Here is a 144179-nt window from a genome sequence, read left to right on the forward strand (position 1 = left end):
ATTGAGATTTTTGCATAAAAAAGGAAAACAAAACAGAAAAAAAGTTTAATGGCGAGCGCTGCATTTCTCGTTTCCAAGGGCTTCAGACACACACTGAGCCCACAGGCTGAAGAGTGATGACCTCCTCCACAATGTTGCCAGGGATAAAGCTTTGAAGAGAATCGCTGAAACACTCAAACAAACAGTATATTTGTCGCAGTTCAAGCAGCTAGAAAAGACAGCGTCATAACAACTTTAGCTACACATCTGGTCTCAGATGTTTGATATATTCGGTCGTACCACAAAATAATATAACCGACACTGCTTAAAAAAACGATGAGCCGTTTTAGCACACAACATACAGAAAAACACAACCAGCGATTAAGGAGTGCAAGGTTTTTCAAACAAAACAAAGTCACGAGAACTAACGCACAGTGGCGTAACAAAACTTAAGGGGGCCCCCCTGCAAAGCACATGGAGAGGGCCCCCCTCCCCCGACGACGCAGCCCTCCATCTACCACTTTGCCCTACCACCCAGAAATCTAGCATATTTTGATTTGAAACCTCCAACATTTAAATGAAATGCCTCTATATTGTCTTTCTCTAAGTTCTAATGAGAAAGTGGGAAACACTCTTAACATACAAGCTATGCCATTTGTAACAATACTGTCAAAAGCAGATTATTTAACTGAGGCAGCAATTAGAACAATGCCAAGGTGCGGTCCTATTGTCTCAGGAACTGCCTATGGCTGAAGAAAAAAGAACAACTATGAAGGGTCTGAAATAGAATTGCCAATACCTTGAAACTTTGAAAGACCAACCCAGTTCATATGCTTTTATTCGGTATGTAAAAAATACAACCATATAAGCAAACAATTATGACAACATAAAACATACAAAAAATAAAAATAAGATCCAAGTGTAGAATGTAGAATACATGAATCCTTAACGACGTCGGTAGTTACCATCGTAAACATTGCAATAATGGACCGTTTATAAGTGGATTTACAGTACAATGTCTCTAAATTCCATCAATCCTAGGGTGCAAGTTACGCAGAATATACAGTACCAAGATATTTAGTGCATAAACATTTAAAGTGCATGTACCCGCTTAAAGTGTCATGTGCAACGTAAGCCTAAAATATATAAAAAGCCTAACAAATCTATATAGTACAGCTTACTTATAAATAACATAAGGCATAGCCAACTTTAGATTCCAGCAACTATTTAGTGCAAACTTCGCGGTATGTATGGTACCAAGATATACTAGTGCATGGGCTGCTGCCCTCTACAAAGTGTCATGTGCAAAAAGCTTTCCAAAGTGCAAAAAGCATGTAAAAATACCCTGAATATAATCAGAGAACTATCGATTTCCTGATACTAATACATTTTAAAATGTAAGATGCTGTAAAAAAGACAAATATCAGGACTGTTTAAAGATAAAATTAGTTTCATAGCGGTTCTAGTAGTGCGCACTTGATATTTTAAAAAGACAGGTTTTAAATAAAATTTCCTAAAATACATATAAAATTTGCAAAACATTAAGAAATGACAACAACTCTGTGCGGACACCCCATCACAAGGGCACGCAGATTTGGAAAGACCAACCCAAACCTGCAATTCCATAAAAACTCGACTGACAATATACATGAGAAGTACACAAGCTATAACTCAGTATCCTGCGAAAGTCAAGAGAAATAGACTGGTGAATTATCTGCATGCCACACACTAGCGACTGTCAAGGGTTGTGCATGATAATAACGTGAACTTAGGAAGCAATTTCAATCATAATGTCTTTATTAGTAAGCACTGCCAAACAGGCAGGCAAACAAGGCTGAGGAAGAAAACTGTTTGGATGCTTCAGTACATTGATGCAGATGTTTGTCTGTTTTAATTTATCATTTCTGTAGTGTAAACAATGCTAAATACAAGATTTAAGGTACACGTATTACAGACAAGTGCATGCAATACACCATAAATAACACTGCAAGAATAAAAACAAACCATATCAGCAAGTACCTAATGACAATCTATACAAACTGTAGTTAGTAAAGCAAAAGAAAAAGTGCAAATACTTTCAAAGTGCAAAATAAAGCAATCACCAGTCCAGCAATATACAAAATTGCTCATCACCTCATCACCTCCTCAAGGCATGGGCCAAGACAAGTAGGGGAACTGCTTTTGTAGTTAAATGCCACCACTAATTGAGTGTCGTCGGCATATGTAATTATATGCACCCCAAAGGGCAGAACAATATCTGTGAGAGAAGCCATGTAAACCATAAAGAGAGTGAGACTCAGGGACGACCCCTGAGGCACTCCACAATAAAGGGGCCTAGAGCTTGAAATGGCCTCGCCCTCGAAGACCTGGAAGGATCTACCCTCGAGGAAAGAGCACAGCCAATTCAGGGCTGTTCCTGTCACACCCAGATCTTTGAGTCAATGCATTAGGATACAGTGATTAACCATATCAAATGCCGCGCTGAGATCTAACAATATCACGGCTAGAGAACCACCTGCATCAAGAATCCTTCTAGAGTCTTCCGCGGCTGCCAGTAAGGCTGTTTCAGTCCCTTGAGAGGGGCGAAACCCAGTTTGGGATGGATGCAGGAGTTTTCCAGCTTCAAGATGCCTAGAGAGAGAGTTCAAACATGATTGGCAAAATATCCTAGTTTGCAAATGTTTTCCACATAACTATGGCTTTGCCATATTTGCCACATAATACATCATCTGCTGCATAATATGACGATTTTAACTGATAAATTGTTTATAGCTCAAACACATCAAAAGTTACTAAAAAATGTGACTTGTGCTGCTGTGAAGTGGAAGGCCCTTTGCAAAAGTTGACTGGTCACCTTTCTCATTGCTGCAGTTGTATGTTCCACTAGTACTAATAAGGAAACATCTTTGCAGAGACTGTTAGCATGTGTAAAACTTTCAAAATAATAAAGTATCAGAAAATTTACAGCACCACTAATATCAGTGTAGGTTATCAGAGCACTTTACATCACACATATTACACAGAGACAATCATTCATATGTGTGTAAATCAACTGTGTAGGAAATGTTACATAAGACAAAGGATTACAAGATGTAGGAGTCACATGACAACCATACTAGTAGGCAGCATAGTTTAATAGTGATTGGTCTGCAGAAACACAAACTCAGAATTAAAAACATAATACCATGGTTAGGGGTTCTCTTTAATAATCAGAATTGATTTCTACCCAAATGAACCCTTTTTTTGCAATATTAGGATAATCGAAGACTGGGGAAAAAAACATAACGCTCTAACTTATACCTTGGAGTTTGCATGCAGCTCTTACATGACAGTTAATAGCTCACTGTTCTATGTTAGGATTTTAACGTATTAACTGCAAGTAACAATAGGGTCTCTCTGACAAAAGCAGTAACCCACTGACCTATTCATATTATGTGCACTTTGTGATATGCATGGCACATGTTCTTAGCAGCATGCACATTACACCTCTGCCATTCCTTTTCATGAGTCAAACCTTCCACTAGACAAAACACCATCTCTCTCTACTAAGAACATTAATCACTGGAGTTATCAAGACATTTATATTGCTGCCCAAAAATGTTGGAGGCCAGGAAGGAGGCAGCAAGTGCTTTTAAAACCATAATATACTTACAAACACGACGCCCCCACCTGAAGTTAGCGCCCGGTGCGGTCGTACTTCCCTAGAGCCACCCTGCTCAAGGGTCCTGTGACCTCAGTGACAGAGTCACTGCCACTCTATGGTGTGCTGCTTCATAGGTCTGTCCCCAAGACTGGAGTTGAACTTCATGGATAGTGGTGGACAGGCCTTCAAGGTTAATCCACACTTGCCACCGCTAGGGTCCACCTGCTGTTGCTAAGACACCAGGGCTTTTAAGATCTTGCGGTGCCTTCTAAGGTGTAGCACAGGAATGTGCTCCCTCAGGAGAGTGGTCTGGGAGCCTGGTCATTAAGGAGGAACCTGGTTCACCAGTTCCACTTCAGCAGCTCTGACCATAGCGCCACATCCTCTCCCCCACTGAACACTATACTGCCCCACTTAGAGAAACTTGCACTGCACTGACCCGCTATAAATACCTGGATGTGACTCAATTCTAATTACACACTAGATAAGAGCAATATGCTGCCTAAAAAAAATTAACAACATCCTAGAAAAAGCAAACACTCATAGGGAATGCAAGATTAAGTAAAGCATGTGAAATGTAAGCAGGAACAACATGGTTACCTTTTTCCTTTTACACTCATTATTCTGAAATAGTGAGTGCTTTTGCGTGAAAAGGTAAGGCCATGACTACAGGGCCCGGAAGTGACCCGTTTCGGTGCCCATTGCTTATATCCTTACACAACGTAAGCAGTATGGTTTAAAAAGACCACGTTCGTAAACACACAGTCGCTGTACACATTTTCCAATTCACCCATCAAGCAGGTATTTCAGTACCTCCAGGCAAGGTGCACTTTCCCACACAGAGAAAACAATGTTGTTCAAAGAGAGAGGAGTAAACAAAAGTATCACTTCACTGGCAAACACTGTAAAGTGGCGCTAATTTGTTTAGGTGTAAATAAATCAATCTGGACACCTTGCAACCACTGTCTTGCTTTAATTAGTTATTTATTTTTCACATTTGGAATGTTTTATTTCTCTCCACCCCGAGGCTGCACTTGTGTCAGAAAAAGACAACGTTTCCAGCAAAAATCTTATTATTTTTTGGATGCATTTCACAGGAGAGTAAATAAACGAAAGGAAAAGGTGGAAAGAGAGGGTAATACCCGTTTCTTGAAGTCTCGGTTTTCACTAACTGAGGAGCGAGACAGAAAGAGAGGGAAGACTCGGAGGCTTAGATGCCGTCACCGTGGCGTGTGCGCACAGTTTAATTTATGGGGATATGGGGTGGCTGAAGAGGCTTGCCTGCAGGCGCAGCTGTCTGCCTCCGCTGAGAGTGAGGGGGCCCCTGGAGCGTGGGGGCCCCCCCGCACGGCGGGGGCTGCGGGGGCCTGTGTTACGCCCCTGCTAACGCATTAGGCAGATATATAAAAAACACAATGAAAAAAATGAACCTATTTGCTCTCCAAAGAAAACGCAGCTGGATTACACGTAGTCAAATGCTCTGTACAAATGCATTCATTTTTTGCACTTAATGTCGTCAAGAGGGGACAGATAAAATCATCCAGCTTGTGTTTTATATAACAGATCAGATGAAACTTCATCTGACAGCCACCCTAAAGTACACCCCATGCTAATAAAAGTAACCATTGCGACTTTATGGTTAAACATTTCTTTTTTTTTGTGATGGCCAGCCTGACATGCGCACTGTATACCCAGCAATCCAAAAGCTGTGAAACAGCCTGGGGATTGTTGGCACAGGCCCCAGCCTCAAAATTAGCACTGGGTGAGCCTGCTGCCACCAATCCTGGAGCTTCTTTCACAGTATGAGTGCAGCTCCAGGACTGGTTCCACAAGCAGGAAAGAAGTCCTTCCTTTTCCTGCATGTGGAAAGCTAAGAAAAGTGCTGCAGCCGTCACGCTCCTGAATTTATGGTGAGTCATGGGCCTTAGCACCTCATCATTTTTAGGTCTCGCTGAGCATGCGCTGGCTCAGAGAGACATTTTGTATGTGAGTTTTCAAAGTGCTGCTGGCTGGCCTAGCGCTTACGTTCACGCGACCGTGCACGCGCGAACCGCTAGCCTTCAGCAGCACTTTGAAAACTCATGCGTCATCCTGATCGCGATCACTTTCACTTTCAGAGCGATCGCGATGACGAACGCTGTCAATGCTTGTTATAAACGTCTCTAAAACCACTGGTATGATCTGATGTACAAAAACGAAATGTTTTTTTTTAACGAAACTATATAGGAAACAATTCAACAAAGGTAATGCACAAACAATCAAACACTTCAGTTTCGATTCCCTATTGGTTGAATATGACAACTAATACACATATTTTTTCCATTAACTCATTTTATTTCTTACTTTCTTATTCTCATTTTTATATATATGTGTATAGCTCTTCTTTATACATATTCTGTATCAAAATCATTATGTCATATCGTATTCGTGTAGACATTTGTGATTCTACTATACAATAAAATACCAACAGGAGACACAAAAACAATGTAAAACAAAAAACAACACAGGAAATAATCATTGGTTATGGCTAATGCTTGATTCTACGCGCGTTTCGGCGATCAGCCTTCTTCAGGTGGCCATAATTCTGATACCTCCTACAATAAGAGAAACAAACTATAATTGTCTGTACATACCATAACAAACTAAAGTGCATATTAGTAATTCTAAAAAACCTATTTTCATTTACAACTATTTACAAACATATATCGATTTTTATCTTTATACAAATTCCTATACATATTATCTACAACAGATCGAACAAAGTCGATCTCATTCATTTCCAATTCACCTTAGCGGTCTGCAGTATTCCAAATACAACCATTACAGTTCCTGAGTTGAAAAAGTTCAAAGCATCCAGATATATGTAGTGGTTAATATGCCTCTTCAATCTCTATGAGATGGTAAAGTCAATTCATCTATTATTTATATTATTTATAAGGTTACTTAGGTACTATTTTTTTAATAATTATAAATGTTTATAATTTTCTCGTAACCTGGTTTGGAATCTATATAAGACAAATATTATAGCGAAAATGTAAATGAAGTTCATTGGGTTTCTATTTACTCGCTGTACACACAGTCGTGTCTGCATGTTTTATTTCATTACCTTATTACTTTGTATACATGCCGCCGACTGATTTTCACTAACTGGGGCGTTTTGGCAGGTCTGTCCACTTAGTGCCGGGATGCTTTATCACTGTTAATGAGTTATGGGACGTATTAGTACCAAAAGCTCTGCAACAGAATAAAATAATAATAGGGATGGTATAGATATATTTTGTTTGCAATTTGTTTTTATTCTTTTATCTTTTTGATCCAGATCTACCTGCTTTGTGTATATAGCCTTAGCTAACTTACTTTTAAATCTCCGTGTATTTCCAATTGACTACAGGTAGAAATTCCCGCCAACCTAAAGTGCATCAAACGGGTCGGTACTTTTCAGATTGGGTTCTTGTGCTGAATAGAAAAGAGCGCCATATCTATGTTTTAACATTTTTTTTTTTTTTTTTTTTGTTTTTAGTTCATTTATAGGTATAACTAGATCTTACTAGTAACTTGTGAGTTCTGTATGTTACTTACTTAAAGTCTAATAACGTTTCGCCAACCCGTGATGATCGAATTTCTACCGTTAGATTTTACATGTGCGGGTGAGCCACTGGTATTTAACAGATGTAGCAACGCGTGTTGAAAGAAGCTCACTGAAGAGCTAATATTGCCCTTCAATCTGAAAGAAAACACAACATCAAAGTCCCTTAAAGTTAATGTCTTATAGTGGGGATATCCGTAACTGTTTCTTCTAACTTACGATTGTTCTATAATACTTACTCGACAAAGTGTAAACATTCAGCGTTAGGACTGTCCCATCCGAACCGCGACGTGTGCGTAAGTCGTTCGTTTGTTTTTGGGGAAAGACGTGCAGTAACGTCATCTAAAAAAAGAGATGTGTATATCTAGGTAAATACTTTTAGATGCCCCACGTTTAAATGAACAGAGGGCGAGACCCCTTCCATATTTACTCTAGACCGAAAGGCCGATTTACACTCACCAAATCAGCGTTGGGGCTGTCCCTTCCGAACTGCGGCGTGTGCGTATGTCGTTCGTTTTTTTGGAGAGGACGTGCAATAACGTCATCTATAAAAGAGTGTATACATCTAGGTAACTACCTTCAAAATACCCCACGTTCAAAGAAACAGAAGGAGAAACCCCTTCTATATTCACTAGTTACCGCAAAGCTGATTAGCACTCACCAAGTGATCTTCATTCTCTGTTCGTCCAATTTCAGGGAGTCGTATTGGTGTACAAACGCCGCCGATGATTGGGAACTCTGCTATATTCCGTAAGCTCTCCTACCATTGGTCAATTTTAATCCGAATTGACCTATCGTGCACTTCATAGCAAGAGTATCTATTTGCATATTAAAGGCGTATGTACATACCGTTGGATGAGGACAAACATTGATATCTGTGGTAGAAAACCACTTAAGGTCTAACTAGGAAGGAAAACCAATCCCGCCTTTAGTCAATTATAGTCTGACTTGAAGGTCACTCGCCTACTTTTCAATGGTGATGTTCGCGAATAGGCTTAAAGGGGCAGGTACTTATTCCCACATTCTCTTCCTAATTAAAACAAACTAAGGCATCTACATTGGATGGAAACAAGATAAAACAATCGTGTCCACAAATAACGAGGTTTTATAAACCCATGTACACTGATATCTGTGATAGAAGACCACTTACAGTCTAACCAGGAAGGAACACCAATCCCGCTATTGGTCAATTGTAGTCTGACCTGAAAGTCACTCACCTATTTTTTAATGGTGATGCTCAGGGATAGGCTTGAAGGGGCAAGTACTTATTTCTATGTTCTCTTCCTAATTAAAACAAACAAAGGCATCTATATTGGATGGAAACAGGATAAAACAACCGTGTCAACAAATAACGAGGTTTGCTGAGCCCATGTATTTTATTTGTACTGTGATATTACAGATTGCATAGATATCTAACGAGCAATATCTGCATTTTAGAACATTTCTCCACTCGTTGGACCATGACTTAAAGCTCTAAACATAGGGATACTGTATATTGGTGTTGATATCATACCAAATCCATACGTTTATTATTGGTCATATTAATTGTTATTTCAGTAATGTAGATGGTATCAGGCTAGTTATTGTAACGGATAGCTTGGCTCCATGGGATCTCGTTATTTAAACCTCTTTTGTATGTGTCTAGTGAGAATATCCAAAAGACCTCTCTTCTTTTGCGTATCTCCATGCCTTGTATTCCACTAGTATTGATTTTCTCTAGAATCAACCATTTTATGTTCTCTGTGGTATGATTAAAATCAATAAAGTGTTGTACTAGTGGTGCCTGTAGTTTTTTCGTTCTAATGGCTGACCTGTGCTCCGTTAAGCGTGTCGCCATTGATCTTGATGTTTCCCCTACATAGGTTTTGTTACAAGGGCATTGAATTGCATATATTATATTGGTGGTTTTGCAATTCGTTAAGCTCTGCAGTTCTATTTCAACTCCATTGATGGAGTATTGCTTAACCTCTAGGGCAGACTTGCAGACTGTCCCCAAGACTGGAGTTGAACTTCATGGATAGTGGTGGACAGGCCTTCAAGGTTAATCCACACTTGCCACCGCTAGGGTCCACCTGCTGTTGCTAAGACACCAGGGCTTTTAAGATCTTGCGGTGCCTTCTAAGGTGTAGCACAGGAATGTGCTCCCTCAGGAGAGTGGTCTGGGAGCCTGGTCATTAAGGAGGAACCTGGTTCACCAGTACCACTTCAGCAGCTCTGACCATAGCGCCACATCCTCTCCCCCACTGAACACTATACTGCCCCACTTAGAGAAACTTGCACTGCACTGACCCGCTATAAATACCTGGATGTGACTCAATTCTAATTACACACTAGATAAGAGCAATATGCAGCCTAAAAAAAATTAACAACATCCTAGAAAAAGCAAACACTCATAGGGAATGGAAGATTAAGTAAAGCATGTGAAATGTAAGCAGGAACAACATGGTTACCTTTTTCCTTTTACACTCATTATTCTGAAATAGTGAGTGCTTTTGCGTGAAAAGGTAAGGCCATGACTACAGGGCCCGGAAGTGACCCGTTTCGGTGCCCATTGCTTATATCCTTACACAACGTAAGCAGTATGGTTTAAAAAGACCACGTTCGTAAACACACAGTCGCTGTACACATTTTCCAATTCACCCATCAAGCAGGTATTTCAGTACCTCCAGGCAAGGTGCACTTTCCCACACAGAGAAAACAATGTTGTTCAAAGAGAGAGGAGTAAACAAAAGTATCACTTCACTGGCAAACACTGTAAAGTGGCGCTAATTTGTTTAGGTGTAAATAAATCAATCTGGACACCTTGCAACCACTGTCTTGCTTTAATTAGTTATTTATTTTTCACATTTGGAATGTTTTATTTCTCTCCACCCCGAGGCTGCACTTGTGTCAGAAAAAGACAACGTTTCCAGCAAAAATCTTATTATTTTTTGGATGCATTTCACAGGAGAGTAAATAAACGGAAGGAAAAGGTGGAAAGAGAGGGTAATACCCGTTTCTTGAAGTCTCGGTTTTCACTAACTGAGGAGCGAGACAGAAAGAGAGGGAAGACTCGGAGGCTTAGATGCCGTCACCGTGGCGTGTGCGCACAGTTTAATTTATGGGGATATGGGGTGGCTGAAGAGGCTTGCCTGCAGGCGCAGCTGTCTGCCTCCGCTGAGAGTGAGGGGGCCCCTGGAGCGTGGGGGCCCCCCCGCACGGCGGGGGCTGCGGGGGCCTGTGTTACGCCCCTGCTAACGCATTAGGCAGATATATAAAAAACACAATGTAAAAAATGAACCTATTTGCTCTCCAAAGAAAACGCAGCTGGATTACACGTAGTCAAATGCTCTGTACAAATGCATTCATTTTTTGCACTTAATGTCGTCAAGAGGGGACAGATAAAATCATCCAGCTTGTGTTTTATATAACAGATCAGATGAAACTTCATCTGACAGCCACCCTAAAGTACACCCCATGCTAATAAAAGTAACCATTGCGACTTTATGGTTAAACATTTCTATTTTTTTGTGATGGCCAGCCTGACATGCGCACTGTATACCCAGCAATCCAAAAGCTGTGAAACAGCCTGGGGATTGTTGGCACAGGCGCCAGCCTCAAAATTAGCACTGGGTGAGCCTGCTGCCACCAATCCTGGAGCTTCTTTCACAGTATGAGTGCAGCTCCAGGACTGGTTCCACAAGCAGGAAAGAAGTCCTTCCTTTTCCTGCATGTGGAAAGCTAAGAGAAGTGCTGCAGCCGTCACGCTCCTGAATTTATGGTGAGTCATGGGCCTTAGCACCTCATCATTTTTAGGTCTCGCTGAGCCCAGCGCATGCGCTGGCTCGGAGAGACATTTTGTATGTGAGTTTTCAAAGTGCTGCTGGCTGGCCTAGCGCTTACGTTCACGCGACCGTGCACGCGCGAACCGCTAGCCTTCAGCAGCACTTTGAAAACTCGTGCGTCATCCTGATCGCGATCACTTTCACTTTCAGAGCGATCGCGATGACGAACGCTGTCAATGCTTGTTATAAACATCTCTAAAACCACTGGTATGATCTGATGTACAAAAACGAAATGTTTAAATGCTTCACATGTGAGAGAAATATTTTTTTTAAGTGCGAAGTGGCTTCACTATATTTTATATGATATCTGTTGCTTGTTTTGGATGCCGAATATTTTTAAGGCCAGACACGTGCACGGGCACTTTGACCCAAGTCCTGCCTGTTCATCTGTTTGCCCGCACACCTCTAATATACATCACCTCACATTTTACAATGAGCCAATTCATGGTATTTAAAGTGGCACCGAGAGTGCGTTTGGCAGTCCACTCTTTACTCACAATCTTCCTGTTTGCTCATCTCTTTTAGCCTCTATTATGTAAAGCCACTAAGCTCAACACATCCTTGTGTTTTTCCCGCCTCACCGGTTGCCTGGTTGTTTGGGTAAAGGTTTCAATGACCTGAAGCAGGATTCATTTCCAAGCCTGTGAACGTTTTCTAGGGGCACTTTGGGCGGAAGGTTTTGCAGTGCACTTTCCCTCCTCTCTGTGCCTTCTTTGCCTTCTCTTCCTTCTTTTGTTTCTCTCCTTTGAGTTCATTTCTCCTTGCCGAGCTTGTTCCGGCCTCCGCCCTACTTTCCGTCTCTTTGTGTTTGCTCAGTACCCCTTTTGTTCCTTGTCTGAGCCCTTTGTGTTCCCTCTCTCGGTCTGAGCTATCTCGCCCTCTCCTTCCTTCTGCTCTATTGTTACAGCTCTTGGCATGTCCTCAGCTCCTCTTTATTTCCTCTCTGGGCTTCTTTTGTTCTCTACATCCTAACTAATGAGCATTTTAACTAAAGCGCAATGAAAGAAAAATCCGAGCTTATAGGTTTGCCTTTATTACTTACTTTTCTCACCGTGTATATCACTACTTTAACTTGTGCATATTCTTGCTCTCCCGCATGGAACACCCCAGGGTAGTAGAGTAAGCTTCCACTGTGGTGGCCAGCAATGGGCTAAACCAAGATATGTCTGGGGAAGTCTGCAGGTGCCCTTTGGTGGCCGATCACTTCATGTAAGGTCAACAAAACATTTCCAGCCTGGGCTTTCACTCAGCAGATCACGAGTTGCATGGCACTTGCATTTATATAATGCTTCATTTCAGACCCCTCGTGAGCAGTCCAAGTGCACCTGAGGATGGGTGGTGCGCTACTCCAGGGGAATACTCGGAAGGAAGAATGTGGATCTCTGATGTTTCCTACGAATGATTTTCAAACACCTGATACCAATGATCTGAAACTTAAAAGCAAAGGACTAACTAAGATATTCAGCATACAAGGGGCAATCTGGAACACTAAACTTGTGCACTGAGAACAGTATACTTCAGGTTTCTAAGTCTTGTGAGGAATTTCACCCATGTGGTAATTTCTTAGCGGATTCCACGACTAAAGACTCATTCCCAGCCAAACCCCCTTGACCTTTGTAAATCTATTAGACTTTTAAAGTCAACTGCTTTTAAGACTTTGTAGCAAAGCTCAGCAGAAGCCATGATCTGGGGCTCAAGCACGAGTTGAGTGTGACTCACCCTATCCTGCTCATGGTCATCAACAAGCAATCTGCTTGTACTCGTAGCTCCTATCCCTGTGCAAACATAAAGAGGGTTTTCGAGCACATTCGGGAAGGTACTATGAGAAAGCTGATCATTAGTTGAGGTAGATCTGAGACTTAACCAAATAATGTCATTATTCTGTATATGATCCTGATAGGTTATTTTAATTTAAATCTCAGCTCAGTCCTTGGTAGCTGTGGCACAGAGCAGTCAGGCTTAACTCCTAGGAAACAAGGGTAAAGCATTTATCTGCACACAAAGCAGCTATGTCGATATCAGAGCACAATAAAAATTCCACTTCAATTTATAAAAGTATTATACATTTTAACAAAAAATAGACACACAAATTAGTCACCAGCAAGGCCCAGAGCAAATCCAATTGGAACTTATTCCTGTTCCTGGAGCTTAACAGCAGGCTAGCCCAGTAGCGCTTGGAGTCCACTCTTCTATTCTAGTGTTAAGTTGGAGCATGTCCAGCCCATGGGGTTTCTCTCCACAAGTAAAACAGCAGGCTCAGTCCTTCTTCTGAGTTCCAGCTCTTTAGTTCAGCGGATGCAGTCCTTCTTCTGTTTTCCACAGTCCCAGCAGTGTTCTAAGGCAGCCAGGGGAGCGACTTTAATGTTTGGCACTAGCGTGTGGGTGGGGGTCACGCCATAAACAATAAGGAAAAAGTTCCTGGGGCACCCCTACCATCATTGACATTATTTCCTGGGGGATTTCACTAAAAAATCCCACAGTGCATTTCTCTGTCCAAATCTAAGATGTCAGAACCTTTCTTCTTGTGTCAGAGCTATTGACATACCCCAGAGGTGTGTCTAGGGAAATTAGGAATTCCCCTGCAAAACAAGTTTGGGGACAGGTCCCCCCCCCCCCTCAATTCCAAGGGCTTAGTGCTCCTTTGGCTACTTAGACAATGGCAGGACCAGGCCTAGGTGTGGGTTACATCTGCCTGTGACAGGGGCTGCCCCTTTAAATCTTGTACTGTTGGTGGCCACATCCTTCCAGGCCATCCTGTCAGGAGGAGGTCACACATCTCCCAGTCAAGTCCCTTCATACCTCCTAGCAGGCTGCCAGGTGACAGTTGGGAACTATCTCAGAAAGGGCTATTAGAGGCTATCTGCAGAAACATGTCAGCTTTCTAAAAGTGCTGTTTCATAATAGCCAGTTAGACCTTTAGATTGAATTTTAAATTCCTGTTTACTGGAGTCTGAATCATGGGTCTAGCCACCCCACTCTGAAGTTATGCTATAGGGGGGATTATAATGTAACCCTGTGCTTTTCTGTGGAGAGCCAGCCTTGTCACAGCGAAAAAGAACTTTGGAAATCTTTCACTGCCAGGACATGTAAAACTTAAAAAACATTTTTTGTTTGTTATTAACAATTCATATAAGTAGGAAGATCAGTACATTGCATGCTAATATATTATGAGCAGATACATAGCTTACTACAATTCATTACAAAAACAGAAAAGGGCAAAAATAAACATAGATCAGACACAGCATAGTTCTCACAGTGCGACAACTCTTTGCAGCATACTATGACACTGCTGAAACCCGATATCCCAAGTGAAGAGCACAGCACTTAACAGTGTGGAACACCGGATTCACATCATGGCCAGTACTGAAGCAATTCATTCATTAACAGATAAGAGTGCAATGGGTCCCAAAAGTCCCTCGGCCGATCAGCCAGTGGTAGAGCTGTGGTGTAAATCCAGGACCAGTCCTTACAGAGGGACATATCCTTGAGCTAGTCCTGAAATTTCGGGGCATTCCGGGCCCCCACGTCATGACAACTCTACGTTTACCAAAAAGCAGTTTTGTGGCAGTGAATTTGCAATACCTTATCAGCACCTTCTTAATATAACCCAAGAGTATTGTATCAGGATAGAGGTGATAAGTACGGTTTGTCATGTCAATTAGTGCCTCAATAACAAAAGCCTAAAATGCACCTACGGCCGGCAGGACCATGTTAGATGGAGAAAAACTGCTCCCCAAGCACCACAACTCCCGCATCTAGTTTTACCTGCATGATAGTATTGTGTTAGGTCCCATATATTTTATTGGTTTCCCAGATAGTCACCTGCTGCAATAATGTGCTGTTTCCCCCTCTGCAAGGAGGATACGATAACTCGTTGTGGCCTTCCATTCCAACATTGAAGACAGATTTTAACAAACTAAGCAGAATTAAAGCACTATTGTTTTGAAAAAGCAGTGACACTGACTTCAGCTCGAGAACATTTTGAATTGCAGGTGGCAAGGACATCCAGTGAAATACATTCCATGTTAAACACTGCCCTCGCAATACATTTAGGCAAATTAATTAATCACATCTTTAATGCATCTAATACTGCCGGCCTTGCTCACATTTTTAAAGATCTCCATTCTGACATACTCAGTTCCTTCCCAAAAATATTTGAAGTAAAACCAGCTTTCATTTATTTCCTTTTTAGGTCTCATCTGGCGTTGCAGCGCAAAGCGCAGCTCGCTGGGCGAGAGATATTGTAAGAGAGCAGATTTCAGAGGGGGACTTGAAGCCCCGCCCCTCATTTCCAATGGCTGGTATCACTGTTTATGCTAAATGGTGGCCTGCCATTGGAAATGGGGTTATGTAGTCGCTGCCCTTTCTCCTTTTCAGAAGGCCCATCCGGACAGGGTCATCTGCTTTGCGGCTGTCGCAAAGCAATTTCTTATATTTATGGGGGCTATCTGGCAGTGAAAGTGAAAGCGCGATGCAAATATAAACAAGCGGCTGAGTGAAAACAGATGGCGAGCGCTTGTCTTCCTCCTTCAGCTTTATGGAAATGGCTGTAATTTAAAGTTGTCGCCCCCACCATCCATTCCCTCCTCTCCCAGACTGCAAACACAAACACCTGTGTGGGAAGGGGCCATCTGGGAGGAGGGGGCAGGCGGGAGGAGCTGCCTTGACTTGCCTTCCCTCTGCATCTGGGCAGGCTGAGTGTAAAAGAAAACTCCCGGGCTTTGAAGAGAAACTTCTAATGGTACGTCCGGCCTGAAGCAGAACGCATGGCAGCACGTGACGTGCCAGTCAGCGCCAAAGGATGCGATGGGGACTTAGAAATACTTCTGTGATTTGAAATCTGCCTCGCTCGTGGCCACAGAGTGCAGAGTATCCCAACTTCTTGAGGTACGGGAGACTCCTCGTGTGCACTCGTAAAGTGTTTTTTCTACATAGATTTACATAGTTCCTGAGCGCTTTAGTTCTCTAGGCGCCCGCTACACTTCTATGGTACTCATTGACAGGAGCCAAGGTGGTCTGTAGCTTTTATATCTGATTGTGTGTTGGTACAGCATAGATGTGAGTCACACTGGGGAGTGGCCGGGGAGGTTCAATCGACTGGTATATTCCTTAGCGATGGATTCGATTAATTTTACCATTCATATGAATTCCTGATATATTTTCTTAACTGATAATTTTTCAAGTTTAAGAGCCCAGCCGCTCCTTTTGAATGGTGGAAATAACACCGCCCAACATGTCTCTTATGTGAATAGAATTATCTTGTATTTCATTAATCAGAAATGTAAATACCCACGCTCAGCCTGCAATTGGGCGTTGTGTTAACTTATTGATCTGCACACGCAATATTTGCTTGAATAGATGGTATTGACCCGAGAGCCCACAAGTGACCTTTGTAGCAATTGACAACGCATATTAGTAAGTATGTAAACCAGGCGCAAGGAGACATGAGGCTGGTGTCTCAGAAATGCATGTTCACTGTTAATGGTGTCTGTGGATTCTAAGACCAAACAAAGTACCACACCTGGAGCATGTCAGTTTGGGGTGTTTGCGCATTCACAACATTCTCTTACATTCCCGAGACGTAAACCAATGTCTCCAGTCACTGCACCTGCAGATCAGATACTGTTTGGTTCTTTTGCCTTTTCAAAGGTGTACAGTTGAGTCTGGTAAAAGTAAACCTTAACTAAACCACACTCGAAAGGCTCCTTTGTAAAGCAACCACACAAGTCCTAACCACAGAGCAGAACACCCAAAGCATCCTAGACCAGGACAACTCCGAGTCCAGTCTCTGATGGAACCCCAGGACCGCGTGGACAGCATCAACGCGCAGATAGCAGACCGCGCGCTATGGACATGCCAAGAACATAGCATTACTTAAACCACTCAAAAGCCAGTGGTAGCAGTTGCTTTGTGCACACCCAGGGGTATCCTCAGCTTCCAGATGGGCGGAGAGGATATCCATGGCTGATGCAGCCTTCTCCAGGGCTCCACCGAGGAGTGCTTGGTGGTGGTGGTCTGCGGTGGGAGCGGTGCGTGTGGTGTGAGTGCAGTGTCGTGTATTACTGGCTTTAGGTGGAGAACTTCCTCAGGTTTAAAATGCTCATTTCATCAAAAGATTCACCCCTATTAGGAGTCAAATATTTTCACAATGTTAAAGTAATTGACTGTGGTTTTCAAAAGGATGTAGTTACCAAAATGCATTAAGTCGGTAATAAATAATTTCTTTTCACAGTGCTTGATAGAATCAATAGTTACCAAAATGCTGCTGTAATTGCATGGGGTATTACATTTTAAGTCGGTAATAAATTACTGCAATAGGTCTCGCATTTGTGAAACTTTCAGCTACTGGCATTGTAAATGACAAAGCTTTTATCTATGTGTTGATTTTAAAAACAGATAAATAAAAGGCATTGTCATTTACAATGCCAATAGCTTAAAATGTTGCAAATGCGAGACCTATTGCATTGCAAATGCTTGTTTAATATGGTCGTTCAGTTGTACAGAATGCTTTCTTGGTCATATATAAGGTAACAAAAATGCTTCTTACACTTCTTTATTATAACTTTTCAGCATGCTGCAGACTTCTGTACAGCACAGCTTAAAGACATAGATAAAGTCAATATCTTTGGCTAAACACTTATAAGGTCCCAAAGGCGAGACCTATTGGCTATGCCAATGCTTGTTTATTCATGCTAGCTGCCACTGCCCAGTAGGTGGAGGGGGCAGTGTCCTGGAATCTGATTATGAGCTGAACCAGAGAAATTTCACAATTCTTGAAGTCCCATAAGTTATGGATGTAGTTTGTTGGGGGTTGCAAATACAAACTTAGCGTACATGTTTTAACCCAGTTTGTTACCTGGTTGGATTCTAAAGGACTAAGTGGAGTAAAACTGCTGTAGGGCAGATTCTGCCTATATGTTTAATACAGTGAAAGGACCACAGATTTTATGGCATGACACAGAGGCTAACATTATACAAACCTCCTTTATTGCCACAGCTCAGCAGCAACAATTGAAGAATATAGAACTTAAATTAACATTCTAGCATAGTATAAATTCCCCCTACAAGCAGCCATCTTCCTTCTTTGTTGCTGCTGCTCACAAGATAAGTACTTTCCTTTTATGAGCGTAGACTCTTTTATATCACTTGTACTACTAATAACACTTGCATGCTGTTTAACCATACAGTATAAGTAGCCTTAGAAGAGCTATCTGGAGTACTCCACGCTCTCCTATTCCCCCTTTTCATATCTTTTAACCTTTTTAGGTTTTCTATCTTAACCCTGACAAACCAACTTAAATCCCCGGTTTTATTATGAATCGGAATTACTCCGAATGAACCTTCTCTGGCACTCAGATATTTAATTAGGCCTAAATAATGCATTGCTTATTTTTTAAAAGACAATCGTAATACTGGCCTTAGCGCACGCCACCACCACGATGCTCCTCATGCGCCGGCACGCTGGAGTGCAATGCCCTTACGGAGCTACACGGCCGCGAACACACTGAGCCCTACATGCTCCGAGTCCCGCTCTCCCTGCTAGGAAAGCAAGGAGACAATCTGAGCAGAAAACGGGAAATCGTGAATCAACCGGAGCTCTCGGTGTGATTACGATCGCCATAGGAAAGCCGGCTAGCTCGGACATGAACGCCCATTAGAGGAAAGACCTTCAGGAGACAGTCACACACGCTAAATACATGCATGACCACCATTTTAGCTTATTGGGATACTCTACCATTTCCCAATACACCCTCCATTTTGTCGGGTTGGGCAAGAGGAGGATGACAGTTACATCTGCAATCCTCCGACGCCAGTCAGCTGTTTACTGTCGAACGAACAACTGATTTTACTCTTCCCTCACGCTAGGTAGGAAAACAGTTTAAAACAAGCCTTTTAATTTAAAGCAAGGATATTCACCACTTTTTATTACAAAACTGGTTATTTAGCTAGCCTTTCTTAATTATAACCAGTATTTAACTAACTTTATCCCTGTCAGCAATATGTCTGCATCCTCACCAAAAATAAATATTGAGGATAAACTAGAGGAACTAGTTAATAAGGACCTAGAAAATGTTTTGGGTTCCCTTGATGATACCATAAACAAAATAATCGAATCCATCTCCAATAAAGCACGGCCATCTTCTAGTGGCCAAGAAAGGGGCAAGAAAGGCTCCAAGAAAGAGGTCTTCTGGAGGAAATCTACCTAAAGGGGCAAAGAAAAGTAAAACCTCCAACCCCTCATCATGCTCTCTAGGTGGTGACAAGATCGGTAGCTTGGGCACCACAGATGGGTAAGAGAAAGGCCCTGAGCTCCCTATAGCCATCGACAGTGATGTTAATTTCGAACCAGAAATTGAGCTTTTTTGCTCTTCTGCGTTCAACACTGATGTCGAACTAAGAGGAATGGGAAGCTCCGAGGAGGAATCTAAGGCCTCGGGATCCAAAATGGGTATTGTGGTCTACCTCTCCTTTTGGTTGAGGAAAAGAAATCCCAAAGGAGGTTCGATCCAGACTACGTTCTGAATACCCCCGACCATCCCTACCTGACAAGATGGCTATGACTCCTGATTTAGACCCTAAGGTGGTAGCCTTCATAGCCAAAAATGCAAAAGATGCTAGGAAAGGCATGCATAAGGGAGTTGAAATGGCTGAGCCAGCCTACCTTGGTGAATCCCCAATCAACCCGAAAGAACTTTGAGAATGGGTTTAAAGGGCACTATGCGTCCTAGGCAAAGCCAACACCGCGCTCTCCATGGAGAGAAGAAAAGGGGTTCTACTTAAAATCGACCCAAAGCCAATAGAGTTAGCCAATAAAGATGGAGGGCCTAATTCCCAGGGTCTACTATTCGTTGACGACTTCATTAAGGAAATGGCAAAGTACGTCGGAGTGTTTAGTTCCATTCAGAAGTCACAGAAAGAAATTAAAAAGGTGTTCCACAATGGAGTTTTTGGTAGGGCCGGGAGAATGTGAGGTTGATTCCCCGGCCGTGGATTACCTCCCTCCGGACCCTTCCTGGGCCGTGGTACAAAATTCCAACATACCTATGCTCCCCAACAACATTTCTACCCACAAAGGCAGAGGAATCGTGGAAGACCATTCAGAGGTCATCAGAGACAGTGCTCCTTTTCCACAGGTAGGAACCTCAAAAGACCTTTCAGATATCCCTCCAAGGGTGAAAGGCAGATTGCGCCAATTCTACGGAATTGGAATTTGGTAACACAAGACCCCTGGGTCCTGAATATAGTGAGGGGATACAAAATAGAGTTGCTCAATACACTTTCCCAAACAAGACGCCCACTGGAGATTTCCTGTTCACCCAAGGACAAGAAACTGGTCTCATAAGAAGTAGAGGACCTAATAACAAAAGGTGCAATAATAGAGAGCTCAGAGTTAGGTTTCTTCAGCAATATCTTCCTGGTTGAGAAGAAAAACAAAGAACAGAGACCAGTTATAAATTTAAATGATTTAAACCAATGGGTAACCTACCATCAATTCAAAATGGAAGGGATTCATCTTTTAAGGGACTTTCTAAGGAAAGGGGACTGGCTGACCAAACTAGATCTGAAAGATGCCTATCTGACAATCCCAATTTGGGGGTCACACCAGAAATTCCTTCAATTTAGGTGGGAAGGAAAACTATACCAGTTTTGCAGTCTCCCAATCGGACTATCGTCCGCCCATTGGTGAAGCACCAAGGTATTACGTCCTGTGACTACCTGGCTCAGGGAAAGGGGAATGAGATTAATAATATATCTGGACGATATACTTATATTGGCTCAATCAAAACTGACGATATCCCGTCAGACAAACCTCGCCATATGGCTCTTAGAACACCTAGGGTTTATAATAAACAAGAAAAAATCTTGTACAGTACCAAGCCAAAACACACAATTCCTGGGCTTTGTGGTAGTTACAATAAAAGCAGAACTAAAACTGCCAGGAGAAAAGGTAAGGAAGGTCCAAATTCAGGTCATTTTTCCAAGCCCACTACATTATCGAGCACTACAAAGGCTAAAAGCAAGGGCACTAAAATCAACGGAATTGTATTCCCAGATAGTATCTCTAGTCCAGGAATCAAGGAGGGAACTCCTTTGGTGGCTGAAGAATTCAGCGGCATGGAATGGGGAAGAACCAGAACTAATAATAGAATCGGATGTGAGTTTTGAATGATGGGACGCGAGATGTGGGAACTCATCAACAGGGGGTTGTTGGACAGCTCAAGAGAAGAAATTGCATATCAACTGCTTAGAATTACTAGCAGGTTCATTTGCAGTTCATTGCTTCGCCCAGAAGTCAATGAAATGCTGTTAACCCCCCCTTTGGAGATCACAAGCCTGGTTCCCAATCATCCTGGAAATAAGCATAGACTTTCCAATACTAATTTCTTCATTCAGAGAAATACTCCTAGGTCCAGAGGGAGACTTCCATCCCCTTGTAGAGTAAGGACTGCTGGTTCTGACGGCCTGGAAGATTTCAGGAGACAATGGCGAATCCCAGGGCTTTCTCCAGATGCTTTCCGACTCATATCTGAATCATGGGCAACAGGAACAAGAAAAGCATATCAACTGGCTTGGAACCAATGGGTTTGCTGGTGTTTTCAACAAAGTTATGATCAAGTTTCAACTGATTTAGTACATGTTGTGAACTATCTTTCAGAACTTTTCACATCAGGCCTAAGTTACAGAAGCGTTAATGTTTATAGATCAGCTATATCTTCAGGGCACTCTCTAGGAGACTGCATTTCTGTAGGACATAATTTACTAACTAAGAAGATAATGGGAAGTATGAGAGTACTAAACCCTCCAACCGCTAAATATACCGCATTATGGGATATTAGGAACGTGTTACGAACCCTAACCTCCTGGGGGGAGAATTCCAATCTTTCCCTGAAACGCATTTCTTATAAGCTTACTGTTTTATTATGTCTCTAGTATGTTCAGAAGAACGTCAGACGTTAAAGGTCTGGATATTTCCAGCAGGGCATTCCAACCAGAAGGAGCTTGCTTTTTCCTCAAAAAGATAACCAAAACTATGTCTTCTATAATTTACGCCTTCTGTCCTCAGAATGAAAGACTCGGTTGTTAAATGCCTGAAAGAGTATGAAAAAAGAACTGAAAGTTGGAGACAAAATGAGTCCGTTAACAATTTCCCATAGATGGCCTCAAAGGGGAGTTTCCTCACCACCGTTGGCAAGATGGGTGAAAGAATTCTTGTATGAGAGTGGTGTGGATGTCTCTTTTTTTGGAGCACACTCCCTTAGAGGCGCTTCAGCTTCCAAAGCCTTTAAACTTGGAGGGGGTCTGCAAGAACTCCTAAGGGCAGCAGACTGGTTGAATGAAACTATGTTCAAGAATTTTTATTTTAGAGCAATCTCTAATGTGATTGTTAACGTTCTTAATGCACTTTGAACTTGCATAATGTTAGCCTCTGTGTCATGCGATAAAACTTAGACTTTTCACAGCCTACTGGGCAGAAAATCTGGATTTTATTAAAGACACGGAGGCTAAGATTATCCCTCCACATGTTATTGTAACCCACCCTGAAGTTATTACAGATATTACGTGAATCTGTTTTTTCTTTCAGAATAAGAATATTGTTGTTCCCGGACCTTCCTCTGGAAAGTTGTCTTTAAATGAAGTTTAATCTCTTCTCCGTTGAATTATCTTGTTCGCAGTTATACAAAGAAGGAAGATGGCTGCTAGTAGGAGGGCTTTATACTATGTTAGAATGTTCAATGAAGTTCTATATTCTAAATTGTTGCTGCTGAGCTGTGTCAATGTCTTATTCTGAAAGAAAAAACAGATTCACGTAATATCTTTAATAACTTCAGGGTGGGTTACAATAACATGTGGACGGATAATCTTAGCCTCCGTGTCTTTAATAAAATCCAGATTTTCTGCCCAGTAGGCTGTGAAAAATTTACATTTTCCAGTAAGCACTACGGACCTACATTATGATGCCCACTCATATTATAAGGCTTACCCCAGGTCAGTACCAATCATTGCAGAGTCCCTTTTGTGACAGCCTACCTTTGTGTAGATACCAGGCTGCGCTCAACTGTAGTTTCACCGGTGCAGCCCGCACACATGTTCCAGTATAACCAGCCCAGTGCCACTTACCCTACTGCGGAGCATTGACCTTATCTTAAAAGGCAGACAATGGAGGTTTAAATGCTCAGTTCAATTTCCATGAATTTACAGGTCCAGAACTGATCTTAAGAGTGAGTCTGAGGGCCCCCTGTGTATACCTGGTGCCCACTTTGAAGTGGGAGACGCTTCTGGAGTTTCCCACTCCAGAGGTGTCTGGAATTTACTACCTCTCTGTCCTGGTTCCACTCTGTCTGGGGGCACAATAGGCTAGTGTGAATTCCTTTATGTGTGAGCTGGGCCAGTGGATTTTCAGTGCAAGTGTGTTAGGAAACAGCTTCACCCCACCATCCTACCTGCCAACACCCTGACCCTCTATTGTGATGTTGTCTGGGACGAACACACAAAGGCCAACTGCACCTTGTCATGTGACCCAGGCTAAAAATGGTTAGAACAAGAAAATACCAACTTTCTAAAAGTATCATTTTCAGAATTGTGACTTAACATCCGACTTTACTGTTAAAGAGAGTTTTACATTACAATTCCTCAGACACCAAACCAGACTTCCTTAGCTGATCCCGCTCAAAAGTTTTCACTTATTAAATGTAATAGGGTAAATCACTGTTATGCAATGGGAAAGGTAGGCCTCGCAATAGTAAAAAAAACAAAATTGCTAGTGTTTTTCACTACCAGGAAATGTAAAGCTTAAATCTACATGTCTAATATTTTAATTACAATTCACCCTGCCCTATTGGCTGTCTAGGACCTGCCTTAGGGGGGGCTTATATTTAATAAAAAGGGAGTTTAAGGCTGGGTAAGGGGGTTATTTTGCCAAGTCAAATTGGCAGTTTAAAATTGCCAACAGGCTGCAATGGCAGACCCGAAACATGTTTAAAAAGGCTACTTAGGTTGGTGGCACAATAAGTGCTGCAGGCCCACTAGTACCATTTAACTAACAGGTCCTGAGTACATGTATTACCACTTTACAAGGTACTTATAAGTAAATTAAATGTGCCAGTTGGATGTAAGCCATTTTTACCATGTTTTAAGGAGTAAGCCAATTTTACCATGTTTCAGGGAGAAAACCTAATTTTACCATGTTTTAGGGAGTAAGCACAAACACTTTAGCACTGGTTAGCAGTGTAAAGTGCACAGAGTCCTAAACCCAACAAAAGCGTATTCAGAAAAAATAGAAGGGGAGAAGGCAAAAGCATTCGGGGAAGACGACCCTAAGGCTGACTGGTCGAACAGCTACTGACTCTGGAATTTGAATGGGGTGGTGTTTGTGTCAGTCCAAGGAGCCAAAACCTCTGATCCCCCTAAGAAAGACCTACATGCTTTCATGTTTCTGGAATTAAAGGATGTTTTCCTGGCTAAGAGTGCCTTTTTCCTCCGCTCTAAAGGTGATGAGGACTGATGTATTCATGGGCCCTAAGCCACTTGGCTAGTGTCTCCCATTAGTAGGAGCACATTAGCAGACCTCCCCTCCCACCTCTTCCATTAATTTATTCACAGGCAGCACCCGAGAGTGCTAAATGTCCTTGGTGGATAATCAAAATCCTTGTACATGTTTGGATTGATTCTTCCTAGGCTGGAGTTGTATCTTGATTCACCTCTCTGCTTTGTCTATTTCCAAAGCTCATTGCAAAGTTGCAGAAATGCCTCAAATGTTCCATGGCTGCCATGTAGTCCTTTAGGCCAACTCTAGTTTGTCTTTAATCATTGTGCTTACAAACTTTCCATGTGAGATTGTTTAGCTTGAGTCTGGATGATCTCAAAACAACCAGGAAGAGGCCCATTACCTTCCTCTTCTGTCTTCCTCATCACAGTCACCCAGGAGCACTGTGTGTTCGGGGCACAGCATTCACCCATAAAAAAACGCCCCCACCCAACATGGCGGCCTGACAGGAAGTACCTGTCACCTGACCTATAAGGGTGGGGCAACCCCAGATCCCATCCTGTTTTTTTCTCTGTGTTTTTTGGGACTGCTTTAGTGCCTCCATATTTGGATTTTTGTTTTGCTTTTTTGTTTTTCTGGACAGCTGCCCCCACACTGGGCGTTTGGTGCGGCGATTTTCTGTTTTTCTTTTTAACACCTTCGCTCCCGTGCTGAACGATTGGGGGCAGCTGTGTGTTTTCATGTTTTTTCAACGCCGCCCCTATGCTGAGTGACTGGGGGAGGTGTTTTTTTTCTTCCTTGCGCTGCTCTTGCACTGTAGTGGTCATGAGCGACAGTCACTGCTTGGCATGGAGGGTAAAGATTGTGTGCCTCCACTCTCACGCCGAGCGCTGGGGGTGGGAGGAAGCGGACGTGTCGCGTCTTGTGCTGCCTGCCTTCCACACTTATCTGCCATTGCTGTAATCTCTGCTGAAACTGGCTCCCCTGCAAAGCGATTTCCCTGGGGAGGTTATGGATGCGTGCTGCCCTCTTCGGCGTGCCGCGTCACGAGGTCAGTGCCTGTTGCTTGGCAACAGTGTCTCTCCCCAGTATTTCAGGAAGTAGTTCTTCGTCCATGTCGGCAGTTGTGTTTTTATGTGCAGCCATGGAGCGTGAACGCTCTGAGAAGCGTAAGCATCATTCTTCTGGATCTGAGTCGGAGCCTGCTTCCTCCTATCAGCCTGTGGGCATGGATCTGGATGTCCTACATACCATGATCAATAAGGCGGTGAATTCTGCTTTTGTGGCAGGAGAGGGACAGGTGCCAGAGTTACTTCCCAGCCTGACCCAGACTCTGATGGTTCAGATGAGGAACAGCGGGGTCGCTTTGTTAAGGGTGCTGAGTTAAAGAAGGTGATTACTCACTTGAAGGACAATTTGGCCTTTCCAACTGTGGTTTCTCTGGATGAGGAGGAGGACTTTTTCTCTCAGTACCGCCGGAAGGAGCCAGATGCTCTTCCCATCCATAAGGCCATTCGGGGGCTTTTATCCAGGGAATGGCCTGATATCGAGAAGGATGGGTTCCCTCGGTTCCTCGCAAAGAAGTACCCTCTTTTACAATTTCCTGCCTGAGTTCCCCCCTCAGGTGAAGGTGGACTCTCTGATGGCAGGTCTGGCTTCCAGTGGTTCCATCATCTCGGAGGATGCCTTGCCTCGCGTCCCGGTTGATAAAAAGGTGGACAGTGCTACTAAGCCGCCTTACTCCCTGCCTAACTTTTCCATCAGGGCTGCTGCATACACCTTGTACCTGGTTCAGTCACTCCTGCAGGATTCTCAGGCCTTGTTGGAGGACCTTCAGCGAGGAGATGATGTCCATTTGTTTCGGTCTCTTATGGAGTTGGACGTGCGCTTCTTGTCTGACATTACCTTCGACTCTCTGTGCGCTGCAGCGGCCATATCTGGTTCCATTATTTCAGCATGGCGGCACATCTGGGTGAGGTCATAAAAGGTGGAGGCCTCCTAGGAGGCCCTCCTGTCGTCTTTGCCCTTTGATGGGGCTAAATTGTTTGCCCCTTAACTCAAGGATCTGTTGAAGAAGCTGGTGGAAGATCGTAATCTCCTGAAAACTTTGTGGCCTGCAGTGAGAGGTCGTGGTTTGGTTATCGGAATTCCCCCTCGGCTGGGAAAGGGCATTCCCAGACCTTTTGTGGGAGAGGACGTGGCCGTGGCACCCACTTCTCTGATAAATCGTGGCACCAGCTTCTCTTCTCGTCCTCTAGATCTTTGCATCCCTACGTTGACTCCTCTGGATGCTCTGGAACTACGGAGTTTGGGATAGGGGATCTAAGAACTTCTCCAGAAGGGTGCCATCATAAGAAGGCGTTGGGGGTTTCTGCCCTGTCCTGGGTCTCAAGACCATGAATACCTATGTGCCTTACCAGAAATTCAAGATGGTGTTTTTGCAGAAAGTTCTGCCCCTTATTTCTCTTGGGGCCTTTCTGACATCATTGGACCTCTTGGATCCTACTTTCTATATCCTTGTGCATCCTCTCATCCAGAGGTATTTGCGGTTCTTTGCCCTGAGGCAACATTTCCAATGTTGTGTCCTCCCCTTTGGTTTGGCCTCCGCCCCTCGGGTGTTCAAAAAGGTCCTGCTTCCCCTGGTGGGTCTGTTGCATGCACGGGGGTGCTTCTATTTCCCTACCTGGATGACTGGCTAATTTCTTCCTTGTCTTTCCTTAAGGCCCAGGAAAATGTGGCGTTGGAGTGGAATTGCCTGGAGGGTCATGGGTTCCTTGTGAATCTTAGCAAATCCCACCTCACCCGTTCTCAGGAGCTCGAATTCTTCGGCACTCTCTTCAATACACAGTTCGGGATGGTGTTTCTTCCACCTGTTCCCCAGTTTCGGCTCAGGTCTCGTCTGGAGTCCCTCCTGTCTGCCCCGTCAGCTTTCACAAGGGACTTGTTGCAGATTCAGGGGACATGGCTGCTTCCTTTTCCCTGGTTTCTTGAGCTCGCAAGCACCCCTTCCATCTGGTGTATCACCTTCTGTCTCACTGCAATCCGAGGTCCCAGGATTACAATGCCTCAGTTCCAGTGACTCCTGCCATTTCTCTCCAGCTGCACTGGTGGTTACTTCCGGACAATATGGCGAAGGGGGTGTCCTTGGATTCTCCTGTGCCCTGTTCCTTGATGGCCAATGCAAGCCCTTGGGGTTGGGAGCTACCCTCAGGACTCTTCCTTCTCAGGGTCCTTGGACTCCCACAGAGAGCTGGATGTTTTCGAATTGGAAGGAACTGGCAGCAGTGTTCCAAGCTCTTCCGAACTTTGCCCCTCATCTCAAGTGGATTCAGGCCCGTAAGGACAATCAGGTGGTGGATGCCTATTTGAATCATTTGTCTGCTTTCGGTTCTCCTGGCGGATCTGATTGGGGCTTTGGCGGAAGCCAACCTGCTGGGTCTGAGAGCGATCTATCTACCAGGTAGGGAGAATGAGTGTGGATCAGCTTCTCTATGCCTTTTTTCCCTTTCCCCTCTCAGCAGGGTGTTGGGCAAAGATCAGGAAGGAGGGGGTGGTGGTGCTGTTGGTGGTCCCATTTTGGCCTCGCCAGCTGTGGTATCCCCTCCTGCTCCATTTGGCTGTTGCTCCCCCCTTGGAGGTTCCCACTGTCCCATTCCAAGCACTGCTTTCCTCTCCTGTCTTACCAGGCGCTCAGACAGTTGGCATTAGAGTTTTGTGAAGTGAGAGGCGAAGGCTAATCACTTTAGGTTGTTCCTCGAAGGTGGCACAGCCCATTCAGAATTCTAGGAAGGTCAGTACCCAGCGTATTTATGAACCTGCCTAGACACTAAAGGTGTTCTTCGAGAGAGTTTGTCCATGACTCTTGTGAGGGGGGTTCTGTTCTTGAGTTCCTCCGGTATGGTTTCTTGATGGGGCTGTTGGTTTCCGCAGCCAGTGGTCCGCCATTAAGGCTACCAGGGGCGCCTCTCTCCTCTCTTTTGAGTCCTTGGCTTCTCGACTTCTTCACAGTTTCTTTCTTCTGCGGCCTGTCATTGCTTCTCCTGTGCCCCCAAGGGATCTTCCTCGGGTCCTTCATGCCTTGCAGCACTCCCCGTTTGAACCCCTGCCTTCTGTGTAAATGGAGTTTTTTACCCCGAAGGTATGTTTTCTGGTTGCTATCACCTCGGGGAGGCATTTGGGGGAGATTGGCACCTTGCTTTGCCATCCTCCCTTCTTGCATTTTTTTCCGCCAATAAGGTGGTCCTTTGCCATGACCCAGCCTTTCTTCCGAAAGTGTCCTCTCCTTTCCATTTGTCCCAGGATATTGTTCTTCCTGCCTTTTTTCCTAACCCCTCTACGGTGGAGGAAATCCTGCTTCATTCGCTGGATTTAACAAGGGCTCTTGTTATTTATCTTGAGTGGACCTCCTCCTTTCGCCATGTGGATTTTTTGTTTGTCACTTTTGGTGTTGTCCGGTGGGGCCATTGCCCTACGATGTCTACTCTTTCACGTTGGGTTCGGTCCGCTATCTTCATTCGGGGGGTTCTCTTCCTTCTCTCATTCAGGGGTGTTCAACCAGGGGTGTGGTTTCCTCCTGGGCTTCTTTTAAGGGTGCCTCTTTGAAGGATCTATGTGCGGCAATGACTCGGTCCTCCCTCATACCTTCATCTCTCATTACAAGCTGAGAATGGGGAGGTGTTTTCTGGGGATTTTAGATCTGCTGTCCTTTCTGCTGTTCACTGATTGTACTTGTCTGCAAATACATTTCCTTGGCACCCTTTTGGTGTTCAGTTTTCTTTTTGTTTCGTCTCGCGCTTGGGTATACGCTCCTGGGAGATTGTGACGAGGAAGACGGAGCAGGAAGTGTAGGAAGCTGGATCCGTATATACTATACCAAAGTGAGGTATAGTGTGCACAGAGTCCAGTGGAACCCCCAAGGTAGGCAAAGGTAAAGGTAGATAATACCTTACTCTCTATTTGTGGTAGTGTGGGCGAGCAGTAAGACTTTATCAGAGGGTAGTGCTAAGCTGTTGTTGTACACACTCAGGCAAGAAATGATGCCACATACTCAAAGACTGAACTCGGACCAATTTGTTTATATGAAATATTATTTTGTTATTTTATTTCTAGAACCAAGCCACGCCTGGTGCAGGTAAGTGAAATAATACTTTGCAAAATCTTATGCAGTGATTTACAGTTGAATGCAGGTTCAAATGCAGTTGGTTGAGTTACAGGTAAGTCAACAGTTCAAAATTACTTTTTAGTTACTTTACAGATTACTGTGCATGTTACCTTTTAGATTACTTTTTAAGTTACTTTTGCTAATCACTGTGATATGCCTAGATATCACACTGAGACATTTCCTAGACAAAAGGTAAGTAATTCACTTTTAGTACATTTGCAGTTTTTCAATGTTGTATGCAAACCAACTCCACACAGAATTTTTTTCAAGGAAAAGCAGTCAATGCAGTCCTATGGAAGGAAATGAAGTTAACGGTTTGCAGGTAAGTACTTATTTGTAGGAGTTGGTATTCTGGGGTTAGAATCAGGGTTCCCCCAGGGTCGAGGATACACTCTCAGAACACCCTCAGTGGCACTAGGGCGGCCGAGTGCAGAGTGCTGAGGCCCAATGTTATCCAATGGGGAATAGGGGCCTCTGGTTGGTGGCTGCTCATGAGAAGGCCACCAGGTTGTGGGAGCAAAGCTCCTGGTGTGAGGCTAAGGGCAAAGGGGGATCAGAGTTAGCACACAAAGTGCATCCGCAGCGGAGTCAGTCCTCCAAGGGGTTCTGGAGGTCGCTGGCTAAAGGACAAAGTGACTTTTGGTGCAGGATCTTTTGATACTGCAGACAGGCTGGTAGGGCTGGGGTCAGGTCGGTTCTTCTCTGCAGTCTCCTCTGCTGTGCATCTTCTTTCATCCTTCTTCTTGATAGGTTGCGGGAATCTGTCTTCTTGGTTCTGGGCTGCCCCTAAATGCTGTCTTTAGGGGATGTTTTATGGGTCTCGAGGTAAGTAGCCAATGGGCTAGTGACCTTATGGTGACTACACCCTCGGTGTGCTCACCCCATGTGGGGGAGTGGGCACAATCCCTAATCCTGTTTGGAGAGTGCCTGCCATCTGCAAGATGGCGGGAACTGAAGAGTGGGCTTCACTTTGCCTCCCCCACCTGAGGGGTGGGGTTGGCACACCTTCTGGGCTGCTCTAATTTTTCCCACCTGTCCTCCCGCTGTAAAGGAGGGGAGACAGAAAGGGGGCCTGCTCCTGACAGCAGGAGAGGCTGGGGGTCACATTACAAAGACAGCAAGGCCTTCAAAGCTTCCCTGTTCCTGACCTAGGGGAGGTGGACCACTTCCGCCCAGAAAATGATTTGCTTCTGGGCTCATGGAGCAAAGGCTCCCACCCCAGGGGTCCAGGAAGATGTCTTGTGGTGGCAGGCTGGTTGTCACGATGGCCGGGAAACTCTCTCCTCAGGATGGCGCTGATGCTCTAATGGGGTCCACCTCCCATCCGTCCCCAGTCCGGAAAACTAGTGACACACATGGACTATGGAGACAGGTGGGCGAGGGAGGGAAGGAAGGGAAGGAACAGCTGGGAGAGGGACCTGGAACGAGACAAGCACACCATAAGAGACACGATACTTGGTACCCTCCCGTCTTACTTCCCACTACTCGGTTGTCGTGCTCTCACCTGCCACCTTCCCAACCACTATAGAGGAAGGCCCCCCGGCCGGGGACGACTCGAAACCCAGTTGAACGGGAGCACTGGATAACGGTCGCGGAGCCAGGGCGGACCCTAGCGACTGGTTCCTCAGGTCTCAGTGGCGCGGTGTCTCTGGGAGCAAAGGACAGCACTTCCAAATCAGTGCTTAATGCTCCAGGGTGCGCTCACGGATCAGGGTCAGCAAAGAGAACAAAGGAAGATGCCTCCCTGAAGGCAAAGGCAATTCAGTACTCACGGTTCTGAAGAGCAGTGAACGGAGTGGGCGCTGCGACTCTGTACCCGGAACTCCGTGGGCAGAGAAGCGCACCTGTTCGCGCTGCAACTCTGAACCCGGAACTCCGTGGGCAGAGGAGCGCACCTGTTCACGCTGCGACTCTGAACCCGGAACTCCGTGGGCAGAGGAGCGCTGGAGGTTCCTTCCAAGAGTCGGGAACGTTGAGGGCGGAGGGGTCTCTGACGCCTTTCTAGAGCCGGGGGCTGCCGGCGTGGCCTTCACCGCTGGAGCGAAGGGGTTCATGGCCGGAAGGACGAGGGTTCCGCAAAGGGGGCCGAGGATGCAGGACTGGAACGAAGGGTCGGCGGAGACAGCAGAACTGGAACAAAGAGTCAGCAGAGTGTTGTACGGGACAGTCAGGAATCATCGGCACCGCTCGCTGGCCGCTGGCGGCTTTATCCGCTCTGTCGCGCACGACGCAGGTCACGTGGGGCGTGTTCCGCCGGGCGTTCTGGGAAATGTAGTTCCCGTAGAGTCCGTCTGGCGGGGTAGGCGTTTGTGGTGACGCGAACAGCGCGCTACCGGTTCTCGCCTCCTGACACTGGTGTTTACCAGTCAGGGAACCCACCAGAGGCTGGTCGTTTTTCAGGGGGCATTTCTAAGATGCCGTGTGTGTGCATTTTTCATTAAATCCCACACTGGCATCAGTGTGGGTTTAATGTGCTGAGAAGTTTGATACCAAACTTCCCAGTTTTCAGTAAAGCCATTATGGTGCTGTGGAGTTCATAATGACAAACTCCCAGCACCATATACTCTTAATGGCATTAATGCACTTACAATGTCTAAGAAGTGGTCTAGACGTACGGATACAGGGCTCATGCACCTGTACCCTCACCACTGGTATAGTGCACCCAGCTAGAGGGGTGGCTGACCTATGCCAGGGCAGTGGGTTGTGTGCCATGTCGTCTCTTCACATTGTTCTGCACCAAAATACGCACCCTGCAATGGAAGTGTGTGTGTGTAAAGGTACAGGGCCTTTAAAGGTGGTACAATAAGTGCTGCAGCCCTTAGAGGCCTTCCCTGGCCACAGTGCCCTTGGTACCCATGGTACCTTTTACAAGGGACTGACATGTGGCTAGAGAGGTGCCAATTGGGGGTACAAGGTACAGTTTTGGGAAAGAACACAGGCCCTGGGAACCTGATTGGCAGGGACCCAAAGCACATCAAGTAAAAGTGCATCAGTAGTCTGGCAAAAAGTGTGGGGGGGGGGGTTACTGCAACAGAAACCCAGCTTCCTACAGGAAGGTACTGATCGGTAACTTACTGGTAATCTTCATTACTCCGAGTCATAATCTTCCTCGTCACAGTTATGTTACATCCCGCTCGCCTGTAGGAGTTGGGGGGTGCAGAAAATAGAACCTGATCATTATGGCCGCAACTATTCTTGTGGGTATTACAGGATATGATCTGGGGTTGCCCCACCCTTATAGGTCAGGTGACAGGTACTGCCTGTCAGGCTGCCATGTTAGATGGGGAATTTTTTCTATGGGTGAATGCTGTGCCCCAAACACATAGTGCTCCTAGGTGACTGTGACGAGGAAGACTATGACTCGGAGTAAAGAAGATTACCGGTAAGTAATCGAGTCATTTGGACTCAGTATAAGAACAGGTTTTCTGATATTCTGCGATCGATACCTGGATGAAGAAATCCACCCTCGTGCTGTGGTTTGCGTGGTGTTGAATCCTGGATCTATGTTTTTTCTCGATTTTTCTGAATCCGTTTTTAAAGCGGACCTAAATCCCACACACACACTTACTCATAGGGAAAACATTTGGAATTCACAAATTTTTCCTTGAATATGTCTATCTTTCTCCCGGAAATACATGAGTTCCTAACATTTAAGCCAGGAGTAAGATGTAACTACTCACTCACAGAAAAAGATGTATGAATCATCAGGTCTGGTGTAAATCGACACAACAACTCACAGTGTCCTGAAAGGGAACCCCTGTTTTTTTAAGAAAGATCTGTTTGTAGTAAATGATGCAGCATGCCAAATGTTAAAGACGTACCCTGAGGCACGTTTTCCTTTTGCTTTCTCTTTTGTTGAACAATGCAAAATATGTCAAGGCCTATGTTACAACTAAATGTTCAGGTGTACAAAGAATATGTTAAGCTCTTCAAATCATTATAGCTCTCACCTTTCCATGTTACCTTATTCCTCCTATAGACCACTATGGGAAGTTACTTTTTCAAAAGTTTCAGAGTTCTACATTCGTTTTCCAATACCGAATTTAGTAAAGATGTGTCAGTTATGTAAAAGTGTTTTGTTTACTTGCGGTTTATTATTGCGTCCCTGTTTGTAGTAGGTCTGGGTCTTTTCTTGTTGGATATAAGCATGCACATTGACTACAATGGAGAGACGAAAATGAAAAAAAGACAACTCGTTGCACTATACCATCTTCATAAGCTTTAGTAGGTTTCTGCCTCTCAATGACAATACGCTTGCTAACACGCGTCCGGCCGCAGTGTGTCGGCTGCATCGGGGCCTGGTCAGAGCCAAGGTGCATGCGAAGGGCATTCAGATTTGGTTAGGTCACCTGAATTTTGAGTGCAGGGCTTTCAGGGCTTTGAGGACTTTTTACAGGAGGTTGGGTTTGGCATTGACAGGTACCTACCTCCCTCCCTCAGGGTGAGATTCAAGGCAGGGGGAAGGATGATTTGAGGCTATGGCGTCAGTTTTTAATGAATGCAATGGGGTCCCCGTGGCAGTAGCAGGCGAACAGATGCAGTGGTCTATTGAGATGTTGTCTGACGCTGAGGCGGTCAGGGCTTTGGCCTGTTCTGGCAGGGGCAGTGGTGTGTGGAGGAATAGCTGGAGGATTGGAAGCGGGGGGCACAGCATTGTTTTCCTTGAAGCCAGTCTGTTTGTGGGGGCGACATTTTGCGAACAAAACGTTTTTTTCCAATGTTGACCGTATGTCAGTGGTGAACATGGTAAACCACTAGTCAGTGAGAGAACCCAAGGTGTGGAGGTTGTTGAGAGTTTTTGTATTAGAATATTGGCATGTGAATGTCACTTACAGGGCGTGGTACATTCCAGGAGTACACAATGAAATCGCTGATGCTTTTTCCCACTTTAAGTGGTTGAGGTTCTGTGGGTTGGCCCCAGGGGCAGACAAGTCGAAGACTGCAATGTTGGATAACTTGTGGTCAGTAGGCGAGAGCGTATGATCCAGCTGATCCTGGGTTCGTTATCGGGTTCGACTCGTATAGAATATGGGTTGGCGTGAGATGAGTTTCTGCATTCGGGGGCAGTGCAACACAGAGGTGAGGATGGAGGTCAAGCTCGCCAGGATGATGTGGTAAACGTTATCATGTCTCTCATTAAAAAGGGCTTGTCGACTGTTACAATAGCCAGTAAGTTGGCGGGCGTAACTTTTTTTGGGAAGCTTAAGTGGGGTTACCAACCGTCAGCAGGGCAGATATAGAGCGCATCTTGGAAGGTCGGTTGAGGTAGAGAGGCACTGGGAGAGGTTGCGGCGTCCCATCACACTCCATATTTTGAAGCAAGTGGTTGCTGCTCTTCTGTGGGAATGTCTAGATGAATGGGAGACGCTCCGTTTTTCGATCATCATGGTGTGGTATTATTTTGGGGCATTCCAGATTACAGAAGTTGTGAGGTCCGTAGCGCATGTAGGGATTCGGTGGCAAGATGTCAGGTTGCATGCAGGGGCTGTTCAGGTGTGGATTCCAAAGTCCAAGATGGGTCAGTTGGGGAGAGTATGTAATTGCGAGTGTATCCAGATGTGTCAGAATGCTCAGTGCTTGGTGGGTGTCTTTGAGCAGGCAGGGTGGACGGGCCTTACAAGTGCCGCAGGTTTTGAGGAAGACGCTGAACTTGCTTGGCTATGAATCTTGGGAATTTGGGACTCATTCTTTCGGATCTGAATGATGACGGAGGCTGATGACAGGGGTTGGACAGCGGCGGAGGTTAACATATGGGGTGTTGCCGCTCAGATTATCAGCAACATCTGCATCTAGGATGGGCTTTGCAAGACCATCAATAACTTGAGTCTGTTTTCTCCTAGGTTGCCTTGCAGGACCACAGAGAGGCGATACTGAAGTTTGTATTTGTGGGCACTCTTTTGTGAAGTGACACATGCGGAGTCCAGATGAGGAGGACGCCAGCTGGGACTGCCTGATTCGGTAATCCAGTTAAGATGGTTTGGGAAAGAAGGCATGTGATGGCACCAGCTATTGCCAAAATTGAACGCATTGATAAAAGGTTCCCCTCGCCTGGAAGTATTACTGTTACATGAAGGAGAAAATAATTTTGTGAAGCTAACGGGACTGGCGCTAATAAAAGCTGTTAAGCAGGATTTGTTGGATATTAAGGCGGTTTGGACAGGCACAACGATGGTATATATTGAGTTTATGCCGAGGAGAGAATGGAGGGGGGGGGGGGGGGGCACCAAACCGGGGGCCATTGACAGGGCATGGCAAAAAGGAAATAGAGGAATTCGAAAAATTTGCCGATCCTTGATGGAAATCCGAAATGTGTTAGCGAAAATGCTATATTTGCCAGTGGGGATGAGATAGATCCTAGGTGGGGGGACAGAAAAGCTCGAGGGGTTTTTCTGGTGGCGGTTTTTCCTACAAGAGTTTAAAGATTTATTAAAGAAACAATGTTCAGGTTGAGACACTGTTGAACTTCGGGGGGAGGAATTTATGAAGGGAATGAGAGGTTATTTGGACTTTGGTATGGTTTGTGAAAGGGTTGCTTAGGGAAGGGGGGAGGAGTTTGGGGGATAGTTTATCAATGTATTCGTGAGGCCCCTGTTTATGGTTAGTAAGTATGGCTTAGTGCCAGGTCTTGGGTATTGCTAGTCCGTGCACCTGTTTCATTAAAGCTGCCATGTGCAAACGTTCATGTAGTCAGTCCTTCTTGGATATGCCATCCCGCCCGAAGGATGTTTACAGCAAGTAAACCATATGTACAACCAACACCAACTCAAAATCTCTTTGCATTTTTTTTTGCATTTTTTCTGAATGGCGTGCCCTTAGCTCACTTCTGAGTTGTGCCTGTTCCCATTTCCAGTGTATTTTTGGGTTTTTTTCGGTGGAGTGCTGGGGCTGTCTGCACCCCTACCTTTTCCGGTCTCTAAATGTACACATGCAGCCTGCAATTTATAACACCAACATTGTTTTCTCTCGTGTTGATTCAGAGAGTAAGGGGCATCTACTGTATAGGAAATTAACGTGTGAAAAATCTTGAATATTTGTCCTCGACAGCACATATCAACTGACCCTATTTAAAAGGCAGTGTATCTAGTCTGTGTTCATGTTTTTCAACTTTCTAAGTTGTCCCTATTAAAACTGCGCTGTGGCTGAGTAAATTATATGCACCCCCATCTGTATATTAATGGATGTACATGTCCTTGTTGTGTGTGCTCCAGAGGTTGACGTGTGCATATGTGTTGCCACCTTTAAGCCAGATCTATTGGCTTTGTTAACGTTTGTTTTATTTTTGTTTTCAAACCTTTTTTCTGCATAAAGCAATGCATCTAACACTGAGAATCGGGTCAACTAAATTCTTGCTGCATGCCGAATGTGCGGGACTTGTGGTAACAACCCGGAGCATCTTGAATCTTCAAAATTCAGAACCTCCCAAGCTCTGACTCAGTCTGTCGCTGGGACTGAAATCAACTTATGGAAATCGCCACCTTCACAACCAACAGCTCAACCCATCCTCCTGTCTTTAAGCAAACGACTGAAAACACCATATTTTTCCCTCCACTAATTTGCCTTTGAAGTTACCCTCACCTTCTCTGGCAGATACCTTTATGATGTTATTCTAAAGGTTCCTGTTCCTTGTAAAGATCCCTATTAGCTCATAGGTGGAGTCATAAATAAAAACATTTACTTCTGCACAGATGAAGGAAAGTTTAAAGAGTGCATTTGAGCCACAAGGCCGCCATTGTTAGCACCTGGAGACGCTTGACATAGCTGTATTTCTAAGCAAAGGCAGGAGACGTCTTCCCAGTCAGGTGAGTGTTCAGCGCTATTAGCATTTTAACCAATTTATGCAGTTACATATAAATCAGTCTTCACAATGCAGTCTGGCATCTGCAGTCCTTAAATAGTGTTCATGCTCACAATGAATCAAGCGCTTGCTATCCAGTACTGGCATGGCAAATGACGGGTATTCTTGGAAGCGTGTTTCATGCTAACTGGCATTGACCTCATACTTGGTTGCCTTCTGTCTTTCCATGCTAAATGCTAAAGAAATTCAAGTAACAAATCCTAAATTTGTATGATTCTGGCCACATCAGCAGCTTTCTCTCTTACGATGTGATAGAGCGTCACAAGATTCTGAAATTTGTAGGGGTGCATCATATTTACTGTTAGCCAGCACCCGCATATTAATCAATGTATGTTTAGAAGTGTCATAGAAATGTACTGATGTAATCGTTTAACCTAGAGGTGATTAGAATTGTAATAATGCTTTGTGAGGATTAACGTTGCAAGTTATTGCGAATGTATTCAACAAAATGAATAATCATTAGTTTCCGTACAATGCAATGTATTAGGCTAAACGTGTGCCATGTTAAAGTTACGCGTAGGTTGCTTATCCACGTACATGAAAATAGTGAACTAATGCTTCGAGTGTGTTTAATAGAGTGTTTAATGTGTAAAGGCCTGATCACATATATGCTAAAGAAATGGCCTGTTCATTCCTTATGTTAGCTAATGTTGTAGGCCGAAAATGATTCCCTTGGTAAAGGCTTTGGGTTGCAGAGAAATGTAAAATCATAAAGATGTGAAATGGTTTCTCTCATTCCCATGTTTCTGTTGCAGGTGTAAGAACATTTAGCTCGTTAGAGAGAATAGATCTTTGTTTTAGGAGTTAGGATGCTGTGAGAAGCCAACAGGGGAGTGCATTGGAATGCAAAGATAGATACATTTGCTGCGCAAGGTGCTTGGGACCCAAGGTCAAGCTAACCGTCGTTGGATGCAAGACAACTTTGTGGAAAACTACCGAGAGAAGACCTGGTCGAAGAGGTGTGCCGAAGGGCGTGTTCTATGATTTTGGGTTTGGTATTAGGGACAGTGCCCCGTGGGTTGAGCAGATGAGGTTTGGATGGGAAGCTAGAAGGAGCCTCTTAGAACGAGCTCTGACTAAGTGAAGGTACTTCTTAAAGGAGTCTTCACTTCTGACACCTTTTTCTTGATTCTCTTGCCTGGGATGGGAATGCTAAGTTGGGATGTCACCTTAGAGGTAGAGTAGGGACAGATTAATGTTTTCTTCTTTTTGACTAATGATTCCCAATTTAGATATTGGCCTTACAATCGCCTTTTTGATGATTTTGGAATCCGTAATTCTTTTCGTTCTGAGTCGGATAAGAATCTTACGTAGGCTTGCATTTGTATTAGTGCCCATTTATCTTTTACACCTTGTTTTGAGGTGTTTGTATGTTCAGTTATTTTTGGTTGTAATAAAATCCTACAAATTTTAGATTCGGAGTCAGTGGTCCTTTCCAAATGAAGTCTAATTGTGGTAGATATATTTTGATAATTGTGTTCATCACCTCCAAGCTATCTGGCAAATAAAAAGATCCTGTCGACCAGAGAGGATTCTTGGAGATAATCAGGTAGGCAAGAATCCGGCCTTATCAGATGTATACTCTATAGTATACTAATAGTGGCATTATCCAGGATGAGGAGAATAGATTCTGTCGTAAAATCCTGGGTGCACCTATTTCTTCCTCTAAATATGCCTGTCATTGTGAACTTAACCTGCCATATATTGAAGATTAAATTAAGGCTCGCCCAGCATTATTTTGGCTGAGAGTTTGGAGAAATCTCGCAGCCCAACTAACCAGAGAGATAATATCAGACTGCCTGAAATGTGATAAGGGAATGAACATACCTTGGTTGGCAGTGGTACATAAAAGTTTAACACTTATTTTCAAATCCTTTAGACCTCGGCACTACTAGCAGTAAATCCCTTCAGATGGCTCTTTATGCATCCTATAGGGATACCAGATTGGATAAAGAGCGCAAGAAAGTGTCAGTCGCTAGATATATGTGTATTGAGAACGTTTCACGTGCACCTTCTAGCTACCTATTAAACCAATTAGTAGCTGGGAAAGGGTGCTACTTTTCCCGCTGAGGACTGACACCATGAAATGTATGCTCTCTTTCCCCGCTGGGTTTACTTCTAACCTTGATCTATTGCCATGTCCATGCAATCGTCAACAGAAACAATCGATGTTGCACTTTCTATTTTTCTGCTGTTATTATTCAATACTCACTAAAAAGGTTTGTTCTTCCGTATTTTAAAGCCTCACTGGAGACTGTTTATAAGGCTGCATATGGGAAGGTCATTGCTTTAAAAGATGATGAGCTAACCTTTCGGGTTTGCTCTTTCCTGAAGGTGGCGGTACGCTATCTGGCAAATAAAAAGATCCTGGCGACCAGAGAGGATTCTTGGAGATAATCAGGTAGGCAAGAATCCGGCCTTATCAGTAGGTAGCAGAGTAGGATGGTTATTTCCGATAGTGAGGGGAGATCTAGATTAGGATAAGAGATCCTTGGGGCCCATAGAAGTCAAGTGATGGTGACTCATCGGATGGCGAGCAGCGGACGACGGCGGTTGATGGAGATTGACGGAGAGTAGCAGTGCGGCAGAAAGCAGCAGTTCGTGGAGGAGTGAGTATGAATAGGGTGAGATGTTTTTAGATTGCGGTGTTGATTTATTATGTGATGTCTTGCGGAGTTGGAGTGAATGTTGAGTGATTGTGAGATCAGGCTGTGAGCGCGCGCAGCACGGGAAAGTCTTAGGCTCGACGAGTAGCTTAAGCGATTGTGGTGTAGAAGACACCCGAGGTAGATTTTGTTGACCACCAAAAGGGGATCGTAATCGATCACCTGGACCGAGATAGGTGGAGTGAATGTGTGAGTGCGTGAGGAACCGACGCTGGTCATGGGTTGTGGTACGTGGAATTTTAGTATTTGTAACCTATCAGAGGTGATCGTCTGGCCGGACGTGGACAGACAGTTGCCAACCGAGGTCGACAACTTTGAGAGACTGTGGACGGACAGTCAGAGAAGTAACTTGTTTGGGACAAACGGTTATTTCAGCGTATGAATGGGACGAATGCAAGGGTGAGACGTGAGTTTTGAAGGAGGGGAACTGCTGCAAGCGGAGGACGGGTGACATCAGAAGGTGCCGCTCTGCGATAGGTCGGTTGGGGTGAGTCGCGCTGTTATTGGTGGGGTTTGACATCAGGAAGCAAAGGAAAACATTGTGTGCGATTGAAATTTGTTCATCATGAAGTGTTTTATAGTTTTTCGAAAATTGTGCAGAGGTGACAAACATGTGGTTACTCGTGGTGGAGAAGAGGCCCCTCCCGACGATACCCCAGCGCACTACATGGCAAGAAATGTAGGGTTGCATACTATAATTTGGCTTGAAAATTGGCATAAAATGACCCAGAATGAAGGAGAGTTAGCTTTCCCGCGATATGGCTCATTTAGATTGGAAGTGTTGTACCAGTTGAAATCTGTGATGGCGGCATTACGACCCTTGCCGAGACCAACCCAGTTTGAAGCGTTGCATGCATGGATTAGAGCAGCGCATGATAGGAAGAGAGATCGAAGTCAGGAAAGGGTGAAAAAGTCGATTAAGGCATTTCAGAATGCAAGATGGGATGCTGAAGAGAAAAGGTGGGGAGTGCAAACGATAGAAGGAGACGGGTTGTATCCCCTACTGGTAAAAACTGATGGCTCAAGGATAAAGAGAGTAGAGGACGATGATGACAGAGACACAGATGATAGCCTGCTAGAGAGGTTGTTGTCCGAGAGACCACCTCCATACAATCCCGATCCCTGCGAGGGAAAATCGGTTCAGTCAGAAGGGACCAGTGGAGTACCGACTCAGTCGGAAGTGAGAATAGAAGGGAAGATCTCGACAGGAGCTCAGAGTACCAGAAACCAGCCTGTAGCCAGCACGGAGGTTGGGAGAGGTGCGCGGTTACCGGATGCTCTAAAGGTACCGGTCACCATTGGACCCATTGTTTCTGTTTATGACCCAGATCAAGAGAAAGTTGGAAGCTCAGTGCAGTCAGCTGTAGGAACGAGGAGTGTGACTGAAGGAAATGGATCCGTGAGCGGAATGTAGCAAACTCCAAAGCCTATAGAATGGAGTACGCCATTGCCAGCTACAGCAGACTCCTCTAGGGGACAGACAGATCTGAGACTAGTGAGGCTGAGGTCTTTGGCCGAGTCAAGATCAGATTTGCGGATGTGGGCACCACCAGTGAGGAATCAGAATCAGAGTGTGAGAACAGCAGAAAGTGAACGAGGCACAATAGTGAATCGTTCAGTTCCTATGGGTCTGTCAGAAGAGAGTAGATCTCAGGAACGGGAACGTGATTATGATGAAAGGGATGGTGCAGCTTGTAGGGAAGTACTGAAGGGATCCCTGAAGGGGAGAATGTTAGATGTTGTGAGGCTAAAGGCAGAGGTAGATGAGATCATAAGTGGGAACTTGCCTCTTGAGAGAACGTGCATGTACGAACAAGATGAGTTACTCTTTGTAGCGAAGGATGTGACTCGCAAGGCACGAACTGCACATGAGAAGTTGTCAGAATTGGCCAAAAAGTATGATGTGGACTTGTCCAAAACGAAATCATTGCAAGGAAGTCACAGATTTCAGTATAGTGATCAGGAATTGGAAGAGAATCATGGGTTTGAGAACTCATATCAAGGATTTGATCATAGCAATGCGTGCATGGATCACGCTTGATAAGTGGGAAGAAAGATGGTCCAAGAATAAAAGTTCGAGGAGAAAGATAGGAGAGACGCCACCCCCAGGTGGTGGGATGACGGAGATAGGGAATTTCCCGTTACGAGAGGTACAGAATGGAGGATATGTGCATATGCCTTGGAGTAGGGGTGATTTGGCTGCATTTACAAATGATTTTTCCCGGTTGAGGGAAAAGCCCGTGGAGTGGTACAAGCAAGTTGATCGCTTTGTCAAAATCTCGAAGGTGTTGTGGGTTAATTTGAACACATTATTTGACATTGTGGTTCTGAGTGATTTGTGGTCGGCATGTAAAATTGCTGTTGAGTGGCCAACCTTAGAGCCTGATAGGGACCCGATCTCGAATGGTCCGTTGCCCATAGTAATGAAAAAGTTCGAGCAGGTGATCACATGGTTGAAGTCAAAAATTTCACCTCAGGACATTGATTGGGTGAAGATAGATCGGACAGTGCAAGAGCCAAAAGAGACGGTGCCTGAGTTTTATGAGAGACTTTTGCAGGCGTTTAAACAGTACAGTGGATTAGACGTGTTAGACACGAAGGAAATGGGACAGTTTGTTTCGAAATTTGTGTTGGGATTGAGGCCAGAAGTTAGTCTCATGATACAGCAGCATTTGATTTGTTGGCAGAATAAGCCAGTGGATGAGATTTTCCGGTATGCTAGGTACTGTAGTGATGAGATAGAATCGAAGCACAGAAGTTAAAAGACAAATTGATGCTCGTCCAGATGCAAACAGCTCAGGGACAGCCTAATGGAGGGACTCTAGGAAGAAAACAGGGAAATAATCAAGGAGGAAACCAGAATGCCCAGGGTCAAGGAAGACCAAAGTCAATTGATCCTAAGACAGGAATGGATGTGGCGACATTGAAAAAGACCACTGCGTGTCATCTTTGTCACCAGATCGGACACTGGAAACGCGAGTGTCCTTTGAACCCGTTAAATCAGATACAGCAAGAAGGAGAGGTAGTTCAGGTTCCTGTGGCGGACATGGTCCCTACAGTGACTCGACCGAAGATGGTCAAAGGGGGTCTGGTGTTCTGCAGATGCAGGTTCCTCAACCACCTAGGATACCGAATATGCAACAGGGAGTCCGAACTTACCTACAGATGCCCATGTTTGAAGGGGGTGAGGAATACAGCCCAGATCCGTTGGCACGACCGTGCTTGAGAGGGGAAAAGGAGTGCCCACTTGGAGCAGTCTTGGAAGTAGATCAGAGGGGATCATTTGTGGAAGCAGACATTGATGGTCACCCTACAACCTTTTTGGTTGACACCGGTGCTACTCGGTCTACTGTACGATCTGCAGTAGTCCCTGACCTACCCCTCTCGGGACAATCAATCCAAGTCGTTGGTGTAGCAAATAAGAAAATGACTAGCCCATTGACCGAGCCAATTCCAGTGAAGATAGGAATTTTCAGAGATCGAAACCAGATCGTGGTGTGCGACTCCAGTCCAGTTTGCTTGTTAGGTAGAGACCTGCTGTGCAAGCTGAATTGCACCATTTATTGTACCCCAAAGGGAGTAGAAGTACAGACGAGGGATGATGATGCGACCTTCAAGGTTGTGAATCAGCGTGTGTGCATAGAGATGTATCCAGCATTGACAGTGGAAGAACTCCCACTAGATCTGAGGGATTCCATGTCAATTGATGTTTGGGACCTCAGTGGATAAGAGATCGGATTGGCCAAAGGCATAGACCCAGTGAAAATCTAGGTTAAGCCAAATGTAGAGTTCCCTAGGACGCCCCAATATAATTTGTCACCTGAAACTATTGCAGGGATCAAACCTGTAATTGAGTCGATGATAAAGCAGGGAATTCTAAAGGGGATCATGGGTAGCCCATGCAATTCACCTATCATGGGATTGCAGAAACCAAGTGGGAAGTTCAGGATCGTACAAGACCTGCGAAAGATTAACAAAATAGTCGTTCCATGTTGTCCAGTGGTACCGAATCCGTCTGTGATCCTGTTTCAGATCCCATGTGAAGCTGAATGGTTCACAGTGATTGACTTGTGTCAAGCTTTCTTCTCGATTCCTCTACATGAGGAAAGCCAATTTCTTTTTGCTTTTCGGCTGGAGAATCATGTGTTAACGTGGTGTCGTATCCCACAGGGGTATACGGAGAGCCCGTCTATCTTCAATCAGATCTTGAAGAAGAATCTTGAAGGTCTTGTGTTGCCACAGAATTCTGTTCTGGTGCAATACATCAACGATCTGCTCGTTGCGTCGGAAACTGAAGACGCTTGCAGGATCGATACAATTGCCCTACTGAATTATTTGGCAGGGAATGGGCACAAGGTATCTCCGAACAAACTGCAGTACTGTTTGAGTGAAGTGCAGTATTTGGGTCACAGAATTGAGAAAGGCAAGAGAAAGGTGTCACCAGACCGTATTGAGGCTATTATGAATATGCCTGTGCCTACCACTCAGAGAGAAGTCAGAATGTTCCTGGGGATGGTTGGCTACTGTCGCCAATGGATTCCAAATTTCTCCTTCGAAGCGAAGCCTTTACAACGGCTGATGCGTAAGGATGTGAGTGATCCAGTACCATGGGACGAAGACTGTTTGAGATCATTTTTGAGGCTGAGAGAAGCCTTATGCTGTGCCCCAGCTTTGGGGATGCCTGATTACAATCAGGCATTTGCCTTATTCTGCTGTGAAAGGGAAGGTTTGACTCAGAGTCATGGAGGTGTCCGTAGACCAGTTGCCTACTTCTCAGCTACTTTAGATCCAGTAGCTTCTGTGTTGCCCGGATGTCTCAAATCCGTTGCTACAACAGGTGTCAGTATTGAAAGATGCGAGAGCATTGCAATGGATCATCCGGTTACAGTTTATGTACCACATTCTGTTGAACTGTTGATGACAAGGACTAAAACACAGCACCTCACGAACAATTGATTGACTCGCTATGAGCAAGTCATACTTGCTGCAGAGAATGTAACGTTGAAGAGGTGTTCTGTTTTAAATCCTGCCACGTTATTGCCTATTCCAAACGTAGATGATGAAGATTGTGAAGACCATGATTGTCTCGATGTGACTGAATCGTGCACCAAACCGAGACCAGACATTGTTGATGAGCCGCTCACAGATCCTGATGAAATTTTCTTTGTGGACGGTTCATGTTTAAGAGACAGTGCTGGTCGACTGAGAGCAGCATTTGCTGTATGTACCATCACAGGAGTGGTTGAAGCCGCTTGTCTAGAAGGAGTATACTCCCCACAGGTGGCTGAACTTATTGCTTTGACCCGTGCCTGTTTGGCTGCTGACCAGATTCGGGTAACGATCTACACCGATAGTCAGTATGGGTTTGGTGTCGTTCATGATTTTGGGTAGTTATGGTCACAGAGAGGGTTCATGACATCTTCTGGTTTCACCCATCAGAAATGGGGAATATGTGAGACAGTTGTTGGAAGCATTGCAATGTCCAGAGGAAATCGCAGTTGTCAAATGTTCTGCGCACAGCAAGAGGAACGATTTTGTGTCGCGGGGTAATAGCTACGCGGTTGAAGTTGCCCGTTTTTGCGCAGAATATGAATGCATATTTAATGAAGGCCATGTAGAAAAGAGCCAAGAAAGAACCTATCTCAGCATGATATTGACCGTGGCTGATACATGAGAGGAGCTAAAATGGGTGCAGGATGAAGTTACTGATCAGGAGCGAGACAGTTGGATACGAGCTGGATGTGAAAAGGGAGATGTGGATGTATGGATTTCAAATGATGGACGAGCTGTGTTGCTAGAATGTTTGTTGAACCTAATGGCACGACTGATAAATGGTGCTGTACATCTTGGTAGAGACGCGATGATGCGAGTGTTTCGACAGACCTGGTACAATCCGAAGTTTCGTGCAGTAGCTGAAGCCATGTCTCAGAGGTGTGTTACATGCCAGCAGATGAATGCAGGAAAGAGAACTGCTGTGACTTTGGGCCACATTGGGAGGTCAGGAGGGCCTTTCAATAGGATGCAGTTGGATTTCATTGAGATGCCAAAGTGCAAAGGGTTTAGGTACATCTTAGTTGTGGTATGTGTCTTTTCAAGATGGGCGGAGGCTTACCCAACACGTAGGTGTGACACACTCACTGTAGCTGAACTGTTACTGAGAGAGCTTATCATGAGGTTCGGTTTTCCGACCTCTTTGGAGTCAGACAGAGGGACACATTTCCATAGTGAGATCATGAAATTGCTTTGTGCTGCCTTAAATGTGGATCAGAGATTGCATTGCAGTTATCGTCCAGAGGCTTCTGGGATTGTGGAACAAGTAAATTGGACTTTGAAAGCACGGATGGCTAAAGTGTGTTCTTCGACATCACTGAAATGGCCTGACACACTACCCTTAGTTCTCGTGAGCCTCCGTAGTGTTCCCGATAGGAGGACTGGGTTGTCACCTCATGAAATACTCATGGGGAGAGCTATGCGAGTACCAGCAATACCTGCTACTGCTTTGATTAACATCACTGATGACTTGATTCTCGACTACTGTAAGGGCCTGGCTGACGTAGTCCGTTCTGTGTCTCAGCAGGTGCAAGCAGCAGTCGTTCCAGCCGCAAGTGACCTGTGCCACGACCTATGCCCAAGGGATTGGGTGCTTGTGCGTAAACACGTGAGGAAGAGTTGCCTGGATGCTCGTTGGCGTGGTCCGTACCAGGTAATACTGGTTACGAACACGGCAGTGAAGTGTGGGGGACTGCCGAACTGGGTGCATACCCACAGAGTTCCAGCACCCTTGGAAGATACAGCCCCTATTGTGAATGAAAATCCAGCTGAGGTGGCAGAGCCATCTGATAGGGCAAGCCAAGCTGTGAGGGTTGATGACACAGTTGGTTGTGCACTAGACCGATGTGAAAGGGGTTGTGCAAATTGAAGCCCTGAATTTGACTCAGCCAGAGAAAGTGTTGTTGTGGGTGGAGTAGAGTCAAATTCTGCTGAAGAAGGAAGTAGTGCACAGGGTACTCGAAGGGAGAGCAGAAGTGCCACTGAAGCAGAGAGAGTTTGGCCCGTGAACCAGAGATGGGTAAACTTGAGATTGGCAGCTGGAAGAGATCTTGCCCAAGTTTCTGAAACGTCTGAATCTGAGCAAAGTGACGAAGAGCAAGCTCGAGTTAATCTGAGAAGGTCCAGGAGAGCAAGAGCGCCGTGTCAAAGGTACGCCTCACCAGAGTGGATATACGCTGTGACTGATGCCAGGCATACCGAGCACAGGGAGGCTGAGATCCCTGACATTGATCAGCAATTCTCCGAACTTGAAAATAGAAGTGTTGCTGAGAGTTCCAGGATTGGAAATCGAAGGATTACTGACCCTCAATATTCCGAATCCACCACTTCTGAGTAAAGTTCGTGAGTTGATTCTGGAGACGCTGGTTTTTCCGACTTTTGCTATTGTACCACCACATCAGGAGTTGGTGATCCTTCGTCTTGAGATCTTGCAAGGAGTGTTAGAGCTGTTGGGAGCGAATATCATTCTGGATTAAAAGTAAAACCCTTTGTTGTACATAAAGGTCCAAAAGAAGAAGATAACCTAGGCCCGGGTGGAAGAAGAATAAAGTTAGGGACTTTCTGTCAGGACACTGAAAGAGGGCTAAGGAAGTCTTTTTGTGGACTGTGTAAATAAGGAACTGAAAATTGCTAGGGGACTTCCAGCTTCAAGGCGGTGTGTCAACTGGTTTGACAAGCAATACTCAGATGAGAAAAAGAGACTTTTACATTGCACTGAAAATTCTGAGACCGTTGCAAGGATGGCAGATGCTGGAAAACCCCATTGTACAGCTAAATTAGTGATAGGTACACTTTTAGGGGTAGTGATAGCTGCTATAGTTGTGATAGTGGTAGCCTCATATATCGTTTCCCATGAGCAGGAGGGGGAGGTACAGGGGACACCTACACCTACCACTTCTAGCCAGACAGAGGTTACTATAGGAGCTCGAAGACTTGAAGAGAGTCGTAGGTTTCACATAGATCTGTCTAGAAGTGACTTTAAGCTTAATGCCTATGCGAAGTTGTTGTATGAGTATGTTGACGTAATGGATGCGAAAGATTGCTATGTGTGCATGCAGCTACCTTCTTCTGTAGATGAGGGTATTAGATACCATCATCTTCCATTAACCTATGGGATTTCTTGCAGCTTATTGCTTAGCATTTTCTATGAGAGGAGACAATTTGAGTACTACTTTTCCAATTATGATGCAATACTTCCTGAAGTACCGGCGTATAAGCATTTGAATAAGTACGACTATTATAAGTCAGAAGACAGACTTCGGAAGTATTTCATACCGACTTTGAGTTTGGATACAGTTTATGCTCACCGACATAATCTAACGTGTTTATTGTCGGAAACGGAAAATACATTTATTGACCAGATAGAGGATAGATATAGAAAACTAACCCAGACACGGAATACAGGAGAGAGTCCAGTAGATTGGACTGATGAGGAGAGATTACACAGATCTAAGGGAAGTTATGGACCTATAACGCTAGACCAGACGCAATGGGGAAGTTGTGTGTGAGACGTCCACAGACTTGTTATGAAAAAGTCTCGGTAGGACAGAGTAGGTGCGACCATACCTTTACCATGGAGGACTCTGCTAAGAACTTTTTGCATGGTCCGGTGCAAGTGATTCCAACTGTGTATTTTGTGTGTGGAAGGAATGCCTATGTGAGGTTGCCTGCGAATTGGTATGATACATGTTATTTGGCTATTATTTTTCCGAAGATTTATCATACAGAAGACTTAAATCTTTTGGAGACTGGACATCATTCTAAAGTGCGGAGAGCTGCAAGTGCAGGAGCAGTGATTGGTGATATTTTTGGAGCGATGATACCAAGTTTGGGCGTGGTTTTGAATGATGTGAAAATAAGAAAGTTGGCGACTGTGGTTGATGAGTTGTCAATGAATATGGCGAGGTCTTTGTTGTTGGTAGATGGAGAGATGTTGTCGAACTATGGTTTTGCAAAATCGTCTTGCTTTAGATGTGCTATTGGCAAAAGAGGGGGGAGTCTGTAAATTGTTGAAAGTCCAAGAATGTTGCACGTATATTCCAGATAACAACAAAGATTTGGAGAAATATATTGACAACATTAGCACGATTCACCAAGAGATTGCGGATTTGACTGAGGAGGGTGTGTGGGAGAAGATTGGCAAAGGAATTGGTCATGTGGGAAGTTGGTTTGCGAGCTTGGGAAAAGGATTCCTTGGATTTGTGTTGAAGCCTCTTGTTATTGTTGTGGTTTGTGGGATCTGCTTGTGGGGTCTCATCAGAGCCTGTAAGTGGTACAGAGGAAACAGAGTTGGAAGAGCTCTTAGATCGAGTGAGAGGCGAATGGCTAGGCTGCAGTACAGTCAATACCAGAATCTTAATAGAATGGAGAGGTTCCGACAAAATAGAATGGCAAGAAGCAATGTTTAGGTCGGTTCTTTCTCCAAGGGAATGTGGTTGTGATGGTGTGATGACATTTGTCATCAAAGGGGGGAACTGATAGAGCGTCACAAGATTCAGAAATTTGTAGGGGTGCATCATATTCACTGTTAGCCAGCACCCGCATATTAATCAATGTATGTTTAGAAGTGCCATAGAAATGTACTGATGTAATCGTTTAACCTAGAGGTGATTAGAATTGTAATAATGCTTGCAGGTTATTGCGAATGTATTCAACAAAATGAATAATCATTAGTTTCCGTACAATGCAATGTATTAGGCTAAACGTGTGCCATGTTAAAGTTACGCGTAGGTTGCTTATCCACGTACATGAAAATAGTGAACTAATGCTTAGAGTGTGTTTAATAGAGTGTTTAATGTGTAAAGGCCTGATCACATATATGCTAAAGAGAAGGCCTGCTCATTCCTTATGTTAGCTAATGTTGTAGGCCGAAAATGATTCCCTTGGTAAAGGCTTTGGGTTGCAGAGAAATGTAAAATCCTAAAGATGTGAAATGGTTTCTCTCGTTCCCATGTTTCTGTTGCAGGTGCGAGGACATTTAGCTCGTTAGAGAGGATAGATCTTTGTTTTAGGAGTTAGGATGCTGTGAGAAGCCGACAGGGGAGTGCATTGGAATGCAAAGATAGATACATTTGCTGCGCGAGGTGCCTGGGACCCAAGATCAAGCTAACCATCGTTGGATGCAAGACAACTGTGTGGAAAACTACAGAGAGAAGACCTGGTCAAAGAGGTGTGCCGAAGGGTGTGTTCTATGATTTTGGGGTTTTGTATTAGGGACAGTGCCCCGTGGGTTGAGCAGATGAGGTTTGGATGGGAAGCTAGAAGGAGCATCTTAGAACGAGCTCTGACTAAGTGAAGGTACTTCTTAAAGGAGTCTTCACTTCTGACACCTTTTTCTTGATTCTCTTGCCTGGGATGGGAATGCTATGTAGGGATGTCACCTTAGAGGTAGAGTAGGGACAGATTAATGTTTTCTTCTTTTTGACTAATGATTACCAATTTAGATATTGGCCTTGCAATCGCATTTTTGATGATTTTGGAATCCGTAATTCTTTTCGTTCTGACTCGGATGAGAATCTTACGTAGGCTTGCATTTGTATTAGTGCCCATTTATCTTTTACACCTTGTTTTGAGGTGTTTGTATTTTCAGTTATTTTTGGTTGTAATAAAATCCTACAAATTTTAGATTCGAAGTCAGTGGTCCTTTCCAAATGAAGTATAATTGTGGTAGACATATTTTGATAATTGTGTTCATCCCCTCCACGCTATCTGGCAAATAAAAAGATCGTGGCAAACAGAGAGGATACTTGGAGATAATCAGGTAGGCAAGAATCCGGCCTTATCAGATGTATACTCTATAGTATACTAATAGTGGCATTATCCAGGATGAGGAGAATAGATTATGTCGTAAAATCCTGGGTGCACCTATTTCTTCCTCTAAATATGCCTGTCATTGTGAACTTAACCTGCCATATATTGAAGATTACATTAAGGCTCGCCGAGCATTATTTTGGCTGAGAGTTTGGAGAAATCCCACAGCCCAACTAACCAGAGAGATAATATCTGACTGCCTGAAATGTGATAAGGGAATGAACATACCTTGGTTGGCAGTGGTACATAAAAGTTTAACACTTATTTTCAATTCCTTTAGACCTCGGCACTACTAGCAGTAAATTCCTTCAGATGGCTCTTTATGCATCCTATAGGGATACCAGATTGGATAAAGAGCGCAAGAAAGTGTCAGTCGCTAGATATATGTGTATTGAGAACGTTTCACGTGCACCTTCTAGCTACCTATTAAACCAATAAGTAGCTGGGAAAGGGTGCTACTTTTCCGGCTGAGGACTGACACCATGAAATTTATGCTCTCTTTCCCCGCTGGGTTTACTTCTAACCTTGATCTATTGCCATGTCCATGCAATAGTCAACAGAAACAATCGATGTTGCACTTTCTATTTTTCTGCTGTTATTATTCAATACTCACTAAAAAGGTTTTTACTTCCGTATTTTAAAGCCTCACTGGAGACTGATTATAAGGCTGCATATGGGAAGGTCATTGCTTTAAAAGATGATGAGCTAACCTTTTGGGTTTGCTCTTTCCTGAAGGTGGCGGTACGTACTCGTAACTCTATGTGCCCCTGCTGAATCTTTGTTTTTTATCTTGAACTTTTAAGTTATATGTCATTTTAATGGATTTTGCACTTTCTATCCTGTGTAATATACTACTGGAGGACTCATTTTAATCTCAACAGGATTCTTTTTAATTGTTCTTTTGTTGCTGACATTTTTTTTTTTTTTTTTGTTGAATATGCTGCTGTTTGTTATGGATATGTATTTGTATCTGAATAAAGTTTATATTGATTGATTGATCTATAGTATTTTTTTTAATGATTTTTTAAGTTGCACATGTGATATCAACTTAATCCATTTCTGGAATTCTAAGTGGTTCATGTTCTCTTTCTTTCCAGTTACTGCAATCAAATTGTGCCTGCACTGATTTATATGTATTGTGTAAACCTTTCCTCTGCCATGTAACCCTACACCCTGTGACAACATGAAAAACTGTTTCTAACTGTGTAGATGACATTACACAACCAGGAGTTTCTTTACCATAACTTTTCAAAAAATCGAAATCGCAAACAGACACTCACCTCCTCTTCTTTCGGTGTCTTCTGCGTGCACATGCACAGTCTCTGCAACCTTCTCTCCCCTTCATGCTCTCTTTCTCACACAATCTTTCTACTACTCTGTCTAGAGTTCATTCACCACTTCATACACAAACTATCACTGTCAAACTTACTTTCTATCTATTTTATACAACTCGCACCCCTATCTATTCATCATACCACATATTTTCAAAACACAAATACACTACACACCACACAATTCCATCCCATGTGATTCCACAACTAACAATACCAATTCAAACCACATAATTCCACTACAAACAACATACATCCACTCCACTACAAACAAAAAACATAAGTAAAAAACAATATCATTTACAATAGCCAATAGCTCTAACTTTCACAAATGCGAGACCGATTACATTGCAAATGCTTGTTCAAGTAGGTACCTAGCGTTAGATTGATATATAAAAATGTGATCAGCAAAGTCTCGGAAGTTCTATCTTTGTAATTCTATGTTCAGTCATTGCCAAATTGCAGTACTACTGTTTTGTCTTTAGGTCGGTTAATCACCTTTGTTTCTCTCTTCTCAGAGGTATAACATCAGATTAAAACCTGCCTTTCCCTGCTGCAGTATGACCACACGCTGCAGTTTCGGGTTCCCAGAGTTATTCTATTTCCGCTAATTGTGAAAAATACATATATTGAAACACAGTAAGATAGCCGCCATGATTAGATCTTACACTGGAAGCCTGTTGTCGTGACATAAAGAAAGCGGTCCAAGGAGCGAAGCTGGCGCAGATCTCCACCGGACAAGCCCTATGTCAGGTTCTACAAGACTATAGAAACACACCCCACAGCTCCACGGGAAGATGCCCCGCTGAGTTGATATTGGGGAGGACAAGCAGGACAAGGCTACCACAGATAGAGGCCACGGCGTCACCAGAGCACAGCAGCATTGCAGCTAAAGACAAGGAAGCTAAAGAAAAGATGAAAGCATATGCAGATACAAGGTGTCATGCCACCCCGTCACACCGCAAAGAAGGTGACGCAGTGGTAGCGCATCAGCGACAGCAAAGAAAGTCCGACAGCCTGTTCTCAACGTGAAGGGGCCAATGATTACGGCTGCGTCAGAACATCACCGAATAACACAGAACAGTTCTCACTTCAAAGGACTGAAGACCGTGAATGAAGACGGCCAAGATACTTCAACAGGAGGAGATGAAGCGATGGATCACAACGGAAAGTGAACGGACAAGGGTGAAGGACCAGCAGAAGAATTACAGGAAGAGACTTGTCCAAAAAGAGCGAGCAGAAGGCCGAAAGGACTTATTGAAGAAATGAAGTGATGGGGATGGACACGTATCATTTCTTTGTTCTGATCTATCTCTTCTCCTTTCTCTACCACTTTAATTTCTCTCTCTTCTCTCATCATTTCTTTGTGACAAAGGGGGGAGATGTAGTGGCCTGGGGTGAAGGGCACTAGAACCCTGCACCGGACAACAAGGCAGGAAGGGAATTGGACACCACTTCCGGTCAGGGAGTGGACAGGGCAGTAATGAACGAGGAGAGCACGAGGACAGACATGCATGTGGCAGGGGAAGCAACAACAGCAAATAAAGAGTAACGCAACCCTTACCTGATTCCTGTGTGGTTCCTGGGGCAAGGAGAACACGACACCTGTTAGATCATCTTGTATGCTGATTATTTTGGTCTTCACTATTTGGTATGCACGAAACAATGAGCAAATTACCCGTGAGCAAGGAGTGTGTGCTAAGCCCGTATGGTTTTTCTCCATGAGGTATGCTGCCTAAGAAGCATTCCATGAACTTACAATAAATCCACGTTGATCTGCAACTCATCACGAGTGCATGTTATTTTTCGCTGACTCAGCGGAGTAAAGAAACTGTGATTATAAAATGGAGCAGGGAGGCCTCCCCTGTATATTGCACCAATGTGAAAAGGACTTCAGGGTGACTGAGGCACAAGGAGAATATGACGTATTTATTTATAATCAGACCAACCATCTCCTCTCTTAATCCATCTCCTTGCTCTCGCCGCTGGGTGGAGTTTACTTCTTCCAACCTCCAGCCACTCTACTATTGCTCCCCTGCCCTTCCCATCCATGTATGTTTTTTTAATTAATTTTTGGGGGGACCCAGCAGCTGTAATTTGCTGCCACTTTCTTAAAATGTGCTTTTGTGTGCAGTTAATTCCTTTTTTTTTTAAAATGTACAACTTGAAAATGGTCGTCCGTCATCTTGGAACTGTTTATTAAAAAAGTGAAAATGGCAGATCTGCCTTGATGCATATGTATGCATGCTTCATCAGGTATGTGTGCATGATTCCTCATGCACCAGTGGCGGCCAAGAGTGGTTGGCGGGTGGAGGCCGGAGTGGGGTGGGTGGGTAGGGTGCGGGGGGGAGTTGGAGGGGAAGCGAGCAGGGAGTTTGATAATAAAAAAGAATAAAAGACTTACCTGGTGCTTTTGGCCACCTTGCCGTTCTCTGCTTCCAGTTCCTGGTCCCAGCAGCCTCTGGGACAGCATCACAGACTCTCCATCCAATCTCCGTGCTGCTCTCAAACATGAGAGCAGCGTGGGATTGGCCTGAGCGGGCTGGACTAATACTCACTCAGGCACAGAGAGTCTATGCTGTTTATCCAACCCAGCTGGATTGTAGAAACCTAAGTGCGCATGTCAGTTTTGCCAGCCTAAGATGGCGGGCTAAACTGGCACACACACTTAAAAGTGCACCTACCACTCCTGCTACCCCCTCCCATGGCCCAACCATGCCCCTCCCTGCACACGCTGACTCGGCCAGCAGCTTAAAGATAAAAGGATAATAAAAAATCATTTTATTTTTCAGCTGCTGGCTCTGAGCCAGTGGGGCAACACTCCTCTGCCATTGTGTAGCAGCCGCCACTGTCATGTACGCTTCACAACATATACCCACTCATACATTGTAACGTGTGCATGTGCAGGAATCTTCAAGATTCCTTTTATAGGAAACCCTTTCCAAGTTTGTCAAACATGTGCCTTGACACATGAGTTCACATGCTGTTGCAAACAAGCAATGACAAAGGCAGTAGCTCTGATATGTAAAGCCCCAACCTATTGACGTTGCCAGTTCTTGTAGAAATCTGGCTACCTACATAGATCTCAGCTGCAAGTATTACTTTTTCCAACACAGAGCTTAAGCAAGCTAGATAAAGAAACAATGCACCCCCTAAACTCTATTTAATAGGTAGGGCCTTTGAGGGTCTTCGTTTATTTACATAATGTTTTGGAGGTATCCAATGTAATGGTCAGATGTTCTTTTTGTGTTTACCAAAAAATATTTTATAAATAATATGTGTTTACACACCGTTGAAAGCTTTTGTCTTGTAGAATACAGCATAAGGTAATCATAGCATAATACTTCAAAAGGATGCCTAGTATACATTTTTATGACATGAATCCAGGGAAAACGAAATATCATATAAATGAAAGCTGTTACAAAAACTAGCCTTTCAAACTATTTTTCCAAATATAAAATAAAAGTGGACCCAGTCATCAGGCAATCACCGTTGAAATATATGACACCTATTTTTATGTGATCTGTTTATAAAAATTCCGTACAAAAGTTTACACTCCCCCCTTGTACATGAAACAGTGTCTAAATAGATAAAGTAACAAACAGGCTGTCTTCCAACATGAAGCGCATTTTTAGAGGCTTTTGCTAAAGCTATAATTTACATACTGCCCCAGGAGGCCAAGTCTGCATATCTTTGACAGGCCTTTGGAAAAAGCCAGATTATTCACGCAATACAGACAAAGCAAGCTCTAAATGGCACATAAAAGGCAAAGAAATAAAGATGCATATTAAAATAACAAAATAAATCTATGGCGTAGCATTTAGTCATCAATTTTCAGTTCCTGGGCCATTATTGAGAGACAGGCCATGACTATGTCCAAGATATGGCCAGGTGTTGTTCACAGCACGTCGTCTCCTTCTAGCTGTCCTTTTGCACAGGGAACGCTCCTCGGTCTGAAATTGCTCTTCCAGCCTTTTGGTTAAATTAGATGTTGTAACGTTGGTAATGGTAGGATGGGTCGAGCCCATCATAGTGCCACTGGCGCCACTGCTCGACCTGCTCACGGGTCCTCTCTTGTTGTTCTGCAATTGAAATATAATAGAAATGAAGGGCAGACTATTCGGGTGAGTGTAGCACGAGAGACCCAACTATAATACTGTCCACTGAAGTACTTCTTTGAGCCTGTGGGACATTGGCCCTGCTCACTCAAGCTGCCCAATGCTACAGCGTGTGCCATTAGATAGCTTTGGATGAGTTATTTACATTGCATGCTTTTCACAAATTTCAGCCCCAAACGAGGAGCCCCCAAACAATTTGTGTTGTTCTTTTTCACGTCACAAGTGTAATGCAAATCACTGCCCCTGTTGTAAATGTTGCCTTATGTTTTAACAGGAATGCAGTAACAGGTTCCAATAGCAATGATCTTAAAATAGAAAATCACAAATGACTCTATATATCAAATACCAAATTGTTCTTCGTGTGTTCTTTAACACCTCTTAACGTGTTGGTTTACTCCTGCATTAATTCCCTTGGAGTTTGTTCAGTAAGACGAAAACATGCAAAATATTTGCGCCTCATATCCAATTGCACTGATTGTGCACCTGGCACGATATTTCAGACCTCACCACACCAGCTTAAAAATATTAAGTAGGGAGAGAACTTGTGGAGAATTTATTTATGCCAAGTGGTTTTATGGTTTTTATTGGTCAGGCATAAACTGGCACAGTAAGGGCCTGGTTTCCAAAATACAAACATACCTAAACCATCAATATTAAACTTAAATTGGGCTTATCAAGCAAGGGACATTCAGCTCTTTTTGTCTTTTCTTGCAGAAGCGCAAGCAAAGCAGGAGTTGTCTTTATATTCTATGCACCTGTTGTGGCAGAGGGTTGGGGGGCAGAATTGGCAAACCAAGGACATTCAACTTGACTGTCATCAAACTGTAAGTGCTGGGTACCTGCATTTTGTTATCTCATCATGCCTTCGTTCCTTCAATGGTGTGTTCTTTATTTCTTTTTACCTTATTCTGTCGTGTGCTTCCTACATGGGCATTGCCGTTTTCCCTATGTTAGCCAAACGATGCACGTTATAGGCCACTTTTGCTTTGCACACATTACCAAAGCATACGCTTGTTTTATATGCCGCATTGTATCTTCACATATAGCTAGCACACGTTTTTTGTCTTTTTCCTGGGATTTAGTCTGCAAACTGAGCTGTATGGTGGCCATCTCAATTAGTTGGGCAGGCTTTCAACCTCCAACAGCCCCACGGAGTAAGTAACCATTGCAGGGAAGGATTAAACTCTGTCTTGTTTACACCTAAGGTCTGCCCGCATTTAAACCGGGTGGGCGGACCATTATGGTGGCGGCCAGGATACTCTGTAGCCATTGTGACAGAGTATCCTTCCCTCCAACATATACATCAGCGCCTAACCCTTCCAGGCGGCTTAAATAATCTGCACTTTAATGAGTTCTTTGTCTGGTCACTGCAGTTTATGCGGCACTCTATCTTTACTGCTAGAATTCCCTTGGAAACAAGGCTAAAACAGACTCAAAGGTTTTACTACCTTGACTCACGAAAATGAAGTGTGTTGCCTGTTGAACTGTGGCTTGATTTCATGGGCAAACGTAACGTGCTACTTTTCTGAAAATTTGCTGGGGTAAAATTCATTTATTTAATTTAATGAGAGCAAACATTTCCTACTTTAAAAATGTGCCTGAACACCAAACCAGAGAAAGTTTTGCATTTTGTTATACTTCGCATTTTTTCATGGTGGTGAAAAAGTGACTGGTAGTATGCTCTTCGTAGAGATTGCCTTTGCTTTATTGTGGGCATTGCATCTCATTTCCTGCATAATGGAGATGTTTTGTGAAGTGCTCTGTTACATTTGGGCAAGGTTCGGACAGAAGGAAATATTGTAATAGAAAAAAGCTACTAGATCTATACACAGACTACTTCAGCTTAAATCAGTTCAGAAACGTATATCCAATATAAATCTGAAAAACAATAAACATTAAAAGGCACTCACTAAATGTGAGTGCCTTGTTTTTCCAGTTTTTTCTTCTCCAAGGTTATTTCCATTTCTCGCACCTTCCACCCAAATATTGTGTGCTTACCCATTTAAAGGACAAATGTTGTTTGTCATCTAATATTTAACTACTTCGATTCATATGGCAGCTAAAGATTTACTGTCTGTAAATTTTAAACTATAGAGTATGGTTTGTATCAATATATTCCCTTTCTAAAATAACCTGAAATTTGAGGCCTTTCTACACTCACTTCATGGACTCTAATTGTGCAAGCTGTGTAAGCTGCTACCAGCATCCGAACAACCACAAATATGCATTTATAGAAGAATTTTCATGCATGTTGAAACACGGTTTGAGGAGCTTAAAGCTGGTCTCAGTTTAATTGGTGTAAAAACACTGACACTTCTGCGGATAGACACTGCACTGGAATTCTTTTGGAAACTAGAAAAAGATTGCTGTTCTTAGAAAAGGAATTATGGATGATCAAGCACTAATCAATGCAAAATAGTTTTAAAATGTGTTAGAAAGAACCATAGCTGAATTCGAAACTATTACCCAACAAAAGAAACTAGACAAGATAGTCAGGGATATAAAGATTTACGAGACTGAAAACCGATCCCTACCTGTCTGAAGACTACTGTCAATAAGAAGGAAGTGCTATATTTACCAACAGAAGTCGCTATTAAGGCGTTTGGTGCCTTTATTTGACGTTCTGACACTGAGCAACAGCCAGGCATCTGGCTCTGGTTCTCTTGTAGCCACTGGCCCTTCTTTTTTAGGAAGAAGCCGACTGGGTCAAGGTCATACAGGATGAGGAGGCAACCCAGGGAACAGAGGCGGAGACAGGGGCACAGGGAAGGTTATTACCTACCAGATGCACACGGAGATGGGCAAACCCGCACACAGAGGTACAAGTGGTAGAAGATACAAATTCAATGATACACAGTCTAGACATGGCACCCATCTTTAATCTATCTAATAACATTTAAAACCCCCTGAATTGTCTGTGTGTAGCCATGGGCTTAGTTTTTTACCCACCACGAGACCTGATTTTTTGTCTCCACTGAGATAAAAATGAATTTTTTTGTGAAATTACATTGAGGAATTTTTTTTTTGATCCCTAATCCCTAAATAGAAGCAATGGACAGCAGGGCTATGCCTCCATCCAGTTTCTTTCCCATCACATGTGATCCCTACAGGGATCTTTGCTTTTGAAAAAGCACTAAGGGGCATTAAATTAACAGCGTAGGCAAATACATTACATTTCACAGGAAGAGAATCAGGCCCCACACACCATGAGATCCAACTGGGATATAATTATTAGACTTGCTGGCAAAGATGGTGGATTGTATTTCCGGACACCCAGGCGTATAGTGCAGAAGTCATTAGAGAACATGTACTATTTACAGCCTTCTGAAAAACCACAAAGATTTGATGAATCCACCAGGTAGGCCCATATTATCGGGCTGTGGTCCTATTCTGGAACCCCTTTGTCAATATGTGGATTTATTTGTGAAACCATTTGTCCCTAGGACAAGTGCTAACATTAAGGGTTGTGTGCACTTTGTACAACGCACTGAGGACTTTCCCTAAGTCAGTAGATCACAGTTGTTAGTGACTATACATATCCAATCGCTTTCCACTAACATACAACAACATGAGGCTCTACAGACCATTATTTGGCTATTGGAAACCAGGGAACACCTGGTTTTGCTCCCCTCTGCCTTCGTGGTTGAGTTGACGAAAATCTCATTGGCCCGCAAATATATTCAGTTTCAGGATGCCTTTTAATTCTAGAAAAATAGGTGCGACAATGGGTGGTGGCTTTGCTCATGCCTGGCGAATCTGTTTAAGGACAGTTATGAACAGCAACACCTGTTTACTGACACTAATCCTTTTATCGACAATATCATCATGTGATACCATACAGTGATCAAGGTTTTTATTTAGAATTTTAATGAAGGTTCACTGGATTCCTTTTTTTCACTGGATGAATTTTCAGCCTAAGGGCATCCAGTTCACTATAACCCACAACACATAGACCAACTCTTCTAGATCTCACCGTCAAAGTCGGTGACAAAAGGCTCTTTACCACTTTTTTCCATAAGCCTACTGAAAGGAATTCATTACTGTCTACTCAAGTCACCATTTTAGGAGCTTGAGAGATAATCTCCCGTTCAGGCAAGGTTTAAAGTTACATAGGAACGTTTCTATGAAAACTAATTCCTTTATTGAATCAGCTCAGTAGATTGAGAAATTGTCTGCACAAGGCTATCACATCACAGTGCTTAAACAATCTGGAAAACGGGGCTGATTCACTCACAGAGAACATATTTTGGTCCCATAACTAAGAAAAAGTACTGATCAAAGTCTGATGTTTGTTAGTACATTCATGGTGGACGATTAGACTATTGTTAAAGGGATCTCTAATTAAGTAGGAAGCCTATTTTATCACACAACTATTTTTAACACTGATTTGTTTTTGTTTTTAAATTCAACTCTTATCTGTTTTCAGCAACTTGCTGTGCAGTACCTATTCTGGCTTGTGCCCTTATTGAGACTATTGAGATGGTTGCACATATTCATGCTAGGCCTCGTCAGTGTCTTAGAGGACATAGACGTGCTAAGGGTGAGTATCCTTTGGGATCTCCTTAGTGCCTATTCGGATGACACCCAGCTGGTTGTCTCTTTTACTACAGACTCGGATTCCTTAACATCCACCCTTGGACCATGCCTGGAGTTTGTAGCCAGTTTGATGAACAAATCCTGTCTTAAGCTCAATGGAGCTAAAACAGAATTAATGATTCGGAGGAACAACAAGATCTGGGCTGGCCCATTGGTCTAAGCCATGTCTGCCCCCCAGCCCCTAAGGCTGTCATAAAACATTTGGTAAGGTTGCTCGAAGACACCCATACAATGGAAGCCACCAAAATTTCAACCAGTTGTTTTGGATTGTTGCAGATGTTACGTACGATTTTGCCCTTGCTCCCCCAGACCTCGAGGCGGGTGGTGGTTCAGGCCCTCGTTCTTTGCCGTTTAGATTATGACAATTCACTCTACCTGTGGTCTCCTAAAAGTGTCACCCAGAATCACAAGTTGTGCAAAATGTGGCTGCACGCACATTACATTCCTAGATCCTAGTCAGTCAGTCAGGAATTGAGAGATCTTCATAGGCTCCACATTGCCCCAAAAATAGAATTCAAGGAATTGTGTGTCTCCCACCGGGCGATACAGGGGCAAGGCTCATCTATCCTACGACAGTTTTTAGCCCACCATATCCCCAATAGATCACTTCAATCCTCTAACCCTCACCTGGCTACCGTCCCCACTATTAAAAGAGCTAGAAGTGGTGGGCGGTCCTTTTTTTCAATGCAGCTAAGCTTTGGTGTTCTCTTCCTCTGGCCATCCGAGTCACAGACGAGTTACGTTTTTGGAAAGCTCTTAAAACCTGGCTCTTCACATAAAATTAGTGCCTGATTACTAGTTTGGCGGCGATGGAGCGGGGATGCACGCCACGGCCCTGCTCCAACACTGCCAAACTCGACCCCCGGCTGCCTGCCAGATTAGGAGCTTTCTCCTGGTCTGGGGGCAGTCCTTTGGCGTTCCCACAGCAGAGGCTTTCAAAATGGCACCGCAATGGGAACAGCAAAGCCCGTTCCTGCAAGGCATGGACTGTAAAATCCATGCTGTGCATGAAACGGGGGGTGCATGCACACAGGGGGGCACACATTTGTCCCCGCATGTATCCCATGGGCCATGAGGCACCATTTGCCCCTGTAGGTCCCCCTTTGTTTCCTCACCACCACCCTAACAAATGTGGTCTCTCTCGTGTTTAGGGTTGCAGTGACCGAAGTGGCATTGCCAAGCATACTGCTGCCTCAAGACCACCACGCCAGCACCAGGGATCGTGGATCCCTGGCGGCTATGGTGGTTCACTCACAGTCCGACCGCCATACTCCTAATACGGCAGTCAAACCACTGGTGCAGCGGTCTCTGACTGCCACTGCACCTCCACCACAGGTTCGGTAGTCCATAATCAGGCTCTTAGGGGGTTATTAGGATGGTGAAAGGACCGCCACCGCCGGGCCGGCGATGGTGGTCCTTCCGCCATCACCAAGTGTATTACCCACCGCCCAATTAGGATGGTGGTGGGCACCGTGGCGGACGCAAAGTCCATCCGCCGCTTCACCGCCAAAGGCAATTGCACCGTTTGCCTGGCGGACAGTGCATGGCCACTAAAATGGTGGCTGTGCCTAGTAGGCACCGTCCACCAAATTAGGATGGGGTTAGAAAAAGGCCTTTCCATGGTGGCTATGCCGCCATGGCCAGGCTGCCAGGGATTGGGTTTGGGGGCCCGTTGTGGGCCCCTCTTGTTTGGAGGGGTGCTGCTGCACTGGGGGAACCCATGGTACCCCTCTGCGTGGTAGGCATTGCGTGGTGCCTACCACGCAATGCAGGGAAATCAAGTGCATGCCAATTTGGCATTGCTAACGTTGCTGCATCCAGCATCACCGTCTGCAATGTTGAGGGCCCGGGATGATCCTGCCAGTATGGTGGACACATCCTAATATGTGTGGTGGACCGCCGCACGTCTGGCTGGCGGTTCTGGCACCACAGTGATGGCGGGCAAACTGATGTCTGCCCGCCATCGTAATGAGCCCCTTAGTCTCTCAGGAATCTGCCCCGTTCTGTATGGTGCAACCTCTCCCTAACAAACACTGGGATGTCTCAGAGTCGCCATGCGCTTTACAAATCTTATAGTATAGTATTAGGTGTTTATAATTTCAACACAACAGCAATTGTTTTAACATAGACTTATGAGATCCATTATTGTTCTTTGCTAAAGGTTGCTAGCTATTCTTTTGTCCTGAGAAAGACCTGTTCTAAATTATATTGTGGGTCGAGACATCAATGATTTTTGCTTGATCACACATGAATTGCAGATAATATGTCCTTGCACTGCTAAATGAGCCATAATTGTGATCAATGTGTATATATGTTTCTGGGCAGCCATAAGTTCTTCACTGTTAATTTGCAATGCATCTTCATTTGGAGCACCCATCACCAAAGTGTTTTGTTGCTTATTAAGACTGTCTTGCCCTTACTACATGTCCTTTTCAGCATACAATATGCTCTTCGTTTATTTAATTGGAGAGTTGTTATAGCACTTAGTAAGGCTCCCTAATGTATTAGTGTGACTAAATGAATCCGAAAGAACACATTGCATATTGATACTTATGAGCACTGGCTACAAATCTTTCAGTGTCGCATCAGATTTGTCTGGTTACCAAAAACAGGAAATAATATGGGGGGGGGGGGGGTAGAGTATCCCGCCATTTAATTAGAAGCCACCATGTTTTTATAGGAGCCTTATTTCATAAAAGATTATTATTAGGTGCCAAACATGCCACTCACAGACTACTTCAGAGTGCAGCAAGTTAGAGGAAGAAAGGCTAAGCAAGGGTAGGAGAGAAAGAGTGATGGATGAGGAGGGGGCCCCGAGGTGCCTGGTATTTCACTGACATTCCTGGTGATGAAACTTTCCTGAATTAGTCGCTGTACCAGGATTGAGTTTGGAATCGTTCCAAGAATAGTCGGTGCGGTACTCTAATTCTTGCTTTAGTTTAGACTCCTGTCCGCTTGTAATCTTTAAGAAGACCGAACCTAAGAGAGGGGTTTCTGGATTTCTCCAGAATTGCTAGTGGTTCTGTTGCTCCCTCAAGAGTTGGGGTTAGCTTTTTGAAAGCTTCTGTGCCTCAAAACCTTGGGTTTTACAACCAATAACTTCACAATTTAATGAATGGGACTGCGAGTCCTTACTCACAGCTGAGTTCAGAATGGGGGCTAGATTTCAGTTGAGAATGAGTTTACTTGGAACTTTTGGACTCCTTACACTTCGTGAGCTGTAGAGAGCACCTTAAAGGCCACTCTTGGCGGAGCTGGCGCCCAGTGTGATGCTTCTATAAGAGGCAGCATGCACTCGGTTTCCCTAAGGCCTTGTGTGCATCTTGATGCCTGGATGGGACCAGCTGAAGCTCAGTGCTTCTTGGAGATGCCTGTGTGGATTCCGATAGAGTGGTCCAGACGCGATGGCATCCCGTGATGATCACTTTGTGGCATTAGCTTGGCATGAACATCACTTTGCTGATCATCTGCAGTTGGAAACACGAAATCCTGAAACTAAGTTGATTTTTTAGAGGAATTCGAGATCAGGCTCGAAAGTGACCCCTGGGTTTCTAGCTGTCCTGGGGCTGCTGCTTCCCCAGACCCTTAGAGTGGGGCCCGCTATAAACGGCCCTTTAGTCGCTGCCCCATGCCAGCGCAGACTGCTCTTCTCATTGATTTTTGACTGCCAGAGACAGGTGGAACAGCGTCCCGCCGGCTCGGCTGCACATGAACTGTCTGGCACTGGTATACACCTGAAGAGGCCTCCTGCTGGCATTACACGTTTGTCGTTTACACCCCCACCCAGGATTAAGATGCCATATTCCATTTTAGATATACCGGATGGCGCTCTAGTAGTGTACAGTCTTGTGGGTGATCACCACCTGGCTGTCTCACCTATGAGTATGTCTGTCATTGAGGTGTCTGCTCATCTGAACCACCCGAAGCCCCGCTGCCTGTCCCGAAGTAGGGTTATGTTTTTTTACTGCAGCATTTGAATTTGCTGTATATCTCCCTTCGAGGGGTGAGAAAGGTCAACCAGTACTTGGACTGACTATGCATACCAGCAGCCAGGTATTTTACCTGTAGACTCTTATTTTTATTTTGTTTGTGGTCGTGCAGTAAGCCATGGTGTGGTGATGCATTTATTCTGCGCTGGAGTAATGGTGTTTATGAAAGCGGCACTTTTTGTATGAGGCTCACTCATTGGTGGTCGGGTTCAAAGGCTTGTTTGAAGCGTTAATTAGAGAGGGCTTTCATCCATGCCCACTCACTCCTGAGCATTCATTCATCCACACCCAGTCATTCATCCAAATGTGCAGTTACATCCGTCAATATCTACCTCCCAGCTTTCATCCATCGCTCCTGAATGAGGCCACAGATCCATCCATCTGTCCATCCTCATACACAAGTATCCATTCTTCAGTGTGGGTCTGTGTGTGTGTCGCCTGAGTGTGTTATCTGCATGTGCATCCAAATAACAGTATCCCAGTGCAGGGCTCACCATTGCAACAAAAATGCATGCACTTCAAATTATGGCCATGCCCCTGGCGGTGGCAATACTTGTTTCTAGTTAGACTGAATGCCCGAGGAGCTCAGTGGATAGCTTTATCTTTTTGCAAAGGCTTCCAATAAGAGTTCAGACTCGCTCACTGAGCCCTAAGGAATGCGAGCTCACTCACCTGCTCTGTTTCAACTACATCTGTGTGCTCCTTCAAGAAATAGGGGGGTGAGGTAGCAGGCGCGGAATGGTAATTGGCTCACTCTTTTCATGTACCTGAGTATCTCGTGGAGATATAATACACAGGCATCACTTTCTCGATTTCATTTCTGATAATGTCGGAATGTTTCTTTATGCTCGGGGGCTTTCATATACTGGAGCGCAGCTGTTTCCGCTGCTGCACTTTACACAAATAAGTTACAAAATAGAAACACGAAGTAACAAGCATTTGCAATGCAATAGGTCTCACAATTGCGAGATTTTTAGCTATTTGCATTGTAAATGACAATGCCTTTATTTGTGTTTAAAAATCTATTGCATTGCAAATGCTTTTTGTTTACAAGCGCCCCATGCTGCGCTTTCAGTTAATAGAGGCCACACCTCTTTCTTTAGGCGAGCTGTATCTAAGGTCCGCGGCCACAATTAAAGAGAAAGAGAGGTATGGGGCGCTTTTACCAAAAAAAGCATTTGTATGTCAAGTGCATGGTGCGCTGAATGTTGCAGGAAAGCATCTCTTGCCTGCAGCAGTAGGAGAAACCATTAAAGAAAATAGTGCTTACAGAGTAAAAGAAGACAAACCATGTAACAACTGAAGTAAAAGGGCCAGTCCTCAGGGGAGGTCACAAATGAAGACAAGGCGGTACAGAGGAGGGACTAACAAGCCTATTAACGAATCAGAAGCCTGCATATACGAAGGACAATGACACAAGCTAATGACAAATATGGGCAGAGAGTGGGCAGGGCTTCAAGTCCATACTCCAACACAGCATGGCTTGCAGAGCGGCACAAGCGCTGCCCAGGCTTGACCTAAAAATAACACGTGGCAGAGCAGAGTAGAGCAGAAACAGGTTTCATATAGGAAGGAAGGACAACCCTGATCTTCAAGAATTTGAACAAAGAGCGAAAGATGGTTCTAGTGCTTCTCGTTAAAATGGCTGTTTACGTGGGTTGTTGTCTAGGTTCTGAAGAGTTGATGGTGGTCTTGGTGGGTAAGCAGTTAGGAACACGAGGCATTCCAAACGGTACCCCTATGACAACTCATGCGTGACTCCCATATCTGTTTCTTCATTTATTTTTGGATTTTGTTAAACAAAAGCAGAATACAACCGTATGCAAGCACACAATGACAATATCAACAAAGCATGATAGAGAAGATATGCTCCCTCCGCTGAGGGAAGGGACATAGTTACCAAAGAACGTATTGCCTTTCATCAACATGCTTTGAAGTGGCTCAGCCAGTACTTTAAACAAGCATTTGCAATGCAATAAGTCTCGCAGTTACGAGAGTTTTAGCTATTGGCATTGTAAATAACAATGCCTTTTATTTATGTTTTTAAAACAAAAATAAAAGGCATTATTATTTGCAAAGTCAATAGCTCAAATTCGCGTAAATGCGCGACCTATTACATTGCAAATGCTTGTTGAATATTTGCAGTGTAGGGCTTCGCGTGATGCTGAAGGGAATACTGCATGGCTATGTGTATTTGTGGTTCACATGCCTCCAAGTATCCGGGATATTCAGCGTTTAAATGACAATACAGAAATGCCGGTACTCACTATTAAGAGTACCTGCTTGCTCCTGAGAAGTGCTGGTACTGTCCCATTAATTGTATAGCAGCAGTGCTGAGAAATGCAGTTACTCTCTCATTAAATGTATAGCAGCAGTGCTGGAAGTGCAGGTACTCTCCCATTAAATGTATGGCAGTAGTGGTGAGAAGTGCAGGTACTCTCCCATTAATAATATAGCAGCAGTGCTGAGAAGTGCAGGTAATTTCCCTTTCAAATTAAAAAGTACAGGTCCTCAGTAACGGGCAGTACCTGCCTATGTAAGGCACTGGGGATATTGCAGTGTGGGCGCACTGCCCATGCCTCTGTATTCCTTTCTCCCAGCAGTGCGTGCATACATGGGCGCGAGGGTCTCTTTGCGCGCGTGCGCTTGCGTGGCTGTGTGCACATGCAAGCCGCGGTGTCATAAATAATAGAGGCCGAACGCTCCGTGAACAAAACTTTTAAAGTGGGAAGGATTCAGATCCCAGAAGCAGGAGCCAGCGTGGGGTCGGCGCAGGTTCACAAAGTGGGTTGGAGTAAATCCTTCCACTCTCCGCGTGCAACTGACAGATGTTTTCCATTTCTCTCCCGCATATTTTTGTTTGTCAAGCGCCTTAGAATAAATTCTCTGTTCTAGCCGTAAACAGTTGACGAGGACTTGCCATAACAAGCTCTATTTTTTGTATTTTGTGTCAAGCAGGATTGCACTGTATCCAAAGTGCACACAGGGGAGCGGGAGGGCACATTAGCATCTGCCAGAATCACACATCATGTCTGGGGCTGAGCCAGTGACACGAGCCCAGATTACCTTCAGGAAACCGCAACAGCTAATACAACTCGTCCCCTTATCACAGAGATTGCAATGTCCCAGAGTGCACAAGGGGAATATTTGAGGAGAAAAAACTCAAAGTTCATCTTTCAACAGTGAAAATAACACTTTTGAGGTATGAGGCCTTTGCAAAAGGGCATAAGCTTTTTGCCCGAAATACATTTCCTTCCTTACTATTAATATTTGTGCAACAGCTAGATCCCCAATCTAAAAAGGCCTTCCCGTTAGTGAACTACATTCAACCCCTGAAACAGGAAGTGACATCAGAAGAACACAGGAAGTCTATGCTGCAAAGCCATTACAGCAGCAAAACACGCAAAGTCAAATGATAGAGCCCCTTAATTTTCAAAAGTTGGGCTGAAACTAGGTTTGTTGTATTAATCTTCAACTTGTACCCAGACAGTTACTGCCGCACACAAGTAATGAAAAATCCCTGATTCCCATTGGAGCTTAGCCTTGTTTGAGATGGGGGTGCGGCGACAGACGGTGCTGACAGCGATGTAAACCTGAAGGTTTAAGGACATTTGGATTTAGATTTTTAATTCTCGATTACTATTTATTGTAACTACAACATCAATTTGATTGGCAGCTCACTGCAATAGAACTCTGAGTCATCATTGCTTGCATTTAATATGATATCATATTTATGCATTTCATAGCCACTTAATGCATGTGTAAAGGTAGTCGGAAACAAGCCGGGCGCAAGTGAGCTCCAGCTCGCTATGCCCTGAGACGGTCAGCTCCGCGAGGTAGGCCCCCACATGCTATCCTGGGAGGTGTAAAAGTGGCGCCGAACAAAACACGGCTTCTTTCATTTACTTGCTTCCCTGTGAAATGGGTCCAAAAAAAAAGAAGCCTGCGAGTGGTGCGCACGCGCCACAGCGAGACATGTGGTTTCAATTATCGTGCCTATGTCTGGGCACGATAATTGAAACCACATGACGGCTGGTGCGCGTAATAGACACCAATAGGCCGTGGGCGGAGCAATGCGCCCGCCTTTGGCCTATTGCGTGCTCTCTTTGTAAAAAACACGCACGCAAAGCCCAATAGCCTGCCCCAAAAGGAAAAGCACACACTCGTGCGTGTGCGATTCCTAGATCCGTTTTCAAGCCCCCCTACAAAATGTCTCACGCTGCGCGAGCAGGTCTGCACCCTGCAACGCTAGGCGCGTGACCTAAAAACATGTAAAAAATAAATGTTTACATATGAAACGTGTTGATTAATAAACAACACGTTATAACAATAAATCATGTGAGAAAATATCCACTTGAGAGGAGTAACCGCAGAGGAATGTTATACATCTACAAGTTTAAGTACAACATGTGAGAATTTAAACTGACCACTTGGGGCTTGATACAAAGATAATGCAGTCACGAGATAAACTTTTGCATCGTCTGGTACCTCAACCCGGTTTTTCGAGCATTTGTATACCACACAGACATTGGTAGCTATCTCTATTTTAGGGTACTTAATCACGGGAATATCTCACTTAAATGTATGCGAAATCAATGTGTTTGTGGTTTGAGTAGTATAATTCAGACCTATCTCATTTGTAAAGCAATAAAAGGTGCCCGGGTGGCGTTGCCAATCCCAGCAAGATGGCGGACTTGTGATTCCTGAGCTACCTCACCCGGCTGCCTTTCGCTTGGCCCACAGTGCCCTAGTAGTGGTGCCTAGTCCTGCCTAATCACTCCCCCAACAGGGCACCACTCCTAGCACCTGGCAAGGAGGTTCACTTCGTCCCACAAGGCAACAACACCACCGCACGGCGCCTAGGCCCCTGGGATCAGACGAGGCGTGGAGAGAGACCGCTGGGCCATGTGGTCCAGGGCTCAGTGCCCCCCCACCCACAGGGGCTGTTCGCTGCCGCCCCACACACCAGAGGACAGCTCTGACTGGTGTGGGTCCTGAGCGGGACCAGGGCCTGTTCCCTCTGACTCACACCTCCACACCCTGCGGCTGCATCCGGCCTCAGAGGAGCGACCCCGGAGAAGTGTACTGCAGCATGGGTGACAACCAAAAGGGAAACACTGGAAGACTACCGCTGACTCCCCCGCGATGCTTCCAGGATCCACTGTGTCCCCCAAGAGAAGGACCAACATATGGCACCTTGGCCCAGAGGATACGGTGAGGGGTGGTTAGGGACTGCGAGGCACCTCCACTGCCCCACACACCATAGAGCATCACTGACCGGCGTTGTACCTGATAGGAGCAGGGGCCCATGCCCTGCTGAACCCTCCAGTGACCATAACCAGCCTGGGGACAACACGTCAGAAGGAGTGCGGAGACTGTTGCAGGATCCCTCATGGCACCAGGAGATAGCACCCCCAAGATTGCTGCTCATTGCCCTTGATGCCACTGTTTTGGTAAGGGGGACTATTCCCTGATTAGGGGGTTCCATGGAATGGCCTCCTGCAGTGGGCGACTTTAGGGATCCACTGAACTGCATCCCCACAGTGACTTCAAGGCTGGCCTTTGCCCCTGAGGTGGTGGGGGAGAACACTTGTGGACTCCCTGTACACTACCACACCGATCTGTTGGTCCAGTCACTCTGTTCAATACCTAGATATTCAACTTACAAGAGCCACAAAGCGAGGGGTTCTTACAGAGCTTCATGAACTAAGTCCGTGCAGTTCCAGAGCTATTGAAGACATTCACTTGGAGGTGGCCCCCCCTGCAGTTTCAGAATAGTTTTGCTGCTGGTCTGCACCCGAGGGCTCTTTTCAGGCCCCCGGCTTCAGTTCTCACTACTGAAGCCTACATACCGCCACATTTCCCAGGACCAAACCCCAGAGAGCCCAGAAACCTGTGCAACCCGCTGCACACAACATAACATCCAGCTTCAGTCTTGAGCCTTCAAATCCTTTGTCTCCTTCTGCATTGCTGCCTTCACAAGCATGGATGGAACCTGCAATCTTCTGTGCTCAGGTAGATGGGCGCTGGGTCTCAGACACCATGTTTGGTGCCAAGCCTGTCCCTCAGCACAAGCCCAGGTCTGGGATCCCTCCACATGAGACTCCACTTCCATGGAGAAAGTGGGCCCTAGGCCATTGCTCCATGCTTTGATGTACAGCAATTGGGCAGTGGCCGAGGGAAGCCCTGGGAATAGGCATGCCCCTTTATCAGTTTTTATTAAGGAAGGAGTCGCTATAAAGATAGATCGGAAGATGATTTATGATCCTTTTGAATGAATATAATTCAAGACTCCCATGTAATCAAGGCGGCATCCCTGTGTCAAGGGTGTCATCTTTGTGTCAAAGATGTCAGTGTACATTTTAAGCTATCTGGAAGCAAGAATCTCAATATTTTTTTGATAAAATTCTTTGAATAGACTATCATCGCATACATCAGAGGGGTGGCGGTGTCTGCCATCAGAAAATCATCCCAGCAGGACGAGTGTAAGCCTCAGGCAAACAAGAAAGAGACCCAGGATGAAAATGTGCAGTGTTCTTACCCCATCGGTCCATTTCTCCTGTCAGTGGAACCTGCCTCCCTCGTTTATCCTTCCTATTCTTCCAGCAGCGGAATGTGATCCGTCTGCCTCTCAGCGCTGAGTGCTCTTGTCCATCCTGCTCCCCCCAACACTGTGTCTATAATGCTTTCTATTTCATCTGGTATCTTCAGTATAGAGGATGACCTCTTCCCCTTCAGTTTTTTCCTCATTGTAGTGAAACCTCTGTCTCACTCCTCCAATCTCGTCACTGCGAAGTGCTTTGTCCATAATTTCTCATATGTCCTGAATGCAGCATATGCACTCCTTCAGTCCGGTGCAGCTTACCTCCGTCCCGTCCCTCTTTCTTCCTCTTCCACCAACAAAGTTGCTCTGTCTACTTACTTGCCCGTTTGTCTATCTAAATTGGGCTTCCTATTTAACTGTATCGATTTGTCTATATCTACTTTTTGGGTTCCTTGTGCAACATGCCCTCTCCCACCCCTGGAGTGAAGGTGCTGTACCTTCCATCCTTCTTCATGTCACTCAGTGTAGTTTACACCGATCTCTCCTCTAATCCCCGCAGAGCAGTCCACTCTCGCTCATCTGATGTCCTCACGTCTCTCTATAGTCTACCTCCCTTTGCACTCTGTCTCCCTCTCACCACTATCTACCTTCTTTAATCTCACTCACTCACAATGGGGTGGCCATTAATCAAAGGGACCCGCAATCCTCCCTTCTGCAACTTCCTTTCTCAACTTGTCCCAGACTACTTGTGGCAATTATTTGGAAGATTTCAAATTGTTAGCAAACCTACTTTGTCTTGGTCCCTGGTGTCCTAATCGAAAACCTGCTCGAAACCCCCGTTCCAACATCAAAGTTTCCTCTCTATGCTAGCCTTGAAGTCAAGATGTCAGTATTAATTGGTGCAAAGCCTTTTTTGTCCAGGTTGGTTTTGTCCACCTCTCCCTCTACTGTGTCGACTGAAACCAAAATCTGCCTGCTCCTCAAAACATTGAAATCCTGTATGTTTACCTCCAAATTTCACACATTTTTTTTCCTTAGTTTTATATAGTGCAAACTTGACCCTGTGACTTGACGGGTGCGCTTTACATGACTACCAGTTGCGTTACACAAGGACACAATAATCATTTTTGTAGGCATGGGGAGATTAAGTGATTTGCCCAGAATCACAGGATGTTGAGTGTCAGTGCCAAGACTCAAACGTGGTTCCCCAGATTAAAGATCGACCGCCCTAGCCATTAGGCTACATCCTCTCCCATTCATGCTTGGACTTGCATGAATTTCTAGGGCAGTGTCCTCTGTTGGAGCTCCAGCATATTATCATATATATAAAAGTAAAGAAGAGGGTGGGCTGGATGCAAGAACTGGTGACCATATGGAGATTGGTTGATTTGATAAAAACCTGGTGTTATAATTTAACCTGTTGGTACATTCCTCCTCACCCCTCCCCTGCGGTCCACTTGGATCCATCTCAGAACCCTCAGGTGAAGGCTGCCTTGGAATGTTGAGAGGCAGTGCTTCTGACAGAGTGAGCCTCGGACTGGCAAGCTGAAGGTGCAGAGATTTCTACTTTCAAATAAAGGACATCACTCTTACCTCCTGCATCTGTAATTACTTTATTTTGGCGACGAGTTTCGGAATGCTGTGACAGGGACAGAGCTGTACCTTCCCCTGTTGATGTTCGTCTTGCCAGTCGCCTAGAAGAGCATTTTCAAGTCTGGTTCCTGATTACTTCGGGTTCTACATAGGACCTTTCAGACTGTCTTCATTACTCCTCCCGATGGTGAGTTAACCATTCAGCATTGTTGCGCTAGCGCCTACGGACTGGATTGAGTTTGTCTCTCTGTGGGAGGTGACTTGGTGACACGCTGTGTTGTTCTGATTGGAATCAGACATTGAGACATATGGTCCCTTCATCGCAGCTTCTGGCAGCCAGGTTTTTCGCATATCCGATGCCGGCGTTGCTGTAATTGGCAATGCGTGGGAAACCTGCAGGGGGACGTCCTCATTGAGCTTTCAGTTATCCCGGTCGATTTTCCTTCTACATCGAATCTAGGGGTTTACGAATCTGCTCCTTTCTCAGCGGAAATAAAGAAGGGAAGGTTCGGAGTTGCTGCTTTCGTGTTGTACTCACTTAGTGGAGCTGCACACCTCTGTCACCTCTTCTTAGTGGTGGCGGGGCTCCAGCATTTTCATCAGTCAGCGGCTCTTGTGGAATCCCCTCACGGCGGCATTCTTTCTCAGCAGGGGTGTGCGCTCATTGAGGGAGCAGTTTAATTTCAGCAAAAGCAGTAGGTATCAGCGGCATTTCACATCAACTGTAAGCTTTTAGGGGGCTGCGTTATATTTGGTCGGTGTTGAAGAACCATTCAGCGAGAGGAGATTGCCTCCGATTTCCTCACAGGAAGTTCCTGCCTTCAATACAGTACTTCCTATGCACAGTGTAATGAGGATTTTCGCTACCATAAAAAGAGGACTACAATCTCCATTTTGAAGCTGTGTTGCAAAATGTCTCTGTTTAATCTAATTGGGACAGACATATGCAATGGTATGAATATTTATAATGGTACTTTTTGTTAAAAAAAAGACAAAGTTCAACATTACATATTTATGACTGAATTGTTCTAACACCTTTCCATATTTGCAGGACCCCACTGTTCTGCGGGCACATATTTTTACTGTACATTTTATTTACTTGTGTTTCTCTACAACCTAGTAGGCAACCATGGCTGGTGCAGGCATGAATCAGCCATCCCCCTTTTTAAATAAGGTAGGAGAGCCAGACATACCTTGACGGAGGTGGGAAGGTATTTTCAAATCATACCTCATTGCTATTGGAGGTGGTCATTTTTCAAGTATAAGAAAGCAACATATCCATCTGCACAATCTAGGTATTCAAGGGAGGAAAGTATTCGAGGACATCACAGGAAGGTTAATTGATGAAGAACCCACAGAGGAGGAAGTAGGGGTGGATGTTTATGAGTACACCTTGAGGAAATTAGAGTCCCACTTCAGGGTAAAAATAAATGTGGTCTTAGAGAGGCACAAGTTCTTCAATAGGGGTCAAAGCAAGGATGAGGAAGTCGCCTCATATGTGGCGGTATTAAGGGGCATGTCAGACACTTGTTAGTTTGGTGCTTTTACGGATTCCCTTATCAGGGATCAAGTAGTTAGATGCACAAATAATATGAAGGTACAGGAGGAATTGCTTACCAGGAGTCCCGACCTTGAAGAAGCAATCAGTATAGCCAAGGGCTTAGAACACACAGCATTGTGTATGAAGGAGATGATGATTTCTGAAGTGTTGATTAAAGAGAAAGGTGAATCGAAGGTCTCTCCTAGTGAGGAGGCTGTGTGTAAAGTAGGCGAAAAGAACAAAGAAGTTCACTGTATTAAACCAGATGGTTTCTTGTGTTTTAGATGTGGCAGTCCCAACCACTTGGCGAACAATTGGAAATGCCCTGCTAGAAATATAATTTGCAGGAAGTTAATAAGAGGGGGCATTTTTCAAAGGTATGCAAAGTTTTCAGTTCCAAAGTACATGACGTGACGTTTCGGAGAGGCAGGAATTGGGCTAAACTAGATAGGACATGCGCCCTTTTAGTACCACCCACAGCGAGCCCCTTTCGGGCATCTAGCACGGTAGAGGATAATTACATCACTTATCAGGAGTTCATTACGGATGCCCTGGATCAACTAATTCCGCTGAGGAAAATAAAAAACAGAAATAAAATTTCAGCACCCTTGTATAACGATGAACTGAAACAGTCAAGAGTACTGTGCAAAAAAGCTGAAAGGAAATGGAGGAAGGGGTACTCGGATGGGGACAAGTTAGTATTAAGGTCAGCACAGACTAGATATAAGATGCTTATCTTGGAAAGCAATGCCAATTTCTATGCCAAATCCATTGTGCAAGCACCCGACAGGACTAAAGAACTTTTTTAAATTGTGAGCGCTATTTCGGCTCCAACCTGTCTGGAGAATAAAGTGGAGGCCTCACAGGAGTTGTGCGACGAGATTGCCGCCCACTTCAAGGACAAAGTGGCAAAGATACGGCCGCCTGACTCTTCCCTGGCTATGTCAGATCTGTAACCAATCTTTGGAAGAAGGCTTAGTCCTGAAGGGTTGGAAGCAGGCGGTGGTATCCCCTTTAATCAAAAAGCCCTCTCTGGACCCGACTAACCTGGCTAACTTTCGGCCTATTTCCCTCCTCCCTTTCCCAATTAAGATTTTGGAAAAGGTTGTGAGCAGATCTCTTTCAGACTATTTGGAGGAACATCACTTGCTGGACAGGGATCAGTTTGGTTTCCGTCCCGGTCACGGGACGGAGTCCGCCCTGATAACCATGATGGACAACTTGCGGATGCGGGCCGACAACGGGAGCACCGCGGTTCTGGTGCTCCTGGATATGTCGGCCGCATTCGACACAGTGAGTCACCCAATTCTGCTTGAGAGACTGGAAGGTATAGGGGTAAAGGGTCGGGCACTGCAGTGGCTTAAGTCCTACCTGACGGGGAGACTACAGGTGGTAACTCTGGGGCCGTTTACTTCAGGGAAATCTCCCATAGTTTATGGGGTACCACAGGGTTCTAGTATTAGTTCCATTCTGTTTAATATATACTTACAGCCACTCTTTTCAATCATTAAAGCGTTCGGGTTGAGTTAGTCAATTATGCGGACGACACGCAATTGATATTCTCACTGGAGGGAAAACATGCGGTCCCCTTGGAACAATTCCAAAAATGCATGCGTCTGACTACAGATTGGCTGCGGAGAAACTCCTTGCAGTTCAATGGAGGAAAGACGGAGGTACTGTATTACTCACCGGCAAGGTTGGCCCTGCACTTGCCGGTGGAGTTCAGGCTTGCCCCAGAGGAGGCTTCATTGGCCCCGGCCAACACAATACGTAATCTTGGGGTCCTGATAGATAAAAACCTCCAACTGGACTCACAGGCAAGTAAGACAGCCAATGTGTGCTAAGGGTTACTACGGCTGTTACGTCGGATCCTTCCAATCTTGCCAGAGGATATGCGACCCTTGATTGTAAGGAGCACGGGACTGAGTAGAATGGACTATTGTAACTCTCTGTACTTAGGGGCCCTCATTACATTTTGCAGGGGCTGCAGAGAGTCCAGTCGGCCGCGGCGAAGCTTGTGCTAAACCGAAGGCGCGACTCATCTTTTACCCAGGATTTGAGAGAGCTCCACTGGCTGCCAGTCAGGGAAAGGGTCCTCTTTAAATCTCTCTGTTTGATCTATAGAGCAACACATGGGATGGGCCCGGTCCCTCTTCAAGAAAGGTTTACCTGGTATCTCCCCCAGAGACAGCTGCGCTCTTCCAGCGCAAATTTGCTGGTAAGGCCTAGATTCAAACGAGCCAGAATGGGCGGGAGGGCTTTTAGCGTGGTGGGCACTCGGACGTGGAACGAGCTACCACAGAGGATCAGACAGATTGAATCCTTAATTGAATTCAGAAAGAGCCTTAAAACATGGCTTTTTCCGAGAGCCTGATTGACCTGCCCTGCCTAATCCCTCGGTACAAAAGGGGGTGGTGATGGACGGAGCATCAGAACCAATCAAACACTCACACCCAGTCAACAGATCTGGGTTTGATCCATCACCGTTCTTTAGCCCACTCTGCCACCCCAGTTCAGACATGGCCATATGCAAATCAGTCTGACCCTGTGCCTCATGGGAACAGTCCAGCCCGAACTGCCAAGCCATGCCTTCCCTGGACCGGAAACAAGCTTCCTAGGACCGGTTTCTGGCATTTCAGCCGTCTTCAGCCAGGCTTGCTTGAATCCAGTGGCAAAGTGAGCAAGGGACTCACGTCTGAGCATACCCCGCCAACTTATGGCGAACAAAGCGGTACAAAAGGGGGTGGTGATGGACGGAGCATCAGAACCAATCAAACACTCACACCCAGTCAACAGATATGGGTTTGATCCATCACCGTTCTTTAGCCCACTCTGCCACCCCAGTTCAGACATGCCCATATGCAAATCAGTCTGACCCTGTGCCTCATGGGAACAGTCCAGCCCGAACTGCCAAGCCATGCCTTCCCTGGACCGGAAACAAGCTTCCTAGGACCGGTTTCTGGCATTTCAGCCGTCTTCAGCCAGGCTTGCTTGAATCCAGTGGCAAAGTGAGCAAGGGACTCACGTCTGAGCATACTCCGCCAACTTATGGCGAACAAAGCGGTACAAAAGGGGGTGGTGATGGACGGAGCATCAGAACCAATCAAACACTTACACCCAGTCAACAGATCTGGGTTTGATCCATCACCGTTCTTTAGCCCACTCTGCCACCCCAGTTCAGACATGGCCATATGCAAATCAGTCTGACCCTGTGCCTCATGGGAACAGTCCAGCCCGAACTGCCAAGCCATGCCTTCCCTGGACCGGAAACAAGCTTCCTAGGACCGGTTTCTGGCATTTCAGCTGTCTTCAGCCAGGCTTGCTTGAATCCAGTGGCAAAGTGAGCAAGGGACTCACGTCTGAGCATACCCTGCCAACTTATAGCGAACAAAGCGGTACAAAAGGGGGTGGTGATGGACGGAGCATCAGAACCAATCAAACACTCACACCCAGTCAACAGATCTGGGTTTGATCCATCACCGTTCTTTAGCTCACTCTGCCACCCCAGTTCAGACATGGCCATATGCAAATCAGTCTGACCCTGTGCCTCATGGGAACAGTCCAGCCCGAACTGCCAAGCCATGCCTTCCCTGGACCGGAAACAAGCTTCCTAGGACTGGTTTCTGGCATTTCAGCCGTCTTCAGCCAGGCTTGCTTGAATCCAGTGGCAAAGTGAGCAAGGGACTCACGTCTGAGCATACCCCGCCAACTTATGGCGAACAAAGCGGTACAAAAGGGGGTGGTGATGGACGGAGCATCAGAACCAATCAAACACTCACACCCAGTCAACAGATTTGGGTTTGATCCATCACCGTTCTTTAGCCCACTCTGCCACCCCAGTTCAGACATGGCCATATGCAAATCAGTCTGACCCTGTGCCTCATGGGAACAGTCCAGCCCGAACTGCCAAGCCATGCCTTCCCTGGACCGGAAACAAGCTTCCTAGGACCGGTTTCTGGCATTTCAGCCGTCTTCAGCCAGGCTTGCTTGAATCCAGTGGCAAAGTGAGCAAGGGACTCACGTCTGAGCATACCCCGCCAACTTATGGCGAACAAAGCGGTACAAAAGGGGGTGGTGATGGACGGAGCATCAGAACCAATCAAACACTCACACCCAGTCAACAGATATGGGTTTGATCCATCACCGTTCTTTAGCCCACTCTGCCACCCCAGTTCAGACATGCCCATATGCAAATCAGTCTGACCCTGTGCCTCATGGGAACAGTCCAGCCCGAACTGCCAAGCCATGCCTTCCCTGGACCGGAAACAAGCTTCCTAGGACCGGTTTCTGGCATTTCAGCCGTCTTCAGCCAGGCTTGCTTGAATCCAGTGGCAAAGTGAGCAAGGGACTCACGTCTGAGCATACTCCGCCAACTTATGGCGAACAAAGCGGTACAAAAGGGGGTGGTGATGGACGGAGCATCAGAACCAATCAAACACTTACACCCAGTCAACAGATCTGGGTTTGATCCATCACCGTTCTTTAGCCCACTCTGCCACCCTCAGCACAAGTGATATTTGTTTTATCAGAGCGCCAGGATAACCGTGGGGTGACAGAGCGCTATACAAGCACCAATACAATACAATACAATACAATGTCATTGAAAATCCTGAGCTAGAGAAGGATGAGGAAAAAGCGTTTGTATTTCAGATAGAACAAGGGGACATGGAAGAAAGGATACAATATCCCACTTGTTACATTTATCTTGATGATGAAAAATTTCAGGTATATGCGGACTCATGTTCCCCGTTTACCCTTATTGAGAAGAAAGTTTTTGAAGAAAAGTTTGCTAAACATAGAGTTAAGTTAGAATGTGCTGATATAAGTCCATCTGGGTACAATAGAGAACCAATCCAGTCAGAAGGAATGGCGAGATTGAGAATTTCATTTAAAGACAGACACACAGTGGGGAAGGTATATGTTACCAAACAAGGGTCAAGCTTGTTGGGGTGGAAAGAATTGGGTATCACCCTGGACCCCAACAATGTGGACCAAGTCTTGCTGGTTGAACCCCCTTTGGTAGGAGGTAACCTCACTAAAGAGTTTCCAGAAGTGTATAGTGAAAAATTTTGATTTTTAAAGAATTACATGCATAAGATTGTTTTAAAAGAAGGAGCTGTCCCTGTGTTGCACAAAACTTGTTCCATTCCTCTGCTCAGGAGGGAACCCTTAAGGTTGGAACTTCAAAAGCTGGTTAACCAAGGGGTCATTCATGAAATTGAAAGTTCAGAGTGGTTGGCACCCATTGTTATCACAACCAAGGATAATGGGAAGAACATTCGGTTATGTGTGGACTTGAGGCACTTAAATGCCAACATCTTGGTGGATAGACATCCTTTACCAAGAATACATGAGATGCTGAGCACTATTCGAGGGGCAAGGTTTTTTAGCGTGCTCGATCTATCCTAGGCCTATCATCATCTCAAGCTCCACCCTGAGTCTCAGCTTTTGACGGCTTTCTCCACTCCATTTGGCAACTATAAGTTCTTGAGGTTGCCTTTTGGGTTGGCATCAGCCGCCTCAGCTTTTCAAAGAATTATGCAACACATTCTAAAGGATTGCTCTAAAACAATGTGTTTTCAAGACGATATACTGATTTATGGTTCTAGTGAAGTTGAACACAATTCTAATGTTTGTTTGGTGCTCAACAAACTTGGGGCATATTATCAAGAACGGAGTTAAAATTATCACTGCTTTAGCGGCAGAAAACAGCCGCTAAAAGCGGCGATAATGGGCTTGATAATATGCCCTTGAGAATTTCAATAGAAGCGCATGTTGACACCAGAACATGGGCTTCTATTGGAATTCTCAAGGGCATTTTAACAAGCCCATTATCGCCGCTTTAGCAGCGGTTTTCTGCCGCTAAAGCGGCGATAATTTTAACGCGTTTCTTGATAATATGCCCCTTAGAGAAGCTGGGTTTACGACAAAAGAAAGTAAGTGTGAATTAGGTGTGACATCTGTTGACTATTTAGGGCACACAATGTCGGAGGAGGGCTTTAAACCTAAGATTGACTTGGTTGAAGCTGTGAGAAGAGCTCCCACTCCCACAAGCAAAGAGGAAATTCTGTCATTTTTAGGTTTGGCAGAATATATGGCCAAATATATCAGGAATTTTTCCATATTGTCTCAACCTCTAAGGGATCTGCTAAAGAAGAATTCCACCTTTGCTTGGGGTAAGGAACAAGATGAGGCGTTTGAGAGTATGAAAGAATCAATTATTTCTGCCCCATTCATAGGCAATTTCAATGTGGAAAAAGACACTATAATATCCACGGATGCTAGCAGTAGAGGTATAGGGGCCACTCTTTCCCAAAGGTTTGACAACAAGGTGAAGGTGGTGGCCTTCGCCTCCAGAACTCTAACAGTGGCTGAGTCCAATTATTGTACAGTGGAAAAGGAGGCGTTGGCAGTTTTTTGGGCAATAAAACACTTCAAGTTCTATGTTTGGGGTTTGCCATTCTAACTATGTACTGATCACAAACCGTTGTCTTTGTTCACAAAATAAAATATGGAGAACATGACCCCTCGCATTGCTAAATGGGTATTGGCCCTTCAAGGATTCAATTTCAAAATGGTTTACTTACCAGGGCTAAAGAACAAGGTAGCTGACTTTCTATCAAGGGCCCCTGTTGAGTATGAAGAGGATACAACCATGCCCAAAGAAGCTATTCTGGAGATTACTCTACCTGCTGTAGCACAAGATCAATGGGACTCCCACATGGAGCAAGATGATATCATTAAGAAAGTCAAAATCTATGTAATCAAGGTTGTGGCCCAGCAAATGCAATGTACTACCTGTGGAGGTTCAGCCCTATTGGAACATAAGAGATGGTTTGTCTGTAGAGGGGAAGTTTCTTCTCAAGTCAGGCAAGATAGTTCCGCCAGGAGGGTTAAGGAACCACATAATTGAGCTTACACATGAAGGGCACTTGGGGAGAAGTCTCAGTAAGACAAGGTTAAGATCAGAGTATTGGTTTCCCTATATGGATCAGTTGATGGAAGAGAAGGTGCGTGAATATAATGCTTGCAGCCTGAGTGATAAATCCAAAAGTACAAAGCACATTCCCCTTATACCAGTTGAAGTACCCAGGGTTCCACGGGACAAGCTGGGACTCGACATTGCTGGTCCCATACATGGTCGAGGACCTCAGGAGTGGTACATTTTGGTTCTCATTGACTATTATTCAAACTGGATCTCACAGAAATTTGTGAATAGGATCAACACGAAATCCCTCATTTGTTTTTTAAGTGAGGTGTTTTCAAAGGAGGGTATTCCCTCCACCATAGTCACAGATAATGGTGTACAGGTTGTATTGGAGGAAATGAAGGAGGTCTTAATGACATGTCTATTTCTCACATACGTACACCTTTGTATTGTCCCAAGACAAATGGGAAGGTGGAAAGAGCAAATCGAATGTTAAAAGAGTGCATTCAATTAGCAGCCATTTCTGGTAAGCCAATTGAGGCAGCTGTGAGAGACATGCTATGGTCGTACCATACCACACCCAATCTTACCACAGGTTCTTCCCCTTTTGAATTATTGAGGGGAAGGAATGCTGGCTCTAAGTTGTCTCCCAACTGGGTGTCCCAGACAGAAGTTGTTGAAGTCAACCCGGAAGAGTTCAGTATGAGGGTGGTATCCAAACAAAAGAAATACAAAGAGATGTATGACAAGAAATGGGGTACCAAGAACAAGTCACTCAAGCAAGGGCAAAGGGTTTGTATCAGGAAACCCTATGGAGTTAGTAGCAAAGGCGACAAATTCTATGCTCCAGAGAAAATCAAAGAGGTTAAAAAGAATGTTGTGATTCTTGAAAATGGTAAAATGTGGAGTATGGATCGCGTTGCCACATGCCCGGACTGAGCAAGTCACAGCGAGGTTAAGGATCCCCCCACACATGGCACCCTGTCGTAAGAGGTTCAGGGGAGAAGAGGGGAAAGATCCAAGAGATCTTCTTGCTGGCACAAATATTTTAGAATGGTGTGATCATTCCTGCTCCATTTTTTTGGTATCTCATGTAATTTGGTCTTCTGCGCAAGACCACTGTTTAATGTTCTGCCACGGGTTGTCTCCACTTGTTTTTCCCTGGCTCTTCTATCCTCGTGTAGTCCCGTTTCCTTTCACCCCTTTCTTATTGTGTCCCACTCCCTTTGTCCATTTATTCTTTCTCTCCTTCCGCCCTAACCCCCTGCCTTCTCTTCACCCCTCCGCTCCTGTTCTTCTCTCTCTCCTGCCCCTTCCTTTTCTCCTGCTCCTCATTCTTTTAGGGAGGGAGATGTGTTATAACTTACCCTGTTGGTACATTCCTCCTCACCCCTCCCCTGTGGTCCACTTGGTTCCATCTCAGAACCCTCAGGTGAAGGCTGCCTTGGAATGTTGAGAGGCAGTGCTTCTGACAGAGTGAGCCTCGGACTGGCAAGCTGAAGGTGCAGAGATTTATACTTTCAAATAAAGGACATCACTCTTACCTCCTGCGTCTGTAATTACTTCACCTTGCATCATTTGTACCACTTGTCTTTGAAACAGTTAATTAAGCTATGTATCTTGTAGTTGTTCTTTGGTGCCTTTCGCATCACCGAGTTGCTGCGCAGGGGTTCGGAAAGAGATATGAGAGTGAAGGATGTGAAACTGAAGTGTCATCATTTATGCTTTTGCTTGAGGAAATCCAAGATGGATGAAATGGGAAAAGGAGCAAGGATTATTTTACGTAGGATAAATAATAGCGTGAGCCCAGTGTATGCTTGGTCAAGGTTTAAGGAGGAAGGAGAAAATAACTTGGATTGGCTTTTTTGCCATAAGGATGGGAACAGGCTGCTTGCTGCACAGATTTTGGCGATAATGAGGAAGGGATTGTTATACATGGTAGGAAACCTGATGGATTTTGGTACTCATTCATTTCGGATTGGTGCAGCAGCAAATAGGCTACATTTTTTGCTTTAAAACGTTATGAAATTGGGTAGATGGTCTTCTACATGTTGTAAATGTTACATCAGAGATATTGAGATGCGTTATTGAGTTCATGATTCTATTATGTTTTCTCTTGATTTCAGGTAGTGTAGCAGGACACGGTATGGCATGTTTCTACGTGTACATTATTGGATCTTCCTTTATTAAGTGCACAGTGAAGCAGACGGAAGCTCGTCCTTTTGGAAACAACTTAGGTTTTCAGTCCACGAAAATTAAAATTGAATGATGTGGAAGAGAGGGAATGAAGTGGAGTTACCCTTATTACCAAGGCTGTCTAGCCTTTCATGTGGAAGATCCTGTGTGATATATTGCTAATTCACATTGGAGAGAATGATTTGGATCAGATGTCGGTTATGGGGTTGATGAAGTAGATGAAAAAAGATTTGGATTCAATTGGTCGCTTGTGGTCTGGCACATATATGTTGTGGATGGCCCCTTGTGGCAAGGAGGGTTTGGTGTGCAGTGGTAAAATATAATGCAGTTTAAAGAGCCAGGACAAAAGTTAATAGAGATACTGGGGCATATTTACAAGGGCCTTATCTCCGCTTTTTTGTCTTTTACAGCCAAAAAAGCGGAGATAATCTTTTCACCCTATTTGCAAGCCGGTGCTAACATGCATTAGCGCATGTCAGCAGCCGTTTTGCCTATGCCTCGCTTTGCATCTCCAATGAGATGCAAAGTGGGCAACACTGGGCGTACCCCTGATGGACTACCTTGTAAATTATCGCTAAATGCACATCGCAATATTTACAAGGTGGCCCTCAGGATTTTATCAGACGTTAGTTCGCCGAAAACTAACATCTGATAAAACCCTGACTAATGTATGTTGACAGTAGGAGGTGGATTGATGTGTTATGACCACAGAGTCGTATCATCAAGCATATTGCCGTTTTGCAGGGAACATCGCTGGAAAACCAGCGATGTTCCCTGTAAAACGGCGATTTCCCCGCTATCGCTGGATTATATATCGCCCTTGAGTTATGCGTTGATGATAACGCGCTAACTCGGCGATTTAATTCAGCGATAGCCGGCATTAGGGAAATCAGCGCTAGGCGCGCTGGGCGATAATTATCGCCCCTCGTTTTTGATATGCCCAGGTAGGGGCATAGCGGCAGTAGAGCATGTAGATGTAAAATGTGAATATTTCATGTCCTGTAGGCAGGATGGGGTTCATTTGCCCTTCATGGGGGAATGAAATTATACTTGCTTGAATTAAGAGATAGCGTGGCAAAAACGTTGTAGGTGTCTCGATGGTACTATTGAACACCTCGGGCAGTTTGGCGCGACAGCCAGGGAAGGAGTAGAGGTTCTTGAGGCGACAGCCTGTTATGGACAGTAGCTCCACTGAGAGCGGGAGCGGGAGGAGAAGCGCCTGTGCAGGGTTTTTCCTGGATCGCAGGTAAGCACAAGGATTACCAAACGGGCTGGCAGAGTTGGGATAGGGCAGACCTTGGCAGAGGGAGAACAGGGGAGCGATGGATGAACGGTGAATGAAATGAGAGCGGTATGGTGAGAAAGATTTGATTGGTTTAGTCGGGGTTTGTTCATGTTGGGACGGTGATTATGGTTGGGGGAGCTAATTTGAACATTGTATTAGTGTGGTGGGGATGCTGACACTTGATTATGTGTTTAACCTTCGACAGTTCACCTGCCCTAATAACACGGTCTTTTGCTCTCTAAATTGGTATGGTTATTATGTACCGTTCTCACCCGATAATTGCATACATATTGGTTTCTAAGGTTTCCTTGACGTGGGCACTACACAGTCTCTAACCCTTTCTAATCTCTCTCCTATTTCTCTACACTTGGCCCTTTTTGACATACTTTTGCAGAATCTACCTTCCCTCCTCTCCCTCACACATAACTGCAGACTATCTGAATGAATCTGTCTTATGGTAACAAATATTAAATGGCACAGCAACCCTTTTTATAAGTTGTCCGAGGGAACAGTTATCTTTGCATAAACATTGTTATCAATGACTTTCACAATGCACATATGGAGCATGCACATCTCCAAGAAATAGGCAACATTGTGTGCCGCAAGATGAGTTTTAGATTGTCTTGAGTCTTCTATTTAGCAGCATGAATTTGATTATGTAAACTCTCATTATTGTGCAGAGCTATTCTGAAATAGTCTAAGCTGTATGGGCTTGAGCAATTATTTCCTTATATGCAAAAGTTCAGGTTTCTAATTATATTTGAAGTGAGAGGCCAATCCATACTCAGGTCTGGTTGTTTGTGATGAGTATGTTTTTGTATCTGTTGAAGTAGTGTGAGATGCTAAGGGCATTAATGTAACTGGTAAACAAAGGATCTGTTTTTTTGTGAGGATTATTGAAGTTTGTATCATTGCTTCTACAAACGACTACAACAGAGATTGATACTTACCTGGAGGGACATGACTTGCTCTCTCGACACACTTGGAACTGTATCGTTACCCCTATGTTAATGAAATTATCATCTTTTGGTCGCCATGTTTGTTCCAAAAGTGGTTTTAGATGTAGCTCTCTCTCCATATGCTCTTTCCATCGCAAACTACAGTGGAACTTCAGAGCAGTCAAAGAGTAGTGTAATCATGTTATCAAAAATTGTTCCCAATTTGTTGCTCAAGGTCGACTCTTACATACCTGTAATGGTCGCATTATTTCTATATTTCTAGCTTTTCTTGGTAAAACTGCTTATCCTTAAAGTTCTTTTCTAGATACTGTAGAATAGCCACACATGTCCCACAGCTGTCTTCGGTGTCAGAGAGGCACCCTGTTATGGCATCAACTATTTTGCTGTGCTTGTCCAGCCATGCCTGAATTTACTCAACATTACATGTCCAGATTTTCCAACTTAGGGGTATATTTATTAGGAAATGGTGCAGCATGGCACTGCGAGCAATTTAGCTGTGCTGCATCATTTAACCCCTTCCCCACTCATGACGGAACCACTCCGTCATGAGCCACGGTCGCCGTGTGCTCATGACGGAGTGGTTCCGTCATGCTGCGGCCGTTGGCGGCCGCGCCGCCCACGCGGCGCTAATTCCCCGCCTGTGCGGGCGATTAGCGCAGTGGGCGGAGTCATGACGGAACCACTCCGTCATGAGCACAGCTCAACCGCGGCTCATGACGGAGTGGTTCCGTCATGAGCACCGTGCCACCGCGCTGCCCCCAAACCCCCCCCAGTGGAATTCCCGCCGCAGCGAAAGGGTTAAAAAACTCAGCGTTGCGCTGTATTTACACGAATACTGTGCACCTCGGTGTTTTTCCTTGCGCTAAAAAATGCTACCTAGCACCAACACAGACGCCCTTACGCCATAGTGCAATGGTACCTGCATTACAGGGAATCAACCCTGTAACGCAGGCACCCTTGTACCAAGTTGCAGGATGATTGTTTATGTGCAGGAAGTAATACCTTCCTGCACATAAACAATATTTAAAGGTGATTTGCTCTTTTTATGTGTGCTGCAGAATGCAACACACATAGAAAAGCAAAACCGAGGAAAAATAAAAGTATTTCTCCTCGCTGCACCAATCTAACGCCTGCTATTGAGTGGCATTCGTTTTTGGCACTGCCTCAGATTTTCTGATTCTTGTAAATTTGGGACAGCGTCAAAAACCAATGGGTGTTGCAGTGGAACGCCCACCACAACACCCATTGCACTCCCCTTTCACGTGGACCTGGGTGAAAAGGGACGATATTTACAAGGCAGCGTTAAGATACGCACAGTGGCTTAACGTAGCTTTGTAAATATGGAGTAGGGCATTGTGCCACCGGAACGTCGGAAAAAGTGACGTTCCATTGGCACAATGCCCTTGTAACTATGCCCCTTAGTGTCTTAATATTAATACTTGTTTTCAATTCACTGAGCATTGTTTTCTTATTAGTCACGTGTTGTGTTGCAGTGTTGCAAGGAAATGGACAACTTTTCATATTACCGAATGTGAAATTAAACTGTTGTGTATCTCTCTTGCTTATTAATTGGGAGTGTTGCAGATAGAGAATGACAAAGAGCCTTTATTGTACACTTTGCTTGTTATTTTGTGCTAATCACTCGCCTTGAGGCGGAAAGCCGGGGCTCTTAGCGCTCGCTTGCGCTGCTATCTTTCTGTGTTATTTTTAATTGAGAAGAATTGCACAGATACTTTTGCCACTACGAACGCTGCCTTCAGCATCTAAAAATTGTAAGAACTGATCCATTTTAAAAAATTGTATATATCTTAAATAGCCCGTTTTTATCATTGTTCTTACCTGGGGTGAGATTACTTCCCTCCAGGCAGCAGTCAAACAGGACAGCGCAGCTCAGCTGTGAGTGACGCTGGGCACTCCCCCCCACCCACCGGAGCCGCCATCTTGGGAAGGGAAGGGAGACGGTGCAGTCCATCGTCCCTCCTACCCTCCTCACTCACCAATGGATAAAAACATCTGCTCCGCACGTCCGCGCCGGCGGCGCGCCGAAGGCGCGCCAAAGGCAAGCCCGTCTGCGCCCGTCCGCGCTGAGGACGCGCTGCAGGACGGGCTGGACCCTGGGTCCCCAGGCATTGACGCGCCTTCTTCCCGGGGGGACCTATATGGCACCCTTTTGTCCCTTAGACCCCCTGCGCTCTGCTGCCATCATCAGCTCAGACCCGAGGTATTGTGTCGCGCCCACCTGTGTCCCTCGTGCAACGTTCCTTTTGCCGGTCCTACTCAGGCCCGCATTTATTCAATCTCTTCTTTGCCGGCCAGTCATACCTCCCAATCCAAACAGGGATTTTTGATCAATGCGCGCTCATTGATCAAACATGGGATTGAATTTCACGATTTTGTTAGTTCAAGGAATCCTGACTGGATCTTTGTTACAGAAACGTGGGCTACTGAGTCTTCTGGCCATGATCTGCTTCTGGCCATTCCTGAAGGATACACCTTTCTAAGGTTAGACAGAGAACGCTGTAGAGGGGGTGGAATAGCCATTCTTTTTAAATCTACTCTCACATGTACCATAAAACCCTTATCGATCTCTACGGATCCTTTTGAGGCGCTATACTTTTGTATTGTGCATACCCCGGTGAGCTCCTTTTCTGGCATACTACTTTATAGGCCCCCTGGGTCTAGAGCTAATTTTTGCTCAGAACTCTTTAGAATTTTGGAACCTTATTTTGGTAGACCCCATCTCACTATTCTGGGCGACATTAATTTTCACCTAGAGGATGTTACTTCGAAAGAGACCTGCTCTCTGCTTAATTCTCTGGAGGCATGTGACTTTGTACAACGAGTTCTCCACCCGACTCATAAGGCGGGGCATATCCTTGACGGGATCTTTTCCAACGACCCTAGATTAGGGGTTGGGACACCGGTCCCGATTACCTGGTCTGACCATTTAGCAGTCCCGCTGTTTCTAGACATTTCCTGCCCCGTTGCCATTGTGGGCTCTGGTAAAAAACAATTCAAAAGGAGCTTCAAAAATTTTACTAAGGAGGCTGTAGCCCCTTTTATTCTCAATGCCCATATTTCAACTCAGCGGAAGGTGGATGAGTCGGCCCAAGAACTTGCTGATGCCATCACCAGAGCCGCTGACGAACTAGCTCCTCCTTCCCTGAAAGCTGCAGCTAGACAGAAGCCAACTGCCCCCTGGTTTTCCGTCGATCTGAGGCTTCTCAGACAAACTTGCAGACAGAAGGAACGTAGGTGGCGTAAATCCTGGGATCTCAAGGATAGAGAAGGCTATAAGAGCCTACTACGTGAGTACAAAAAGAGAGTCATTAAGGAAAAACAGGATTATTTTTCCAATTTAACCTGTTCTTTAACATCCTCCAAAGAGCTTTTCAAAATAGTGGACTCTTTGTGCTCTCTCCAGGCCCCCGATCCTGTAGTAGCTTCCCAGGAGCTATGCAATGATATATCAGACTTTTTCTACAAAAAGATAGATGATATCTACATAGCTCTAAAGTCGCAGGGGAACTCGCTTAATGCCGAGGATTTCTCCCAAATTAAACATCTGGAAGCTTGGATTAAAGAATCCTCTCACTCCCTTGATCATTTCCCTGCCCTTTCGCTAGAGGATCTTAATAGCCTGTTGGACAAAACTAAATCGTCATCTCCACTCGATCCAGTTCCTCTGAAAGTACTGAAGAACTGCAGGGAGATCATTCTTCCTTCGATGCTGGAAGTCATGAATGGAGCATTGGAACAGGGCATCTTCCCGTCACTTTGGAAGAAAGCCATCGTGAAGCCGCTGCTGAAAAAGACCACCTTGGACCCTGGAGTACTGAAGAACTTTAGACCCATCTCTCTGCTGCCGGCCCCTGCTAAGATGTTGGAGACCCATTTGAATTTCCATCTTTCAAACTTCCTCGATACCTCTGGTTTCTTGGACGGGTCCCAACATGGCTTTAGAAAGCTGCATAGCACGGAGTCTGCTTTGACGAAAGTCATGGACAACATCCGCAGAAAAGTGGATTTGGGTCTAACCACCGTACTGGTGCTGCTGGATCTTTCAGCAGCATTTGACACCCTGTCTCCCCTTACTTTAACAACTAGGTTAAGGGAGGCAGGGGTAGAAGGACCGGCACTCAGTCTCCTGAGCTCCTTTCTTCAACAACGATTACCTTGCACAGACCCCTAAGGCTGCTCCTGAGCGGTTGCTTGCTAAAAAACGCTTCTTAAAAAACGTTTAAACTGCTCATTGCAATTGTTTTATTGAATTTCCCTTTGTGTCCGCTCCCCCCCCTTTGAGCTACATTTTGCACATTTTAGGGGCTGATATTAATGCCCAGGACACGCTAGCACCTCATCACTCTTCCCCGCTTCCCAGGTGGGGCTTGGCCGTCCTCGAGGCTTAGTTCACCGGGTCCCGGGTTGCTGTAGTTGGCGGCCATCTTAGGTTGGGCGCTATTGGACGAGCGCTCTAGTCGCTCTACATAAGGAGGGGCTTTGCTCTAAATCGGGAGATTACCTTGCACAGACCCCTAAGGCTGCTCCTGAGCGGTCGCTTGCTAAAAAACGCTTCTTAAAAAACTTTTAAACTGCTCATTGCAATTGTTTTATTGAATTTCCCTTTGTGTCCGCTCCCCCCCCTTTGAGCTACATTTTGCACATTTTAGGGGCTGATATTAATGCCCAGGACACGCTAGCACCTCATCACTCTTCCCCGCTTCCCAGGTGGGGCTTGGCCGTCCTCGAGGCTTAGTTCACCGGGTCCCGGGTTGCTGTAGTTGGCGGCCATCTTAGGTTGGGCGCTATTGGACGAGCGCTCTAGTCGCTCTACATAAACGGCCAGCTATGCCTCCGCGCAGCGGACGCGGGCAGCGGACGCGCCGGACCTGCGCCGGAGGTTCGCCAGAGGTAAGCCCGTTTGCGCCCGTTCGCGCTCGGTCGGGCTCAGGGACCAGAACCTCTGACCAATCTCCCAGCTGCTCACAGACATACTCCCGCCTGGCTCTCCTTGCATTGAGGAGTGTCTCGCTGCCCCCTTGCACTCATTCTATAAATCCTGCGACGGATCGTCCCTTCTGTCAACACTGCCCGTTTAGAACCACGGAAGCGGATATTAATACTACTAATCCAGAAGGCATCCTGAAAATGGCTTTGGTCAATTGCCGCTCATTACCCAAACATGCCACTGAAATCTTCTTGTTAATTCAAGATCTCGGACTTGACATTCTTTTTTTAACTGAAACGTGGTTGGGATCCACGTCCGGTCCAGATATTGTTCAGGCCCTTCCTCCTGGATATCTGATCCAATGTAGGGACAGACAACTCAAAGTTGGAGGAGGGATAGCCATAGTATACAGGGAGCACTTAATTTGTCGTATGATCGACAGCTCCATCCCTGACTGTGAAAGCGCACAATTTGCCATCACTTTATCCCCAGAAGTGTCATTTTCTGGACTTCTGATCTACCGTCCCCCTGGCGCTATTGGACAATTTCCGAAAGGAATCATTGAATCAACCATAGAGTTAGCTAGCAGGGTCTCAAATTTTATAGTACTAGGAGACCTGAATCTTCATTTCAATAATCCCTCAGACACCACCGCCACAGAATTAACTAAAGATCTTGCGGCATGTGAACTGAATTTGATAGTCTCCCACCCTACCCACTCTAAAGGGAACCTTTTAGACCCCATATTTTCCAATATTGTGGACTTAACATCAACAGAGCCATACCCCACCCCCTGGACAGATCATATGGTCATCCCCTTCATATGGAATACGCCCACACCCGGTCCAACAGAACCGCCCAGTAAAACTCTGAGTAGGCGGTGGACGAAATTAAAAATGAACGAATGGGCAGAGGCACTGAATACAAGTGAACCTCAGGTCGATCAGGACATTGACAGGGCTAATATGGACTTTAACCAATGGATTGAATCATCATTGGATAGGGTGCTTCCTAAAACAAACATCTCCAAAAAGAAAGCCTCCACTAAACAACCTTGGTTCACTTCTGAGCTAAGGTCCCTAAAACAAGAATGTAAACGGTTGGAGAGACAGTGGAGAAAACACTTTGTGGAAGAGAAAAAAACTAAATACAAACTCTCTCTAAAAAAATATAAATCTGCTCTTAACGTGGCCAAATCCATCTTTTATGCAGAAAAAATAGAGATCTCAGCTAATGCCCCAAGAGAGATGTTCAAGATAGCTAAATCCCTGTTAAAAGCCCCTGACCCGCCATCCTTACCACTCTGCACGGAGGAGGCTGATGCTCACTGCATTAATCTGGCGAATTTCTTTGCTGAAAAAATTCAAAAGATCCTCCTGTCCCTCCCCCCTCTACCTCTTGAAGAATCCATCCTCCCTTTGCCAGATGATACAGATATTATTCTGCCTTGCCTCCCTTCCTTTTCCCCCCTTAGTACTGAACTGTTGCCCACGCTTTTCAACTCTGTAAAAAGCGGCTCCCCGCTAGATCCTGTCCCTATGAATATTCTAAAGTTAGCCTTATCCAACATCAGTACATACATTATCCATCTAGTTAACACCTCACTTGAATTAGGAAGGGTACCCCAAGACTGGAAACTGGCAATGGTTAAGGCCCTGTTAAAAAAGCCTCATCTCGACCCCCAGGACTTTTCCAATTATCGTCCCATTTCCCTGCTCCCCGGCATCAGTAAACTCGCAGAGAAATGGGTAAATAAACAACTAGCATCCTTTCTGGAGACCCATAACCTGCTCCACCCAACCCAAACTGGGTTTCGGAAAGGACAGGGCACGGAGACGGCACTGCTGAGGGTGGTTGAGGATTCCAGGAGGATTCTGGACGCAGGTGGCAGCGCGGCCATTATCCTCCTGGACCTCAGTGCCGCCTTCGACACGGTGAACCACCGTGTCCTCCTGTCTCGTCTTAAAAAACTGGGCGTCAAAGACAGGGCACTCATGTGGTTGGAGTCCTTTCTTGGTGACAGATCCTTTAAGGTCTTTACAGAAAATAGCTGCTCTCCAGCAATGCCATTACAGTGTGGGGTGCCACAGGGCTCCTCCCTCAGCCCCACACTGTTTAATGTTTATATGGCGCCCCTGGCAGAAGTAGTTGCCTCCTTTGGGATCCAACTGGTAAGCTATGCTGACGACACCCAGCTAGTTGTTTCTCTTAATCAGTTGGAATCCTCCCCCTCCAGGCTCTGTCACTGCCTGGAGGCAGTAGCTAACTGGATGGACCTGTCCCACCTGAAATTGAATGGAGGTAAAACGGAGCTGATGCTTCTAGGAAAACGAGCCACATTTGACAACTCGATACATTGGCCCTCCTGTATGGGTCCAGGACCCACTCCAAAGACCGAGATAAAGAGTCTCGGCTTCTGGTTGGATGCAGAGTTGTCATTTAAGATCCAGGCAAGGAAAACAGTAGCCACTTGTTTCGGACTGCTGAAAACAATCCGGAAAATCCTTCCTCAGTTACCCGAGGCAGCAAAGAAAACCATTGTCCAGTCCCTTGTTCTATCCAGGTTGGATTATGGAAATGCGCTCTATCTTGGAGCCCCCGTGTCGGTTATCCGGCAACTTCAGGTTGTCCAGAATTCCGCAGCACGGCTACTCACGGGCACTAGCCATCGTACATCAGCCAGGCCCGCACTTGGCACCTTGCATTGGCTCCCCATAAAGGAGCGAATCTATTTTAAGACCCTCTGCACGGTCCATAAAACACTCTATGGGAGTGGCCCCCCCATTCTAGATGATATGATCAGACCTTACAACCCTACCAGGAATCTTCGCTCGAACCAACAAAATCTGCTGACAGTTCCTAGGATCAGCAGATCCCGCACAGGAGGTCGCCTGTTCTCGCACAACGCGGCTGGGCTGTGGAATGCTCTTCCCCCACCTCTCCGCCAAGAGCCTAACCTCCTTGTCTTTCGAAAAAAGTTAAAAACTCTTCTGTTTCCAAAAAACTAGTTAAAATAACTCTTCATTTTTAATCCATCTCTGCTTGGTTAGTCTTAAGCGCTGGGATGCTCCCGAGTAGCCATGCGCTATATAAGAGCCTTTTAATAATAATAATAATAATAACGAGAGCAGCGTGTCATGCTAGGTGAATACCTCTCCCCCGCTAAGTCTTTGCAATGTGGGGTGCCACAGGGGTCGGCATTGAGTCCGACCCTGTTTAACATCTACGTGGCCCCACTTGCAAGACTAGTAAGATCTCAGGGGATGGAGGTAGTGTCGTATGCCGACGACACGCAGATTATGGTATCCCTGACTCACTCTGTGGGTGAAACCGCTTCTAACTTTAGGGCCTGCATGCAACTTGTTGCAGAGTGGATGATTGCCAACTCCCTAAAGTTGAACGGGGACAAGACAGAGGTCCTGGTCTTTGGCAAGGACCAGGGCATATGGTCAGATGATTGGTGGCCTCCTTCCTTAGGTAGCTGCCCAACACCAACACAATCTGCCAGGAACCTAGGCGTCATCTTCGACACCCAGCTCTCCATGGAGCTTCAGGTCAACAGAACGGTGGCTACCTGTTGGGGAGTCATCAAGACCTTGAAAAGAATCGTACACTACTTGTCCCCTCAGGCACGGAAACAGGTGGTGATCGCCCTTGTTGGCTCAAGGCTTGATTACTGCAACTCAGTGTACGCCGGGGCCAACAAGGGCCTGCTTCAGCGTTTGCAGGTCATACAAAACGCGGCAGCGCGGTTTGCTCTCGCTTTGCCCTGGCTGGCCTCGATGATCTTAGCAAGGAAGAACCTCCACTGGCTCCCCATCCCCTCAAGGATCACTTTTAAACTCCTTTGCCTTACATATAAGGCTTTAACTGCAGGCCCGGCTGATGCCCTTGGATCACTTGTCTCTAGATACGTTCCGAGTAGATGTCTCCGATCCAGTGAGCTTAATCAACTGGTAATTCCCAGAGCCAAGAAGGCTAGATGGGGGAGCAAAGCTTTTTCCATACTGGCTCCTCTGATGTGGAATTCACTCCCCCTGGAAATCAAAACACTGCCCTCCCTTGACCTCTTTAGGAAGTCATTGAAAACTTGGTTCTTTATCAATGCTTACCAGTAGGCTCTGTTTCTTTTCGCTCACAGTCTTTATTTGGATTAGGCGCCTTGACGCCCATTGGGCATAGCTGCGCAATATAAATAATGTTTCATTCATTCATTCACAAAAGTGTTGATATCCAGAAACATCTCCAAGTGTGTAGAGTAACTCGAGATGTAAATATCCTGGAATTACCGAGCAATGAAACACTGCTCATTGTGCCCTAGGAATGAAGCTTCACCTCAAACAGCACGTTCAACAAGGTCCAAACTGGTCTGAGGTTTCTTATGTTCTAGACGGTACTCGGCCTTGCAGTTAAGGCGGGACCATAAAAGTTTAAGCAGAACCAAGACTAATTTGCATATGGGTGGCCTATGTCTGTAATAGAATAGTCTCTAAAAATGATGGCCTGGAATTCAGCCGGAGTAATTACCGGTGGATAAGATCAATTCAAGCTTTTCACCCATCACTTATTTGTTTTTCTAAGTGAGACAACCGAAGTGCGACTCCATGGGTCCGATGGGCACTGTTCCAAAGGACTCAAGCTGTGTCTCACTATTAAGACTCAACAAAGATGAATCTGATCTGACATCGCTTCTGTTCCGGGTTCGAGGGGACCTAGTCTGGCAGTTTGGGTGGACTGCCACCAATGGGGCAGAACCAAGCCTGATTTTGATAAGGGCAGTCTCTGTCTGCAGTCCCATACTGGGCAAAAGATGAACAGCAGTGTGGCCTGAACAATTACCAACAGCAGAGATTAATTCAAGCATGCCAACTTTCGCATTTTTCTTTTCTAATTTCATAGGGACATATGTGTTACAGAGAGTGCACTACAAGTTACAGGCCCATTGTGCAATGGGATATATTTCAGTGCTGGTAGAAATTAAAGTTTTACATCCGAGATTAAATACCGCCCATTGGAGATTAGTGGGCGGAGAGGGAAATATCTCGTCAACCACTGGTAATTTATTTCAGGAAGAGGATACTCTCTGATGTCCATTTTTATGGGCTTTGGTCCTTGCAAGTCAGCTTTACCCCCTGACAGCTCTAGTGCTGTGATTTCCTCACACAATTACCTATAGGGCAGTGTGAGTCTCCAGCTGGCCAGAATTAAATTTACTTTTTGCTAATCTATTTCTGAGCAGAGATGTGGGAGAGAAATGAGGGTTTCTTTCTCACCTGACTAGGCATGGAGTGGCGTTCGGAGTCACCCAATGGACGTTGGAGATGATGCTTGGATGACCCCCACCTCGGGAGGAGCATCACGCTTCCTTCTATTAGGTAGAATGAGTCCTGTCAGAGCTCTACAGTTTAAAAGGAAGATCTGTTTTACTGCCTGGTTTGACACGGGGAATTTTAATGGAGTCACTATAAACTCACTTATACAACCTGGACGGGCAATGTTCTTCTCACCCACCAAAGCTGTGATCAGAGCATTACTGAGGCGAGAAGCTCTTAAGTAGGATTAAATTTCCTGTCGGTTCTGGCACAGATTTAAGAAAATGTTTGCCCAAAAATAACTAGACAGGCCACAGAACCAAATAAGAACATATTATTATTCAGTGGCTTAAAATGGCCCTTGCGAGAAGTAGAAATGTTTGGTCAGTGCAATGGAGAGCAGCCAGACATTCATGGATTCAAATCTGGTTCTGTTTCCTGCCCCAAACGATTATCGTGATCCAGAATCAGTGCAATTATTTTACCAAGAAGACCAGTCACATATTGTTTTATAGACATCTTTAAGGAAGTTTTGAGAACAGCATAACATTAATGTCAAAAAGTACTTTAATGTCAGCGGGATGCTGCTGGAAAGAGTGGGATTTTCTACCTCCCAATGGAGATCCCTAAGTGATTGTTGTGTGTGATTGCTGCCAGAATATCCTTGAAGGACGGATGATACAGACAGAGAGGGCTATACTGGTGGCATACCTCTTACAGATTGAGGTGCTCTCCAGGTGCTTTCAATTAAAATAGGTCTGGAATGCACCACATGGGGGACAAATTATCACAACCTTTAAATGCCCTGGTCTAATATTCGGAGATAGGAGCAGTGGTTTATTGCTGAGAAGCAACATGGTTAATTAAACAACAAGGAAGCAGTGGAAGGGCTCACTATCGTGTATTGTCTGCGCTGGTCATTCCAAGGTCTCCATCAGCACTTTCGATTCTATGAGCGTGTTAGAAATGGACAATAGGGAAAATGCACAAACTTTGGGGGTGTAGTATGTTGTCAAATGACAGGGGCTCACAGGATTGCTGTAGCTATTAGGCAAGCAGGAAGGAGCGGGCAGCTGTATCCATCAGCCCGGGGAATGCTACTGTCCACCACACACCCTCCAAGATTTCACCATTCCCCCGAATATCCGTCAGCCCCAGCGCATGCTACCCCAAACTGGCACTATATGGGAGATGTGCATGTTTAGGGCATCCTTACCATCTTGCTCTTCTTCAACATAGTTCTCAAATTCGTTCCTTTGTTCTTCATAATATTCCCTCCTTTGCTCATCAGCTGACAGCCTCTGTCTGTTCTCCACTACAATAAAAATGTGAATTGGGTCAAATATGGAAACGCTTTTGCAATTAAGCTAATTGTTATTTAACCACATAACATGATATCTTCTGGCTGTCTTTATACCGTCAAGTTCAGAATTCATGTCAGTATTTTCTTAGCATATGAAAACCTTTAGATAAGCAAGAGCTGTGTCAATGCGAGAGGAAACATGGGATGCATGAAACACTTCACAATACCATCAGTTAAATGCCCTTTTATAAACACATAGGCCCTCATGACGCGTGGCCCTGTAAACGAGTTGGAAATAATGCACCTGGTAATTACAATAACTCAGAGTGTGGTAGTTACTGGGTGTTGCTTATTCCTACTTGCTTTGCTTAATTTGTAAAAGAATAAGTCCCGGTGCTCAAAGTTTTGTTCAGAACCCTTAGCCGGCGCTCTTCTAGGTTGGCCTATTGAATATCAAGGCTCTGTTGTCTTGACTCCACCTTGAGCCTCTTTAATCCACCACTAGATTCTCACTGGATCTATAATTCTGGCTCGCAGGCTCTTTTTCATCACTGAGTTCTCCCTTTGCCCCCCTTTTTCCGCCTTTCCCTTCCTCCATCTTACTTCTTTTGTGTTTTTCTCTTTCTTCCTGCGGATCAAAGTTTAAGAGAAAATAAGTGCTGGTCCCCAAAAATGAGTGCTGGTGCACCCAACCTGCAACTACCAGTTCAAATTAAGCACTGGGTTTCTTCCCAATTATGAGCTGCTGCCCTTTAAATCAGTGTTTTACTGATTAATGCAAGTCGCACCTCATTCTAGCCACTTTTCCCATAAAAAACAACTACCTGCTTTTCCCAGGCAAAGTTTGTCCTGGGAAAAACCTAAATAATTTGGGTTTTCCTACCAATTCGTAATCTTGATTCAGAGGGCAACTCCGACTGAAGGCACAGTTGCGACGTCCACAAAAATCTTAGTGAGAGGGCTGTTAGTAAATGACTCTTTTTGTATGGTCACCCCAAGTTTTTGGACTGATGCTTCTGGTTTTTCAACTCCAAGAGTGCACTGAGGCCTGCTAACGAGACCTCAGTGCCTGTACCTAACCCTTAAAACTAGTTTGTGGAATTGACTTTTATCCAATTGGCTAAGCTAATTTACTAGTAATCCCTAGTAAATGGTACCCAGGACATGTAAATTAGAGGGTGCCCTTAGGGATTGCAGCACTGCTTGTGCTACCCTGGGTGTGCTACACGTAAAATGAGACTCCCAGCCAACCATTTTCATGCTGGAAGAGCAGTTTAATCTGCTAGCCCTACTTTGCCATTTAAAGTAATAGCAAAGCCAGACTTCGCCCTGATATATGTGTACGTCACCCCTATGGAAGGCCTATTGAGTCCTAAGGCAGGGTGCACATATCCCATGGGCAGATCATGTAGTTTTACATGGTCTTATAGAAAAGAGGTGAATCGGTCATTTTTATTGTGGAAAAGCTTGGTCGCACAATTGGCGAGTACAGAGGTCCATGCTGACCCCTCAGCTGTACTTGATTCTCAGGTCAAAATTAATGTAACAAGTTGCAGTGTGCAACTTTAGAAAAGTTGCCGCTTTGTTGCCTTTAGTCCCCTGTGCCCATACTGGTTGCACACTGAGCCCTGTCGTGAAACAGTTTTCTACCCTGCTGGGGAGATCTGCTGACGACTTCAAGGAAAGGATACAATAAGGGCCTGCTCTGGAAGGGGGTGTCGCCTCCCTCTTGCAGGAAGCCACATGGGTGTAGGCTCAAAAGGTGAACTTCAAAGGAGAAGCCGCCTTTGAAGGGCACATGGGTAACACTTGGGATAGGGGCTGCTCCATTGTTCAGGCCAATAGTCTGGCACTAGGGACAGGAGAGGGGTAACTAGTTGCCTAATCAGTTTTCCGGAAGCATGTAGCCTTCTTGGTAGCCACATCTCTGGGCCGGGGAGCTCCACATGCTGGGAGAGGGGTCCTGCCATATTGGAAGTGGGTTGAATGGTGCCTCCACTCGCAGGAAGTGGTCATCTAGTGGGAAGGAACCTGGAAGCCCATTGGCTACCAACTACATCTTGCCCTGAGGGCATTTTATGCGCATAAGTAGGGCACCCCTGGCACCCCAAACTCAGATCTCGGCTGGACTGGACGAAGCACCGAGGAAGGACTGCCCTCCTGCACCATGGAACTGGCAAAGTGAGGCTGCACCGTTGTGGACTGCACCTGCTGCACCTGGTGGCTAACAAAAGAGAGGGACAGTGCCTGATATATCCTGCTCAAGGAGAAGTCGTCTCCAGAGCCCAGCCAAAATACTCCAAGGACTAGCTGACTGGCTTCCTGTTTGCAGCACAGGCGCACAGATGAAGAATCCTGTTGGGGCAAGTTGGTAGCCGCCAACCGCTACAGTGCAACATCAAGGACCAGGACCTGACACACAAAGTTGCACCCGAGTTGGCTGAACCTGAGAGTGCCATTGGAGTGCAGCTGTGACCTCTAGAGGGTGAGTTATCGACCCAGGAAGGATTGTCAAGTGATTGCGATACTGGGAGACTGGTAGTCTAGTGGCGACTGGATTTCTGCCAGCACCGAGAGTACTTAGAGGACCGAGGAATAGTCACAGCAAGATGCCCTTCGACATCATCACCGCCACAGCATCCTTTGAGCATCTTCAGCATACTTCATTCCTTGCATGAGGACCACTTCCATGGGAGAGCCCGGCAAAGGATAAAAGTGCTTGGAGCAGACCGAAGACTGCTTCACTTGGTGAGGTAATAATTTGTGAGGACCTTGCTGGTGCATCTGACTGGCTACCCACTGGAGTTGGCCACCTAAAGTGACACCAAGCTACTGCATTACACCTACCCCAAACTCTTTAGTGAAAATATTTCTGTGTCAAATTTGTTTACTTTGTCAAGACTAGTTTGCGGTTGAGTGAAATGATTTGATTTACTAAACATTGTAAATTCTATATCTCCGAAACCCTCTGGTGGATCTTTTTCGTTGTGGTATCTAAAACACAGTCTGTTTTCAAAAATTGGGGCCAGATTTCTTTTGCGACTTGTCGATCTCCTCTTCAGTTGTTTTGGTGATGTTTAAATACTTTACACTTGTCCCTTTGTGTAAGCCTTGTTGCTCAGAGCCACAGCTACCCAGGGTTCAGCTGTAGGCTTGGCAAACAAAACCTAAGAGTCCTAAAGGGGTTTGTTAAGTGTATTACATGGTGAGGTCGCACAACCCCACCATAAAAAACACACCGTTTCCTCACAGGGTCATAGAATAAATTAATATTTTGATGTAAATACAGGAAATAAAGACCTGCTAAAAGAAAAAAATGTATTATTTGGTAGTAACCTTGGTAAAACTGTCCAGATTCAGAATCATCAGAATTTTGTCTGCCATGAATATTTTTGGCCTCCTGTTAAGGATTGCATACTATTTTACTATAATGCACACTATCATTAGGACCAGACGGCAATAGAAGAGATTCTCTCAGATACCTAGACGGTCCAACACAATTTTCAATTTCAAAGCTTACTGCACCTTATCCAGCAAGAAGTGAAATGTGTCAGGAGTTCAGCTGTTTCCAGAAATGGTCTACATTTTCAGCTTTGCAAAATGAAATGGAGACTTGGCTTCCAGCAAGAAGGACAGACTGTTTTCCTACTAAATGATCTAATCCAGCCAATTTCACATGTTGACCTTTTACAGAAGGCAAACTTGGCATCTTCTTTCCACCTCCCTGGAGGTTCACTTTCATAGCTTCTGCCACGTGGGCACCCATCAGTGAACGAGAGGGCTCAGGCTGGGGACATCGATTAGTCAACCCAGAAGCTAATGGAGGCGGTAGAGAGAGGTTTAAAGTAGAGTATGGGCATTTCAGCTCGACAAATGTGTAGATAGGTAAATAAAAAGAGTTTAAATCAGTTGCCAAATGTGTGTCATTCACCAACATTCTATTCAATAAAATGAATTGATGAAAAACATGTGATGTGTGCCCTCCCAAATACGTGTAAAAGAATATATTCGAAAGTTCTTTAGAGCACGTTTTAGGTCTCACCTTTAGACAGTTTAGTCTGCTGATGAGCAGACCTATTATATCCAATATTTAATTAAATTGGGTTTTGTGCCCACTCCTTGCTCTTAATTCAATTTCTTTTCTTGCCTACCTCACTTTCCTGCTCTTGAGTCTATTGCTTCCCTTCCTTTCCTTGTGTTTGTCCCGCCCAAGAAGCCTTGTAGGCTCACTGTGTCTCGCTCGATAACTTCTATGATTGCTACCGCAAACTGTATTGCAGAAGGTCATCTAAAATGTTGTTCGCCCATTCTACACATGCGCAGTGGGCATCTTTTAATAGTTTTCCATATACTTTACTAAAAGTAATTCAAAGATGACAGCAGCATATGCCTGTACGACGACCATCTTTGTCTACAATATTGAGGTAAGTTGATATTACCTACTTGATATTTCTCACTGCCACCTGAATGGGGCTTGTCAGACTTTGGCTCCCTGGCCCTCTCAGAAGCCTGGCTAGAGGGGGCTGAATCAAGACCGCAGAGTATATCCCCATCCCTATAATGGCTTCTGATTTGGCAGGTTCGTGCTAGCTGAGGCACAGGCCAGTGAACCTAAGTAGGACAAACAGAAGCTATCAATTGGAATAGATTCTGCTTGTTATGCTGCCACATTGTGTCAGAAGGTAAGCTGAGATGTGAGTAGAAGTAAGGGATATTGTGTGTGTGTGTGTGTGTGTGTGTGTGTGGGTGTGTGTGTGTGTGTGTGTGTGTGTGTGTGTGTGTGTGTGTGTGTGTGTGTGTGTGTGTGTGTGTGTGTGTGTGTGTGTGTGTGTGTGTGTGTGTGTGTGTGTGTGTGTGTGTGTGTGTGTGTGTGTCTCTATCAGTGTATGCATGCATGTCTGTGAGTGATTAGATGTCTGTGTGTTTGTAGAGGTGGGGGCAGAGAAAATGTTCATATGGTGGCAGCAGGTTAATTGTGACCATGCTTTACATATTGGGCCATTCTGTACCTATATAGATCTAGCCCCGTCATAACAATAGCCATGGGATAATGTTGACCATCATAGACACCTTGCGGATATTCCAGGGCTAATCGTGGCTATTTCTGCGATAATATGACCAACTTAAGGATTTCCTCCTCTTGCCTTTCTTCTGCAGTTGTAGCATAATTCTTTATTGTCTAAATATTTTTTTAAAACAGGAGAAGTGTATAAAGTGTGCTACATGATTGATCTTAGTCCCTCTTCTTTGCACTGATATAGACCCTGCTTATTTACTACTTCCGGGGTAACACTAACTTCTCAAATATTTGCATTGCATCTCTAGTGCGGATCTTGGTATTTTTGGGACAAAAACAACATTTCCTTCATGAAAGTTGTCAACGTTTCTTTGGAGGAATTAATTTATTTATTTAAAATAAAAAGTATTTCTTTAATACTAAAATATGTGCGTTTTCAGAAACTGACAAGCTGCTGTATGGAGGCAAAATGGTTGCATTTCTAAAAATATATCTAATACTTGAGTAATAATTCATGCTGATTTGAGAGTTTTGTTGTTGATTTTGGTTCCTTGTTACCAGAGGGAATTTCCTGCTGTGGGTATTTTTCGGTCTTTATACAGATAATTTATCATATACATTGATATAGCTTTTTATGATATTATTATTACTTCTGTCCCCTCGTGGTTGGTAATCTGATTCCACCCCCTAGCTTTTACTTAGCACCTGGGAACTATTATCACAGAACCATACATATAAGCTTGTCTTCAGTGATTCTCATTTGGTTGTAACATCTCTGGTATCTCTTCAAATGTTCTTGAAATGTTCTTCTTGCTGATACTTATTTTATTGCAGACATCAGTGGCATCTTGAAAGAGACTCCCCTTTACTGCTCTTCTGCAGTGCTACTCAAAATACACAAGAGAAAAGTATGAAACTGCTGGTGACTCATATGACATCCTATTGATTCCTCTCCCCTACTGCTCAACTGTCTGCCTCCTCCAAACCCAGTAATGCATCAGGTATCCACAGAATAGTAGTTATGGTAGCTTATTTGTTCATCTATAGCTTCATATTGTACTTCTGCCATTTCAATGTGCTGTAAATAGCATTTGTTACTGTTAATAAGTTGAATGTCACTGAAAGTATCGAACTCGGAAATATAGAAGACTAATTTGACCTTGCCAGGATTTATGTATTTATTGTGATATATTGTTCCATGTATTGCAGACTGTGGATTCTTCGCCTAATCAGGTTTCAGGAAGAATAAATAACAGAAATCGAAAACAGGCAGGAAGATAGTGGTGCTAAACAACTGGCTTAACAAAGTCACATCAGGCATGTTGAGTAAGCAATATAAAAGGATACAGTCACAGCAAGACTTACAAGGGCCTTTCATGCCTCTCCCTGCATGAAAACAAGTGACCTTTGCACTTATGTCCAGGTTGGATTACTGTAATGCTCTCTACCTGGATAGTAATATGACTGTTCTTGCTAAACTGCATAAACTGCAGCTTGTTCAGAATGATGCAGCCAGATTAATTCTTGATATCCCTAAATTTCAATCAGTCTCTGAGTGGATTCTGAAACTTCACTGGCTGTGAACAAACAAATTACCTTTAAGACTCTTTGTATGGTTCACAAAGCCCTGGACAATATAGGTCCAGGACAATTTAGGAATATGTTTCAAATCTACATTGCTTCTAGACCGCTGTGTTCCTCAAGAAAAATCTTCTAGCTGTTCCTAGGTACAGAAAATCGAGATGGGGAGATAGAGCCTTTTCAGTGGCTGCATCCAAGCTGTGGGACTCACTTCCTTATTCAATCTCCAGTCTTCAATCTCACGCTTCATCTCACAAAGGCCTTGAAGACCTGGCTTTTAACCCTCTAATGGTCAGTCAGCGGGCTCTTCCTTGCCTTCCCCTCCCTTCCTAAGACTAACTGCTATTAACGCCTTGACGCCATTTTGCATTTTTTGCGCTTTAAAAGTCTTTTTCATTCATTCAAGGGCAGCAGTATTAACATTTGCTCATGTTTCGTCATGAATGGATGAGAGCAGGAAAAGTTACAGGTGTATTTTACAATTATGGCAAAAAGGGGCAAATCAACCATGCTGTGAGCAACAGTAAAAAAAGTCACAATGGAAATAACCTCACAAAATACTCTGGAGGTGAGTACAATTTAGCGTAACTCTAACAGGGCTGAAGGTGAAAGAAATCAAGGAAAGAATCAAACGCCTTAAGGAAGAAATCTTAACTGAATCAGGGGTAATAGATATCATCTTTGAAGTCAAAGAAATGGATATGAAGTAACGAATAGGAGTAAGAGTGTGAACAAGAGAGCCAGGATACTGGCCCCACTGAGGAGCTATAACACAGAGTAGGCAGTTAGACTAGGTGGTACATATGAGTCATGAAATTAAGCATTCACATGCAGATGTTTTCCAAGAAGTGACGTTGTTATGAAAGGTTTGAGACTCTGAAAAGAAGAGGCATTCTTGATATGAATATGATGGGCAGAAATTCTCAACAATCATGCGATCAATAATGGGTTTTGAAGGAGGGGTTTGACCTGTGCAACTTTAATGCAGTTCTGTATGATGCTATTTTGAAAATATGAGTTGGTCAAGGGCAACTAATGAAAGACTAAGTCTTAAACAATGCCTTTGACAATGAAAGGAGATATCGGGTCACCAAAATATGAGAAGGGTTTCCTATGTGACAGTAGAGAGAAGGATGTCGTCAGGTATGATAGAAAAGGAACTCTGGAAGAGAGGAAGCCATGAGTGTGCAAGAGCAATGTTAGAATGTTCCCAGATTGAAGAGATGTCATTAGAGACATCAAGTTTCTGCCTAATTTACTTTATCTTGCCTGAGAAGAATGAGGACAATTTGTTGAATCTGGTAGCATCAGGGCCAGAATCATTGGAGCTCTTTGTTTGAGATATGATCATTTCAAATTGCTTCCTGTGACAATTTTGAGAATTCTGTTTTCACAGTGAGAATCAAGGACGTATAGCATTTTCTTAAGCTCCATCTTGCTCAGCGACAGAGGGGTTTTCTTGTCACTTCAGAATCTTCCAGCTCTTCTGACCCAGTATCTTTCAAGACTAGAGGCTGGATGAGAACCAACTTTTATAGAGCTTGATGTTATACAGGGTTTTTATTGAGCGTAGTAAGAGAGGCTTTGATGAAACAGTTGTTTGCTTCAAAGAGAAGATTAGAGCTATAGGAAGCAGGAGGTTGAACAAAGACAAAGAAGACAGAAGTGTACTTTTCCTGTATCTATAAGCTGATAATCAAATCATTTTGGTTTGAGACTGAGTAGCAGCAATAAGAGTAATTAGAAGAAAGGGCTCAAGAAATAAATGTGAACTTGTGGCCAGTGGTGAATGATGATGATGAGCCATCCTACCAGCATCAGATTAACAGTAATATGTGGTAAGGGATGGCTCTCGGCAGGGTCGCCCCAGACTTTTGCCCTCATCTACCTTCCTTTGCTGAACCGGTTTATGTATTCTTTTAGGACTCTGTGCACTTTTCTTTGCTTAACAGTGGTAAAATGCTTGTGCTCTCCCTTTTAAACATGGTATAATTGGCCTACACCTCATTGGTACATTTAATTTGCTTGTAAGTCTCTAGCATTTGGTACAATGTGTTCCCAAGGTCTAAATATGAAATGCTACTTGTGGCTGCATCACTCATTGTGCCACCCACTAAAGTAACATTGTAAAACATATCTGAGACCTGCCACTGCAGCCTGTGTGTGCAGTTTTAAACTGCCATTTCAACCTGGCAAAATAAACCTTTTGCCAAACCTAAACCATCCCTTCTTCTACATACAAGTCAACCCCTAAGGTAGGCCCTAAAGACTCATAGGGCAGATTGCCTCACATTTCAAAATTAGGACATGTGTACATACGTTTTATATGTCTTGGCAGTGAAAACCTCCTAAAGTAATTTTTTTACTGTTTACTGTTGTAAGGCAGTTCTCTCCGATTGACTCACACTGGTTTACCTTATTATATTCAAGTGCTAACTTCAAATTGGGAGCAGATAGAGAAATACTGTTTACACTCAAATTAATTATTATTTAAATCCTCTTTAATGCTGGAGTTGGATTTTATGATATAATTCTGAAAATGCCACTTTTCTTGTCCCAACCAACTGTCCCTTTCTACCAGTATCCTGGGTCATGACTGTTAATGACTCTGCTGTTGGGGTTTGTGTATTACTTCCAGATAGTGAGACAAAGGAGGCTTATGTGTGGCCAGGATGGGCAATCCTGACAGGATGGCTGGGGAAGGGCTATACCCAGCTTCACTTACACTTCAGAGTGCTTTGCCTACAGTACAAACAAAGGAACCTGATACCAGGCCTTCCCTTCCTTTTGTCACTCTGAGTCTACACAGTTTGGAGCCTGGACCAGGGGAAGAACAGACCAGACCCAGTTTTGGGGGTATGTCAGGGAGTTCCTCCACACATGGGCTGGCATCAGGTATACAAAATGGGACCCTCAGAACCACTCATCAGAACAATCCTGGACCTGTGGAAAATTCAGGGGAAGGACGTGATGCCAGAAGAACTGCCCTGTGCTTGGACTGCCTTGCTATCTGAAGAAGAAAGTTTGGACTGTCTTGCCTTGATCCCAGTGTAACAAGAGTGATTCCAAGGGTCAGTTGGCTGACTTCCAGTGTGAGACACAACTGTAAGGATCCCTAAAACAGAGGCTGCCGTAAAAAGTAACAACTCTCCCTCAGACACAGGAGTCTGGCCCTCCATGTTGAAGACCATACAATCGATGGTCAATATCATGGATTACCATTCAGCAAAAATGGAACTCCAAATAGAGACAGTGAACACCGTAGCCACCCATGTGGCTGAGATCCATGGCAAGATTTCTGACTTAAACAATCTCATCGGAAGGGCCCAAAATTATGTTAGAGAGCTAACCCCAACGTGTAAATGCTCTCCAACACTGGATAAACTGAGCATGTTACCAGCCACTCTTGCCAGCTCGTTCAACAAACTAAAGTCCTTTATGAGGCCCCTAACGGATAATGGATCAACCCACTACCAGATGATACAGTGGAAAAAGGGAGCAGCCAAGTGCATCCCTAGAGGACAAGGCTTCTCTTGAGAACCGTGCCCACGTATGGATGGTACCAAATAGCTACACACTGCTCAAACCACAATCATATTTGAGCAAAGCCTTCAGCAGAAGGATCAAAGTCAAAACCTGAAAGCTACAGATTGATAGCCCTCATCGATAATGAGGTGAAGTACTATGCGGGCGTTCTGTTAGAACGACTCCTTGACTGGGCTAACGTCACTTCAATCATCCCGAATAACCAGTCGGGGTTCACTAAAGAAAACTGGGACTCTGACAAATATCATGGCACTGACCCTGCTACTTGAAGATTCAAAACCAACCAAGCAACCATTTTATCTATGTTACATAGATAACAAAGCGGCCTTCAACTGTGTCACATGAAATCTGCTCTGGAGCAAGCTAAAGAATTGGGATGCACCGCCAATGCTTTTAAGAGCAATTGAAAACTGATATACGGGCACTTGGGTCAGAATAAATCTGGGCAATGGGACTAACCTTTCCAGGGCCATCTCAACATCCGAGGGGCTTAAGCAGGGGTATGTTCTGGTCCAGATGCTTTTTAATCTATTCTCGGCATACCTCTCCTCACCCTTGGCTTTGGTTCATTCTCACGGTCTGAAGCTCTGTATTATTCCCCTTTCAAACTTGCTGTATACCGATGACTTGGTTTTGTTCAGCCGGACCAAGATGGGATGCAACGCCTTCTGAACACCACCCACATCTACTCACTAAAAGACGGCCTGAGAATCAACACCAAGAAAACCAAAATCATGAATTGCTGTAGAAGAAAGGGCAGTAAAATCAGCTGGTTCCTCAACTCCACAAAGATCGAAAAAGTCACTGAATACAAATATCTTGGTTAAACATTGGACAATAAAGAAAACTTCAAACAATACCGGGAGGAAATAACTAGAAAAGGGCTCGCCCCGGCAGCGGGTTGTCAGGGTACTTTTCAGGAACCTGAATGGGCTGTTGTACATCCCGATTTTGGAAATAGCAATGGCGAAGATAGTCTCAACTCTGGCGTACGGAAGCGAAGCCCTTCTAGGGAGGGCCTCAACCACTCTGGACAATACTGTCAGTGAAATCTACAGGGAAACATTCCATCTTCCTAGATATACCTCGGCCACCCAGATCAGGCTAGAACTTGGTCTAGCCAAACAAACGAAAGTTAGAAGCGTATCATTCATCAAATTGTGCTATAGGATCCAGTCTGCTGAAAAGAACACCTTAATCACAACATCTAGCTGAAAATCAACAAACCCCACTCAGCAGCTGGAAAATATCTTAAAGATTTCATTGATCGACTCGGACCAGCTCAGCTATGGTCCGCAATGCCCACCATTGAGTAGTTTCTAAGGAAAACCAGTAAAATCTCGAAAATAATCTTATCCCTAGAGGACTAGGCTTCTCTTGAGAACCGTGCCCAAGTATGAATGGTACCAAATAGCTACACACTGCTCAAACCACAATCATATTTGAGCAAAGCCTTCAGCAGTAGGATTAAGGTGTAACCTTTTTAAACATAGCCTTCGCGTCCTCCCTACCAACGTGCAAACAGCACCCTGGCTAAGGGCAGGGGAGAGCTTCCTGTAGGTTGTGCGGCCAACCAAAAGAAGACGCGATTCACATTTTCTGCCTCTGCAGGTCTACTTTAGATCCGAGGTGCTGCTTGCACAGGGTCTTCTGGAATCAGGCTGGGGTCCGTTCCTGCAGACAAGCAGTAACAGCATGTCTGCATAGCTCACTCAGCAGTGAATTCTGGTCTCTACCAGGGATAGGGCTAAAGCACCTTGTCCATTAAACTCTGCCCTGGACTTGAATCCCTGGCTTACTCACAGAACTCATCTCCAGTAACTATTTGCACAGGTTTTCCCCTTGCAGAAAGCACTTTCTCCACCCAGACAACATGAATCCGTATTGTCTTAGGTAGAGCGAATTGCCAGCCTTCTCATATATGTAAAGTCGCCTCTTGCTCACTTGCACAAAATATTACTCATTTTTTTCGTTGGGACACTGACTTATGAACATTGAGACCTTTCCGCCGCAACACACTAAGGAGTTTTTATTGTTTAATGAATTATTTTTGTCACTGTATTTCATATTGTAACGATTTTTAATAAATTTAACAATAAAGGGCCTAATCTACAAGAGAATGACGCAGCACGGCACCGCAAGCCATTTAGCTGCACCGTGCTGTGTCATTTTTAAAGCACAGGAATGCATTGTATTAACAACAATACGACGCATCCCTGTGCTTTCCCCTATGCTGGTGCACAATTGGCTGCAATGTGCCAGCGCAGGCCCCTTTGCGTCATTTTGAAAGGTTGCCTGTGCTGCAGGGAAGATTTTTTTTTTTTGCAGGAAGGGACACCTTCCTGCACAAAAGCAATAATTAATGGTATTTTCCTCTTTCTATGTGTGCTGCAGAATGCAGCTCGCATTGAAAGAGGGAAAAAACTAGGAGAAATAAAAGTATTTCATCTTGTTGCGCCATTCCTACGCCTCCCCTTGTAAATATGGGCATGCCCCTTGTGCCACAGGTGGGTCAAAAAGAGTGACCCACTGGTGACGCAATAGGCTTTTTAAATAAGCCCCAACGTTTTTTACTTACTTACTTAGTTATGTGCACTTTGTGTGGAAGTGGATGAAAGAGCGATTGCGTGCAGTAATAAGAGGAGGAGTTGTGGTGGAAAGCCATAGATGAGTGTTGATTTTGTTGATGGCAAAGTGGACTATGCAGTGGGGGTTGTGCATGCGCGTGTGTGTTTGTGCATGCGCACCACAGGTGGCTGGCAGGAAATGGGGGTAGGGCAGGGTGGGGGCAGGACAAAATATTTAAAAAACACCTTTTCACGGCCTCTCTCTCTCCTCAGCTTTGGTCCCTTCTAACGGCCGCCTTCTCCTCCGCTTCAGTCCCGGAAACACAGGCTCCTCTAAGCCAATCGCAACACTGCAAAGCAGCGCTGTGATGGGTCTGAGCACCGTGGTTCGCGCTCAGACGGGGACTGGGAGCCTGCGCATGTTCCCCACCAGGCTGTGTATTACAGCCAGGTGGGGAAATGCAAAGTGCGTACGACTGTTTACCCGGCCCAAGACGGCCGGACAAACCATCATGCGGGCTTAGCGTGTGCCCACCACTCCTCCCCCTGCGACCCCAGCCCCGCCCCGCCGTAACCCAGACCCATCGCGAAAATTAAAATGATAATAACAAAGTTATCATTTAATTTTTCCTGCTCTGAGAGCAGTGGGGCGACGCTCCTCCGCCTTAGTGGAGGAGCCACCCCTGTGTGTATGTGTGCATGTGCGTGTGTGTGTGAAAAACTTAAATATGAATATGGAGAACTGCTTGAGGGCCCGGCATACATTGTTTGGCGTTTGTTAGAGTTGGGTTGTGGCTGTGATGTGGGGAATGAGAGAAGGGAGACTGACAGGGAAGATGTGCATGGGGAAACTGCATATTTTGATTTATTTCATGTACTGAATAATGGAGTGGATGACATTTAGGGAAGTCTGTAATGAATGAAAGATGCTGGGTATGAATGGGTGAAGTTGTGGGCCTTGTGCAATGGCAAGGAAACTAAACTGCATTTCAAGTGTAGTCATTTTATTATAAATCTTTAACATAAATCCTGAACAGGGATAGTGGTTTATGTTTTATTCTTCTGCCCTTAGACTCAGCCTTAACTATGAAATTCGTAGAGATCACTCTGGTGTGGATAGTATTCCAGTGTCTCTTTATTCTGCACTTATGCAACCAACCACATTTACACCTTTTTCAACCAATGATTGATGGCTCGCGGTAGAAACGCCAGCCACCGTTACCGCTTGGAGAGTGTTTATTCTGTCAAAATGATGGTTGGTAACCGAGATACTTTGTAAAAAGCGTTCTGTACACCTCAGCGTGCAGTGCCTCTGACCACACCTGCAGAAAGTATCCTCATATTTATGCATAAGTGTTTCTGTGAAAAGTGAAGAAAAGAAAAGGGAAAGTTGATGAGAAGTGTCAGACTGTCCCAGTCTCGCAGGGCGGCTCGAGTTAGGCTGGGAGCTGAGCTCAGGAGCAGAGTGTGAAGAGCCATCCGTCTGAACTTTCTCCAGGAGACCCTGTGCCTCCCAGAGCCGCCTGCAGCTGCTGCTGCTGTCCAGCACATAGTGCGCCTCTGTCTGCCCGGCCCTCGCTGTCAGGCAGGCACAGGGCACGAGGCGGCGCAGTCCCCTCCCGCCCAGCGCCACGTTACTTTCCAATACTAAGGAAGGGATCTTGGTCACGGCGGACGACATGACGAAGCGTGCAGTGAGGGCAAGGAAGCGCGCCCACTGAAATGTACTTCATAAATACGTCTGGCCCGCTCTTGCCGCTCGGGATGGGCAGTATACTCTTCAAAAATGTCAGCACGTTGCGTGATGTACAGGTTTCTCTGAAGTAATTAATAACAACCTGTCACTCTTGTTCACCTTCATTAATTCAGACTCGATTATGTAGTCAGGCGTCGCCCACTGTGGAAACAAAACGAATGTGCTCCCTGGCTGGGCGTGCGTCCCAGAGCGGCTGGCAGTGTGGGGGTGTCTGTAGGAAAGTGAGGTGATGGGAGGAAAGTTGTGGCTGCGGAAAGGCTAGTAATGCACAGGCTCACCATTGATTTCGCCTTGGGTTTTGGGTGATCTTTTGGCACGTTTCTTGAAGAAGCTGGACGCGTCGGCCTCCTTCATGAAGACCCTCTTCTTCAGACCTGCAAGGGAAGAAGGATTAGTGAGGCGGGGGCGAGCGGGGGCAAGGCGCGGAGTGCGCGCGGAGTGTACGCGCGCACAGGGGTCCAGGCCGGCGGTCGCCACTTACCTTCTTTCACCTCCGGACCAGCAGCTCTTGGGGACCGGACAGCGGCTCCTTCCCCTTCCCGGAGAACTGGAGAGAGAGGGAGAGAGCACAGCGCACTCAGATTAATCGGGGTTTTAGTGTCCACCTAGAGCCTCGCCTAAATATAGTGGGTCTTATTTACAAGCCCCTTGCTCCACATTTGCGTCATTTATAACATGGGAAAAGTGACGTAAAAGTGGCGGAAGGGACTTGTTGAATCTGCCCCAGTATGTATACTGCCTCTGATAGAATGGCTATATTCTGAAGAGCCGCCCCTTGTACTGGCTGTACAGTGCTTCCCTGTAAAGGTGGTAGCTTCGAAACGCTATATAACCACGTCTCACCAGTATGTCATCGCGGTTCTGTAGAATCTTTGCCTCAGACTCCAAAAGGGAGAAGCTGAGAGAGGCTGTTGTGCCTTGAATCTGTTACGCGGAGGCTACAAACGGATCTCAGCAGCCAGCACTTAGCCCACCGGTCTATCTTATCAACTGGTATGTATACAATTGGCCCCTCCTGGCTAAAGCGACACATTTCTATAGACAAGTACTCCAAACTGACACACACACGATTAATACATACACTGGGCGGAAATTAAATGTATCCCAATTTTTCTGTTTCGATATATATAATATTCCACGTGTGTACGGAACCGTGACGGGATATTTCTCTTTCTGCCCTCCCATCATGCAGCGAATGGTTTGTTTCTGAATTTAAGGTTCCCTTAGCATCAGTATGTGCAGATCTCCATATTAAATGTTTGTTGAGCTGATCTTTATAGTAAAATAAACTTAACCCCGATGGAAACTCCAGGTGAAGGGGATCATTGCAAGGATGTGTATTTGGACTTGTCACAATATATGCACAACAGACGAAGGACCCGTTTTTGGTGAAAGTAACACGAATAGCCCTCACCGTTACTTTAAATTAAGCCCCAGTTCCCGGATGAACGTGGAATGAACTTAAACAGTACTTTATAAATTCATGGACCTTATGTCGCACAATTGTTCGAGTCGATACCATTTGCAACCAGTCAACTGTATTTTCCACCATGGACTCAATCATGAAACCAGTGTTTTAAGGCAGACATGTTATCTAGAGGCTGCATTGGTAATTCGGGAACCATAAAAATAGGGCTATGTTCGGACCTTTTCCATTTGAATAAATACTGTGTGACCCTCGGCAAATCATGCCATGTTCTCTTTGTATCTTCCTGTTTGAAGCACTGAAGAAAACTGCACATTACTCTCATGGCCTATAAAGGCTTGGGTTCGCTTTGCTCTCAATATTACTCATCTATTCATTTAACCTGGAAGTGTCTTTGGGGGGTTCCATACGTGTTGTAATAAAACACATTGAAACATATGAGAGTGCATGTTCCTTTTGAGAGGACACGTGTCGACTTCAGAGTATAAAGATAGGGGGTGCAAAGTACTCTTCTCGGGACAGTTTATTGTGCCATAGAAAGACAATACAGTGGTATCAGCTAATAAACAGGCATGCAACTAAAGGCACGCGCGTTAAAGCAAGGCGCTCACATAGTCGTAACACGGATTTTCTGATCATTCAAAACGACAACCTTGATTCATTTTGGCTCAGCGGAATGCACTTTAGAATGTAAATGTCACTCACAGGCTAGAAGTGCGACGGCGGCCAGGCAGCAGAGGAACAGCACCCGGGTCCAGTTCATCTTCGCAGGGCTCCGCAGGGCTCGTCCGAACAATGGTGCACACAGTCCGGCCGGGCTCTGAGCGCAGGCTGCACATTCCTCGGGAGTAGGGCGAGAGGGGAGGGAGGGGCTGGAATGTGATGGGGGGCCTGGGAGGGGCCGGAGGCAGGCCTCAGCCCACGGCCTGCAGTCTCCAGGTGCGCGTGCGAGGGCAGCATCCAAGCTCGCGCAGAATCACAGGCCTGTTCCTGAAATGTCAGTGACCAGCTCACTGAAGGCTTGTGGTGAGGTTTGCATCCCTGGTCACTCCGTCCGGTACGTGGCATTCAATGTGAACGTGTAGGGGGACACTGCTCTTAGGGCAGGGACGGGACACGTTTACAGAATAAAACACCATTAATGTCATACTTTCAACACCTCGAGTCTCCATGGAGGGTGAGATTATGTGTTTTCAGGGGGTAATCATACTGAATTAAATAGAGATGATACATTTTTGGAGGGCGATGAGTGTTTTATGAGCAGGTGATCCCACTGAAGTCTGCAGGTGGTGTTTCACTAGTTTGAAGGGTGACAATGGGTTCTTGAGTGACTATCCACATGAGGGTGAGTTGAGAGGTATGTATCGCCAATAGGCTCAAGTTAACACAACTAATGTTATAGCTTGTGAGAAAACCTAATTTGAACTGGGGTGGACATGGAGGGGAGGGACCTAACACTTTAAGTTACAGCCAAGTACCACTGCATACAAATGCACAAAACCTGCAGTGTCCTATAGAAACCCATTTTGAAAACAAATACACCATGCTTTCAGTCACGCTGTTGCCCTTTGCACTTCCGTAAACAAAGCAGGAACAAATGACGTCACACACTTCACTGAACATTATTAGTTTTAAGTTAGTTGCGATGCTCCAGTGCAGCCAGAGTGCATGCCCTTAACCGTGGCAGGGAATGGCGAGTGGTGAGCCCTGCAGGTGGGATGATCTACGGGAGAAATGCTGCACATTTCCCAAGTCTTCACTTGCACAATTTAGATTATGATTATCATTGATTGTGCATTCGTCTCCCCCATGAATATTAAAATTGATTCGCCCATGAATCTTTTCCACCTCCTGTTAGCAAGGCCCAAGGGATGCAGTAGAGGACAAGTGCGTGCACCCTGTGGCTGCGACGGCCAGTCTCCACAGGATTTGCTGCACTTTATGTTTATATCTAGGTTTTATGAAACTCCCCGAAGGCATTTTTTGGTTCCCATTTTAAAGAAGTTGAATTTCACCCAGGTTCACCCTGCCCTTTTTTATTTGCCGTTGTTTAAAGAGGATTGTCTATTTTTTATTGTGGGATATTTGAAATCTATTGTAAAAACCAGGGCCTGCTTGGATGCTTAGTTAGTGCACGGATAACTAGGTTCTTGACAAATGTCAAGTTTTAGCCCACATTACAAGGTCAAACATGTAAAGGGAGTAATGTCCCATAGGGCATGTTGTACTTTATTATTGCATGTAATGTCCTATATGTATTGAACGCGGTCTTTTATCTTAACCTGTGTATATACTAGGCACTATCCAGCAAAATGTGGAGGTGCCGCAATTGGATTGTTATTTTACCATGTATTTTTTAATGTAACTGGGTTTTTTGTCTTCGTATGTTTGAACTTTTATGGTTTCCTCGTATGAAGCCGAATAAAGCTTATTTGATTTGATTCGGCCACTCATTTTGTTTAAGGATCAATTTATTGATCTTGATCATGAATAAGCCCTTCTTGAATAACCATCTTTATTTCATAAAAATTCCTGTAAAATGAACTCAGCCCTGACTCCACCAGTGAAAGATAACCGTCAAACTTGTCCCTATGACTGGCCCGGGATATATCTCCATCGATTTTAAAAGCAAGATGGATCACTCCCCTTGTCGGGAAGCCTAACCCGGATTGTTGCTACCTAAGTACATTTGTCTCATTACAAATCTTCCCAGTATCAGGAAAATCTAAGAGAAAACTGTGACTAATGGGAGAATGCTTACAATAAGTCTAATTACTGGCAATCATTTGGAGTAGCATTCCAACCCATTGTTCTTTTGCGTACCATGCCGCCTCAGTTTGGTCTTGGCATATGCAAATCAGTCTTGATTTTGCTCCAATAGTGTTATGTTTCATATAGGTACCCCAATATAGGCCCAGGTAGCAACCTAACCTTTCACCTATATTCTCCCCTACCATTACACTAAATAAAGGTTCTGGGGACTGACCCTTTACCTAGTTGCGGTAATGCTTACAGGGCTTGGGGTTTTTCCTGAAAACTAGCCTCATCCATTATGCATGACGATCTTTGGAAACTCAGCAGGACTACCATCTCCTGCATAATAACTATGTATGAGGGTCATTCCTTCTGTCATCCTAAGTCTGACATGGCACAGCAAGGTAGATCCCCTGAGGGTACTACTTTGGGTATATAAACACCATATCTTTGCTGAGGCAGGCAGAGGAGAAAAAGGACTACCATGCGGACACACTGAGGCTAGACGCGGAGGTTCCTGCACGCAGACACTCCAGCTCGCGGGGTGTCCATCTAGAGATGAAGACGGGGTCCTACAGTGTCTCACTTCAGGTAATGGGGTTGACTTTATCCTAGAGGGATTCTTGGCTTTACACCTGCATACATGCCAGGTACACTTAGGTACATCTAGTTAGGGTCGCATCGTAGGAGTACGCATTCACTGTCATGTATTTTTATACCTGCCTGTATTCATTGTTTTAGCACTATGGTACAAATCTACCATCCTTTTACTCTGTTAGTGCTTATAATCATTTATATCTGTTTCTGTCTTATGGTTGTTTCAGCACACCTATTTTACACTAGAATGACGCTGGTTCAATAAATGCTTATTGAAAACGTCTCCACCGTTTATTCTGTGTATCTCTCTGAGACAAAGTAAGCACGAGTGACTGAGCGAAAAGTATTGCACTGTTTCCACGATCCCTGATGGGACAGAGTTATCATATTCGATAGTTGCCAAGAACGATTCTGTCCTTGGTAAGAGGGGTTTCTAGTGGCACTGTGAGCTAACTGGTATACAGGAAAACATACTCGGTAAGGGTGTCTAGAATCAGTCTGAACACCAATCCTACAGTATATGTTGTTTAAACGCGCAGTTCCTATATAGGTTTATAGGAACTACACAACAATAGGAACAGTCCACCCTGAACTGCCTAGACAGGTCATCCCTGAATTGGAATACAAGCAGCCCAAGACCAGTTTCACCCTAAGTTGGGCCCATCTTTAAAATCCTAGAAATCTGGCTTTTATCCTCGGTGCAGTACAGAGATGAACCATTCCGAATATAAACAGTACATGGTTGCTGCAAAGGGAAGGTATCTATCTTTTGGTAAATTTCTGACTCTCTGCTACTTTTGAAGCAGTCATTAATGGGATAGTTGTGCTAATATGAATTCGCACATGAAGGTGAGTAGCTCAGTCCCGTAATTGTTCTATACCTGGATGATCTCCTGCGGTCTCACCTTCCTCTGTGTGTAATGTGTGGTGTTCCAATAGGATCAACCTTGTTGCCTGTAGGAAATTGGGTTACCCGGTGAGAAGGGTGAAACCTTACTCAAGCAACAACCACATATGTTGTCAGGGCGAAACAAAAACAAACCCCCAATTAACCTATGCAAAATCCTCTAGTAGCTTGGCCCAAAAGAAGTCAGGCTTAACTTAGAGGCAATGTGTAAAGTATTTATGCACCACTTCAAAGAGTAATAAAGTGAAAACACAACACAAGGAAAATCCTCATCAATTTAAGAAAATAGAGTATATTGTAATTAATTATTTGACACCAAAACAACAAAAATCCAATTAGTAGAACCAGAAATACACAATTTTAAAACTCTATATAAAAAATAGTGCTTAAAAGCACAAAGCTCAAACTGTGATTATCTGTTCGTGCTGGACCGGGACAAAGTCACAGATGGAGAGTGGGCCAGGCACAGGGGCCAAGTTAGACTTGCTGAACAAAGTACATTAAATGCTGGTTGCGAAGCGCTGAGAGATTCCGCATTGAGGCTGATTGGTGCAGCTATGGGTCAGATGAGCTGCAGGCTGCTATGCGAGGTCCTGCACTGAGGATGTATCCCACAGCACCATTTCAGGGGAGCTGCAGGGTTGTGATGCGAGGTCCTACATAGAGGATGCATCCCGCAGCAGTGCTTCCAAGGAGTAGCTGGGCTGCGAAGCAAGGTCCTGCGTTGAGGAAGCGTCACGCAGTGAGGGTTCTGAAGAGCTGCGGTGTCCTGCATCAACGATGCACTGAACAGCGGCGGTTCTGATGCGAAAGTGCATGAATGTGCGTCGCACTGCATCAGTTCAGCCCAAAGGACCACAGCTGGGCGGGCAGAGCATCTTCAGCCCCACTTATAAGGGTCCAGGACTGAGGTGGCATGACTTGGAGACTTCGGACTCACAGCACACAGAGTCCAGGTGTGGGTTCAAGGTAGTTGGAGCCTTTTCTGTCCCTGAGGCTCTGATCAAGAGGCAGCCAACTAGTCCTTGGGCTGTGGTGGTCCTGGGTTCAAGATGCAGTTCTAGTCCTTTTCACTCAGGCAGAAAGGCAGCAGAGTAGCAGTCATTCTTACTGCAGAGCAGTGCAGCATTCCTTCTTCTGACTCTTCCACAAGTCCAGATGTGTACTGAAGAGCTGGCTCTGAGGGGCCCATATTTATACCTGGTGTCAGCTCCGAAGTGGTAGAGGCTTTTGGAATACTCCCCCATAGAGGTCTATGGAATTTCCTGCCTCCCTGGCTTAGGCCCAGATTGTCTGGGGGTGCAAAAGACTAGTGTGAGTGAGCCCAGGCAAAGTATTTGTGATGTGCAAGTGTGGTAGGTGACAGCTCTACCCCCTATCAAGTAAGAGATGGCCCATCCAGGCAACACCTATTCCCCCCTTCTCTTACTGTCTGGGTGTAATACTCAGCTACACCTAGTCATGAGCTCGTTACCCAGGATACAGGCACCACATAATTGAGACAAGAAAATGCCATATTTCTAAAAGTGGCATTTTCAGAATTGTGACTTAAAATCCAACTTTACCAGTAAAGATGGTTTTAAATTACAATTCTTTAGACTCCAAACTTGATATTCCTACGTGCTCCCAATTGAAGTTATCACTTATTAAACTTAATAGGTAACCTAATGTTATCCTGTGGAATAGGTAGGCCTTGCAGTAGTGAAAAACAAGTTTAAGGGTTTGTCACTACCAGGACATATGAAAGTTAAAAGTATATGTTCATCCTTTTAAATGCACTGCACCCTACCCTATGAGCTGTTTAGTGCTTACCCTAAAGGTGATATATTATTAAAAAGGAAGGTTTAGGCGTGGCAAAATGTTTATTTTAAGAATAACTAAGGTAATATGGTGCACTAAAATTTCAAAAATTGAATTCAAAGTAAACCATGCATACTGAGAATGTATGTTGACTTGGAATGGTATTTGCCTGTCACCGTGAAAATTTGAGTTATTCTGGAAAACCCTAAGGTTGACTAGAACCAGAGCACACAACAAAAGAGCCCTTTGGCTAAATTTTAATACATCATATTCCAAAATCAGTAAATTAAACAAAGTTCAACAAACTAACATGCATTCTTTATGCAAAACTGTAGTACATCTTTCTTTAAGTTGACGTGCCGTATAAATGTTGCTTCACATTCGATGCAGTGTCAATGTGCGACCAGGCGTGGATGAATACTACAGTAACAATTTTGTTTTAGAAACTCAATGCATTTCGTGTGCATGCAACCTTCATCAGAGGTGGCTATAAATGAATAGAAAAAACAGTATACTGTCAGATATTGTTTACATTTTTTCGTGGACAAGAAGAGCTTGATGTATAAAAACAAAGGAAAGAGAAAACGCTTTCCTCGATTATCCCAATGTAGCTGGATTAAACAGCACATCCTGGAATGAACCAGTCTATTAGTGAGAGAAAACTCTGTGCTTGAAATGGCTTATTGAAAATAAGTGCAATTTGTAATTTCACCAAGCAACTTCCAAAGAAAGCTCCCGACAAGCGAAATACATAGTTCACATATAGATACACATGGTACCCAACAAGCGTGTCACATGGTGGTAATTGCCAAAAATGTACGTCATCATGTGACAACAGTGCACCGGTGATATTAATGGAAGTCTAAAGCCCAGACAATGATCTGAATAAACACTCTCATGTGGCACGTGCATGACCATGTGTTGTCAAGAACGATAACAAAATTACCAAGAGCTGTGCATGGTATGTTTGAGTAACTACAATACCAAGCATGCAATGTGACTGGTGTGATGAACAAACCTCCTTATTGAATATGCTCGTCCTCAACAAAATATGTTGGTGACCTACATTCAATCCGACGACAGGAAAGAGTGGTCTAACTATAAATTAAACGTACAAAAATGCTGTATTAGGGCATGTGATTGTTTACAACGTTAGTGCACTTGCTAGCATGCAAGCCTACTTACTTAGCAGCTGAAGCCTCTATTCTATCTCGCTTATCATTGAGGACCTGGTCCTGTAAGCAGGGCTTTAAGTGGGATGATAAAACTTGGGGGTCTCTCAAAGGATCGTGGCCGATGTAATTAAGGGCGTGGCTTAAAAGCAACGTAAGCTGAAAATCTGTGCTTAGCGTCGTGTGCCACCTGACTGGTATTTTGTTACGCCTGTCATTACATCCAGATATATAATACAAGTAACATCACACTTACAACAAGCCAGTACTATTGGCTTTGTCAATGGTTGTTTGTTGCATAAGATAAATAAATAAGCAACAACCATGGCTTCGTTGTATAGTATATTTAAAATCCTTTAGTTCTAAAATAAGACTGTGAAAGAAATATAACGAGTCTCTTTAAAGCTACATCGAAGGCAGTGAAGGGTGGTACTGCTGCACAGTTAAGATTTACAATTTTTCATCATGAGGGTGAGGGCAAAATGGCGAGCCCGATAGGGACCCATCTTAGCACCTGCTTTTTAGAACTGCCGGTGCTGAGAAACGGCTAGACTCAGCCCACTTCAAGCCGTGCCTGTAAGGTCATAAAGTCAGCGACATTAAACATGAGGGCGGTGAACGACTTGTTTGATCGGAAGTGTAAAAAGTGAAGAGGTGAATGAAACAGTTAAAAGCTTCTTGTTACATGTCCTAGATCACTAGACTGCCGCCTAACAAGTGCTGCTCTGCTGATCTGAGAGAGATAAGCCAGAGTGTGCAGTATGCATGCCATTTAAGGCATTGTGACGCGTAACAAGATTGAGCTAGACGAAAGACCTTTGCCCAAGAGTGAGAGATGCTGTGTATGAAAACAATTATACTCGCGATCCAACACATCGCTGTATAGACACTCAGGGGCAGATTTACAAGAAAGTGACGCATCTGTGAAGATGCATCACTTTCCCTGCGCCACTTTGAGAAACACTTGCGCCACTATAGATGCGCCATATTTACAATACGGCGCACCATGGCGCAAGGATTGACAGATGCGTCAGAAATTCTGAAGCATCTGTTGACGCAAAAGTCACGCATTTCTGTTGCAGTGTCGCAAGCACGACGCAACTCCAGCAATGCAGGGGGATGCCTATCCTCATTGTGCTGCGTCACTCCTTACGCCTACTTCAAGCAGGCGTAAGAATTTGACGCAGTGGTGTCCTAGAAGTGGCGCAGTGAAATCTTGTAGATTTCACTGCGTCACTTCTACAAGGCTTTATTGCGTTGGAACGCCCACCCTGCATACATTATACCTGACGCAGGTATAATGTGACGCAGGGCTTTACAACGTGACGTATCTCCCTTGATGCGTCACGTTGTAAATAGGCCCCATTTGTACGCTGCTGCTTCGTCACAAAAAGTGACACAACTGCGGCGCAAAAATGACGCAAGGGGGTTGTAAATCTGCCCCTCAATATACATTTTGGCAACCACGGGTTATTTCCAATAAGGACAGACACCCGATACAGTTACAATGAGTTGGAAAATATTTTAACATCTTAAGAACTACTGATATAAAAATGTCAGGTGACGACTCCATTATACAAGGTTAGAACAAACCGAACAATAACAGGGCTATCATTATAAGTCAAATACTGATGAATTAGTGAGTGCAATTAATATGTATAAAGAAGCAAAGGCTTTTAACATTTTGTGCCTCAATGTTAGTTGATAAGGCAAAATCTCACAACATAACTATACATAGAATCGATATGAGAGACACAAGCCAGAAAGGTAAATCAAACAGTACCGAAACATACATACTGAATAAGTAATATATGGTTTATAGTGATAGTATGCAAGACTCTGTGTGTAAGATAATGTAGGTGTAATCTGTATGTGAACATAACTTTAGCTGTCATGTTATAGAGTGAAATAGTTTACAGAAAGCATATCATTTCCAGCTTGTCATTGAGACCTTTTGGAGAAAAACTTTCCAAGTGCTTGATCCAGAATGTTTCCCTCTGTGATAAGACTTTTGATGCGTTGGTTTCTGGATTAACAATAATTTTTTCAATGACTATGAAGCAAAGTTGAGCAATGTTATGCAATGTCATGGTGATGTTCCAGCCAGTGGACCACAAGACTGGAGTTTCTGTTCCTGGTTCTGATCATGCTTGTATGTTTGGTCGTCCGAACCTTTGCTTTTCTCTATTTCTTGCCCACATACAACAAGCCACAAGGGTATTTGATGGCATAAATTACTTTTTCTGGATTGCAATCCGGGATTAGTGTAATTTAATGGGTTTGACCGTTTGAGTGTGATTGTGTTTCCTGTAATTGCATTCCCAGAATGAGTCCAGTTGTGGCATTTTTGCATGCCTTTGTGGTTCGTGGCTCATGGATGCAAAACAAAGGGTAAGATTTCTTTTAGATTTCTTGAACGCAAGCGTGTCTAGAGTGGTTTCTGATTGTAAAGCCCTCTCAACTCAGGTTCCATCTGCAATAGATCCCAACGTTAACAGATACTGTGTTTGATTGCCTCTGATTTTGTGGAAAATATTGTAACAAATACTTCACGTGGAGGTTTATCTATCTTGGTCTATTTTAGTAATGTTTCACGGTTCAGTATATGTGTGTGTTGTAGGGCAGTCTCCAATACATGATCTGGGTATCCTCGCTGTTTGAATTGAAATCAATATGTATGTAAGGTCAAATTACACACGTCTTGGTTAGATGTGATCCTCTTAATGCAAATGAATTGTGATAAAGGTCGATGTTGCTTCAGTGATGGGGGATGAAAGCTCGTGTAATGAAGAGTATTATTCCTGTCTGTGGATTTTTTGAAGACGAGTTGATAAACCAGAAGATGTCAATTCAAGATGTACCTCCAAGAACGTGATATGCGAATTGCTGATAGTATGTGTGAACTGGATCCATGGATATGACTGTTCAATGTGAGAATGTTGGGTTCCAACTATGTCCTGGTCGTGTTCCAAATCAGAAAAATATCATCTATGTATACATAACCAGATTGTTACCCCAAGTTGTTCTTTCAAAGATGAATTGATGTTCAAACTTAGCCATATGTGAGAAAGTGGGTTTCTGTTGCAGTAAACCCCCCCCCCCTTTTTTTTTTGTTGCCAGACTACTGATGTGTTCTTTCCCCAAAACAAAACCCAATTGGGAATCTCTGGCCACATGTCAGCTCCAGGTAAATGGTACCATAGGTACCCAGGGCACTGTGACCAAAGAAGGCCCCTAAGGACTGCAGCACTTATTGTGCCACCCTTAGAGGCCCTGTACCCTGACACACACACACTGCTTTGCAGGCGGAGTGTCTGGCTACAGAAAAAAACAAAGAGTCGACATGGCACACATCCCTGTGTGCCATGCCCACAAACCACTGGCCTGGCATGCATCAGTCACCCCTCCAGCTGGGTGCCCTATACCAGTGGTGAGGGTACAGGTGTATGAGCCCTGTACCCCTACAGTTCCAGGTCCATTCCTGGGCCCTGTAAGTGCAGTGCTGCCATTAAGAGTATATGGTTCTGGGAGGTTGTCATTACGAACTCCACAGCACCATAATGGCTACACTGAAGACTGGGAAGTTTGGTATCAAACTTATCAGCACATTAAACCCACACTGATGCCAGTGTGGGATTTAATGTAAAATGCACCACAGAGGGCATCTTAGAGATGCCCCTTGAAAAACGACCAACTACCAGTGAACTGACTGAGTGTCTGCGCAGGCTGCCATCACCAGACATGTTTCTGGACCCCTGGGTCGAGAGCCTGCTGCTCTCAGGGGCCTGAAACAATGCACATCCTGGAACGAGGTGCCAAGCCTCCTCCCCCAGGATGGGCAGGGTTCACGAAGGAGAAGCTTCAAAGGCATGCTGCCTTTGTGTGTCTCTCCAGACCATTTGCTGCTTTCAGCAACTGGTCCCCACTGGCTCTACCCTCCACTTTGGGCGGGAGAACCCGCGGGAAAAACAAGTGAGGAAGAGAGGTGTGCCCACCTCTGCCAACTCCACCCCTAAGGTGGGGGAGGTGAGGTGAAGCACAACCTCGAGTTCCCGCCATCTTGAGGATGGGGCGACCCAGCCAACCAGTGACAGACTCCTGTCCCCCTCCCACTGGAGAGTAGCAGAATAGGGGGTGTGTCCACCCCAGGGAAGGGACCCATTGGGCCCTGCCCTTTACCTACCTGTAAAGCCCCTAAATGTAGTTTTTAAGGGCACCCTGAACCTTCTTTCCTCAGATCCAGCAACGACAAGAAAAGAAGAAGGGTGAGAAGCCGTGCAGAGCTAAGAAGAGGACAACGCCCACTGACTTGACCCCAGCCCTACAGGCCTGTCTCCCCTTGAACCTGCTCATGCGAAACCCTGGCGTGTCCAGTGGCCAGCAACCTCAAAAACCCCGGAGGACCTGCCTATATTCACTTTCCAAGCTGTTTTCCCGTCAATACCGGACATATTTAAACTGCAGCTTCTGGTGCCAGCCAGAAACTGCGAATCAAGCACACTCTGCACCCGCTGAGCCCGGTCCCGTGTTTGAGTGAACAAACACCACAAGGAGGTCCCCCCGGCGATCCTGGTCTGAGATCCGGTGACCCCTGACCTGCCTCAAGCCTCCAGACGACGCCTTCAGCCTCAATCGAGAGGACCCCCCCTACCACGACCAGAGCGGGTAAGAAAATCCGACGTCCAAAGGCACCCCTGAACCCGACGCCCCAAGGCCTTGTGTGCCCAACCCAGTGGTGCCTAACCATCCCTCTACATCCCAACTTACCCCTCGAAGTGGTGGTCACTCCTGGAAGATCCTCGTCCCCGAGCCGGCAGTGTTTCTTTGTCCCAGAGAATCTCAATTAAAATCAACAGGGCACCCGGCCTTTTTTTTTGCAGATTTTGTATAGCGCAAACTCGACCCGAAGATATTGCAGCGTTTTACATGAGCACCGGTTACGTTACACATTCAGGCAGGACCTTAAAACAGCACCCTGCGCCCGGCCGCCCTAGTGCCGCGGAGGGTGCCCCTTTTGTGCTAACCTGGTCCCCAACTTGCCCTGAGCTTAACCCTAGGAGCTTTGCTCCAACAACTCCATGGCCTGCTTGCCAGCCGCCACCAACCGGAGCCCCCCTATCCTCCATAGGATAACATTGAGCCTCAACACTCTGCACCCTGCCACCCTAGTGCCACTGTGGGTGCAGCAACAGTGCATCACTGACCCTGGGAGACCCCTGAGTCTAACCCCAGAACCCTAATTCAAAAGACCGGTTACCTACCTGGAAACTGATAACCTCTTTTTCCTCATAGAATAACATTGACCCTTTTTCTCCCAAAAAGTTTTGATGTGTCGACTTTTGAAAACTAAGAATATTCCTTAAAAATCGCACAAATAGCCTAACCAAATTATCTCAACTGTTTACAAGAAAGGTCCCAATGCTGAACCCAGGTGTCCAGCACTGAGTAAGAAAAGTAACTAAAAAGTAACTTACCTGTGAATTGAATTTCCTTCCATAGGATAACATTGGGGGTTCTTTGTGAAAAAGGTTTTAAGCGTCAACTTTTGAAATACAAGAACATTCTTTAAAAATCGTACAAACTACAAAAACTTAATTACTTACCTGTTTTAAGTAGATGTCCCAGTGCTGAATCTAGGAGTCCAGCACTGGATTACAAAAGTAACACAAAAGTAATTTACCTGCTAAGTGAATTTCCACCCATAGGATAACCTTGGTGATTCTATGTGAAAAAGTTTTTAAGTGTCAACTTTTGAAATACAATATTATTCTTTAAAAATCGTACCTCTAACTAAACCGCATTAACTCACCTGTTTTTAGGAAATTTCACAGGGCTGAATCTAGGATCCAACCCTGTGTTAGTAAAAGTAATCTGAAAAGTAATTAACTGCATTTTACTTAAAAAGCTCATTCATTTGAATGTACTATACCTGCAATGTGTTGCAAACTGCTTACTTAAAACTGTAACCAAAACCAGTACAAGTTATACTGCAATTTTGAACTGTGTTCATACAAGTAATTTACTACTGCAAAGTATTTATATGCTTACCTGTAGCAGGCTTGCTTGGTTCTAGAAATAAAACACCAATATATTTTTTATACAAAAACAATTGGCCTAGAGTTCAGTTCTGGAGTGTGTGAATTCGTTTGCTGACTGAGTGTGTACATCAAATGCTTAACACTGTCCTCTGATACTGCCTTACTGCTCGACCAAGCTACCACTTTAGAGAGTAAGGTTCTATCTAACTTTAACCTCTGCCAAACCTCTGGAGACCCTTGGATTCTATACACACTGTACCTCACTTTGGTGCAGTATATATAGAGACAGTTTCTTACACCATATAGATATTGGCCTAACAAGGAGCTCCATCCAGGGAAATAACTGTAGGATAGACAGAAGTGTATAGGTTCGAGGATGAGTAGTTTATTTGCTTTAATGTCGTTATGTTGCACTAAGGACCCCTCAACTACTTCAGTACCTTCTTCATGGGCAATAGAATTGTATAGAGCTGTGACATCAATTGTGCATAACCAATAGGACTCCAAATTCATGTCTGACAAACCCGTGAGGTGATTCAAAAAGTTAGTCATGCGTGATGATGTGTACGCGCCACCAGTAGTTGAAGGAAATTGTCCAAATATTTACCTAAAGGTTCATGCATAGACCCACAGCCTGAGAATATGGGCCTGAAAGGGGGATCTTGTGATTTTTTGTGAAGTTTGGTGAGCATATAAAGATGCGATCTGTGTGGATGAGCCATCGACAAGAAGCACCGGGTATTCTCAGGGATCTAACCATAATCCATAGCTTTACTGAGAATGGTTGTTAGTTTTGCCATACATTCCACTGTGGGATCCTTCTCCAAGAGAATATATGTGTCTTGGTCCATTGCATGAGCTGAAACTTTGTTTTCGTAGTACATCCGGTCCATCACGACCAAGGTTCCAACCTTATCAGCCGGTTGAGAAACGATATTTTGATTCTAACTCAATTTGAATAGGATTCTCTGTTTTTGCTGTGCGACATTATTCGTACGAGTGAATTGAAAATTTATGAGATGAAAATCCTTCTTTATTAGAGCTTTAAAGATGGCCATGGTCTTTTGAGAAGTTGGAGGCATGAACACACTTTTTGGTTTGAATTCTTGGTACTCCAATTTTTCTTGTTGCATTGCCAGTTGGCGCTAAGTTGTGGAAAAACGCTGCATAATAACAATTTACACATGAACTTAAAAAGAGCTAACTCATATTCCAAGAGATTAGTTTGGTAGGCAAGCACAAAAGAGGTACCTTTGTTGAGTACCACCCTTTGTCTGGATGTTAACTGTGTAGATGATATGTTAATAACTAAATCTTCATTTTACTCCACAGAATCTGATTTTCCTTCTTGCTTTGTTTTTCCTTGTCCTCTGTGGGTTTTGTGATGCTGGGAGCAGAGGTTTTGGGAGGATGGTTTGCAGCTTAGATGGGCAACAAAAAAGACATTCTGGATTGAGTAGAGTCTGTGGTGGAAGTAGATGGTTTCTCAACTGCTTGTGACACCGAGGACATATGTAAGCAGGTAGCTTTGTAGCTACACTCTCTTTGGGTGATGGTATATGAGGTTTCCTGTACGCTCGTCGTTAGGCATATATCTCTGTCCAGGTGTATGCCTCATCTGATTTGCAATCGATGGTATCATGTTTAAATTTTCGTAAATTCCAATCATGGATCTCTTTGACGTATGAGTCAAGTTTGTTATTAATCTCATCCAGAGTATCTTTCCAAGTATCTGCTTCGATTCTGATTTCTAGTGCTGTTTTAATATTGTATATTTCTATTTCGAGATCTTTCAAAAGTTGTGAAAGTTCCTCGATAATGATGAGAATGAGATCTATTGAACATTTATTAAGAATTGATTACCATTTGGACATGAAAAGGTTGTTGGACTTGAACAACATAGGTTTATAGGCTATTCTTAATCCATGACTGCTCTTTCCTGTCATTGGATTGAATGTAGGTCACCAACATATTTTGTTGTGGACCATCATATTCAGTAAGGAGGTTTGTTCATCACATCATGAACAGCTCTTGGCAATTTTCTTATTGTTCTGAACAACAGGTGGTCATGTACGTGCCACTTGAGAGCTTTTATTCAGGACATTGTCTGGGCTTTAGACCTCATTAATATCACTGGTGCACTGTTGTCACATGATGACACAAATTATTGGCAATTAATACCACTTGACACGCTTGTTAGGTATCGTGTGTATCTATATGTGAACTATGTATTTCGCTTGCCAGGTGCTTTCTTTGGAAGTGGCTTGGTCATATTAAAAATTGCACTTATTTTCAATAAGTCGTTTCAAGCACGGAGTTTTCTCACACTAATAGTCTAGTTAATTCCAGGATGTGCTGTTTAATCCAGCTACATAGGGCTAATCAAGAAGAGTGTTTTCTCTTCCTTTGTCTTTATACATCATGCTCTTTCCTTTTGTTCATGAAAAAAGTTTCAATATCTGACAGTATACTGTTTTGTCTATTCATTTATAGCTACCCCTGATGAAGGGTGCATGCACCCAAAATGTATTTGTTTCTACAACAAAAGTGTTATTGTAGTATTCATTTACACCTGGTCACACATTGACAGCGTATCGAATGTGAAGCAACATATGTATGACACATCAACTTAAGGAAATATGTACTACAATTTTGCATCATGTCATTAATAAACAATGTGTGTTAGCTTGTTGAATTTTGTTTAACTTACTGATTTTGGAATATAATGTGTTCAACTTTACCCTACAGGCTCTTTAGTTGTGTGCCCTAGTTTTAGTCAACCTTAGGGTTTTCCAGTTTAATCAAAAGGTTTATTTTACCAGGTTGAAAAGGCAGTTTAAAACTGCACACAGAGGCTTCAATGGCAGACCTAAAACATGTTTAACCCCTTCGCTGCTGCGGACATTCCGCTGCAGCGCTGGGGGGGGCAGGGGGGCAGCGCGGTGGGCCTGTGCTCATGACGGAGCCGCTCCGTCATGAGCCACAGTTGAGCTGTGCTCATGACGGAACGGTTCCGTCATGACTCCGCCCATTTGCGTTGTCGCCCCGCACAGGCGGGGAAACAGCGCCGCGCAGGCGGAGCGGCCGCCAACAGGATTGTCATGACGGAACCGTTCCATCATGAGCACACGCCAACCGTGGCTCATGACGGAACGGTTCCGTCATGAGCGGGGAAGGGGTTAATAGGATTACTTATTTGGGTTGCAAAATCAGTGCTGCAAGACCACTAGTAGTATTTAACTGAAGCTGGGTAGAGGTAGTACCACTTTACTAGAGACTTACAAGTAAGTTAAATGTGCCATTTGGGTGGAAGCCAATGTTACTATGTTTTAGGGAGTGAGCCCAAGCACTTTAGTGCTGGTTAGCAGTGGTAAAGTGACCAGAGTCCCAAGGCTAGCAAAAACAAAATCAGTAAAAACAGGAAGATTGAAGGAAAAATGTCGGGGGACAACCACATCAAGGATGTAAGGTCCTGTCACGTGGACCATATGGGCATTGTCGTCTTCCCTATGTTAGCATGAGCATGTTGCAGACTGTCTGCTGCTTTCCGCACGTTACTACAAGAATTTATTTTGCTTGTGCCACACTGAAACTTTCACATAAAAAACTGATTTTGTTTTTGCACTTTGCTCATTCCTGGGATTTAGTCTGAACATTGTGAACAAGGTTTAACAACAATGCTCCTTGTTATTTCGTTTTGGTTAGGCCCTAGCACCTAGACAAAACATGCAGATGCAGCTGTTGTTTGGGAACGTGTATTTTGGTCATATGAGGGTACACAGATAGGTAACACACACTTGGAGAGAGACCTTTCCAGAGATAAGTGCGTGACAGCACCTGTGATGTAGATCTATCATCTAGAGACTGATGTACGGGGTCTGCTGATAACACCCATAGATCGTCTAATATATAATCATCTTGCTTTTATACAAGGGGAGGGTGGTTAGACTACACTTTCATATATCATGACAGCTCCTTTTATGATTTACGGACTACTTGTTATGCTGACAGTATTTGTGTTAGGCATTTTTTCTACTAGTTGTGGCATGTATACTGCATACTAGATCACGTTAGTTAAATTAAGCATTTTAAACTTTTTCTTGTCTCTGTCATATCTTATTGTGGGCGAGTACAAGAGCGTGAACGAAAGGGTGTGTCTTGCAACTATGATTCCTGAGAGAGTTGGGAGTGTTGTGTTCTGGGGTGTCTAATCACTTGTTCCTCTGTCAGTGAGTAGGAGGGCAAGTGAGACACTATAGCTAGTCGGTCCCGGGCTCATGGGTACTAAAGTGGTAGGATAACTCAGTCTCTGCCTACTAAGGTCCAATAATCCCAAGCATAGTTCTTGATTTCACAGAATCCCTGCAACAGTCTAAACTGAACATGTTATCTAGTTATGCATGGAGCGTCAGAGAGATTGAGTGCCTTTTACATTAATTAGTACACTGAGGACCCCAATGATAACGTATGCTGTTTTCAGCAAAGGACAGAATGTGATTGGTTGTATTAAATTGGTCTAAGACCCACAACCTAAATAACAACTTTTTTCTGTTGGTGCTGAAATCTGAAATTTTTCCACATGGCATCTAAAAACTAAGTGCATTTCCTATGGATACTTGAAGGGCACATTTTAGTGCTCTCACATAGAGCTACATCCATTCATACTGCTTGTTAAAATGTGGCTCCAATATAAAGTTAAAAGCCCTTCATTCCATCTAATGACCTACGAGTGGCAAGCTAATCATTAATATGTTTGTATATTTATAGAGGGACCCCTGTGGCTCATAAGGACACAATAACCAGACAATCTGATAATTTTCCACGGATCCTCTCTGCCTTTTTTGGCTGTCCTTCGCACTCTACCTCTCTTTAGCACTTCACCCTCAGTTTAGCGAGGTCGAGCAGTCAAAGTCAAGTTTATCGACATGTCACAGTCACTGGCAGAAAGATAAGGCGGTATGAGAATTCAATTCCAGTGCTTACTTACTTGGGGTATTAGGTTCCCATGTGGCTCATTTAGCCACCCTGCCACAGAGAACACCATTCCCTCAGCAATCATGCAAACTGTTTTCAATGTTAGGTATTGCTTCACTGATGTATACGCTATCGTTCCTGGGTACCCACAACATAGCTTCATCTTTTGACAGTCTACTATTGCAAGTTAGTTGATTGTTGGGGATTTTGCTGCCAAGTGACTACTATATAGGAGGCTTAATTAACACACAGTGAGATTGCATGAATATTTAGGGAATGATATTGCAAACATAGACACTCATAACTTCACCCCATCACAATATACACTCATGAGACCAACACTGAATGTATGCATGTGTAGAATGTCTGCAACATTCTGAAGGTAAACATATTAAAAAAGATATTAGATGTTTTTGTTTCAGGTGATGCAGGGTTTGCAATGTACAGCAAGGGGGGCCCCCTTATTCGATCACTCTACGACCCGCTGGTTTAAAGCATCTGACCCTCATAACCTACCTCAAAGTTAGCAGCAGGGTTTTCACTGATACAAATGGCTTCAAGGAAATCAACAAGTTCTGCAGTCAGGGAGACATTAGGGTATATAAAAACAGTTTTTTGGTGTTATTGATTTACAAAATGAAGCTATAGGTGAAAAAGGGGACATGCTTGGTGACATGAAGGGATTCCAGGGCACAGTCATAGGGCTACGAGCATTTAAAAGTTAGTAGTGAGCAAAAGTGGTGCCTTTGTGCTATAGAGAATTCCATTTGCAGTGCACCAATGGACCATGTTACCGGTGATTTTAATGTCTCACGTTTCTTGATCAATCTTTTCCGGTCAGCCACTCATCTTTAGCCCTCATTCTTTCATAACCATTTCTGCTTTGAACAGTTCATCTGCTCTCTTATTCTTCAAGCACTTTTACCCTTTTCCAGCATATTTAGGCCTCCCTCCCACTAGCACTGATGTCATTTACCTTTGTCGTTCTTATCTCTAGCATTCCCAGTTACCCTACTCTATGCTTCCGGTTCTCGTCTCTCTCCCAGCTCTCTTAATTCCACTTCTGTCCTCCGGTTTCATAAATTGTTTGGAGTTTCCTCTTCAAACACAAGATTATTTTATTCATTCTCATGCTGCTGTCATGATCCCTCACACTTACGCCACTTGTTGTGACAATTTCTCCCTTTGTTTCTTTGCACCTCAGTCTCTCATTAGTACACTCTATCTCTTCCAATTTGCTGCTTACCTTCAACTCTGATTGTCTCATTCTCTAAACTATACCTCTAACGTTTCACACTCTCCCGGTTTTACTGCCACACTAAGCTCATTCTCCTCTCCCTCCTCATATTTACCTTCAACTTGCATACATCACATTCTCCCATAGCTATACCACCCCTCCCTCTTACATTTAATTTTACCTTTGCCCACTAAATATCTCTCTTCACTTCATCTCTTTCTTTCCACTTTATTCTCCTCATTGTCTCACTATCACCTCTCAATCGTACTGTCAGCACTGTCTCTGATCTTCTTGCTTCTGCATCCTCTGTTTCCAAACTATCTTCATCTTTACCCTTTTGTTTATTTCCAAACCACTATCACACTTGTTTCCTTCACAGATACCTCCCTCATTCCCATGCACCTACTTACTTCTTGTTTCTGTCTTTTATTACTCAGAATTTTCCTTTCAGCTCACTCAACTTCAGCTTCCCTTACTCCTTAACCTCTTTATTTCCATATTTTACATTTGTGCAGTGCAATCTTCATTCACACACCCACAGCAGGTACTATGCATGTGGCAGCATTGCAAAGGAGAGAAAAATGTCCTCATGCAGGTTATGCACAAGCAGTACCGGTCTAAGTTTTCTTCACACAAAAGAGAAATAGCACAGCAATGTACTGCAAGCTTTCCTGATGCAAAATAGGCATAGCAGAGGCAACTTCTGTGCAAGCTTCCTTCACACAAAGAACAGGCACTCCATGAGCAACAGCACTGCAAACTTTCCTCGCACAGAAAAGGTACAGCATGGACATCAGCATTCAAATTGCTATCACATCAGTGCGTTACTGTGAGCATCAGTGCAAGCTTCTCTAGCAAGACAAGTCCAGCATGGGTAGCAGATGTGAAAGCTTCTCTCGCACTAAACATGAAAAATATGAGCAGCAGCTGTAGAGGTCTCCCCCAAGTAACAGATACAGCCCAGGAAACACGAGTTCTGCAAATATCCCTCACAAGAGTGGTACACAGTGGAAAACTCCAAGCAATGACAGTCACCTTCATTAGAGAGGTACTGTAGTGACAGCAGCTGTGCAAGGATCTCTCACCCAAACAGGTAGAACACCACAGAAGCAAAGCAAGCCTATGTGACAAAAAGTGATGAAGTATGGAGGGATAGGTGTGCACAGGTGCCAACATGTCACATGTGACACCATCAGTCATTCCTGGCATTTTATCCAAAAGCACGGTGCAAACAAGGATTTCTGATCCCATGTTTAAAAGCTGAACTCAAAACTACTAGTTCCAGAATGCACATTTATCTTGGATAAAAAGCTAGAACCAGCTAAGGTTTCTCATATGATGGCAGTAGAGTGTGGGTGTATGTGAAAACGTACACACCACTATGTCAAACTTGCCAGATACATATCGTAAAATGTGATGAAATATACAACCTCAGTGTGCTATCAGGTGCATTTGGGTTATGCATTAAAGAAGCATTTTTTAAAAATCGTGTAGCTTTCAGAGTTATAATATATAGGTTTTAGAGACACTTGCAGGATCCAATACGCTTTTTAAAGATCATTTCTTTTTATTTTACCTATGGTTCCAATTCACCTTATGGGGCGTGCCTAGGTTCCATTTCAATATGCGGTTTTTGGTATCTGTGTATTATTTTCGTCTGTTTAGACCATTTAAATGAACATGAAAAAACGTAGTTTGGAGAGTTCATAATGATCTAAGTAAAGAGGTAAGCCTGGGGACTCTGCACCATGGAAAATAAAATGTGGATGGGTGATTGGCACCGTGTCTCACTTTCTGAATCCAGGGCAGATCACACTAAATCCCAGGGCTGGTTTTCGCATTACAGGCACCCAGTATGGCAATCTTTGTTGGTACCCTGTCCCACTGCCCATGACCTCCTTCTACATGGATTCCATCACTACCTCCTGTACCAACTGCCCATGACCTCCTTCTATATGGATTCCCTCACTACCTACCTCCATCGGTGCACCTCATCTCTCCATAATCTCATCTATTGTGTCAGAGCACGCTTTATGTCACACAGACATAGTGCACAGAGGCAAGAAATCCCTCAACCCAGGCCTCTGTTACTTTTTTTTAATTGGTGCTTTCATGTTAAAAAAACCTTTTTTTTTATTAACCAACCCAATTAGTGTCCTCAGTCTTGGATCAGTACCTAAAAAAATTAAAATAAATGGTGCCTTGTCCATGCCGCTGGCATGCACGTACTTTGTAATGCATGGGTGCTGGATTGGAATGATGGGACTGGCATCTTGCCTTTTTTTTCCTTCATTTTGACAATGCTGCCAGGCATCCTGATGCTGTACAGGACCGCCAAAAGCAAAAGGCTAAGCCAAAAGGTCCCAAGGGCGCGACCAATTGGAATTACCAGTGCTTGTATTTATGAATCTTAAATTTAATAACATGCTCTGGTGGGGGGATTCCAGTGATACCAGCTGAGTTCATGTCATATTATTTTGATATCAAAGGCATGATAGGTATTTTTGCCTGAACTATTTTTCCTGATGGACTCTACCAAGACCTGCTGCAAAACCCAGAGTAGATAAATGCTGGTGGTATCTGTAGCAGACCCCATTTAGGGCCACCATATCTGATCGCCTTTGTTGCATTTGCATAGAATAAATACCTGGAACTTAGCTAACGGTACCCAAATGGGTAGCGACGTATTTTATTAATTTTAATGTTTTAATGCCACACTAATCGGACCGAATAATGCGACCAAGTTATGGGCTCATTGTAGTTTTTAATAGGATTTATCTGGGAGTACGATGGAACTGAACTACAGTAGTTGAAATGTGAGAGGGACACTACTATGATGAGGGTGATTTGGCATCCACGAAGGCAGTGGAAGTGGGAAACAATCTTTTTATTCATTGAGTTAACCTGAATGGTGAAAGATAATTGAGAGTCGAAGATGGCTGCCAGATTTCTAACTTAATTACAGGGGTAAGTAAGCGACAGAGGCTAGATTGTTTACAAGAGTCTGCTTTACATGGCCAATGAGCAGCATCTCAGCTTGTGCACCATTCAGGCACAGTCAATTGTCTGTGTTCCATTTGTGTGTGTGTTGGAAGCAGTTGTGCACTTCGGTTCTATTTTCCGCACCTTGATGCCTGCCCTGTCAATTCTAGAATTTATATTGAGGACCTTAACCATCTTGTAGGCTAGCTCTGCTGTGTAGGCCCTTTACAGTAGCCACTACTCTTCTCTGCTGGCTGAGCTGGTAGGAGAACCAGGCTGGGGCCTACAATGCTACTCACTCTCCTGTTTTTTGCCGTGGCCTGGACCCTCGTCCCCTCTGCGACACTTTTAACACCTAGAATAATAAGACTTCATGCACCCTCTCAGCCAGTCTCTCATTCAGAGGCCCCCGACACTGGAGCCTGCCACTACTGTGTGCTGACACTCAATTACAGCTGTCAGCAACAGAAAGATGGCCAGTCAACCTTTGTGAAAGGCCTTCCACTGAGCTGCAACATGTATCACTGCATTTTAGCAACTTTTGACCCGTTTGAGATAGAACCAAAACTTGCAGCAATTCTATAACAATGCAGAAAATGCAGCAGCCACAAAATCGCATAATTCCAGTGGCCCAGGTTTAGCAGCGTGATCAGTGCAATGCACTGGCATACACTTTATCTTTATAAGGGTTTTGTGATGTTCTTGAGGTACTCAAAGCAGTCTCCCTTGTTCCAAAGCACCAGATGACTCGATTCTTCCCAAACTGCCCAGCTAGTCTGTCTATCTCCTCCTGAGTGCAGTGCCTGGTGTTTGTGCGACATGCATGGACCATATCATAAACGTCTCACACCCTTACAAAAATGGGAATATACACATCTGTTTAAGCACACAGCCAGTCGCCGTTCTGTGTTTTTGCAAGCCTAATCATCAGTTTGTGTACATGCATTCTGTTTTGATTTGCACATTTGCTCATATTTTATCAGTGGGTGACCCTATATGCAGTTGATTCTATCTGGGAATAAGAAAAAAACAAGCACTGCTTTGAATTATTGAAAAACATGTTTCTTATTAGCATTCTCACATAGGCACAGCTTTATAAAATGTGCAATAACTGCTAAAAAGAAATACCAATCTGCGCACCTGACAAATCAGAACAGGGGGTATATGTGTGCAAAGTATGATCGGGTAAACAGATCACAGAAACGCTGCTGCGAGTGTGCAAACTGAGGTGTGCACACAAGTTTATGCAAAGGTGCAGTTGTTCATGCTTCAGACCAGTATGTTGCGGGTTGACAGAGTATGTGTACTTCCTTGACATTTAACTGGAACATGTTGAATGACATGATATGGTACCCTGGACATAGTTTTCCAAAGAAAATATATCCCAATTGTATTTAAAACAAATCTTATTTCGTACAACTGTTTCCCATTGTATTTTCACTAAAAAGCTCAGTGATGTACCAAAGTCACAATAGTATTAGAAATGGATTTATATTTTCAAGATGATTTTACATTTTTAGGTCTCGCCTACGCAGCGTGCATGCGCTGCTTAGGAAAGAGACCTTTAGCCATCGATTCTGTTTGGCTGCCAAAAACGTGCACGCGTTGCATTGCCTTCAATGGCAACGCGTGCACATTTGGCCATTCCCTTGCGGGAGCGAGCTTTGACATATGGTTCCTGCTCACTCCCGCAAGGGAATCTGGCGCAGGCCCCCTCCTCTCTTCCCCTACCCCTGCTGCCTCCTTCTCTCCTCGTCAGCGCGAGGCGCGAGCTTGTATTTTTTGGATCCATTTCACAGGGAAGCAACTAAATGAAAGAAGGAAAGAGAGGCAGCGCGTGTTCTTCTGGTATCTGGTTAGGTGTCTGGTGTTCAAAGCAAAATGTTCTGCTGTGTTCGCAGTTTTCAGAGGGCTTGCCACGAAGTTCGTCCTCTTGTTTTGTTGTGTGTTTATTGCTTGCGGATAGTTGATTTTTTAACTTTATGATAATGACCACAAATCATTTTTTGGGCGCCTTTCTCGCAGCTTTTTATCATACAGTTAAGATTTAGTATGTCGATGGGCGGGTCGGGTGATTACATCCTTCAAATGAGGACTATTGTAGATGCAAAGCTTTACATGCTCCGTTGGATAGCCTTGATACCCACGAGGAAGGAGCACCGCGGTGCTGGAAGAGGCGTATGGCTATATTTTAATTCCTTGAAAGGCGCGCTGTCCTTCCGTGAATGATACTTCCTTGAGCTATAAGGAGGATCCCACAGGATCTGCTATGTTGCAGGCTGGGACCATACAGGAATCCCGCTGTCTGCTCTACTTCCAGAAGGGATTACCGACAACGCTGATTTGAGCTTTTCGGTCCTGGCAGCGTGACTGATGGTGATTGTGAAAACAATGACAGCAGTGTGATCCTACCGTGTTAGTTCACCGTGGAAATGCTGTGCAAGTAAATGTGTTCTATTTAAAGTCGTGCGCTGTTCCGGCCCGTGTCATGGGCTGATCTCCGCGCGTGCTCTGCGTTTGCATGCTATAGATCTCTGGCGCAGCATCCTTGTATTGTATCCATATGGCGTGCGCACAAAATGGAATGCGCACAGCGCATTTTTTATCTGTTTGCGCGGTGTGATTAGTAATTTTGACACTTCAGTGAAAAACACGTCGTCTTCAATAAATTTGATAATTTCTACGAAGCACGGAAGTAGAATTGTGCCTCCGTAACTCGCCTTGTGATTTATTGCGCATCTGAAAAACAAGAGTAACTACGTGTGCGAGTCTGACTACAAAGGGCAGAGATTCTTGACTGTACTGTGCTATGTGCACTCGTGCGATACACAATGCTCTTTTCAAAAGATAGTTTGACTTGCCTGTGTCCTTGTGTAACGTAACTGGTGCTCATGTAAAGCGCTCCAATACCTTCGGGCAGAGTTTGCGCTATATAAATCTGCAAAATATATATAAAAGAAGAAAAGAAATGAAGCCATGCTTCCAAATCGCTATTTCATGGGTGGGTGTGTGGGAGCCTGGGAGGGGTGGTGGTGGAGTTAGGAGAGCGGAAAGACGAATGCACCAAAAGTGCACATGGACATCTCACTACTTCTCCCCTCCCTCCATGCAGTCATTTGTATTTATTTCTTTGTGGCAGTGTATTGAGGAGGAAGGCGCTTTCTAGCACATGACCAAAGAGAGGCTGGAGAGCTGACGTTGCGCATGAAAGCAGGCTCTCTTCTCGCCACTGACTTGCTAACGATGTTGACAATCGTATTTATTCAGGCATGGTGGTGTCCAAACCTGTCAGTCCGCAATGTACTGGAGACGAATACATGATTTGAATGTTCAACCACATGCGGCAGAGGTGCAGTTGCGCCAAGACACTCCCTCTGCCCCTGCCCCTGGCTGCTGGGTTACATTTGCATATGTGGGCATAGTGACGTACTCAGATATTTATCGCCTATTAATGATGTGAGGCAATGTTCCGTGATGGTTCCAGAGTCCATGGATTCACTTCCTCCTTCCTGGCACCCCGAGGCTTCAGGGCGCTGCCCTGCTTAATGATCCGCAGCAGCTGTGCCCCACGCCCCTCCAGCGGGTGAACATGTTGGCTTTTCAAGGCACATGCCAGGCTCCCTCAGTGGAAGACCTTAGATATTGTTTGTGAATATAGAACAAGAGCAAAGCTTTTCACTCCACTGCGTAACGTGTGAGGCGATGCAGTGGGTTGCAGGAGCCCCTTGGGGTGCTGGAGGGCCCCCTAGCTCTGTGCTCTGGCCTGAGAGCTGCTGAGGGCTGACTGGGTCCAGAAGGTGGGGAACCGCCTCCATGCACTGTGCAGTGGGGGCCATCATGTTCCTTACGCCACTGACGCAAACTCGTGCCTGGGGTCTTTAAGAAAACTTTTTGTTGAAAAGGGCACGCACAATATCCCCGGATCTCGGAGACTCAGAGTTCAGAGCGGTATACAATGTGTACATTACACTACCATGCATTTATTTAGATGAAAACCAATGCAATGGTCCCCAACCCTTGAGTCAGTGTGAGAAAGTGCCATCTTTCTTGCATGGTATGCCCACACTTTTTGCTGAATTGCTGAATGTACTTTGACTGAGTGTGCCCTGGACTCCTGCCAATCAGGTGCCCAGGGCCTATGTTCCTTCCCTAAAAACCTAAAACCCAAATTGGCAAACCCTGGCCACATGTCAGCCCCTAATAAATGGTACCCTAGGTACCCAGGGCCTTGCGACCAGGGAAGGCCTCTACGGGCTGCAGCACTCATTGTACCACCCTTAGAGGCCCTGTACCCTAACACACACACACTGCCCTTGAAGGCTGAGTGTCTGGGTGCAGGACAAAACAAAGAGTCGACATGGCACACATCCCTGTGTGCCATGCCCACCACCTACACTGCACTGGCATACATCAGCCACCCCTCTAGCTGGGTGCCCTATGTAAGTGGTGTGGGCACAGGAGCAGGAGCCCTGTGCCCCTACAGTACCCAGGTCCATTCCTGGGCACTGTAAGTGCAGTGCTACCATTTAAGAGTACACGGTGCTGAGAACTCGTCAAACACGAACTCCACAGCACCCATAATGGCAACACTGAAGACTGAGAAGTTTGGTATCAAACTTCTCAGCACATTAAACCCGCACTGATGCCAGTGTGGGATTTAATGTACCAAGCACCCCAGAGGGCATCTTAGAGATGCCCCCTGAAACCTAACCTACAATCCACGTCTGGTCTGAGAGGCTGCCTAGGCTGCCACACAACAGACATGTTGCTGGACCCCTGGGTAGGAGAGCCCCTGCTCTCCTGGGCCTGCAACAATGCACATCCTGGGCGAGGTGCTAGATCTCCTCCTCCAGGATGGGCAGGGGGAAGCTTCAAAGGCATACCACCTCTGTGAGCTTCCCCAGGCCACTGCAACCCCCCACTCTTGCGGGAAGCTTGGCCGGAAACCCCAAATAAGGACAGGGGATGTGCCATCCTGCCAACCCCACCCCTCAGGTGGGGGAGGCGAGGTGAAGCACATCTCCGTGCTCTTGCCATCTTGAGGATGGGGAGCCCTGCCCAATCAGGACTAGGCTACTGCCCCCCTCCCACAGGAGAGAGGCAGGATAGGGGGTGTACCCACCCCAGGACAGGGACCCATTGGTCCCTGCCCTTCACCTACCTGTAACCCCCCTAAATCTAGTATTTAGGGGCACCCTGAACCTTCCTTCCCCAGATTCCAGAGTCTGAAATACAAAGAAGATCAAGAAGAAAGAAGACCTGCCCTGCAGCTGCTAAGAAGAGGAAGACACCAAATGCCTTGGCCCCAGCCCTAACGGCCTGTCGTCCCTCGAACCTGCTCCTGCTCCAACCCGGCATCTCTTGTGGCCAGCAACCTCACAAACCCCGGAGGACCTGGCTACCTTTTGGCTCTAAGCCTCTGGGACTTCCATGAGTAGAGGCTCTACTCAAAATCTACTTCTAATCCCTGGCATCAGCCGGAACCGCGAACGCTTCACACTCTGCACCCGCCAAGCCTGGCCTGTGCCGGAGTGAACAAACACCACAAGGACGACCCCACGGCGACTGTGACCCCGAGTCCAGCACCCAAGGACTTCCCTCGACGCTCCTGAAGACGCCTGCAGCCTCAGAACCAGGTGCCCTCCCAACCGCGATCAACAGAGGGTAAGATTTCCCGACACCAAAAGGCACCCCTGCACCCAGCGCCCCGCGGCCCCCTGTGCCTAATCCTGGGGTACCTACCTATCCTCCAACTACCCAACTTACCTCTCGAAGTGGTGGTGGCACCTGAAGAATCTTCGTCCCTGAGCTTGCAGTCTTTTTCTAAACCGGAGCTTTCCCCTTGAAATCAATTGAGCGCCCGAAGGCTCAAAAGCACCCTGCACCCAGCCGCCCGAGGGGCCCTGGCAGTGTAACCTCTACACCCATCTACTTCCCCATTTGCCCTGAGCAAGTGACCAGGAGCCCAGCTCCCACAGCTGCGTGGCCTGCTAGTCAGCAGCCACCAACCAAGGCCCCCCTACCTCTCATAGGATAACATTGGGCCTAACTCTCTCTGCACCCGGCTGCTCCTGTGCCGCTGAGGGTGAAACAACTGTACCTACCTGACACTGGGAGACCCCTGAGTCTATGCCCAGAACCTTAACTCTGCCAGTCGAGTACTTACCTTTAAACCGATAACTCAATTTTCTCCATAGGGTAACATTGACTGGTTTTTCCTAAAATTTCTTCCAAGTGTGGACTTTTCAAAAAAAATTCTGCAAACTTGAAATATTCTTTAAAAATCGTATAATTTCTGAAAACGTAATTACTTACCTGTTTTAGATAAAGGTCCCAGTACTGAGTCTAAGCACCCAGTACTGGATTACAAAAGTAACGAGAACATACTATACCTGCAACTTGAATTTTCTTCAATAGGCAATCATTGATTGTTTTCTATGAAATTTCTTCTGTCAACTTTCTAAAATAGCAAAATATTACTTAGAAATCCTAGTAGTAACTAAGTCGACTTTTATCACTTGTTTCTAAGTACTGTCCCAGGACTGAATCTAGGATCCAGTCCTGGAATCCCAAAAGTAATCATGAAAGTAATCTATTGCAAATAACTTGAAACTTCCATTGAACTCAGTGCATTATTGTGTTTAAAACTGTGTAGCCTATTGCAACAACTTGTAACTTTCTACAAAAGCCAATTGCCTATTGCTAAAGTATTTGCAATAGGCAAATCCTGAGAATCCTGAGAAAGTATATTTTAATTCCTATTGTTGGTTCTAAAATAAAACAGACATATATTATTTATATAAACCATTGGCCTAGAGTTCAGTTATTGAGTGTGTGAAATCATTTTTCTAGCTGAGTGTGTACAACAAATGCTTTACACTGTCCTCTAATACTGCCTTACTGCTCGACCAAGCTACCACTTTAGAGAATAAGGTTATATCTAACTTTAACCTCTGCCAAACCTCTGGGTACTGTGGACTCTGTACACCATGTACCTATTTGGGAAAAGTATATACAGAGCCACTTTCTCACAGTCAGCCACAAAGAAATACACACCAGATTTTTCTAATGGAGTATACCAGGCAAAAGTCTGGTAGATGTACCGCACACGGACCCCAGAATGTTGTATGCTGACAGCAATCAGGAGTAAGTGTACTCGACCGAGGTATCTACCGTCAAGACGTTACCGTCCTCAGTGGACACAAATGTGATACTTCTGAAGTTCAAACGCTGCTCTCAGGTGGAAGAAGCTACGGATTTGTGCATCTAAAGCCTGCAATACCCGCCCCTGCTTATCGAATCCACGAGTAACCTGCTCCCTTTCAGGAAAGCTTTAAATCATGGGGCCTCATTTATGAGTTATTGCCAGCGGGCAGCGCCGCAGGCCTTTCTGCGGCACTGCCCGACGGCAAAAGAAAAGGGTAGGAATGCGCTGTATCTGTCAGATACAGCGCATTCCTGTCCTTTTTCCCTGGGCTTGCGCACAATGGACTGCTGTGCGCCAACGCAGGCACCTTTGCACCATGGTGCAAGGGTGCCTGCGTTGTGGGGATGATTATTTTTGTGCAGGAAGGAAAACTTTCCTGCACAAAAACAATCACAAGAGGCTTTTTCCTCCGAATGCAGCTCACATAGAGCAAGCACTGGCATAGCCAATAGGTAAATAAGTATTTAGTTATGCAGTACAATATCCTTGGTGCAACATCATCAACTGTTGCATGGCTAAACACTTATAAGGTCCCAAAGGCGAGACCTATTGGCTATGCCAATGCTTTTTTTCTAAGCTTAGGTAATTTGGCAGTAGATGCTGCGGGGTGCTGATTGCCTGCCTTTATTCTTTTTTTATTCCCAGCATCCTATTTCCACTAGAATTGTTAGACATGTTTTTTGTTAAAAAAGAAATCCAAAAGCGCATTCTCTCCATGCACTTTGTGCATCACTGCCGAGAACTTCAAACTTGCTATTAAAACCTCAGAGCACGGGCAGGTTTATGAGCAGGAGAAGCTGGGCGGTGCATCTAATTGTGCCTCTCCTCTCTGGATTGTGATGTAGTGTTGTTCCAGGGTGTGGAATGCAATTGCTGTTGCACCCGTGTAGGCTCAGGCACTAATATGACTGCTGCA

At 44.8% G+C, this 144179-nt stretch overlaps 1 protein-coding gene across 1 annotated transcript; it reads right to left on the reverse strand.

Moving 5' to 3' along the window:
- Nucleotides 1-55877: 55877 nt before the first annotated feature.
- On the reverse strand, nt 55878-114442 carry UCMA (upper zone of growth plate and cartilage matrix associated). Its single transcript, XM_085652879.1, has 5 exons — nt 114301-114442; nt 112651-112716; nt 112448-112543; nt 97616-97714; nt 55878-56473 (listed from the first exon to the last, which is right to left on the reverse strand). The coding sequence occupies exons 1-5, from the start codon at nt 114356-114358 to the stop codon at nt 56376-56378; spliced, it is 417 nt and encodes a 138-aa protein (XP_085509005.1). The 5' UTR covers nt 114359-114442; the 3' UTR covers nt 55878-56375.
- Nucleotides 114443-144179: the final 29737 nt, after the last annotated feature.

Source organism: Triturus cristatus, chromosome 4_1, assembly GCF_964204655.1.
Source record: "Triturus cristatus chromosome 4_1, aTriCri1.1, whole genome shotgun sequence".
In the NCBI taxonomy this organism is placed as follows: Eukaryota; Metazoa; Chordata; class Amphibia; order Caudata; family Salamandridae; genus Triturus; species Triturus cristatus.

What these genes read in the sequence shown, in the direction of transcription:
- UCMA (XM_085652879.1), bottom strand. Translation starts at nt 114,358, where the DNA reads ATGAACTGGACCCGGGTGCTGTTCCTCTGCTGCCTGGCCGCCGTCGCA. An exon ending in CGCCGTCGCACTTCTAGCCT is followed by an intron (nt 112,717 to 114,300) that starts GTGAGTGACATT and finishes CTCTCTCTCCAG; the next exon opens with TTCTCCGGGAAGGGGAAGGA. An exon ending in TGTTGAAGAAGAGCAAGATG is followed by an intron (nt 56,474 to 97,615) that starts GTAAGGATGCCC and finishes TTTCAATTGCAG; the next exon opens with AACAACAAGAGAGGACCCGT.